A 143,192-nucleotide genomic window follows, 5' to 3' on the forward strand; every position below is an offset into this window, starting at 1 on the left:
TGAATTCTACCAAATGTTTCAAGAATTAACATCAATCCTTCTCACTCAACTCTTCCAAACAATCAAAGAGGAAACACTTCTTAACTCATTCTATGAAGCCAGCATTACTCTGATAGCAAAGCCAAAGAAGACATCAAAGAACAGAAAACTAAAGACCAATATCCCTATGAATACAGATGCAAAAAATCCTCAACAAAATACTAATAAACTGATTTTAGCAGCATATACAGAGGATTATATACCATAACCAAGTGAATTTATCCCAGGAAAGGGAGAGTAGCTCCACATACAAAAATTAGTCAATATAATATACCAACCATATTAATAGAATGATAGAAAAAAACCTGTGATCATCTCAGTTGATGCAGAGAAAGAATTTTATAAAACCCAGCACACTTTCCTGATAAAAAATGCTCAAGAAACTAAGAAGAGAAGGGAAATTCCTCAACATAATAAAGGAAAAATTAAGGTCATCTATGAAAAACCCGCAGTTAGCATCATATTTCATGAGGAAAGACTGAATGCTTTCTCTCTAAAATCACAACACAAGGATGTCTATTCAGTACTTCATTTTGTTTTTTAAAGATTCATTTATTTATTTATTAGACCTAGAGAGACGGCCAGCGAGAGAGGGAACACAAGCAGGGGGAGTGGGAGAGGAAGAAGCAGGCTCCTAGTGGAGGAGCCTGATCTGGGGCTCGATCATGGAATGCCGGGATCATGCCCTGAGCTGAAGGCAGACGCTTAACGACTGCGCCACCCAGGCGCCCCGTCTATTCAGTACTTCTATTCAATATTGTATTGGAAGTTCTACCCAGGGCAATTAGTCAAGAAAAAAAGGCAGCCAAACATGGCAATACTCCCCAAAGTGACCAACAGATTCAGTGAAAACTCTGCCCAAATTCCAACCACCTGATTTGTAGAAATTGATGAGGTGATCCTAAAATGCATATGTAATTACAAGGGACTCTGAATAACCAAAACAATCTTGAGAAAGGTACAAAGTTGGAGAATTCACAGTTCTCTAAAACTTACTAAAATGCTACAGTAATCAAAACAGTATTCTACCAGCATAAGGGTAGACCTAACAATCAGTGCAAAATAGAAGTGAGAATCTAGAAATAAATCCATAAATCCATGGTCAACTGATTTTCAACATGGGTTCCAAGACCCTAATCCAAGAAAGAATAGTCTTTTCAACAAGTGGCAATGGAACAACTAGATATCCACATGCAAAGAATGAAGTTAGATACTTACCTCACATAATATTTAAAAACTAACTCAAAATGGATCCAAGACCTAAACATAAGAGCTAAAACCATAAAATTCTTAGAAGGAACCACAGGGGTTAATCTTCATGACTTTGGATTTGGCAATAAATTCTTAGACATGGCACCAAAGCATGAGCCACAAAAGAAAAACAGATAAACTGAACTTCATCAAAATGAAAACTTTTGTGTATCAAAGAGTATAATCAAGAAAGTTGAAAAGGTAACCTACAGAATGGGACAAAATATTTGCAAACCACATATCTCATAAGACATTAATATCTAGAATATATAAAGAAGTCCTATAACTCAACAACAACAACAACACGACTCAATTAAAAAAATGGGTGAAAGACTTGAATAGGCATTTCTCCAAAGAAGATATAGCAATGGCCAATAAGCATATGAAAAGATGCTCATTGTCACTAGTCATGAGAGAAATACTAATCCAAACCACAATGAGATACCACTTCACACCCACTAGGATGGCTATAATTTTAAAAAATGAAAAATAACACATATTGGCAAAGAAATCAGGAAATTGGAACTCTTAATATACATTGCTGGTGGGAATGTAAAATAGTGCAGCTGCTGGGAAAGAGTCTGGCTGTTCCTCTGAAAGTTAAACATAAAATTACCATGTGATCTGGCAATTCTACTCTTAGGTATATACCCAAAATAACTGAAAACAGGTGTTCAAACAAAAACTTCTACAAAGGTTTCTTGGGAGCACTACTCAGAATAACCAAAAGGCAGAAACAACCCAATATTCATCAGTGGGTAGATGGATAAACAAAATGTATATCCAGACAATAGAATACTATTGGGCCATAAAAAGTAGTGAAATACTGACCTGAATTCAACATGGATGGACATTGAAAACATTATGCTAAGTGAAAGAAGCCAGACACACAAAAAACCCACATCTTATATTTTTTCATTTATATACAATGTCCACAATAGGCGAATCCACAGAGACAGATAGCAAATTAGTTGTTAGGGGCTGGGGTGAGAGAGAGAAATGAGGACTGACTGCTGAATGCATACGAGTTCTTTTTGGGGGGGTTACGAGAATGTTCTGGAATTAGATCGTGGTGATGGCTACACAGTATTATGAATGTACTAAAAGCCACTGAACTATAACTTTAAAAAGGCTAACATGGTGAATTTTGTTTTGTGACTTTTACCTCAATAAAAAATACAGCACCCCCTATCTTACAGGATATCACTCCCAGGCTAGCATCTTAACATTGCTTTTAAGATGCCCTTCCAATCTTCTAGCAGGCCAACAGTAGCTTCCAGGATACATTCCATGGGAAGATCAACGGGTCCTTGTGATCCTGTGCCCACTGTCATACATCCTTTCCCGTTAAGTGGGTTCCTTGGTATAAGACAAGGTAATGTGGGATCTTAGAATAAGTCAGACCCCTTGTAAGTTCTCATATGGTGGTGTTGGCTGAGGTGCTATTGGCAGGAAAGGCAATGAGTAGACGCTGGCTGCTGGAAGTTGCTCCTAGATGCAATGAACTATCAAGGCTTGTTGAGATAAGGATAAGGAACCAAGAGTGTATCTTTCAAAAAAGAGGTTCAAACCCATGAAAATCTTCCTAACCAAGATGGCAATTCTAGCACTTTTGAGAAGGAGGCCCCTGGAAAAATGGGATGACTTTCTACCTCTGTTAAAAACCCAAGTCTCCATTTGTGGTACAACATGATCAGCACCTACGTACACTATCTCTATTGGTTCTTGTAGAAGCTCTTCAAGATAAACATCCTCACTGTGCAAATGGTGAATTATTGCCTGTAAGGCTAAGTCACTGAATCGTGATCACAGGACTAAGAGGTGAAGGTGACCATGAACAGGGCTGTTGCACTCTGTGATTCGTGCTGTTTCTTTAATGAAGCTTGGCAAACACATGACATGTCTGCCACAATTACCTACTTTAGTGCTCCTGGCAGACATTATTAATCAATCATGGCTTTCTTTCCCTCTGAGTCTAGACTCTGCATCCTCTTAGACAGCCACTCTTGTAATTGGCATAGAAGATAAAAACTCCTCTGCCATCCTAGCATCACACATCACACTGCCTCCCTCTATCTGAACTGGTGTCTCCCGAATCTACTTGTGAGCCAACAGAGAGGCCCAAGTCAGTTTAGAAGACCCCTCTAGATGATGTGGCCATTTCTTCCCTGGGGCCAGGATGAGGTGTGGTTGTGAAGCCTGGAAAGGTGTGGGCCAACTGAAGATGGAGACAAGGATCAGGAAACTGAAAGAGATAGGAGGAACTAAAGGCATGTGGCCATGGTCTCAGCCCCACATCTGCTCCATTTCCCAGAGGAAGCAAGTGACTCAGGCCTGGCCAGTCAGGCCCGGTAATTGAAAGGGGCACGTGACCTGGGCCAGGCCCATCATAAACCCAGGGAGTTGGGTTGAAATTTTGGGCAAGAGGGGCGCCTGGGTGGCACAGCGGTTAAGCGCCTGCCTTCGGCTCAGGGCGTGATTCCGGCGTTATGGGATCGAGCCCCACATCAGGCTCCTCTGCTGGGAGCCTGCTCTTCCTCTCCCACTCCCCCTGCTTGTGTTCCCTCTCTCGCTGGCTGTCTCTATCTCTGTCAAATAAATAAATAAAATCTTTAAAAAAAAAAAAGAAATTTTGGGCAAGAGGCAGGATGGCTAAACTGTAGAACGTCCACTTGGTGCTGCTGTGGCCACTTTGCCACCATGAAGGGAGCACCTGGCTAAGAACAGAGTCAACAGCAAGTAAAGCAGAGCCAGGGATGGAGCAGGGCAGATTCCTGGTGCTCTTGCTTGAGCTCCTGGATGCGGTCAGATCTACAATCAGCTCCCCCGGCTCATTTTTTTCCCCTAAGCCAGTTGGAATTGTTTTTTGCCAATTGCCAATGAAACGAATCCTGTTTAATACAATCTATTTGTCTTCTATAACTCTCTTTCCCTCAATTATTGTTAAAAAAAAAACATGCCCTTAATCTTCTGTGTAGATTAAGGATCTCTTCACTTATCTTTGCCCTAATTCATTTACCCCCCTCCCCACTATGACTGCTGCATGGCAACCTATAGGCGCTTCCTGGGCTGTCTGCTCAAACTCCTCCGGGGTTTATGAGAGATAGTCTCCAGGCGAGCCTCTGTGAGTCTTTTGGAAAACCTCTTTATCGAAGACAGGAACTATTGTGTTTGTTACCCCATACTCTCTGCGAAGAAATCATGGCATCTAATCCTCTGAGTGCAGTGCCAGGAAAATGTAGGTCTATTATTATTTCCTTCTCACAGTGAGAAACAGGGACCCTGAGAGATTAAGTTTCTTGTCCAAGATCACACAGTTAATCCACGATGGATTCGAACCCAGTGTGTGTGGCTCCAAAGCTCACTGTCACCACTGAAGTGGACTGCCCCCATCGGTAAGTGGCTATGATTACTATTATGAACAGTAACAATCAGTCACTCCAACAGGGCTGATGACGTGATGGCTTTCTTATCCCTGATCACTGGCCCTGCCCCATCTTCCAACTACTCCAAATCTGCTTTCTGAAAAGTAATCTACAGACGGATGGGAGGTGAAGGAGCCGTATTAGGGCCTTGTACTTGCAAATGGAGAGAGTCGCTTAGGACGGCCTCAAAGCTGTCTTATTCCATCATTATCTTGTTCAATACAATAAGCCTCAGAACCAGGTTATTTGCACAGTAGAAGCTAGGTCAATGCATACTTGATTACCTGGCTATCTCTGTTCCAGCCATTTGCCAGTCTAACTTGGGCGCTCTGGCTGATAAGAATTCTGAGACTAGGAGTGAAGAAATGTAAGGGCTCCAGGCCTAACTCTGCCATTAACTATGTATAACTGCAGGTCACTTTCCTCCCCTCTTCGGACCTCACTTTCTGCATCTACAAAATTGGTAGGTGTGCTAGGGGGGTGTTTGACTAGAGTGATATTTCCCAAAATGTTTTCCAGCAGGCATTTTTCAGAAGTTTGAAAAAAGGAGAAAACACCCCTCACCCCACCTGGGTCCAGTAATTTTGGGAACACTGGGTAGGACAAAGCTAAACAAAAGTATATTTACCACAGGACTTCTTGGAAACCTCGGTCTGCTCTTGTGCCTTACAACTCCTCCCATACAGGGAGGTAGAGGCCAGAGTTCCCAAATTTACTTGACACAGGAACTCCTTCTGGGTGCACTGTCTTCTGGGGGAGTTGTTTTGTGAAACAGAATTTGGGGAAAGTTAGATGAGGGGATCTGCAGGATCCCTTTCAGGTTTGAGAAGTTTTAATTCAAAATTCATTATTTTGACTTAGGGCCCTGTGAGATGCTAAACTACATCCTGAATCATGAAAGCAAAAACAAACAAACAAACAAACAAACAAAAAAAACAATGACAGTCAGTAAAGTTTAGATGCAGTTCTGTTGTAATTTGTAGAATTCCAGTTGCGGAAAATGAGAGTTCATGAGCAGAATGGATGATAACGATCCAATAAACAGAACACTCATGAACTTGGACCGTGCTGGGCAACAGAGGGAGCTATATCGAAAACTGACCCTGCTCTGAGTTTCCTTTATGGAAATTTCAGGATGCATAGATTACCCATCCTGTACTACCAGAGTCTGTGTTGAATATAAAGTCATAAATTCATGGCTGGAAGACAGTGACTTAGAGACTCTGAGTTGTGAAATCATAATGGCTTTGAACTTTTAGAGATCAAATGGCATTTGAACAAATGCCTGGTGGTGTGCATGTTGTCTACAGGAAAGCAAACAGGCCAATGAACTAACAAGCAACCCGCTGAACCTGCCTGGGGAAGAGATTAATTCCATATCAGCCCCTATTACTAACTGTAAAATTGCGCACAATGCAATTGACATTCTCTTCAGGGAGCTTTCTTTATTTTCATATTTTGGTGAGAATGAAAAGTACCTATAGAAAAGGACTTTATGGATTTATTCTTGACTGAAGTCCTCTAAGCCTATTTTCCCTCAGATCTGCATTTTCCCATCATGTGGGTTTTCAGGAGGAAGCGAGGTATGTGGCATTGGAGTCAGACATTGCATCAATATTGGGTGACCATTATGTGCTAAGCGTTGGGAATATAGCAGCAAACAATGATTTAAAAGTCCTTATCCTAATAGAGCTGCCATCCTGATTCTGTTACTTATCAGCTGTGCGAGCTTGGGCAAGTCACTTAACCTCTCTGAGCCTTAGCTCGTTACAACACGATCACAGGATTGCACACGATTCCAGGATTGCTGGAAAATAAATGTCAGATTTTGCAGGTAGAGTGTCAAGCCTAGGGCCTGGCACTTAAGTGGCTTCTAGAAACAGCAGTCAGCATTATGGCTCTTGCAGCCAGAAGGGGAGAAGCGAGTTCAGATAGGTTCAGGGAGGCTTCACACTACAGGCAGACCCTTACAAGAAGATGCAGGATGAGCAGGGGCGTCTGAGAAGAATGCCTTACTTCCCAAATAAAGTCCTGCTTTTGTTGTCTGCCCCTCACCTGATTCGCCCCAGCTTTCCCAGATTCACCAGTGTGCACAACTGCTGGGCTGGTGACCTTGATCCCAGGGCCCTGCCTGCTGATTCACATCCTCACACAGGCAGTCAGCTTCCTATTAGACATTCAGCCCCTACTACCCTAGCCTCTTGGGATAACCTCTGAGGTAACAGACATGCCTCCATCCCAGCCTCAGGGCAGGGCACCCCTACCAGGCCCAGACATCCAGAGGGTGGTCAGCACAGATCTACCTGAAAGCAATTCACTCAGCACATCCCGGGAGCCCGGAGATGGGGGCTCTTTGTCCTGCCTGCCGTTGCCTTGCCTCGTGCTCCTGAGCTGCTCACTTCTACCGCCGGGTCAGGTTCTCCTACACAGACTGAAGGCATGCCATCAGCCAACCTTAGGGGCAGTCCCCCAGTTTTGGCATTCTACAAGGTACAACTATTCTTCTCACAGGCCATCTGGCAGAGATCTGGAGCCAGTCGAATTTCAGTTTGTCTGATATTACCTCCACTTTCTGAGTTGTTTTTCTATCAGCAAAAATGGAGTTAATAATTCCTACCTATATGCATATTTTTAAATTAAATTCCTACCTTTAAATGAAGGCTGGGGTACACAATGCAAAGAACATGAATCTTGAGTCAGACAGGCTTGAGTTTGAATACTGGCACTGCCATTGGCAACGCAAGGCACTTCCTCTCACTACATGCCTCAGTTTCCCCATCTGTCAAATAGGCAGATAGCACCTGGCTTGAAGAATTGTGCAGGTGAGGCAAGCCATGCATCATGCCTGCACATAGCAGATGATCAATAATCGGCAGCTCTTATTGTTATTGTGGTTGTTATTCATTCTAAAAATAAGCGCCTGCTTAAAAGCCGATACTCTCCCAATTTCCACCACTGTGCTCACCCTCTCTAGATCTTCAACACTGGGGGTCCTCCTCCAATCAGTGATGGGGCTTCTACGGCTGAAAGCTCCAGAGGGAGCTCCACAGGGAGTTCAGTGGCAACACCAAATTCCTTTTAGGCTGGAGTTCATGGTCCATGCAGCATTCCCTGTTGAAAGGTGTGTCCTCAAATACACAATACCCTACTTAGCCTCCTCTCCTGGGATCCTAATTCTAGTTCATGCTTTGTGGCGGATATAAAGCCATCCTTTGAGTGATTTGAGTCTCAAATTCACCCATGATCTCACCTGTTACCACCTTTGCCCCCATGTGCTGCTGCACAGCTCCGTCTATTCAGAAGAGCCTGCGGACACTGAAAGGGACCAGAATCCCTGAGACTCAGGGTTGGATGAGAATGAATGTTACTTAGTTGAAGCTCTCTCCTGGTGCTTGACCTTTCTCTACCCCACCCCCTGCTGAGAGTACATCCAGCCTATTCTTACTTACCTCTAACGATGGGGAACTCACTAAATGCAAAGGTGGGTCATTTCATCATCCACCCAGTGGTCAGTTAACTGCCTGGCTCACTTGAAAAAAGGTCACTCAACTGCAACAAAAAAGCTTCTCGTGGGTGAGCAATCTGTGAGTCGTAGTTCCAAAGAACAATACTGTTTTCTTGTCCACCCCTCTCCCCAACTCTGAACTTGTGACCACAAAAAATGGAGATATGACATTTTCCTTTGGAATAACAAAACTCTGTTAATGTGTCTCTTTTATTCACCCACCCGCTAGACATTCCCATAAGGAATCTACTTTAGATACCCACAGGGATTGCATTTTCAATTCTAAACATAATTAGCTAACTTCCAGAAGAAGGAGAGCATTTATGGGCATAGATAAATCATATCCTTGACCAAATACCCTCTTCTACTTTCCAACAGGGAACCCAGAGCAATTTCAGGACACGACTCAGGGGGTAACATTGTTTTTCTTCTGTAGCTTCAAAAACCAAGGCGGAGAAGCGAAGGTCACCCAACAAATCAAGGGCAAAACCATGCACTAAATCCCAGGAATCGGAGACCTCCCAGCGTAGTAATTGATCCTCTAAGATAAATGTTTGTCTTGCTAACCAGGGAAACTTACTGTGGTCCTTACACAGGGATTCTTGAGGCCCCAAATTATAAACAGGGAAACAGGGCCTGGTAATGAGTTGAGTGATTAATTGGCAAAGAAAGCTTTCAAGGAGGGAAAGGATCAATGAGCTGAAGAAAAATTAAACACCCTTCAGGAAGTTTTCCCACTCCCTTTACATTGTTTTAATTCTTCATGCTCAGTCTCTTCATTAAACATTTTTTGAAGTGGGTTTTTATTTTGTTTCTTAGTTTTTGCTCTTTTGGTTATTTTTCTGGCAAGGTTATTTGATCCCATCTCCAACTTAGATGATTTCTCAGACTGAATTTATCTTGACCTTTGCCCAGTGAAGCAGAACAGGCTCTTGCTTATCTGAAGTAAATGGGACCAAGAGGCCATGGAATAATCAAAAACGGAATCAGAAATGGCTAAGATACAGCACGCTCTGTTTCTGTGCCGATGAAAGGGGCACAGTGAGAATTAGTGTCGCGGTCACGGGACACGGGTGGTGTGAGGGCTCTGAGGGAGCCACCTGAAGTGTGGCCTGACTCACAGCAGCTTCCCTCCCCTGGCGGCGGCTCCTCAGCCACAGTCGGAGAGCTTGGGCTTTGGACCGAGAGGCCGGTCCCCTTCCCAGCTGTTCCTGTGCTGGCCGTGTGACAACAGCAACTTGGGCAACCTCTCTGAGCTGTGGTTATCAGTCAGCTCTTGCTAATGCAGCATGCCACAGGACAGTAAGGCAGGTGATTGTTGTGTTATTTTCTTTGTGCCTCGTAGACAACTGGCACTCAGTCTGCATCTGCCAGATGACTCAGTAGAACAAGGGTACCATCGCCAGCGCTGCAGGAGCATTGTGGAGGTTAAAGGGGCGCTTGTCAATAAAAGCCTAGGGCATTTTTGGAGCGCCTGGCTGGCTCAGTCAGTAGAATATGTGACTCGTGATCTCGGGGTTATGAGTTCAAGCCCCACTTTGGGTACAGAGATTACTTCTAAAAAAAGAAATCTTAAAAAATAAGAGCATAGGACATTTTAGATACTCATTAAACAGTAGCTCTTACAGTGCCAGACTGTCGGTGCCAGGGCTGGGAAAGTGTCTGGGTTTTGAATTATAGAGGCCCCTTGTCCTGCAGATGAGAAAACGGAGACTCGGATATATAGATCTGTTTGCTTGTTCATTCATTTAACATAAACCCCCAAGGTGTCTCTTACATGTTAGGCACTGTACTGGGGATGTATTAAGACAGAAAAAAAAAATCTCTATACTTACGCAGTTTACATTCTAGTGGGGGGAGATAAGAAAGCAGTGGACAAATATATAAACAAGGATAATTTTACATGCTAACAAAGTGCTGTGAGCATAAGAAAGCAGGTAATGTGATAGACAGGGTCTGACAGTGGTGGTAGGGGGCTGTGTTAGAGGAGGTGACCAGCCGGGGCCTCTCTGACGAGGTAACGGAGGAACAGAGACCTGAATGACTGGAAGGACAGAGTCAAACTAAATTTGGAAGCAAGTGTTCTGGAACAGTGCTTCTTCCTTGGTTTATTTTGGTGTGTGCTCCCACAGGTCTTTTTTCGAGGGGAAGGGGGGACATGATTTTTATTTCAATATAATTTCAAACTTACAGAAAAGCTCCAGAACAGTGCAAGGAACTCTCGTCTTCTAGATTCACCAATTGTTTACGTTTGCCCCACTCTCTCGCCTCTCTTCCTCTGTATGAATATATAATATATACACATACTTTTACACATACACACATACTTTTTCAGAACTGTTTGAGAGTTCATAATGCAAACACACGGCCCTGTTACCCTATTCTTCAGGATGTATTTCCTAAAATCAGAACACTCTCGGGGCGCCTGGGTGGCACAGCGGTTAAGCGCCTGCCTTCGGCTCAGGGCGTGATCCCAGCGTTCTGGGATCGAGCCCCACATCAGGCTCCTCCGCTATGAGCCTGCCTCTTCCTCTCCCACTCCCCCTGCTTGTGCTCCCTCTCTCGCTGGCTGTCTCTATCTCTGTCGAATAAATAAATAAAAAAAATCTTTAAAAAAAAAAAAAAAAAAAGAACACTCTCTTACATAACCACCATCCGTATTTAAATTTCATTGTTTGCTCCAACAATAACCTTTTGAAATTACATACATTTTTCCGGGACCAGGATCACATACTGCATGTAATTCTCATGCTTCTTTAGTCTCCTTTAATCTGGAACAATTCCTTAGCTGCTGTCTTTCTTGACCTTGACATTTCTTAAGATTCCAGGCCAGTTATTTTATGGAATGTTCCCCTTGGGTTTCTTGATGCTTCTTGAGGAGTAGACTGAGTTAATGCCTTTTTTGGCAGAAGTAATGCCATGCCCTCCGCAGTGCCCTGTAGCAGGAGGCCTGTGGTGTTGGTCCATCCCCATACGGGTGATGTCAACTTTGACTCTTGGGTGAAGGTGGTCTCTGCCAGCTTTCTCCAGATCAAGTTACTATTTTCCCCTCTGTAACCAAGTCATTTGTGGGGAGGTCCTTTTAGAACATAAACATTCTGTTCCTCAAACTTTCCCCCATTAGTTTCAGCATTCACGAATGATTTTCTTACTCCATCTTTCCTGCTCTACCTATTGTTAACGTTCTACTGCAAGGAAGAGTTGTTCCTTCGGTCTTACTTATCTATATGATCATCTGTTTCTTGTAACACTACAAACTCGTCCGTTTTTATTTTATTCAATAGGTTATAATTCACTACTATTAGATTCTTCTCAGATTTGGCCAGTGAGAGCCCTTTTCAACTGACCCCTGTGTCTTTCTGACATGTTTCATCATCCTTCAAGAATTTCCTTGCTTTCTGGCACAAGATATTTCAGGCTCATCTTACACCTTCCTGGCACTAGGCCTGGAATCAGCCTTTTCTCCAATGAGCCCAGTTCCCTTCGATGTTAAAAGGTATTTAGAATCTGAGATTTAGAATCTGGGTGTCAGGTGAGCTCCTGCTACCAGTGTGTCATTGCTCCCAGGCTCTCTCAGGGGACAGAGGTAGAAAGCTTCTCAAACTTTAATGTGCCTAGGAGTTACTGGGGATAACGTTAAAAGTGCAGATTCTGATTCAGTTGGTCGGGTTATGAGCTGGGATGGTATCAGAGACTCTGCTTTTCTAACAAGCTTCCGGGTGATGCTGACACAACTGGTCCATCAGCCACATCTTGAGCACCGAGGATGTAGGGCAACGGTTCTCAAACGAAGGCATGTATTGATGCAGCTGTTGCTGATCTGGGACACTTCGAGAACCACTAATCTAGACACTGGTTCTCAAACATAGCGACACATAGGAATTCCTGGGTTGTTTTGTTTTGTTTTTAAATACTGACCGGTAAAGCCCCAGAGATTATGATTTAATTGGTATAGGATGTGGCCTGGGCATTGAGAATGTTATGACCTCCATAAGTGGTTCTATTGCTTAGCAAAAGTTGAGAAGACTGTTCTAGAAGAGGTAGAGGTAAATACAAGGCTTTTAAGAAGGAATGAGCTTGACATTTTCGAGGGCCATCAAGGAGGCCAATATGGCCGAGCAGAAGAAGGTAGGTCGGAGAGGTAGGCAGGAATGAGATCAGGAGGGGATGAGATGGGTCGTGCGTGCAGAGGTTTCTGTGGTGAGATGTGGAGCCACTGGAGGCTTTAAGCAAGGTTGACATGACCTGAATGCCTTAATCATGACCCCCATCCAACAGTCTTGAGGTCAGCTCTCTTGCCAGGCCCTTCTACCCGAATCAGTTTGGATTGTGACAAATAAAGTATGAAATGGCTTCATAGCCTTCTCTAAATGCCCCCCACGCACCTATTTTAAGTATTGCCCATGGATTTTGTTTAGAATTACTGTCCAAGGTTTTGAAATCCTTTAAAGGTAAGTTCAGGTACAGTAATAAAGTATTATATGACTGGAGGACCTGGCGGATAGGGGATGTCTCTAATTATTGATAAAGACACCTAGGAGTGCTTTGCTTTAAGAAAACTAACGTATATTGCACAACAATGTGAATATACCTAACACTACTGCCTAAAAATGGTTAAGATGGTAAATTTTATGTGTTTTTTACCACAATTTTTAAAAAAAAGTAATATTCATCATGTATGTGAAAGACAAATTTGCAAAGCACTGAATTCTTCAACTTGTTAAACTTTTATTTGTTCTTCAGGAAACTTACCATGAGTATATCACTACCATATGGAAAACTATATCATACCATTAAGAATAATAAAGAAGAATTTAATCCAAGAATGAAAAAAAGAGAAAAGAAAATGTATAAAACCACAACCTGGGAAATGGACAAAGTTGGGAAAAACTTCTCACTTGAACACAAAGATTCTTGACGTGAGGGTTTTTGCGTCAGGTTGACCTAAGTACTAGTGTCCCTCTAGGGCACTAAAAACATGATCCACTTGACACGTAGCATTGCAGAAACATAACTAGCTTGGAGAGAGAGGATGGCGAGGGGCCTTCTGAGATGTCAAGTCCAACAAAGTGATAATAACTTTGAGATTTTGCTTATCTGCTCTATCCCCTGAAGGCCATTGCACAATATGAGTGTGCTTGGATTGGACAGGATTCCTGTGACACGATTCACATTCTATTTTCATTCTGGCAGTTGGTAACCTTTCTTCTAGGAAATGGAAAAAAACCTGTTGGTGATACTCTGTTGTCCTGAGCATGTGAGGGCAGCAAGACTGCCCAGGGCAAACTGAGCAGAGGCAGGTGTGGCCCCTGGGCAATTTTTAGCAACACTCCCAGGCCTGATATTTGATGGTGGCCTGCAACTAGCTCTGTCAACCTGCCATGAAGATGACCTGCCCTTTCCCTCCGTCATTTGAGCCCTGGGTTTTTCCTGGGCAGGAGCTGACAGTGATGTCATCATCTCGTGGTGTTGTTGGGTGACCTTGTTCACTGAGCTGGTTCCACTCATTTCTCTTATATTCTAAAGTTGAACTGTGCAAAACAGTATTGAGAACCAAGGACAGGGAGGGTCAAGACTCTGCAAAAGGGAAGTCCCCTGGTCCTTCTCACCTGATTTCCAAACACTTATCGTGATCAGCTTTTATCTGACCCGGTTTCTAGCAATCTTCGGCCTAAAAAAGCCTTAAAGGAAAAACAATGTGAGAAGAGATCAATGAGATTAGTTTTTAAATGTGGTGGACTCAGCAAGGCAGAAACTATGGACTCATAAAAACGACTTTGATCCCTGTTCTAAAGACAGATAAGTATTTACGAGTGGTCTTTTTGCACTGTGGACCAACCACAGAGGCCTGAAAGGCAGGAGGAGAAAGGAAGCACGTTATTTGGAGCTGCTGGTTTAATGAAAGGAAACAACGATGTACTGAACCCGTGCTGCATGCCATGCCCTGAGCCTGGACGTCAGTTAAGCCTCCACCCCTCTTCATGAGGTGGGCACTGCCACGATCCTCATGTCATGGAGGAGGAAAGAGGATCAGAGGGGCTGAGTCTGTTATTCAAGTAGGAAGTAGTGGTGCTGGAGTAAGAACACAAAGTTTCTTGACTCCAAATCTGTATTCTTTACCTAGTACACACAGCGGGCGGCTTTCAGATACTATTACCAAGGGCTTATCAAGAACTCCGCTCGGGCTCTTTTCATCAGTAACAGAATTATCCCAGGCCTTGCCCCATCACACAGTGTTCGACCTGAAAGGACGCTGTACAGATGAAGACACTGAGGCTTCGAGCAGGTAAGAGAATCTGCTCTGTGGAGTGGCAGCATCCGGCCTCAGATCCCCAACCACCAGTCAACTACACGCAAAGGACAGAGTGATGACACAAGCCATCTTGTCTGGAATGTGGCCTTGTCGACAATCTCATTTTAGCTCGACAGGATGTGGGCACAATCAGAAAGGCATTTTACCTTACAACTTGCTCCCTGGGGCCTAAACAGCATGTTGTTTTCTTTCCTTCTTTGCTCCTGGCAGCAACAGATACTGTTGGGTTGGAATTCCACAAACTGTTTAGACTTAAGAAAATAAATGACACAGACTTTGCTGGCCAATATTAATACACATTGCAAACCAAGAAGAGTTGCAAGTTGAAAAGCACAGAGCACAGCGCCACCTGGTGTCGACAAACAAGACAAGTAAGTTTAGGTGCTCTCGCTCAGCTAGAGGAAGCTCGAACAGCACAAACCTCTCAGGAGTAAAACTCTCCCCTGCATTTCCCTTCAGGTGAGGAATTGAGGCCTGAAAGGCTGAGAGGCTTGCCAAAATTCACAAAACAGGAGATGAGAGAGCCGAGTCCTGTTTGGTTTCCAACTCTGTGTCCTTTCCACTGAGGGGAAGAGAACACGGTCATTTCGCCTTTTGTGAACATGGGCTACTAGCTCGTTCAGGGTCTAACTGGCAGCTGGCACTCAGAAGGAAGACCCCTTCCTTTGAAAAGGAGAGTAACCTTGCTGGCAGTGATGACCTCCTGTAAGAACATGCCTCTTGCAAAGATCTTCATCCCTCTCCAGAAGAGAAGAAGAAACACACAAGCGTCAGCCGCGGTTCCTAGCCTTCATGGACGTGGAGTGCCCAGCATGCTATGAACTCACCCCCATCTGTAGCCAGGCACAAACAGCAGTTGCTCCATTCTTCTCTGCCAGCCCGCAGGAGGAAAGGCAAGGCTTGCAGAAGGTGGCTGCTTCAGACAGAGGCAGCCCTCTGAATCAAGATGAGTGGGAAACCATCCCAATAAACCCATTTTGGGTAAGAAAAAAAGAAAAAGAAAAGGGAAGTGACACAGCACAGGAGCAGAAGTTAGGGGACCGTACCGCTGCACCAATTACGCCTTGCAGAACTCCAGGGACTACAGCGTGAGCAGTGCCTGCTAGAGTGAGTCACACAATAGCCCCAGTTGAGGTCTTACTACTAGATGAGCTTGGACTTGCTTGTGGCCGTGGGCAGGTCTCTTTCCGGAGTCCTTGGCCTCTTCCACCCCATGTGTACAACGAAGGTGCTAAATTATACCTGGACCATAGAGGTCGCTGGGATCTGGTCCCTCTCTGACCTCATCTCCTCGGCTCACTCTCCTCCCGCCCACTGGCCTCCTTGCTGACCCTTGACCAGGTGAAATTGTTCTTGCCTCAGAGCCTATGCATGCATTCCAGCTGCGTGGACCAACGCTGTTTTGCCAATTCCCAACAGGACTGGCTCCCTCCAGCTCTGTAGATGTCTGCTCAAATGTTACCTGGTTGGACCTTTCTCAGAGCCCCTCTGATGTTCTGCCTTCTCTCCTGGTACTCTCATGCTCTGTTACCTTACCCTCCACGTCCTTCATAGCACTTAGCACTGTGTACTCATTTTGTTTTGTTCAGTCCTCTAATGACAGAGTCTGGCACTTAGTAGACTTTGATCACAATTTTTAATTGGTTGAATTAAATTATTTCACATTCATGATCCTCCTCCAAACTATCTAGGGAGAAAAAGAGTGGGGATAGTTGGAATAAGATGAATTGAGTGACCTTAGAAAATGGAACTGGCCTCCAGTAGTCTCCACTTCTGTGGTTTCTGCAACTGGTGTCTGTGATGTGTCAGGGACATTCCAGGCAATATCCTAGGCTGTTTATGTAAATGCTTTCCACATCTTACAGCTGACCTTCTGGCATATGTAATTTGCCCAGCTGGTACATGGCACAGCTGGGATTTAAAGCCAGGTTTATGACTCTATCATACTTCCGGACTCTACGGTCAGTTTTCCAACTCACCAAGGGCAACTCTGTGGAGGTCCTGTCAACACCCAGAGCCCAGAGCCCCACAGCCTTGTAGGTGGGATGGAAGCCAAGAAAAGAATTCCTCTGGAATAATCAATATCAGGAACTGCAGTGGGGCATGTTGCTTCCACATCCAGCAAGCTTCTAGAAGCGGCCAAGAAAATAAAAATCTACACGCTCTGGGTATTAAAAGTGAGCAATGGATCTAAAAGGAATTTAAAACACTTGGCCTTGGCTTCCTCATTTCTTGGTGTTAGTTTTCCATGTAAATTGATAACTAGTTAGGTATCTACAGTTGGCACATACTGCTATTCTCAGGTTAATGGTAATGGAAACAAGATGGCTAGGGCAAAAACGTGGGAAGAATTGTCCAGTTATATGGAGGACATCACAAGTATCTGGAAAACAGTGTGCCAAGTTTACCTTGGAAGTATTATTTGCCATGAATGGATAAAGAAGTTGTGGTGTCTATGTATATACGTGTGTGTGTGTGTGCGTGTGTATGTGTATTATTCAGCCATAAGAAGGAAATCCCGTCATTTGCAACATGGGTGGACCCTGAGGGAGTTACGCTAAGTGAAATAAGCCAAAGACAAATACGACATGGCACCACTTATATGTGGAACCTGAAAGAAAGAAGTCAAACCCTTAGAGAACAGAAAAATGGTTGTCAGGGACTGGGGGTGGGGGAAATAGGGAGAGGTTGGTTAAAGGGTACAAACTTTCAGCTATAAGGTAAGGTCTGAGGATCTAACGTAAAACATGGTAACTAGAGTTGATAACCCTGTACTATATACTTGCAACTTGCTCAGAGAGAACTTAAATGTTCTCACCAAAACAAACAAAAACAAAACCCAACCAAATAAACAAAACGAAAAAAACTATGAGGTGATGGATGTGTCACTTAACTAGGTGGCAAGAGTCTTTTCACAACGTATACATCTATCAAATCCCCACAATGCACTTACGAATCTTCTAACTTTTTCACTAATACCTCCATAAAGCTGGAGGCAAAAAAGTACCACTTGCCCCTTCCACCCATAGTGTTGTCACTGGTTTTCCTGTGACTCAATGACTCATCTAGCATATACTGAGGACACACTCTTGGCCAGCCCATGCCAGGGGTTGTGAGTACACAGGTCCCTGGTCTTAAGCAGCAACCTGTCTGGTGGGGCTCAGTGTTCTTCACTCACATTCTGTAAGTAACCCACCTGCCTCAGAGCTCCAAGGACCCCAGTACCTCCTCTCAGCCTAATACCCTCCTGCGTAGCAGGTTCCACACCTAACTCCCAGAGGAGACTCCAACTACCATTAGGCCTAGTCATGGAACAAGTCTACACTCCACCCACACTGAGCAATGGCTTCAAATCAGGGTCTCCACTCTAAGGTGTGTTCCAAGAAATTTTACCAATTATTAAGTAATTCAAAGGAGTTTTTTGCCTATAAATCAGGAGACTACAAGTCATCTTTAACTAACAGGCATTTTTTGTCTCCAGCTCCCATCCACCCTTTCCTCTGATTCCCTTTAGAGACCTACCCCCTCCATGCACAGACTATACGGCTCAGCTGGGGATAATCTTGTCTAGTGCCAGGATGGGTGTGTGGCTCAGGCCTCGCCAGAGCCCTACGTTCTCATGACCATGATGACTGGCGGTGGACCAGCACATGAACCAACTGAGCGTGAGACCACTGCTACTGGCAGGTAGATTTTAAGCCTGATTCGCTACAGGGTAGAGCTTGCCCACATAGTTCACTGGAACTGAGTGACAGAAACACCAACCGAGCCTCTTGATTCCGCCAGGATGACTCCTGGAATTTTCAGTTCCTTTCCCGGTCCAACACAGGTGAGCATTGCTCCACAGCTGGCAATTGCTCCCAGTGGAACGTTCCTCTCCTGACTATAGGCTAAAAGCATTGTGGGCAATAGGTATTTTTGTAATAAAAGGGTGTATGAAACCAGTTTCTCTCTTGGTGTACAGAAAGATACTTGAGTTTATGCAGATCTTTAAAAAAAATCACTATTTGAAATGTGTGAAAACTGTCCACTTGTAGCGAATGATTTTAGTCTAACTTGAGATACTCAAGTTACCTGGGTTTCACTTTGGGCACATTTCATCTCAAAGATAAATGCGCGGTCCTCCACTTTGTCCATCTTCCTTTATGGGAAGCAACGACAATTCAGAACACTCTCCCTTCAGGAAGCCACCAAGACAGGGATCTAGGTATGGCATCTGCTTGAGAGGCTTCCAAAGGAGAGATGGTCAGAAGGCTCCTCTTGAGCTATGTGACCCCATGTTGCAGACACCTCGTCACCAGCTCCAATGACCACAGGCTGTCCAGCTGGCTGGAGCTCAGTGTTCTGCAGCCTGGGAGTCCAAGGCACGGCTCCGGGGTGCCCTCATATTGCATAAGTCCTCAGAGGGCAGCACCGTGCAGCCCCGGAGAGGAAGCCTTGATGAAGGCTGTGTCAGGATGCTGCTTGAGGCACCCCCGTTGCAGGATGAGTCCCAGCACCAACCTTCCAGGTAGGTAGCCTGAACCACAAAAGGGCTCCCCAAACCCACACTGCCTCCTTCTCCTCTGTCTGGTAATATGCAAGCGATTATCCTGCAGTTGAGCTTTTACTGCCCCCGCCCTGTATCTTAGCAGCCAAGAGGTGGGTGGATGTTTATACGTTGCAGCTGAGTCTTAGTGGCACATGGCGGTAGTGTTGCCAGATTTTAAGGCCCATGGTTTCTAGAAACCTTGGTGTGTGAACGACAGCCCTCACTGCCAAAAGTTCTAGTATAATCTATCACTTCTAGGAGAAAAAGGAGAAAGATGACCAAGAATAGAGCAGAAGTATCTAGGGTTCAATCATGGATATCAGAAGCCACTAAAAAGAAACACAACCCTAGAAAGAACTGGAGGATGTGGTAAAGCAAGAGGACCAGATGGCCAGTCATGTCATGGCTGTGGTGGGCATTAGGAGCAGTCTACTACCTAGAGCCAGGGTCTCCACAGCATGCCCACCCCCACCCCCCAAACCCCCCAGATAGGAGCCCAGCAGATTCACACCCTACTGCTCCGTGCTAGCTGTGGGACCACAGGCAAGCAACTCGAGCTCTTTAAGCTTCAGTGTCTCGTAACATTCTGCAGGAGAGTTGTGGTAAAGATTAAGTAGGGACACACACACGAACGGCTTTTGCCTGATGCACTTTGTGCAATACATTACGGTAATCATCCCGGATCATCATCATCCAGGCAAGAGTTCTACTAGGAAAGGGTGATCCAAAGGAGCGGCCACTTGCTGCCACCAGAAGCACAGGTCCCATTTTTCCCATATTGAACAGGCTGATGTAAACAGGTTACCTCCCGGACTACTGAAGCCTAAGGACAAAGTGTGGTGGTAAGCAGAAGCGAAGGAAGGTTCTCCCTTCTCTACTCAGGTAAGATAAAACCTCTGTCAGCTTGCCCACACTTGTCTTCCCCTTTCCCTTAACTTGCAGGGACAAGTACAATAAATCATGAAAAGGAAGCCTTTTTACACAATGTTTACCAAAAGCATCTTTCCTGCACATGGCTTAAAACATTGTGCATGTGTTAGCATATCGTGCTGGATAATGGACTAACAAACACACATTCAGCGTATTTACAGGCCAGCCATCCACATATCGGATTGCTACATTTCAAAATGGTACAGCCTACTTAGTAGAGGATGTCAGGTTCTAAGTCCCGTATAAATAAAGTTTTAGAGACTGCAACACATACACACACTTCCCTCTTTCCCTTTCAAGCATTAAGTGCCGACTGACTGAAGCTAGAAATAAAAAGAGCTCTGCTTTTTAGCCACTGTTTTATTGTGCCACTCAGATATGTTGTTACAGACCGGTCATCATTAATGGCCTGTGATCCAAGAGTGGGAAAATGTTCTTTGACTCATAAAATATGGGCAGCATTGGTAGATTTGACCAAGCCAAACCACACAGGTATATAATCACCAGAGCCTGACCTTAGAGATACATCAGACCAAGCAGAAATAACAGAAATCATGCTTTGTAGCTCACGGCCACCTTAACATTTACAATGGCACGAGACCACTCCACACCCACCCACCCACTCTACCTGTTCTTATTTGGGCGCTCTTCTCTGTGCTCTTATGGCATCCAATAAGCATTATTCTATTAGCACTAACCTCCCTGTCCTCCAATTGTTGGTTTAAAGAACTGCCTCCCCAGAAGACTCGAAGGAAGGACACATATGGGCAAAAATGTAGTTTTTAGTCCTCCACAGTGCCTCAAACCTAGCAGATGCACAGATCAACGTGTACAACTAAAGTCAATGTAAGATGTGTGCTTAAAGAATTCACAAGACAGGAGATGCATTAAAAAATATATCAGAAAAGGAAACACTGAATTTAAAGGAAAAAAGTCAGAAATTGTCTGAGAAAACAACAGAACAAATCAATTCCGGAAAAAAAGAGTTCTGCATCTTGGTGATCACATTTATTGAAAGGGTTGGAAAAAAATTAAGATGCCCTTTAGCTTAAGAATTTTTGAGTTATCTGCAGATCAACTCATTTCAGGAGTGGAAGAATCCTTAGTCATTTCTTAATATCAAAATTTACGCAGGGTTCTCTTTGAACGTCTTCTACATTTAAAGAGGCAACATACAAAAGCTCCTATATTCCATACACGATTAATTCTGTGTTTCAGCCAACTCTTAATGGAGGGGCAACTAGTACAACACCATCTCCCCGGACAAAGAGCATCGGAATATTCCGTTTTGTTGACTGGAAGAGGAAAACAAAAACAGAACACGTTTATACAAATACATAGTAGTATTATTTATTTTTTGAGAGAGCAATTTGAAAACAAAACATTCATCATAACACAAACTGATTTAAAAACCTGACTACTTACCTTTGTAACACAAAAACCACCATATTAACCATTTACTTGTTTGCCCTGGATGTCAACGATGTGGGCAAAGATTAGAGCTATCCACCAAAATCCATTCTCCTCCTCTTCCTGGCACATAGCTAGACCACATTACTCATGTTCCCCTGCAACCGGGTGCAGCCATGGGGCTGGGTTTTAACCAATGAGAAGTAAACAGAAGTGACTGACCCATTAACCTTCTATTAATGCCCTTTCGTGGTCTTCTCCACGCAACTAGACAGGACTCAGATAACGAACTCTGGAGATGGCAGAGCCGAAAGACAGAGGAAGCCTGGGTCTCTGACTGAGTACCAGGAAGAAAGGTATCGTGCTGAACTCAAACTCCACTCAGGACTGTTATGTGGGCAAGAAATAAAATTCTGCTGTGCTGAGCCATTAGCTGTTGCTTCCAGTGCCACTGCACTCACATATGTGGGACAAATACCTTGGGGCACTAGTCTACAGGTCGAGCCTTAGGCAGTAAGGAAACAGATATGGAATATCTGAAATCCTCTTATGCCTTGGCAAGTCACAGGGTACAACTGTTACCTGCAACGACGTGGAAAGTAGTCTAAGGGCCTCCTAAACCCATAGGTTCTAGGGGAAGAGGTGGGAAAAAGCCAAATGTTAGTTGCTGATGCACTCAGCAAGGCAGTGTAAGAGGTGAGCTCAGGTAAGAGCGAGCTGGTTTTCAAGCAAAGATTACAAGAAACAGGATTCCCAGGGTTCAAAAAGCCAACTGTTTTTAGATTCCAAACTGCAGACAATACGCAGGAACAAAAGTTTTGAGGACCAAGCCCAGTGAGCCTTCTCAGTTAAACAAACTCAGCCCTAAGGCAAGGATCAGATTAAGGGTGCTGCTTTCCCACCCAAATTTACTTTAGCAAATGGCCTAAGGGTCAACATTAATTAGAGGCAGAGGAACAGAACAGAGGGAAGAAACTAAAGAAACAAAGGCACCGCCAGGCCATGTATAGGCAAGAACTTTGACTGAAGTTACTGGCCCATAGAATTGTTTGGAAGTGAACAGATCAGACACAGGTGAAGTCCTAAGCTTTTAAGAAATTGCATTCAAAGAAACCAACCCTGGCTAAAAAAGCCTTTGACTATTTCAGTCTTCCGCCATAAGCAAGAACTTGGCTGTGAAAACTCTGTAGCCCCCATTTAGGGCTGCCAGATTTAGCAAATGAAAATATAGATTGCTCAATTAAATCTGAATTCTAGATGAACAGAAAAGAATTTTCTTGGTGTAAGTATGTCCCAAATATCACATGGGACACACTTGACCTAAAAGACAAAAGACTTCTACTACTACCAGGACAGGAACATTTCACACCTCCCCAGGAGATGCTGCTCTGTTTCCATTCCAAAGGGAATATATATATATTTTTTTCTTTTTTGGTGATTATCCTGTCCCTGCTCTGCTGGAGGATGTGGGAGGGGCAATGGTAATAAATTCACCCTTTTAGGTTCTAGGAATCTATTCCACAAGTGACCACATGTAGATCTGACAGAGAGAACTGCCTCTCTGCCAGGCAGAAAATATTAGTAATAGCTGTTGTAGAGAGCAAGATGGAGTTACTCATGTCACACAGGGGCCTGTGTCAAGCAATGACGGGAGCAGCTAAGATTGCCGAGACCAGTACCAGCTGACGACACCCAGAACTGACAGCAAGCAGAAGCGGAGGAGGTCTGCAGGGGCCCAAGACCGATTAAATCCCTTTAAAATGGGAAGATTTGGGGTGCCTTGGGTGGCTCAGTCAGTTAAGCGTCTGCCTTCGGCTCAGGTCATGGTCCCAGGGTCCTGGGATCAAGTCCCACATCGGGCTCCCTGCTTGGCAGGGAGCCTGCTTCTCCCTTCTCATGCTCCCATTATCTCTGTCTCTCTCTCTCAAATAAAATAATAAATCTTAAAAAAAAAATAAAATGGGAAGATTTTTGCAGCCAACTGTCAGACGCCTCAGACAAGGACCTCTCTCTCTGACCACTTCAAAAAGGCAGCTGCCACCGAAGGCTCTCTGCCCGACTGATCGCCGCACAGAACTGAGACTCTTCACTAAACATCAGAAGCAGTAAGTGCCGAGAGCTGACCTGGACCGGACCGAGGCCTTATCTCCACTGCGCGTCCACAGACGGACTTGGCCTTTAGTTCATCAACTTCCTGCCCTCCATGTTACCTTGTTTGTCGTGTGGCTTGTCTCGTCTGCTTTGTGCGCCGTGTAAGAAGCCAAGTCAATCATGGGGTGAAATGTCACTGAGTTTGGAATTCTGGACCTGCTTTATAATTACGATAACCTTGCTTCATGACTGAATAAAGCCGACACCGTGGAGAGACACAACTCGTGTGTCTTCAGTGCGCGCCTTTATAGCGTGCTCATGACGGCTGTGTTTTCATAACTTTTTTCAAAATGTAAAAACTATATTTTATGAGCTTCTTGGGTACTGGAACTAACATAAAGGAACCCCTCACACTAAAATTCAAGAAATGCTTATAAAGTTTAGTATACTAAACTCAAGTACACTTATCTGTCATGGTCTCTGAAAAAGTGATCTAACTCTTCCCTACGACACTCTCAGGGCAGTGGCTCTCAGATGACAACGTGCGTACAGAGTCACCTCTTCAACAGCTCCTAAGATGGTTTCCCAGGCTCCAAGCACGGAGTCTCATTTACTAGGTCAGGGGGTGGCCCAGGAGTTTGCATTTCGAACACGGTCAAGGGTGATGCCAACGCTCCCGCTTTAAGGCACAGAGTCTGAGAATCACTCTCCAAGAAACAAGTGTCATGTGACTGGTGTCTGTTAGGAAGCAGTACTTCCTTCCAGTCTCGTTCGAGTTGCAAAGGTGCACCGAGTTTGAGGACGGCAAGTTTAGTGAGTCTGTGCTGATCAAGGTAATTTATATATTTTACTCAAATTCCTTACTCAGTGGTCGTATTTCTGAACTAAAAAGTTGCTTCCCTTCCTATGGAATCCACTTCATCTGTAATGATTCTCCATTAATTCGATGATAGTTTTCCGGAGATTCAGTGAACAGAAATGAACATGGCAGCATTTTCCAAGGCAAGTAGCTTCTACGATTACATTTAATGACCCCCACACCTGCTGGTGTTCACACCCTTGTGAAACTCCCTTCCCTCTGAGTGTGGGTGAAACCTGTGCCTTGCTTCTAACCAACAGAATACTGCAAAGGTAATGGGATATCACTATCATGATTAGATTACCTAGCAAGTGACTTCCATCTTGCTAGCTAACTCTCTTGCTAGGTCTGATGAAGCAAGCTGCCAAGTAGTGGAGACCCATGTGGCGAGAACTGAGGCTTTCAGTCCAACATCCCTCAAGGAAATGATTCCTGCCAACAACCATGTAAGTGAGATTGGAAGCAGATTCTTCCATGGCTGAGCCTTCAGATGAGACTCCAGTCCTGTGTTGTCTCATCAAATACCCTGAAGCAGAAGACCCAGCTAAGCTGAGTCTGGATACCTGACCTACAGAAATAGTGAGGTAATAAATGTATGTGCCTTTAAGCTTTTAAGTTTTGGGGTAATTTGTTATGTAGCAGTATGTCTTCTTAAGACAAAAAGTACTGTGGTACTTCCCAAATAAGTTTGGGAAACACTGCATACTATACACTTTTTTGGCGATAGTAATGCCAATTAGCTTTAACCTAGGCCTGTTTTACTGAGCTGTTAGAATTACATATGATGTATACAAAATGGATAGCATAGCACTTGACATCAGCAGGCACTCAGCAAAGGTTAGTTCTCTAACCCCTCCTGTTTCCACTTGTTTACTATTAAAGTAAGTTCATGTTATGATAGAATAGTTTTCCATATCTAGTGTTCTCTCTCTGAAGCTATTTTGCCTAATTGCTCACATTCAAGGCACCCGCGGTTTTTCTGTATAGTGGGCACTTTCTAAATTAGATTTTAAAGCCCACAGGAGCAGGGACCGAGCATGGTCTGCCAGATCCTAGAGACTGATAGAACAGGCAGTCTACCCATGTTAGCTCAGCTACTGCTGAGTTCTCCAGAAGAACTAGTGCTCTCCTGCAAACTTCCAGATTTCACTGTCCAGCAACTCCATCACCAACTACTTTGAGCCCCAGGCCCTAACACATAGAAATGAACTCACCAGGCTTTAAAGGCGGTTAGGATGGCGTTGGAAATCCTTACCATATCTTCTCCTAGCTGAACTTGGGTTTCCTCGGCTAGAAAGTGGGAATAACACCGCTGGCCTCACTGTTACTGGATTAAATGTAATAAAACCTGTAAATCTTTGGCCCACAGCAGTTATTCAACATGTATTAGTTGCCTTTCCCCCCTTTCTCTATTCTGTTCCTGGATATTTTCTCTCTACTTTTATCTCTTTTTTTATTCTTGGACTTACTACTTTTTGACTTTACTGTGGTGTGAAAGCAAGAAGCATTCATAAGTAACTGTACTTCAAAATTCAAAATTATGATCTTTCCCTGGGCTTAGTAATATGCAGTACAACACCCTCCTGTGATGCTGGGCGTGGCAGCAGCCACAGCTCCCAGTTAGCCATGTGATCAAGAGGGTCAACAACCAATACACGTACAACCATTCTGTTTTTCACTTTCAGTACCTTATTCAATAAACTACATGGATTACACAACACTTTAGTATAAAATAGGCTTTGTGGTAGATGCTTTTGGGCAACTGTAGGCTAATGTAAGTGTTCTGAGATGTTTAAGGTAGGCTAGGCTAAGGTATGATGTTTGGTAGGTGTACTAAATGTATTTTCAACTTATAGTGGATTTGTCAGGCTGGAGCCCTCCTGGAAGTTAAGGAAGAGCTATACTTTGTTATCTCTACTTCTTCCCCTCCCCCATATTCCTCTAACAACCTGCACATATACTCATCACTCGTAGCTAACATGGCACTATGGGGAACAGAATGAATAATGTCCTGGGCTCTGCTATCAAACAGCTCACAAGATGAAAAGGGATATAGAAATGAAGAATCAATAAGATCGGTGTCAGCTGAGAGTGCCAAAGGTTAGAAGATCCAACCAAAGGAGGAAATGACCAAAGGAAGAAAGAAGGTCCAGATGGTCAGAGAAAGTGTCACTGAGGAGTTAGGACTGGGGAAGTTCTTGAAACAGGCTTTGCAGGAAAAGAGACAAGGGTGATATTCCAGTTAGGGGACACATTATGGGAAAAGACATAGAAGCAGGACTACAGAGGGCACACTCTGAAAGAGCAGCGAGTGTACCAACATGGCCAGAGGAATCATCAGAGAGGAGACTAGAAAGTTTCAATCACACTGTGGAGGGTCTTAACATAGCCTGAACTTGTGCTTTGCTCTACAGACCACAGAAAGCTTTACATGTCTCTAAGCACGACTGTAACAAATGAAAGCATTATTTGAGGACTATTACTTTGGCAGTCAGTTGGGCATGGGATGAAATGGAGGTGGACATAGAGGGAAGTGCCTGAGCCACAGTCATGGCAACAGGAAAGAATATGACACATTTAAATCAGCGTGAAGGAAAAATCAACTGAATTAGTTACTGATCAGTGTGACTGAGAGAAGTCCAAGAAAATTCTGCAACTTACAGTCTAAATAATAGAAAGTCATGAACGGAAATAGGGAATCGACAATGACCTTGTTTTGAAGGTGAAGAACACCAGCAATTTAGCTTTAGATGCACTGACTTCAAGATAACATCCAAAGTGAAAATATTTTCAATGAGAAAACTGGATATGAAAGAGTGAAGCTCAGAAAAGGAATGAAACTGGAGACACAGATTTACCCATAATCATAATGGCCACCAGTCACCACATGCCAAAGCTTTACACATACCTGCATCTTGTTATAATCCTGGGAGGTGGGCAGCGGTGTCATCTAACGGAAGCCCTCGAGGCTTAGGAAGTTTCTATAACTTGCCCAAGGTCATGAAACTAATCGGCGGCAGCAAAAATTTGAGCCTAGATCTGTGAAGAGCTCAAGCTTTGGTGCTGTACTGATTACTAGTACGGACTCATGGCTTATCACATATGATAATGACCGAATGACATGGCTGAGGGAAAAAATGTAGATCGAAATTTAAAAGCCCTTGTTCACAGGGAGAAAGAAAGAAACTTTGCAAAGGAGTCAGCAGTGGTTGAAGACAGACGGAAAGTCAGGATAAAACAGAACCACAAAACCAACAAACACTAACAGTTGAACACTCACTATGTGCTTGTCGCTGATCTAAAGGCTTTTCATGTAACCTCTCAATGAATCCTCAATAGCTATATAAAGTGGGTCCTACTACTGACCCCATTTTATAGACAAGGACACTTGTCACAGACAGGCTGTGTAGTGTGATACAATTAAATAGCTGGTACGCAAGGGAGTCGAGATTTCAATCCAGTCCTACCATCCGAGTGTACATGTTAAACCACTATGCTCCAGGAGGGTCAGAGACTGGCTTCCCAACACTTAGAAGACTTAAGTGTGATCTTCTTTTTTTATATTGAACAATGAAATGTGCCAACATTCCGAAGATCTGCATAACGCCACAAACTAATATTTTCCAAATGACCAGTGCCTGATGTTACAGAATCCTGCACTGTCAAAGATGCACTGAAAGGACAAAGGTAAACCAATGAATTTGCACACAATAAGAGTATGAAAAGTTCACTAATAATAGTCTCAGATGCCATACTGAGACTCACTTTTTTTTTTTTTTGAAGATTTTATTTGTTTATTTGTCAGAGAGAGCGAGCACAAGCAGAGGGAGTGGCAGGAAGGAGGAGAAGCAGGCTCCCCACTGAGCAAGGAGCCTGACGTGGGACTTGATCCCAGGACCGTGGGATCATGACCTGCCTTTCGCTTAACCGAGCCACCCAGGCGTCCCGCAACTAAGAAACTACCACTTGCTGAGTTTTAAAGTAGCATCAGAGGCAAATACCCACAACAAATACTCTTCCCTTTTCTAACTACCTCTCTGTGAGGCTGTATTGTCTTCAACTATAACGTATCATAAAAGATTAAATGCAGAGAAAGATGTGAGAATCTAGATGTCATCAGTTAAGCCAGGCATTAAAGAAACTTGTAAAAAGGTAAAACAAAGATGCTTCTCACCATTTCGTTTTACTAGTTATTGTTAATATGAATGTTACTTACGTTAACATGTAATAGGCTTACTATTACTTTTAAGGAGTATTTTGAGAATTTCTCAGTTTTAGTCTTTATTATTGATAGCTCAGATCCATATCGAACATAAGAACATTGCCCAGCATCACGCTTATATTAGTACACATAGGCATCTTACACTCTCATGTACCCATGAATCCTGGCAACCCTATGAGGTAAGCGGTAGCATTCCTGCTTAAGAATGAGGAAATTAAATCTGCCAAGTTAATTCCCTGGCCCAACGTACCCCAGATAGGATGTGGCCACACCAGTACTGGAAACCAGGTCTGTCTGACCCCAAAGCTTTTGCTTCTGGCTGTTATACTTTACGGAGTCCAATTAGGTATCAAATCATGAAAGGCTTCCTGTAAGTAAGTGTGAAGCTGTTGGATACTAAGAATAATTGACATTTTAAAAGTGAGGAACAGAACTGCATGACTTACTTTATATATCTCTTCGTATGTTTCCTCATCAATTTCTATAGTAGTCACAGTTTCTTCCACATCACCCAATATCATATTTAAATGCTGATCATAAGCCTGAAGTGGAAAGGTAAGGGACCAAGAAATTTAATAATCAAATTAAGAAACAATGAACAAGCCTCACGCACAATACTTATACCACAAATACACTAGTAATACACTGTTTCTTCACAAATTATTTCCAGTGATAATTTAATTGACCTGATAAAAATGTAAAGCTGTTTATATGGCCCAAAACGAGTTTATTCAAAATAACTTGAAATTATTTTTTTTTAAAGTGTCCACTCTATTGGTCATCCAAGGCAGTCACATCACTGATAAGATTTAATTATGAAAAAAAGCAAATTCATCACTTTTCAGTAGACTTCTTTCAATTCCCTCTGTAACAGCATGACAAGAAAGAGGCAGTAAAGGAAATAAAATTCTTTAACTGCTAAGATGATGGCACTGCAGTCTCCCAAAGACACAAGACACTGCCCTTCAACCCTCCCTGTCCTCCACTAACCACCCCCATGTAAAGTAAGTAGAGCAACTCCCTGCGCACTTAAAACCTTGCCAAAATAAGCTGTGTTTGGCACCTGTGCGCTCAATCAATAAATGGTGCAATTCTGATATTCAGGGATGTCCTCAATCCAAATTCCAAAGTTCATATATTTTACTAAAAGGTGAAACTCCAGGGGCCTTGTTCAGAACTCACTTAGGCTAACTTCTAACAGTGTTAAATGGTTTACCAGCTCACATCAAAATAAAGGTAGCCAATCAGCCACGTGGGGAACTGGTAGCAAAACTCACTAACAGAAGCAAAAATCTATACGTGAGGGCCAGAAAACACACACACAAAAGGCTGGGGGCCATTTAGTAATAGAGGCAATCAAGTCTAGAAGGGAACGGAAGCCTCCAAGAGCTTAGACAACACATCTGCCCTGGGTGACTGTCCATATGCCACTGGCCCACGTGATAAAGGGCAATTCTATTTTTCTTGACAAAGTTGCCATTATTCCATTTCCTGGGGTTCCTCTTCTCATAAAGCTAGCTGTGTATTAAGACTACTGTCTCCCTACGGCCCTACTTCCTTTCCAAGTACAGGAGGTTCTTTACCTTTGGGGTTTACAGGAGGTAGAATCAGAGTACTTAAGAGTAAGGCTGCAGTCAGACTGCCTAGGTTCATATTCTGGCCCTCCTTTTACTGGCTGTGTCACCTTAAGCAGGTAACTTCACCTTTCTGAGCCTGAGAGTCTTCAAATCCAAAACAGGACTAACGAGTATCTATCCTCACAGGATTGTTATAAAGGTTAAGTAAGGTATTACATACAAAACATTTATTTTTTAAAAAATAGTTTATTTATTTATTTGAGAGAGAGAGAGAGAGGGAGGGAGCAGGAGAGGAACAAGCAGACTCTGTGCTGAGTGTGGAGCCTGAGGTGGGGCTCAACCCCAGGACCGACTGAACCACTCAGGCGCCCTCATACAAAACATTTATAATAAAAGCACTTGGCATGTTAAATAATGCACAATAAGTATTAGCTATTTTAAATCACTTAAGGTAGAATGCCAGTAATAAAAACAATATACTCAAGAGAGCAACAAGTTGTCAAGAAAAGGCAAAACGTTCAGTATACTCTCTTTATGAATTAATAGGACCACTTCAAAGGACCAATCCTATAGAAATATTTGCAGATATACACAAAGAAATATGTATATAATACTGCAGCATTATTTATAATAGCAAGAAATAGAAAACAATCTTAAAAACCACCATTACCATATACAGAATTCTAAGCAGTCATTACGAAGAATAAAAGAGATCTCTACACACTCATGATCAATAATTTCCAAGAAAGATTAAGTGAAAAAGAAAGGTGCTCAAAAATATGTATGGGGCGCCTGGGTGGCTCAGCCGTTAAGCATCTGCCTTCGGCTCAGGTCATGATCCCAGGGTCCTGGGATCCAGCCCCGCACTGGGCTTCCTGCTCGCCAGGAAGCCTGCTTCTCCCTCTCACACTTCCCTTGCTTGTGTTCCCTCTCTCGCTCTATCCAATAAATAAATAAAATCTTAAAAAAAATATGCATAGTAAGATCCATTTTTATTTAGAGGTGGTATATACAGTGCAAATATATGCATGGGATCACATGTATACGTATATATGTATAAATATACAGAAAAGATCTGAAAGACCATAGACCCAATTTTTAAGTCGTTAGCAAAAGAAACAATGGGATTTCACCTTTTACTCTATGTACTTCTGGGCTATTTAATTTTTCTCACAAGAAAACAAAAATTTATGTACATATCAGTAACTGAAAGAACACTGAAATAATGGAGAGTAAATACTATTTATAAATAAACAGAAGGGAAAAAAATGAAAGAAATGAAAATGTTCTTTAATAAACACATCATTTCTGTTAGGAGAAAACATGTTAAAAATATGAATAAAATGCAGTTGTATTTGGCTTGTACAAACATGGGTGACCTACCTTTCTCTTACCTACATTCAAAATACTCTTCTACATTGAAGAGTGTTTATATTTCAAAGGGGTAGGGTTAGGAAGGGACGACAAGGAAATAATCTGATTTCAAGGTAATTTAATAAATTTACTTACATGTAATCTGCCTCGAAGCTCTCTGTCATTTCTCATTTTCACATAAATTCGCTCATCCAGGCTGAGCCTGATGAGATCCAGGGGCTCTTCTACGGTGTTGGTAGTTTGTTGCTGATAAAAGAAACAGGCTTAGTAATATAGTACTAGAGAGTGCAGTGTTCAAATCATTGCTATACTGTGTGACTGTGGGCAAGTTACTTAAGCCCTCTATGCCTCAGTCTCCTAATCTGTAAAATGTGAGTAATAATAGTGGCTAACTAATGCTGTTGTTGTGAGGCTTAAATGACATATATGAAGGCTTAGAACAGAGCCTGGATCATAGCAAGTACTATATAAATGAAGGCTGAAACATACACACACACAGGAAGGAGTTATACAGCAAAATAATGATGACTGTACTTTGTTCCCTCAAAATCCAAACTGCCTGACCTGATTTCAGTTACAGGAAGTCATTCTCTGGGACTTTAACCTTATCTCAAATATCATTTAGTGATTTGAAAAACATTCACTTAATGATTACCACACACTAATCAGAATGCTAAGGAAAGATGAAAGTTTGAAGGAAGATGATGGGTTCAGTTTGGGTAAAGTTGAGTTTAGGGTACCACCTGGCTGGCAAGATGAATATACTTAGCAGACAATATAGAATACTGGTTGAAGGCACCAGGTTTGAAGTCAGGCAGTACGGGTTCAACTCCTGAATCTGATACGTATGAATTCAAACCTATATTATTAGTTAAGTAGTTTATGAGACAGCACGTGCTGTCACATACAGAGGGGCAGAGGGAGAGACAGAATCTTAAGCGGGCTCCATGCCCAGTGCAGAGCCCCATATACAGCTTGATCTCACTACCCTGAGCCGAAATCAAGAGTCAGATGCTTAACCGACTGAGCCACCCAGGCACCCTGTGATGCTTATGAATTCAGATTAAAAATCATGCCATCTCTAATTTTCAGCTTCCCTGTTTGTAAAATGAGGAAGCCATTATCTTCCCTTCATGATTCTTTTTAGTATTAGATGAGCTAATGTATTAAATCAACATATTTAATGTATTTAAAATAGTACCTGGCAATCTGAGAGTACTTAGAAATGGTTCTTGTTATTATCAATTAAAGAACTGTGACAGATCAGGGCTAAGATAACTTTGAGTCATCCAAATGCAAGGGATGGTTGAAGCCAGGAGTTTTTAAGATTATTCAAGGAGAGTTTCTTTAGTGAGTACATTAGGCTAGTGGAGGTATGCGCCTGAATGTTACAGGCTCTACAGCCCTAAAAAGCTAGACCTGGGGTGGGGGTGGGGATAAAAACCCAAACTGATCTGAACTGGCCCCCATCCCCAGTTAAACAGGTGTTTGTTAAGGACCAGCTAACCAACTACTAGATCAAGATAGAGAGGTCAGTCCCTGCCCTCAAGGAGTTCATTCTAGTGGGGAGAGGCATATTAACAAATATATAGTAATACTGGTAAGATACAGACAACAGAGCCCTCGTGCTCCTTTAGCCTTACTCTAGAATGCCCACTATCCATCCTTTTCATCCTGTAGCTTTAAATGCTGCCTTTTCAAAGAAGCCTCCCTGATTAACCAATTAATTTGCTCAATAAATTATTTGTTCAGTGTTTCCAGCGCTGTTCTAAACAGGATGGTCAGGATGGTGACCAGAACTCCTGCTCTTAAAGAACTCATATTCTTGGCGCCTGGGTCGCTCAGTAGGTTAAGCGGGCACAGGATCACGTTCGTCAATGCCAGGGTCCTTGGTGCTCAGAACGGTGTCTAACCATATAAAACTGATGTTTACTACGTATCTGTTGAATGAGTAACAACTGCGCTCAGTAATAATAACTAGTAAGCTTTATTATCACGCTATCAGAATCCGTGAAGCAGGCAGAGATAATCATTCCCATCCTGCAGACGAAGATGAGATTCAAAAGAAAAGAAGTAACCAGCATAAAGAATAACTAGCTTTCAGGCGGGCTTCGAAGAGGAAAACATCTCAAGGCCTAAGACAAAATTCGGAGGGGGCGCGGTTACCAAGAGACAGCTTAAAGCCGTGATAACCCATAAACAGGCGCCATGACAGGCCACCTTCCGGTGAGCTTGGAGAAAGCAGCCCCGGTACGCAAAGCCGAGCCGGGCCAGGACTGGTAGTGCAGAAACGGCTCTGCAACGAGCCTCTCAGAACTCACTCACCTGGTCCACGTCGTCCGCCATGTTTCAAACCCTGCGCCCTTTCCCGCCTCTCGCGATAGTACGCGAGCCTCTCGCTATTGTCTCCGGAAATTCGAGAATGAAATGCGCCGGAAGGAGAAAGAGATCTGCTATGCGCCGTCTTACTTCGTACGGTTTGTATTGGTCATTTGAGGCTGGGGCGGAGCTTCATGGGCGGAGATTAGGGCTGTAAGGAAGGGGCGTGGCCGTGCCTCGCCCCGCTTGGGGCGGAGCCCGCGCTAAGCTTCCCGCGGTGTGGTGCGTCACTCTCGAGGGGAGTCTTGCCTGGGCAAAATGGTTCGGAAACGCGCGGCCCGCAGGGAGCCGCAGGGAGGTGAACCGTGCGGCCGGAAGGCCAAGGGCGAGAGCGTGGCCGGGCGTGAGGAGAAGGAGGCGGGTGAGAGCGAGACCTAGCCGGGCTTAGGGGGAGATGCTGGAGGAGGGCAGGAGGCAAGTGCGGGGAGCGGGGAGGCGGGACTCCTGGAGGTGGGGGGCGGAGGCTGCCCCGTGCCCATCTGTCCAGAGGAGACGACGTTTCGGCTGCACGGGGAGGCAGGCGGTTGTGTCGCTGCTCTGGTCCTTACCGAAGTTGCTGCGTGCGCATTAGTCCTCTCGAGGAGTGATGCGCCCTGGGCGGTTCCCCTGCAGCCCTCCCTGCCGATTGGCTCTCCCGCGTAGTCTGTTTCCTGCTCCCGTTACCCACAGGATAAAGTCCAACCTCCTGCAGATGGAAGGGGCTGAATAGAGAAAGAGGCATTGCAGTTATTTTGTGGCCCCAGAAAACGGATTGGCCAGAGTGCTGTAGTGTGCGGGCTCCCAGAATAATATCTTCAGTAAATCTCACCCCAGAGTTCCAGATTCGGATCCAACCTGACTTCTCCACCTGTATACCAGATAGGTTTCTTATATTTGTCAAGGGCAAAGCAAAACTCTTGATTTCCCCCTTTAAATCTGTCCTTTCCCCCACCTTTTCCCATTCAATAAATGATCCTTTCACCCACTTGTTAAAGGAAGGCCCTCCTTTTCCTTACACGTACACATCTAATTCGTCTGTATCTCAAATCTTTTCACTTCACTTTATTTCCATGGTCACAATCCCTGCCTAAAGCCACCATCACTTTTCAGTTGAACGATTACAGATGCCTCTTGACTGGTCTCCCTACGTCCCTTTATCCCCCTGCAGTGGTTTTCTCACCCAGCAGCCCAAGTGATTAAAAAAAAAAAAAAAGTGGAACATGCCATGTCGCTACTTCAAACCTGTGGCTTTCCATTGCTCTTGGCCTAAAATCCAGATTCCTTACCATGGCTTGCAAGACCTTACATGATTTGGCTGCTGCTACTTCTCTTGTTGTCTCCTGTGACTCTTTTCTTTGCCAGATACTTTCCTTCTTGGCTTCCTCTGTGTTCCTCAAACATGCCGTGTTGTTTCTCACCTTGAGCCATTGCCTTTGATGTTCTTCCTCCATGACTCTAGGGTGGCAGGTTTCTTCTATTCAGAGTTCACACCGCTTGGAGTGCCTTATCTAAGGTGATCTTCCCCAGGTTCTCCTTACCACAGGCCCTCACAGCCTCTGTCACATAATGTATTGATCTTGTTAATTTATTTGCTGCTTTTTTGATCACCTGTCTTACCACAATTTAAGTTTATGAAAATGTGTTTTATTTTTGGCCGTGTCCTACATAGTTCTCTCCTTCCCTGCATTTATTAAGTGCGCAATAAGTATCTTAAATAATTGCATAGTGCATGCTGTAGAAGGGACTTCTGGGGTTCCTAAAATAATCTGGGTAGATAAGGTAACCAGCAAGGGCTCCTATGACACTAGATTTAATAATCCTGTGATTCTTTACATAAGTTCATCATCCATTAGTAAACAGGCAAATGGAAGTCATTTCTAAACTTAGAATGTGATTTACCACGGTTAATGCTATGAGTTCCATTTTATTCATTTACTCATTCAGGTAACATTTTTGGGGTACCTAGTATGTGCTGTGCAGAAGCTAGTTGACATGGGGCATAGAGATTACTTGGAGATGCTCAGAGTGCTGTAGTGTTGGCATTTACAAAAAGTACTCAAGACGAGTGTGGTATCTAGGAAGAAGGTAGCAGGCTTTGTGGCATCTGAAGGAATAATCAAGTTTGGCTGGAGAGATTGTGAAATGCTCTGTTATGTTTGATCTGTCACTTTTAAGAATGAGTAACTTTTCAACAAATGGTTGGGAAAGGGTTTTTATTCCAGTCAGAGGGAATGTATTCTGAATATGTGGCAATTCAAAAATTAAAAAGTTTTAATCTGATGGAAATACCACCTGCCCGGGTACCATTCCTTCCAGCTGAGCACTGTATCTGGACGCCAGGTTGGTGCAGCGCCAACACTTAGTAGTTCATATGCACTTGCATGAATTATTTTGGACAGATAGTTTAGCCTCTCTGACCCTCATCTCTGCAACATAATACCGTCTTTAAGGGTGGTTTTGAGTTTGCAGTGAGATAGACGCTCCTGCCGTGGTCCCTGTCAGGTAATCAGATGGGCTGGCTTCTATCATTGGAGCTTAGGTGTAGGCAAGGGTGCACCCAAGCTTCACTGAAACTCAGCCGGAGGAGCTACCAGCAAGTTCCCAAGGCAGCTTCCCGGAAGAGTCACAGTCTCTGCTGTGGTTGGGTGGAGGAAAAATCTGGTTGTGGTTTGGGCTACAGTTGATGACCTTCAGCGTGGTTTCTAACAGCACCTCAGTGCCTGCCAAAGAAGGTGACGTTGGCTGCATTCAACATCGAGGGTCAGAGGAAACAGTCTTCCACATTATTTCCTTGTTTCCATTAGGGCATCTCTAATTTCTTCATGTTTCTTCCCTGTGTTAATGCTTTCATTGATGTGAATCATTAATTCCTTCAACAAATATTTCCTGAGTACCTGCTCTTTCCAGGGACTATTCTAGGCACTGAAATTCTAGTGGTGAACAGGACAGGCAAGGTCCCTGCTCTCATGATGCTTACAGTCTCTGGGGAGGGGTTGGTAGGGCAGACAATAAAAAGTTAAATAAATTCATATGGTGATGAGAGTTACGAAAAGAGTAAAAGAGGTAATAAAATGGACTCGGGGGTGGGGAAGAAGCCGCTAAGTCAGAATCGGTGGTCAAGGAAGGCCTTTTTGAGGGGGTGATATTTTGAACCAATTATTGAATGTCCCAAAGGAGGTTCTCAGAGAAGAGTTCTAGGCAGAGGAATCAATAAGTTTAAAGACTTAGGAGGAAATGAAATGAGCTTGGCAGGTTGGCTGGATACAGTCAGAGGCAAGTAGGAATTGAGGTGGGAAAGGTGGGCAGGACCCTTAGTCTGGAGACCAAGTTAAGGAGTTTGTATTTTATTCTAAGTGCTGTGAGATGCCACTGGCAGTTTGCAGGTATTTTAAAATCTCAATAGAAGGCCAAGCAGACCAAAGTGACAGTTCCTGCCTTTCTGAAATGGCCACGTTGAGCTCAGGGAGACTGGTTAGGAGCTCTAGATCTTGGAGAGTCCTAGAAGATAGCCTCTGGATTCTCTGGGACCCCAAAAAATGTAAAGAATTTTTAAAAAGTAACCTGTATTTCTACTATCCAGAAATAATGGTATATTGCCTTCCACTACTCTGTTCTTCTAAGTAGTGGAAACCATACAGTAAAAACAATTTTGCATGCTTAACATCTTACCATATGTCATTTACATTTGTCTTCAAAGATCACTGAATTATTTTCCAGTGTATGTACGTAATGATTATGTCATGGTTGGCCATTCAGATTTTCAAAATTGGGGGTATTACAGTAGTCCCCCCCTTACCCTCAGGGATATGTGTTCCAAGACCCCTCCCTCCCCGGGAATGCCTGAAGCACGATTGTGCTAAACCCTATAAATGCTATTTTTTTTTCTATATTTACGTCCCTATGATAAAGTTTAATTGACAGGGGCGCCTGGGTGGCTCAGTTGGTTAAAGCCTCTGCCTTCGGCTCAGGTCATGATCCTGGTCCTGGGATCGAGCCCGAGCCCCACATTGGGCTCTCTGCTCAGCAGGGAGCCTGCTTCTCCCTCTCCCTCTGCCTGCCGCTCCCTTTGCCTGTGCTCTCTGTCAAATAAATAAATAAAATATGTTTTAAAAATGTTTAATTGACAAATTAGGCACAGTAGGAGGTTAACAATAACTAATAATAGAGCAGTTTAAACAATATACTGTAGTAGAAGTTACGGGAATGTGTTCTCTTTCTCTCAAAATATCTTATTGTACTGTACTCAGCCCTCTAATTCTTATGGTGATGTGAGATGATAAAATGCCTAGTAATGAGGTGAATGACTTAGGCTTTGTGACGCAGCCTTGGGCTATTGTTGACCTTGAGATTGTCGGAAGGAGGGTCATGAGCTTTCGCGCTGGTTAGTCCCAGGTAACTGAAACCACACAGAAGGGGGAATGACTATACGAAAAGAAGCTGGGAGTTTTTTTGATTTGCGGTTCTTTGTTTCCGTTCTTGTCCCCCTTTTAACTCCTCTAATTCTCTCTTCAAAGCACAAAAATTCACACAGTTGGGCTTTTTAACCAACCAAATGAGTTTGGTGAGGAAGAAACAGTGCTTTTGAAGTATCCTCCCACCTGTGTTTTTAGATAAGTAAAAGTGAAGTGTTTCGCATCTTTGTTTCACATCTGTTCATAGAGGGCTAAAGCGCTTGAGAAGATCCAGAAATCCTGATATCAAGGACGTCCTACTCAAACTGTCAAGTCATAAACCTTTAAGCAGCTTCTGGCCTTGGAACAAGAAGTGTCTCCAGATTCTAAAGAATTTTGAAATTGTTTGTGTTTCCGTTAAAACGTTGAAAACATGAGAATGCATAAATTCCTTTTATAGAACATTCTAAAGAAACTGAACCCAATCAGTGATTTTATCTAGTGTTGGAACACATGCCCCTCTACTATTAGAAATTTATTAAAACTATGATTTTATTTGGATCAAAAGAGAGGTCTTTTCCCCCATGCAAGAGTATATTCTTGGGGAATGTGAGTATGTATCTGTGGAGTCAGTAGGACAAACCATAACTGAAAGGAAGCAGTCTGATACTAGGTTAACATTGCTGCTCCTTTTGGAACCTCAAAAAAGGCTAAAGTATTTTTGTTTTCCAAAATTAACTGAAGCAGAGTCATGCAAAGCAAAGGAAGATGCTTTATTTCAGATTCAGGGTTATTTTTATGAATATATTTGCAAAATAGAAGATACTGTCCCCTGCTGTGTTACTTATTCTTTATTGAAAATTGAAAGAAACAGACCATACCTGCTGTGTTACTTATTCTTTATTGAAAATTGAAAGAAACAGACCATACCTTTAGATACCCTAATTTAACTAAAGCCAGCAGCCTGTGCATTTTTAAAATTTCTCTTTAACAAGAACAACAGTAATTATTTTAAGGAAATGTATTTTTGAATTATTATTGTCTTATTCCAACCCTAAGCTTGCTGAGATGATTGGTATATGAATATACTTTTTGGTTTAGATTGGAAAGGTTGCATGAAGTAGGTTTTGAGCAGGGTTTGGTGGCATGTTTATGAACTCAAAACGTTTCACTTAATAGTGAGTTACTCCTAAAGTAACTGGTCTTGGCAGGTAATAAATAAGCAAGGTATTACTTAGCAGATCGATGTAGTTTTCCTTCCTGGCTATTGGCTGAAATTTGAGATTTGGAAGCTAGATTTTATTGGAGTCATGTGGCATTCCATGTAACCCCACAAGAGAGTAGAATAAAACCCTGATAAAGGAAGTCAGTTTTCACTGGGATCGTAGGGTGTAAACTGGGCTGGAGGCAGGAGGAGGCGGGAGGCTGGTTGTGGAACAAATCTGGGACGGTGACCAGGCCATGGAAGTGGGGTCTGGAAGGAGGTGACAGAAGGGGGCTTTCCATCCCCTGCCCGTGAAAGCACACCACCTCCGCCTTTCCTGTGTCCCTCACCTGTGTTCTGTGTGGTCGTCTAGATGTCTTGGAAGACGAGAAACCTCTAAAGAGGAGCCTTCCCTCCAAAGTCTCACGATGCAAGAGGAAGAGAGGCCGCGGTGATCCTGGGGGCCCCGCCCAAGTTCCAGCCAAAAAGAAAGCGGCCCAGGTGACTGTTAAGTCTGAAAACCCCAAGGTGGTGAAGGATGAAGCCCTCAGCGATGGGGAGGAGTTCAGGTGAGATGGCTGCAAAGCTTCCAGCCAGGTCTTGGTTGTGCCCTCTGGGAAGTGGGAGTCTCTTGTTGCTCGTCACTGGGATCTGTGCCAACGTTGGGATCTTTAAACTCCTCCAACTGGAGCTCAGACCACTAGTAAGATTCTTCTTAGCAATTACAGTAGGCCCTTGACCAACCAGGTTTGAACTGCCTGGGTCCACTTCTATGTGGAGTTTTTTTTTTATAAATACGGTAAGCACTGTAATGTGATTTTTTAAAATAACATGTCCTTTTCTCTAGCTTACTTTATTGTAAGCACACAGTATATAATACATATAACATACGAAATATGGGTTATTCAGCTGTATGCTATTGGTAAGGCTTCTAGTCAGCAGTAGCCTGGTAGTAGTTAGTAGTTTTGGGGCATTGAAAGTTTGGGGCGGATTTTTGACTGCGAGCGGTCGGTGCCCCAACCCCACATTATTCAAGGGTCAGCTGTATATAGTTTGCCTCCCAGACTTTTCAGATGACAATGATAGCTGGCAGAAGAGGATTTATTTGTGGCTATCCAGCTAGATGGTAGCAAAAACCAGATGAGACTTAGGCCTTCTGACTCCTGGTCCAGTGCTCTTCCCACTGCGCAGCGATGACTACATACCTAAAATACTGGCCTGCCATTCCAGCTTTCTCTTGTACTGCTCTCAGGTTCACGCCACTCGCGCCCAGCTGGACTTCTTGTCACTCACTCGCCACGTGCTCAGACTTTGCTCCCTCTGAATCGTGCTTGTCCTTCCTTCCGCCTGGAATGCTTTCTTCCACCTTGAAGATGGGGGTCAGAATCCATCCACTCGACAGTCTTCACTGATTTCTCGCACTTACTTGTGCCCAGGCCACGTGCCCCTGCTTACTTCCCTGCAAGCTCTCCGAGGCCTGGAACCACGCCTGGTTCGTGTTTGTAGGCCCTGTGGCATCTAGGGCAGGGCCTTTTCTTTGGCAGAAACCGAGCCAGGATTTTTGCGGTTGAACGAGCATGCATAGTAATAGGCAGTGAACAGTGACTACAGGTCCAGTGATGACTTGATGGTCCACCTCCCGGAAAAGCTGTGGGGAGGGAAGGAAGAGGAAGAACAGAGAGGTAGTAGTTCCTTCAGAAAGCAGTCTTCCGTCTTAGTGCTGGCTTTCCCAGCAGCCTCAGTCCTAGCAGAGGAAGGCAGCCCAGGAGAGGGTCAGCGTGGGGAATGAGGTCATGAGGAAGCATGGGAATTTTCCACTCAGGTCATCTCTCCTTTTCCCTTAGACTTTTCCTGAGAAAGCCTGCCTCTGAGGTTCCTGCTTCCCGGTCGCCTCTCCCCACTAGTTGAATTCTTTCTCCAGAGAAAACCATGTACGCATTTACCAGGATGCTGCCAGTTAGAGCTCTGGGCCCCCCTTGCCGTCTCTGTTGAGAGTCGACTGCTATAAATCCATAGCACATGGACATTTCCACTACATTTATTCTAAGGAGAAAGTTTTGTTTCTGTGGTGCTGAAAGTGGTCGCCTGCAAAGGGAATGCATGTATTTTTACAGCTGAAGACTAGGATTGGTTATTTTAAATGCCTGAGCTCAAATCTTAGATAATGTTCTCACTTGATACCACACATCAAACGTTAGAAAGCTAAAAGTCACTGTGCTCTGAACTCATTTTACATATGAAATTGCAAAAATGGGTTACATGTTAGCAACCATTGCGTCTTCGGCCAATATTCAGCTAGCTGCTTATCTGCGTAGTTACCTACTTAACTGGCTAGCTATCCATGCTTTTGTTGTGATTTGCGACATACCTGTGTGTGGACACATCCCCACATACCTCGAGGTTAGAATTCTACCAGCTTCTGTCTCCTTACATCGTAGAGGTGGGGAGAAACAGTCATCCGAGCTGGTTCATGGTGTGATCGGCGCATGTGAATGCCCTCGTCCTCAGTGTGGTGTCCGCCTACGCATATGTAATACATACCACAGCTTTTACTTCTGGAACTCACATTGTTAGGTTTCTTCTAACTTTTCCTGTACCGCTTCCAGGCATAGCTGTGTTTTCCCTCACACAGCTCTCGGCTGTAGGTTCATTGCATTCTTTCTGTTTGACAGCACATAATAGTATGAGACTGGTGATTACAGCCCGTCTCGAGGAGCCCTCGAGACCCACAGTGAGGGAGGGAATGAGGCTCAGAGCTCACCCATTATCTTTAAACAATTGCAACAGGTTCTCAGTAAACAGTAGAAGAGTCCTTAGGATTCCATGTAGCTTAAATGTAGCACTAGGATGTGTGGGCCTTCTTCACCTGCCCTCCTGTGATCTTCACACAGGGACTTCGCAAAGGGCCGCAAGAAGGCACAGCCCCCACGGAGAGAGGCTCCTGCGGACAAAGGCAGCTGTGAAGGAGACGATGAGGAAGAAAGCGAAGATGATTGGGAAGAGGTCGAAGGTAAACCAGAGCTGTGTGATCTGCTTTTCCGTTTGAGTCTGCTTGCACTCATGTCACTTAGTTGCAGTCCTGTTGTTTCCTTGTGAAACTAACTAAGACCAAACAAGGTTGCAGCAGGGACTTGCTTTTGATGGAAGGAGAAATTCATAACTAGGTCACCAAAGAAGGTCGTATATTCTCTTCCTCTCGCGGCTGCCAGCGGAGTGGATCGTGGAATAGAGACGCAGCAGCATTTCGCAGAAGGCGCACGGGCTTTGAGAGTAGTGAGATCTGGGTTCAGAGCCCCGCCTTGGCGCTTGTACAGCTGCGTGAGAAGTGCACCGACCTGTCAGAGCGGAGTTCTGTCACCGATAGCGTTCGGCAAGCACTGAGTGCTCACCGTGAGCTGTGCACAGGCGAGGCTGCGGGATCGTAGGGGAGGAGGAAAGGTTTGCAGATGTAATGGGCCTAAAGCATCATATGCTCACGATAAATGGCAGCTAATGTTACCATCCCTGACTCCTTCTGTCTAGCCTAACTTTATCCCAGCTTTCGATTTTGAAAGTGATTTTTGAAAACATACCAAAAAACTTGAAAATGTAGTACACGGACTCTTCACTTAGATTCAGTAATGTAACACTTGCCCTAGTGAATGTGTCTTTCTCTCGGTACATATGCACCGTGGAACCATTGAATGTAAGTCACAGACATCCTGGCGTTTCACTTGTAAATACTTCCTGCATTTCCTAAGACTGAGACATTCTCCTGCATGATAAAATATTTTCACACGTCAGAAAGCGAAAAGCCCCTAATTGTTACAGAAATATCCTTCACAGCTGTTGTTTGTTTCTAATGCAGGATCTAATCAAGACGTGAGGTTTACCTCCTTCGTCTGCCTCCTTAGTCTAGAACAGCGCGCCTCACCCAGCACCTTCTTTTGCTTTTTGTGGCACTGCTGTTTTTGAAGAGTCCTGGCCACTTCATTTGTGGGATGTCTCACATTCTAGTGTTGTCTGATAAACAGGCATCTCAAGGGGGTGGTAAACGTGTTTCCATATCCCCTGGTTTCTAATAAACTGTAAGTTAGGGCTTGATCGAATTTAGGTTAAACCTTTTTTGGGGGGGTCAAGAATATGTCATAGCTTCGTACCCGATACTGCCTCCATTAAGAGGCTCCTAATGTCAGTGTGCCCCACCAGTGATGCTAGGTGTGACCATGCGGGGTGCTTCTGCCAGATTGCGACAATGTGAAGGTACTTTTTCCCCCTGTAATTAACCATCTCAGGTGCTACTCCGATTCTGTGTATCTTATTCTCCAGTAACTTTTACTTAGAAGTTTCTAGTATGCATTGATTTTAACTGAATCAGAGATACAAGTATTGAGCGCCGCAGAGTGGAACTTCCTGAATCTCACTTCATGTGCGTTCATCAGTGGCTTTGATCTGTAAAGAAGAGCTCTCTAGGAATTGTATTTATTCTGAGTATCACTATGGACTTAGAGATATTTTTAAAACTCAAATATGTTATGTGTTACCATCATTCTACTTTCTGATCTTCAGATTGTCCTGGATTTGGCTAGTGAGAGCTCCTTTAAGCCAGCTACCTTCCTGTGTCCTTTTGACATGGGCTCTTTCTCTGAAATGTTCTGTTTTCTGGCACAAGAAGATGTTCCAGGCCCATCCTGTCCTCTTCTTGCTCCAGACCTATAATCAACCTTTGTTTCTCCCAGAGGCCCTGGCTCATTTCATTAGTGACTGGTGTGTAGAAACCAGATCTTGGCATTAGGTGCGTTCATCACCAATGGGGTGTCACTGCTTCTGGGCCCAGAGCCTCTTTAAAGGGTCCTCTGCTAACGAAGTTCACAGTGAGATCCAGGTCAGCGAATCAGTTTATTTCAGCTAGCGTTCACAAGCAATGGAGAGGATAAACATGCATTCCTTATCATTATAAGATTGCGATTGGGGGTGGAAGACCCCTAAATCATGGCCTGTGTGAAGCAAATTGTGATATGCGGGATGGTAGTAATACAGAATAGGAAATTGTTCTTCTTTGTTTTTTGTTTTTTTTCTCTTGGGGAAGACTAAGTCTCTACCAAAACACACGTGAGCATCAGCTCCTTGATACCAGAGTCTGGATCTAATTCAGCTCAGTGTCTCTGGGCCTTAGTTTCCTCCTCTAAGGGCTGTTTCTCTGGGTTGTTCAAGTTAAATGAGAAATAAATGTAAAATAGTGCAGTCTGTGGCATTTTTGAGATACTCAGCATTGTAGGAGTAGCGGTCTCCTTCCTTGCATCTGTTCTTCACTCCCTGCAGAACCTCCTTTTTGTTCAGTATGCTAGCTATCGTTGTTAGTGATTTTTTAAGAAAGGTTTTATGTATTTATTTTGAGAGAGGGAGAGAGAGAGGGTGCAGTCGGGAGGGGCAGAGGGAGAGCGAGAGAGAAGCTCAAGCACACTCCACGCTGAGCATGGAGCCTGATGGCGGGGCTTGATCCCACAACCCTGAGATCAGGACCTGAGCTCAAACCAAGATTTGGCCACTTCCTCGACTCTGCCACCTAGGTGCCCCTGTTACTACTGATTTTAAAAAATTATTGTTGCTAGAACTTGGTGAGCCTGTGCCAGGTGACGTGGGAGAAGATGCAGCCTTCTCTAAATCCGTCTTGCCTGTGAAACCAGTGGAGATAGAGATTGAAACACCCCAGCAGGCAAAAGCAAGGGAAAGAAGGTAAGATTAGGCACTTGTCTCTAGATTCCTGTCACACAAAGTGAGGAAGAGCTGCTACTTAACAAAAGCTTTTGAGAAACACATAGGAGACTGGGGCCGAGTACCAGTGTGGCCAGGAGCCTTAGGTGAGAGCCCTGGGTTCCCCTTGAGGACTTGAACGAGAATCTTGGTTTGTCCTCTAGCGGGGGCAGGACATGGGAAGAGGAAACTCTTAGTGTTGAGCATCTGTTGTGTGCCGAGGACTTTTCAGAGTGTCCATTGTCTTAAACTTGAAGATAGTGTGTGAATGAGGATGTGGAGGCTCAGAGAAATTAACATTTCAGGAGCCACTCAGCCAGGAAGCGGATGAGCCAAGATCTAAATCCCTGTCCGGCCAACTCGGCACTCATGCTTTCGCACCACATCACACTGAGCCATTCGAGGCAGGGAGCCCCCATTCCATCCCAGGATCCCCGGGGCCATTGCGGGATGTGAGCACCATGCCTGGTGGTTAACTGGCAAATGAGCCCCACTCTGTGATGGGCACATTATTAGGCACGAAGGAGGAGGATAGACGCATGGGACACAGGCACGAAAGATTTAACAGCTGCACAGCACCAGAGAAGTGAGTGTGCACCAGTTAGCACGGAAGTACTGGTACGGATTAGGAGGGAATCCGCAGTCGGGGGGTCGGGCAGGCAGGGAGGACTCCTGGGAGGATGTGCGCTTCACAGCATGTCCGTGAGGCGTGACGGGTGGAGACTGCCCCGAGCCAAGGTGTGCAGGTGAGAAGGGGCGGAAAAGCCTGTGGAAGACAGCCAGCTTGCAGCTTTGCCCGAGTAGCACAGCCTCATGCAGGAGAACCAGGAGCGCGGTTCACGAGCCGTGACACGTGACTGGGGGCTGGGGTCAGGGGTCAGTCTCCCACTTCATTCTCGGATTTTTTAACATGCACGGCAGTGAAAGGATAAAAGTGGAGTTTGAGACCTATCTTCGGAGGATGATGAAACGTTTCAGTAAAGAAGTCCGTGAGGACACGCACAAGGTAAGGGCCGGGGGCGAAGGGACAGTGTCCTCTCCGTCAGGGCAGGGCGGCGTGGTGCACGCAACTTCAGTTCTCAGTCAGGCCTGGCTTTGTTGGGCTCTTCTACGCACCGCGTGACCTTGGCGAGTTTCTTTGTCTCCCTGAGCCTTGGTTTCCTCATCCTTGGCGGGGGGTGGGGGGGTGATAGTCCCTGCCTCGGAGGGGGTTGTGGGGATGGAGCACATAGGACACGCGAAGTCCAGAGCGGAGGCCCGGCACATGGCAGGGCCAGACGCACAGGCACTCTCCCTCCTTCCCTTCTTCCACCTGCTTCATAACCTCGGTTCCCACCACCGCTGAAGAGACGGTGCCTTTGACTTCAGGGGGCAGCGATTGAGCCGTATTACGGACCTAGCGAGGTTCTTGGCGTTGTGGGGATAGAGACTTGTATAAAGCTTATTTCCTGCCATTAAGGAGAGTCTGATCTCACCGATGGAACAAGACAGACTTCAAAACAGGAAATTCAAGACTCAGAACGAGGAAAGGGATCGGTGTGGGTCGAGTGGCTGAGGAAGGCGGCTTTATGTAAGAGAAAGGCCAGCGGGGAGTGGTGGGGGGAGGACGGAGGCGGGGGAGGCTGCCCGCACCACGTTCAGAGGGTGTGTGCGTTGGTGGCCCGTGGCGAGAGGGACGGGCGCTTGGGGTCCGCTCTGATCGGCCGCGGGCAGCCGCAGCGGGGAGAGCTGGCAGGGCTGGAAGAGACGGTGTGTCTGCAGCAGCCGCGGAACTCTGGAGAGAGATGAGCACAGAGCAGGGGCAGTGAGGAGACACCCGCCTCCCCGAGGCCTGAGGAGCACGGGAGATAGCTGTGCTGCTTGTACTTCTTGGAAGAGATGAAATGAAGGAGTGATATGACTCCAAGATGGGAAGCTTAAGCAAGGGGAGAAGAGCGGAGCCATTGACTGAAATGGGGAGGTCAGAGGTGGGGAGGAAGGCAGCCGGTTTTGAAGGGAAGAGGGGATAAGGTTGTGGAGGAGGTGGCGAGGGGCTACATGGTCATCTCCGGAGGTTGGGGGGCGGTTGGAGCTCAGGTGGGGGGCCGGCCGGCCTTGGGTCTGCAGCGGAGGAGGCTGGGTCCAGCACCCAGGGAAGGGCAGAGGGCCGTGTGGTGAACCCGCGTCGTCCCCCAGCTTGGACAGCTAATGGCGGGTCTCTCCCTTCTCTCCCCCCACTCAGCTCTGCCTCCTGATCTTTCTGGAGCAGGTCCCAGACGTTGCTGGGCATCATCCATAAATCCCGCAGGAAATATCTAAAAGAAAGACCTCTTAAAAAAAAGAAGTTTAGGGGCGCCTGGGTGGCTCAGTCGTTAAGCGTCTGCCTTCGGCTCAGGGCGTGATCCCGGCGTCTGGGATTGAGCCCCACATCAGGCTCCTCCGTGGGAGCCTGTTTCTCCCTCTCCCACTCCCCCTGCTGTGTTCCCTCTCTCGCTGGCTGTCTCTCTGTCAAATAAATAAAATCTTAAAAAAAAAAAAAAGTTTATATTCTGCAGTTTTGAGATTTGGTTAACTCTTTGAGGGAATAAGTATCCAGGGAGAAGACAGGGTGAAAGACATAGTCTTGGGAAATAGCTAATGGGATTTTTTCTTCCTCGTGTGTAGAAATAACAACAGATAATTCCTGCCCACAAAATGTCTCTCAGTTTGACAGCAGAAACCCCGCCAGTTCTCAGCCTCCCACCTTCCCCTTCTTCCCAGGTTCACCTGTTGTGCCTGCTGGCAAACGGTTTCTATCGCAGTCACACCTGCAGCCAGCCCGATCTGCTTGCTGTCGGCCTGTCCATCATCCCGGCTCGCTTTACCAGAGTGCCACCGCACGACGTGGACGCCGGCTACCTGTCAAACCTGGTGAAATGGTATGGCCCTCCTGCCCGTCCTGCAGACCCTCGTGTAGGACTTGTGTCTCTCAGAGGCTGGGGGCAGGGCAGTTCCACAGACCTTCCCCGAGGGGATTTTATATGCCGGGCCGTGGGCACAGCCTTGAAGTTAGAGACACGTCAGGCACGATCTCTGCCCTGGAAGAGCAAGACCCGGTAATCAGGGTCACGTGAGGGGTGCTCGGAGGAGGTCTGCTGGGCCCTGTAGGGGCACGGAGCAGCGGGGGGTGTAGGAAGGCTCCCGGGGGTGTGAAGTCTGCCGGGGTCTTCAGGGGCGAGCCAGGCTCAGTCACACAGACCGGGAAGATGAGAGCAGAGGCAGGCAAGGCTCACGATTCTCTTCCAAGACCCTCCTGTCTGATTTCCTTGGCTGTAAAAGGATAGCAAGCGTTCTCTTCACCCTGACCTGTGACATGGGGAACGCCTGGTGTCTGTCTCTCCAGGTTCATTGGTACATTTACAGTCAATGCAGACCTGTCAACCAACGAGGGCGATGGTCTGCAGACTACATTGGAAAGGAGGTTCGCTATTTACTCGGCGCGGGATGATGAAGAGTTGGTCCACGTAAGTGATTCCTCATGGCAGCACTGTTTTTTAGTATGGTGAGCTAATGGCCATGGCAGTCACGTGCCAGATACCATTCCGGTGTTACACGTGTCCTTCCTTATTCAGTCCTCGTAAAATAAAAAGTGGGTTCTGAAGCTCAGAGAGGCCAAAGAACTTTCTCAGGGTCTTTCCGCTGGTAAGCACTGGAGTCAGGTTGGGGACCAGTATGTGGGTGGAAAGCCTGCACCCTGTCGTTTGGTGTCCTGGAGTAGTAAGTACTTAATTTTTGGTCAGGTGCCCTAGAATTGTTTCCATTAACTATTCAAAAATTATGTTCAGAAGTCCCAAGGAAATGTTTTTTCCAACCTTGTCTGCTAAAATCTGTTAGAAAGCGTTTCCCTACATTCCAGTTTGAGAAGTGACGTTGGCCGCCAGCGGTGCAGTGAGGAGAGTTCGGTCTACCGAAAATAGAAGTAGAAACATGGCTTTATCCCCTGGAAGATTCCTGTTCATTACCTATACTTAGATCTGAGCCCCAGCTTTTCTGTTTGTTTAAGGAAAGACCAGACTTCTTGGATCTTAAAAGCCCAAATGACTGACATCTTTACCTCTCTTCTGATTCGTCTTGAAAAACTCTTTAAGATACCTGACTCAGCCAGTGATAGTGCCCTCATACCACCACCCAGGGAAAAGCATTAATATTTGAGTATTATTCTCCCAAACTCTGTTCCTGTGTTTCCAAAATGTTTTATCCCTTCTAAAAGTCTACCGTGTGCCCATGAAGTAGTTACTCCCCATTCTGCTCCCTCCTCTGTCTCCCTCAAGCACCTGGCAGCCACAGTCTGTGTTCTGTCCCTACAGATTTACATAATCTGGATGTTTTACGTGGAGGAAGGATCATTTGACCTTTTGTGTCTGGCTGCTTTCAACCTAGCCTAGCGTTTTCAAGGTCTGTCCATGTTGTAGCGTGTCAGCACTTTGTTTCTTTTTCTGGCTGAATATCATCCTGTTGTCTGGAGAGACCGCTTTGTGTATTCGTTAGTTGATGGACATTTAGGTTGTTTCCACCTCTTGCTCTCGTAAAGACTATTACCATACACGTGTACGTACTTGAGTACTTGTTTTCCATTCTTTTGGGTATATTCCCAGGGGTGGAGTTGCTGGGTCGTTTTCTGTTTAGCTTTTTGAAGAATTGTCAGACTTTTCCACGGCGGCCACGCCATTTTACATTCCCACCAGCAATGTACAAGGACTCCAGTTTCTCCAGGTCTTCTCCAACACTTGTATTTTCCTTTTTTCTTTTTTATTCGAGCCGTCCTAATAGGCGTGCCGTGGTAGCTCCGTGTGGATTGGGTTTGCATTTCCCTGGTGACTCGGGATGCTTAGCTTCGCTTAGCTTCATGTGCATGTTGGCCATTAGAATGTCTTCCCTAGAGAAAGGTCTGTTCAAATCCTATGCTCGTTTTTTAATTGGGTTCTTTGTCTTTTTGTTGTTCAGTTGTGAGGGTTCTTTCTATATTCTAGATACTAATTCCCTCTCGGAAATAGGCAAGTATTTTTCTCCTGTCTGTAGGTTGTCTTTTCCTTTCCTGGAGAAAGTCTGTTGAGGCACAGAAGTTTTAATTTTGATGAAGTCTGCTTTTTCTGTTTGTCTTTTATTCCTTACACTTCTGGTATCATAGCTAAGAATCCATTGCCACGTCGAAGGTCATGAAATTGTTCCCCCTTATGTTTTCCTCTAAGAGTTTTACAGTTTCGGCTCTTTCATCTGTTTTAAGTTCATGTTTATGTGTGTTGTGAGGTCAGTGTTCGACGCTCCTTTCTGCATGTAGGCGTCCAGTTGTCCCAGGCCCTTTGTCCACGAGACTCTTCTTCCAGCTGTTTGTTGTGTTATCTTCACCACTGGTTGGAGAGACAAGTCTCTCAGTGGGGATTGCATGGCCTCGGCACCCTCGTCCACAAGCGGTTGGCCGTCGGCATGTGGGTTACTTCTAACTGCCTTCAGCCATCGTGACTCCTTCGTCTGCTCCAGCCTTGGTCTTCCCTCGTCCTCCCTATCTTGACACTTTTCGGAGGACTGCTTAGGAATTTTTAGTGTCCCTCGATTTGGGTTTCTTTGATGTTTTCTCACCCCCCCACCCACCAGCTGCTTTTAACTCCCAAAGAAGTCGGCAGAAGTCATTATTGTTTTCGTTGTAACGCAGCGTTTCCCAGAAACCGTGGGCTCCTGTGTGTGGCTCGCTCCGTCGGGCCTTACGGTAACTCACGAGACGCTGCGGGACGGGCTTGCTCAGGCGCTCTCACGGCCGCCGTTTCGGGGGTTCATTCCCCTGGGGAGGCTCCCCTCCCTACAGGTGAACAGAATTTCAGAACTGCAGCCTCCGGTGGAAAGACTCGTGGGGGGAACGGTAGATGGAATAGACTTTGGAGATCTGGTACAGCGGTGTTTTCTACTTCTTCTCGAAGTGATCTTTCATTTCATTGTTTGATTTTAATCGTAAGCACACACACGTTGAGTACGGGAGATAGGTAAGCTGGAAAAAATCGCCTGTAAACACCCAAAACAGGCTCTTTTCTAAATACACATACAAGTTTATATGCTTTTTTTTTTTAAACAAAAATTAACATTACATATTAAAAACCAAACTTCTTTTTTCCTCTACTGTGTCGTGAACGTCTTCCCATTTTTCTACAGAGACAAATCTCTTTGGCATCATTTTTAATAGTGTGCCGCGTTCCAGGCTCCTGTATTCGGTTGTTTCTAATTTTCACTGTTACAAAAAAACTACCACAACAGACGCCATGGAATTAGTTAAATCTCGGATTCTTAGGATGAACGCGTCATTCTTTTTCCCCGCAGATATTTTTACTGATCCTCCGGGCCCTGCAGCTCCCGACCCGACTGGTGCTGTCTCTGCAGCCGCTTCCTCTGAAGTTACCCACAGCGAAGGTGGGGTTCTCCCCAAGGGTAGTTGGCTCCGTGGGGAGGGAGGCATGATCAGACTTACAACAAAAAAATTGGTCATCAGGCTGTTTTTATGGGTTGGCTTTCATGGAGCGTGGGCCTCCCCTGTGTTGGGAAGACCGGACACCAGTGGGCCTTCAGCAGCCCGAGCCTGGTGTGCACAGAGGGGCCCGAGAGAGGTCCTGGCTCCCTGATGGGTTAGTTTCTGCCTCATGACACAGCGCAATGGCCCTGTCCTCCTCCCCGGCCGTGCGGAGTGGTAGCGGGAGAGGGACTCTGCGTTCTGCCGTCATCTGAGCAGGAGGCCCGGCACCAGCCTCGCTGCCGGCACCGTCTGAAACCTAGTGGTCCGGACGTGGATTTCAGTCCATAATCTTAATGCGGCACATTCACCAAGTCCGTCAGTATCTGTTCGCAGGTTGCGTTATGTGCGAGGTGGGTGTTATTGCCCAGGAAACCGAGACTCAGAGGTTTACACATACGTAATACATATTTGAGAAATGTAAATAAATGTATAGATAGTTGACTGAAACCACAGAACAAACGAGAAGCAGAACTGGATTATCTGTTTCCTGTACTCCCTCCCCACCCCCCTGGGCTCTAGAGCGCAAAGACTTACATTGTGGCTTAGCTAAGATGCCCCAGATTTTAGTGAACACATTCTTAACATTCCTAAAGCATTGCCGGCCAGGCCCGACCCTGTCTGAGCTGGGGACATCCTGGGTGTGTTGGTTCCGTGTAGTGACTTAGCCCTGGCAGATTGTAGGATCTCTATCATCCTGAGCACAAAAAGAAAAAACAGTATTTCCTGTTCTGTTTAAGGGAAAGAAAGCTCCCAAGGAGACATCAGCAGAGAGTCCTGGAGGCTCCTTGGAAACTCGCAGCCCAGTTCCAGAAAGCCAAACCAAACCCGAGACCAGCAAAGGAACCAGGCAGGAGGACACGTCTTCTAAGGGCCCTGGAGGTCCAAGTGCCAAAGGGAAGAGGAGCAAGGCAGCCGCGGTCGGGAAGAAGCGGAGAGAGCCCTCCTGCAGCGGGGAGGAAGAGCACAAGGCAGGAGGGCAGCAGGAGGACACCTGGAGACGTCGGCATGGCCGGGAGCGGCAGGTGGCCTCCAAGGTGTCTTACAAAGAAGAGAGTGGGAGTGACAAGGTCAGCAGCGGCTCTGACTTCGAGCTTTCCAGTGGGGAAGCCCATCATTCATCTGATGAGGATTCTGAGCCTGGCCTTTCCAGGCAGAGGAGGGCCCCAGCCCCCCAGAGGACAAAGGCAGGGTCCAAGAATGACTCCAGGACCCAACGTGGAAGGCATTCTAAGCACCCCAGCTTTCCAGCAGCATCCACGAGCTCTTCAAGCAATAAGAGTAAGCGAGGCAAGAAAATCTCCAGTGATGGCGAGGGGGCAGAAAGAGGGAAGGCAGCTGGTGTAGACCAGTGGCTAGAGGTGTTCTGTGAACAGGAGGAAAAGTGGGTGTGTGTGGACTGTGTGCATGGTGTGGTGGGCCAGGCTCTGACCTGTTACAAGTACGCCACCAAGCCCATGACCTACGTGGTGGGCATCGACGGTGATGGCTGGGTCCGGGATGTCACCCAGAGGTACGACCCCGCCTGGATGACTGTGACCCGCAAGTGCCGGGTCGATGCCAAGTGGTGGGCTGAAACCTTGAGACCGTACCAGAGCCCGTTGGTGGAGAGGGAGAAGAAGGAAGACTCAGAGGTAAGGCCGCGGCTGCCGCGGGCTCCAAGGCCCATCTTGTCGCCCCTTGTATATGCCCGGCCCCGTGTGGGGGTATCTTTGTGTGTGATCCCCTGGAATTATCACAGTACTGCAGACCCGGGGTGGCTGTCGCCTTAGGGTTACCAGTTAGGAAGGGAGGATCTGAGATCAGCTGCCTCGGTATTTGAACCCACGTCTGTCTGGCTTCAAAGCCGTTACACAGCATACTTTTAATTATTGCCTCGCTCTAAATTTGGAGCTTTAAAATAGTTTATGCGGCCATATAAATTGCAGAGTGAACGAAGACAAAACTCATGAATGCAGTGGCCGCTTGTCTCCCTGCCCCGCACAAGCCCCGAGTGCACTCACAGAAGCCCACACACAGACACTTCTTGGATCTAGAACATTCCTGGGAAGAAAGGGACCTGGGAGGGTGCCTGGGAGACAGACCGCTACTCGGTGTGCTAGCACCGCCCGCCGACCCGAGCTCCTTGTGCGTGAAGGTCGTGTCGGGGGACCTCGGCGCTTGCCCGGATCTGCCGACGCGGGGGTCCCACTCTGTCGGGACGGGAGAAGCATGGGTTTGTTTAGCGTCCCCGGAGCGGTGCGGCTCCCTCTGCGTTGAGAGGGGGTGTTCCTGGTGCATTTGACCTAGATGCGACAGGGTGAGCGGGAATCGTGTCGATGGTGTCACGACTGACTAATGAAAGCGTGTGCGGTGGACGCCGACCGAGCCCGGCTCCCGCACTCCGCGTGGCCGGTCCGCGCGCGTCTGCTGGGGCTGTGGAAGAGACGCCAGGGAAAGCTCGGGAGACCTTGGTGAACAGGTGAATTCCCGCAGTGGAATTGTCCGCTGAGAAATCGGAATCCTTACAGAAGTGCCGAGAGAACGAGTGTTCATCACAGGGGACTGAGTCAGGCGGCGCGGACGGCCCGTTTGAGGTTCCCGGGAGAGCAGGGTCAAGTAGACCCGCATTGCAGAGTAGGTAGGGCCTCCTTCCCGGAGAGAACCGGTGTCTTCCCTGAGGACGAGGGCCGTCTGCGCACCGAGAACGAATAGGTTAGGTCACTTTGTTCGGAGTTGCCGCAGGCCACAGGATTCACGCTTCTGTAGTTTTTGATTTATCTAAAACCTGCCTAGTACCCGACTACAGACGCTCGTGAAACCTCTGCTCCACGGTCTCCTGAACAGGGTGGTGCAGGGATCACCCGCCTCAGACCTCTCCTCCTCTTCCCAGCCTGCTCAGCGTTGTCTCTCTGGCCTTTGCAGTTCCAGGCAAAGCACCTGGGCCAGCCTTTGCCTACTGTCATTGGCACGTATAAGAACCACCCTCTGTACGCGCTCAAGAGGCACCTCTTGAAGTACGAGGCCATCTACCCCGAGACAGCCGCGATTCTCGGCTATTGTCGTGGAGAAGCCGTCTATTCCAGGTGCGTGAGGCAGTCCGGGGGCCCTGTGGGCTTCCCGCTGGCCTGGGACCAGCAGCTTCCGGGGGAGGGGCTGCTTACGTCAGCCCTTTGTCAAAGGGGATCGCTTTATGGTGTGTGCGCAGGCGCGGGCACATGCAGAAGGATTCTAGCTTGAAGATGAAAGCGGCAAGGGTTAAAAGACCAGCAGGTACAAAAAAGTTATGGGGGAAAAATTTAAAAGTACAGCAAGGTTTATGTGGGACAATAGAAAATACACCCATAATATCTAAGTCACAAGCATACAAAAGGAGGGAATGCAAGATTTGATCATTAAAGGGTGCAGATGTTTTAATGGGGACAGAGCTTCTGTTTGGGAAGATGGAGAAGTTCCAAAGGTGCATGGTGGGAACGGTTACTCAATAGTGTGAATGTACTGAACGCCACGGACCTGCCACAGACCTAGAAATAGTCAAGATGATACATTTTATGTATATTTTGTCCACACTAAAAAAATTGCCAAAGAAGAGGGGAAGGGAGTAAGAGTTAGAAAAAGAATGTAAAATATATACAAAATGAAAAGAAAAATTTTTAAGATGATTTATTTATTTATTGAGAGAGCGCATGTGAGCAGGGTGGGGGCAGAGGTAGAGGAAAAGGGTTTCAAGCAGACTCCCTGCTGAGCGCAGAGCCCCATGTGGGGCTCCGTCTCGCAACCCTGAGATCATGGCCTGAGCCGAAATCAAAAGAGTCGGACACTTAACCGACGGCACCATCCAGGAGCCCCTAAAACGAAAAATTTTAATGTCAATTTAAGGTGAGAGAGAAATAAAAATAGAAGCAAAACTGTCCAAGAAAAAATAGCAAAAGAAAGAAATTAACAGTGGAATACTACTCAGCCATCAAAAAACGAAATCTTGCCATTTGCCATGAGGTGGAGGGAACTGGAGGGTATTATCCTCAGCGAAGTAAGTCAATCAAAGACAGTTATCATATGCTCTCACTGATAATGTGGAATTTAAGAAACAAAACAGGATCATAGGGGAAGAGGAAAAAATAAGACAAAATGAGGGAGACAAACCATGAGACTCTTAATCATAGGCAACAGACTGAGGGCTGCTGGGGGGCGTGGGGGGCAGGGTGGCTGGCTGACGGACATTAAGGAGGGCACGTGATGTAATGAGCACTGGGTGTTATGTGAGACTGATGAATCACTGACCTCCACCTCTGAAACCAATAATACATGATATGTTAATTAAATGAATTAAAATGTGCATCTAAAAAACAAATGATAACTAAAAGAAGTGGCTTTTAAAAATACTGGAATGAAAGACAAAAAATAGAGTAGAGGATGTTCTTAACAAGTGGGAGAAGAAAGAGACAGCAAGGCAACAGGGAAATGACACGAGTAGGTGGCGGAGGGCTCTGAGCGGGGCTCCTTCCCGCATGCGGCCCCGCAGGGACTCCGCCTCCCCCTCTGCTCCGCGTCTGTGGCTGAGCTTTCTGTTCCAGGTCAGGAGGCGTCACGCCTGGTCAGGGCCCCAGCTCCCGGCAGTCAGAGGCCCCCGGGGCCCGGCCGCCCTGGTAGGTAGAGGTCTAGGCACAGGCTTGTCAAGTGCCTGGGGGAGAGCGGGTCGGGGGAAGAAAGTGCAGGCGCGGTGCGCCGGGAGCACCATGTCCGTCCTCAGAAAGCATCAGAGGTGGACAAGTTTCCTGGTGGTGAAATACACAGTTGACCACGTAACCGTGTGTAAGCAGACGGGTCCGTGGTGTTCAGGACAGCGCCTGGGTCGTACAGCCGTCCCCACCAGCCATCTGCAGAACTTCGTCATCTCCCGGAACTGCAGCTCCGTGCCCGGGAAACAGTAGCTCCCCGTTGCCCCCGGCAGCGCCTGCTGCTCCGTCTCGCTGCACTTGACTCCCTGGGGGACCGTATGTCAGTGGGGTCATGCAGCGTTTGTCCTCTTGTGACTGGCCTCCAGGGACGGACACTTGCGTTGCTTCCCCTTTCGGCTGCTGTAAATAACGCTGCTGTGAACGTGGGCGTGCAGGTGCCTCTTTGAGACTCTGCTTTCCTTCCTTTTGGGTGTGTGCCCAGAAGTGGAACTGCATCATGTGGTAATTCCGTGTTTCACTTCTTAAAGAACCAGCCTACCGTCTTCCACAACGGCTGCACTGTTTTACAGTCCTCCCAGCGGCGTGCGAGGAATCCGGTTTCCCCACACGCTCGCCAACACTTACTTTCGGGTTTTTGGATAATAGCTGTCCCGATGGGTGTGAAGTGCTTAGAAGCTGACATTTATCCTAGCAGGGCTGTGTCCACTTCCCCGCTCTTCTCCTGGGAATGTCCCGACAGTGCCCACCTGCTCCCCACCCCCACCTTCTGTGTGAGGACAGGACCGTGACATAATTGCTCCTCGGGGCGGTCAGAGGTGTGCAGCCTGCCGGGGGGAGCGCGGGTGGAGGTCCCAGCCCTGACAGGGATGCTGTGGACAGACAGGTTCTGCTCCAGTGCCCGGAAAGTGTCCGGTCCTCCTGCAGCCTGGCAGGCAGAGAGGGCAGAGCTCATTATCCCTGACCGAGAGGACACCGCCGAGGCTCGGGAAGGGAAGGTGGCTTGTGCAGGGTCACCCCGCTAGGCTGTGGCACGGAGGAGGCACATGCCGCACGTGCACAGGACTGGGCCGAACATCAGCCTCAGACGGGGCGGGAGCTGGAGGGCCTGGTTTCCGCACCGGAAGGGAGCTTAGTGCCCTCGCTCCTTGGAGCCGGTTCTCCGGCCAGAGTGCGGGGCTGCAGACTGAGCAAGAGAGGAGCGAGCCCCGTCAAGCAAGGCTCAGCGAGGAAGGCAGTTGGAACTCATTGGAAGGTGGCCTTGCAAGGCCAGGGTACAGCTCTTAGCTCTGGAAGGAGAGCGAAGCCAGAGGCGGTCTGTGATCACAGGCTGCCGGGAATTACGACTGTTCCATGTGCGTGAATCTTCATTCCGTGGTCACTCATTAGCTTATAGTTCCCGTGTAGTCGTCTTTGGGGTTCACTGCCCCTTCTTTGGACACTCGTCCCTCCCCCTACCTGTGTTTAGCAGCAGACCAGGCCTTGGGCAGCCAGGCTCTGGCTCAGTGGTGGGGAACGCGCTGCACTGCTCTGCCTTTCCCCTCGTCCCCTGCGGGCTGCGAAGGGCCGCCCGCTGTGGGAGGAGGGGTGAAGCGTTGGCATGAAGCCTAAGACAGGCACCGTAACTCCATCTAGGTCAGGATTTGTAAGTGGACACATCCCCCAGGAGCTAGGAAGTCCAGGTTAGCCATATGCCTAACGCGGGTCCCCTGGTTCCCTCTGGAGCCGGGCCTGAGGAGAGAATGGAGGACCCAGCCCTTCCTTCTGGAAGGCCCTTCCTTCTGGCAGGCGGTGTGAGGCGAGCATCTGTGCACACAGCGCTCCTTCAGGCCCTCTGTGAACGGAGTTCGTCCTGTGTCTCCCCCTGTTGGCTCCCGCAGGGATTGCGTGCATACCCTGCACTCGCGCGACACGTGGCTGAAACAGGCGAGAGTGGTGAGGCTGGGAGAAGTGCCCTACAAGGTAAGGGGGGCAGAGGCCCCGGCTCTCAGGGCTGCTGAGTGCGCGCCCGGGAGAGGAATCCAGGGCTGACTTTTCTGGCTTGAGAAAGACTGGAGGAAGAGAAAAGCATTCAAATATATCTTACTCTAATGGGGAATTTGCAAGCTGGATCTCTCAGAGCACGCAAGATGTGACATTTTTTTAAGGGTTGTAAAACAGGCTGCACGTGACCCTTTCCAGAAAAACGTGCCAAGCCCTGCACTAGAAGCGGCCGGTGCGTGCGTCCCACTTCTCCTTACAGCCTTCTCGCTTGTCCTCCCCAGTGAAACTTCTGGCCACTAGACACGGTCGGGGAGTGTGGGAGGGGTCCCAAGCTGTCAGTGCCTTCCAGGGTGTGACACAGCTAGTTCCCGGATTTAAATCCTGGCCCTGTCACTCACCTGGCCATGGGCCTTCAGTGACTTCATCTCTGACTCCCAGTTACCCTGTCCGCCGTCAAAGTAGAGAGCGTGGCATGGCTGGTAAAGCATGGCTCTGGCCCCCGGGACTGTGGCTGTAGGCAAATGGTTTGCAGCTCCCAGGTCGTTCATCGGTGCAGTGGAGACAGTGGTGGGACCGCCTTGCTGGGCGCAGCGCCCGGGCAGGGAGCACTCTAGGTGTTGGCTAGCGGTGGCGGTCCTCGGGGTCGCGGTGGTACTGGGCGCCGTAAAGGGGTAACAAGCACGCCCATCTCGGGTTCGCTGTGGAGGTTAATGAGGCCACGGGTGCCCAGATTCGGTAAGGGCTGCGGAAGCGGTAGTCCTCCCGTAAACTGGCTGTCCCTCCGGCACAGATGGTGAAAGGCTACTCCAACCGGGCCCGGAAAGCCCGCCTTGCCGAGCCCCAGCTGCAGGATCACAACGACCTGGGCCTGTTCGGCGAGTGGCAGACGGAGGAGTACCAGCCGCCCGTGGCTGTGGACGGCAAGGTGAGGGCCGCGCTCCGTGCGGTCAGGGCCGGCCTGTTTCACGCTGCCGCTGGCTGGAGCCGCTCTGCCCCCCCCCGCAGGTGCCCCGGAATGAGTTCGGGAACGTGTACCTCTTCCTGCCCAGCATGATGCCCGTCGGCTGTGTCCAGCTCAACCTGCCCAACCTGCACCGCGTGGCCCGCAAGCTGGACATCGACTGCGTCCAGGCCATCACCGGCTTCGATTTCCATAAAGGCTATTCCCATCCCATGTGCGTGAGGGGCCTTCCGCGGCAGCCGACAGGAGGGCTGGGCTTCCTGGAGAAGGGGCAGGAAGTCGATGTGGGGGTGGAGGCCGTTTTCTGGGTTTGACTCTGGATTTGCCAAGTCAGCCTTAACACGTTACCTTTTGCTTCACGCTTTCGCTCTGGCTGACTCGCCTCCGTCCAGAGGCCGCGGAAGCCATGGAACAGCACGCTCGTGATGCGAGAGGAAAACCGTCTCCTGGGGGTGGGGGCGGGGGACCAAGCAAGGTCAGCATGCTTCCTGGTTAGGTGGCCTCTCTCTCCCCGGTGGGTGCTGGGGAAGACGCGGCGCCAGAGTCCCCAGGTGTGCCTCCCGCACGGCCGGTGTCTGTCAGCAGCTGCGGCCGGGACTGCGGACGGAGGTCCCATGGGGCCCCGAGGGCTTAGGAGCCGCCTGCTGGCCTCCACATGGGGCAGGAGAGGCCAGAGCAGGCGGCCGGCTCACGGAAGGCCATCCGTGTCGCATGCTTACAGAACCGACGGGTACATTGTCTGCGAGGAATACAAAGACGTGCTCCTGGCTGCCTGGGAGAACGAGCAGGCGCTCATTGAGAAGCGGGAGAAGGAGGTGAGCCGTCTGGGCAGGGCGGGCTGGGTGGGGGCCTGCGGTGCGAAGGCAGAATGGCAGGGGAACGCGAGCCCCCAGGTGGGGGAGGTGCCTCACTTGCACTGTGGGTAACAGGAGAGGCCACGGGCCCCAAAGCGCTTTCCAGCTGCCGGACTTTGTGGAGGGCACCCTAGGGAGCCAGCCCCGGATAAACCGGGTCCTGTCTGCCCCTCACCATCCACCATCCCTGTCCACCGTGCACCTGGATCCGGCCCTGGGGGCTGCTGCCCCTGCCGTCCACACCTGCCTCTGCTGAAGGGAACGCCTGTGCTCCAGGCCTCCTCGAAGAGGCTCGACGCTCACGGTGACAGAGACGCTCCTGTTTGCTGCCTTTCACGTGCGTCGCTCTATAAACACACTCCTTTTAAAACAGCCTCGGCATGGTCGGGAAGCTCTGTTGACCAGAAAGGTCTTACTTTGGATCTCTGTAGGTTCGTAGGCTCCATCTGACGCTTTGCCGAGAGTGGCGGTACTTAACATGTTGTGTTCTCCGCTGCCTTTTGCCTGCAGAAAAGAGAGAAGCGGGCCCTGGGGAACTGGAAGCTGCTGGTCAGGGGTCTGCTCATCAGGGAGAGGCTGAAGCTTCGCTATGGGGACAAGGTCGGTGTGGCTTTTTTGGAAAGAAGACAAGCCCAGGTGGGAGAGGGGGACTCAGACTATGGGCCCGGATTCTGCCCATAGAGGCCTTGTGTTTTGACACCACAGGCCTGTGTCTCTAAGGCACCTGTGTCCTTACCTTGTTGGGAACGGTGTCCCTGGAGTCCGCTGCAGCTAGCTCTTCAGGCCCCCAGCCCGCCCCGACATCCCCTTTCCTGCTCCTGTCTGCCATAGCAGGTGCCTGCTGGGGGTCTGACCTCGTGCTAAACCCAGGGAGGGACAGGCTCCCTGCGTGTCTGTGTTTGACGTGCCCCCCGTAGCCTGGCAGCGCTCCCTGTGCCTGTGGCCGGCCTCCAGGCCTAGGCTTGCTCACCGAAGTCACGTTTCATGGCATCTGCCCCAGGCTGGGCCAGCCTATGGGCGCAGGTGCAACGTTGACATGCGGCCCTCAAGGGGCTCCCAGAGGGGCAGAGAGGCCCCTCCACACGGTTATGCGGTGAGATCAGTATTGGGTCAGACACAGAAATGGGCTCTGGGAACAGCTACAACCACACCTGTTTTCTCCCCATCTCCAACCCCCGTGCTGCCAATTTGCCTTTAAAATTGGCAGAATATTTCTGACATGCCCCTCCCTCAAATCCCTTCAGTGACCTCTCACCAGGCTTTATGTTGACTCCGTCCACCCCCACGCTCTCACCTTCTACGTCCAAACCCTCCATGCCCAGCTCCCCAGCCCATCTGGCCCCATGGTCGGAGTGCATTCGCACAGAGCCGGTCCTGTGTGGTTAAAGACATTAGCGCGCCTTGTGCAGAAGTGAGGTCAGTACGTGCAGAGCCCCAGTCCGGCGATCTCCGGTGCTCTCCTGGATCGGGTTGAACGCTCCTTGAGGGCAGTCTCCTGCATAAACATCTTGGCGTTTCCCAGCGCTGAGCCCCGAGCGAGTTCTCCAGTACCTGCTAGGAGGAGTCCCCAGTGCGAGGAAGGCTCTCGCCCAGCCCCACGTGGTGCCCTTGTCCTCCCAGGGTCACTGGCTCAGGGCAGGCTGCTGCTGGGGGCTTTACTGCCCCCTGGCGGTGCTCCCTGCCATTGTTCCTCCATTGTCGCTCCCTCTCCAGAGTGAGGCAGGAGCTCCCCCAGCACCTGCCGGAGGTGGACTCTCTTCCGATGAAGAGGAGGGGACCAGCTCTCAGGCAGAAGCATCGAGGATCCTGGCTGCCTCCTGGCCCCAAAACCGAGAGGCTGAAGAAGAGCAGAAGCCAAAGTGCCCTAAGAAGACCAAAAGGGAGAAGGCGGCAGCGGCCTCCCACCTGTTCCCCTTTGAGCGGCTGTGATGGCGATGGCCACCTGTCGAACCCTGTGCCGTGCGGGCCCCGCACCTGCCCCGGGGAAGGCGCCTGCCCTCGTGGCGGTGGTGTCTGAGAAGGCCTAGACGTAGCATGCGCCGCGGATGAGGGCCAGGGGACACGGGTCAAGGTGAAGTGGTGCCGTGGGTCTGCTCTGGGCCCAGGCCTTGTCACAGAGATGCGGGGTAGGGCTTTCTATGCTTTGAGCTACAGAACACTTCCCAGGAGACTCCCCTGCCACCTAGACATCGCTCAGCCCCTCTTTGGAAACGAGTTGGTTTTTTTTACAGAAACCACTGGGCAGTTTAGAAATGTACCAGTCCCCTCTTCCAGGTGAGTTCTTCCATCTCTCAGACCCTCGTGCTTTTGCCTCTCCTGCAGACGTGGGACCCTTTCTCTGCAGGCCACGCCGTGTCCCCTCAGCCAGGTGTGCTAACACCGCCCCGTGGTGTGGGGGAGAGCAGGTGGGAAGTGTGGCAGCTCACACTGTGGTGGTGGTGGGATCTACTTTTCGAAGTAGTATTTCAGGGTGACAGAAGACTCGAACAAAGCTAAAATCAGGAAAGAAAAGGAAAAACACTGAGTTATAAAGAAATGTTAGTCAAAGTGGATCGGTGTTCAACTAGATTTTATTCGTTATGGATGAGTTTATAAAAGCTCTACGCACTGTAGATATTCAGGAGAAATAACTTTTATAACATTTTGAGGAAAAAATAAAACATTTATCTAAAAAGACTCAGCCGTGCGTTTTCTTCCAGATTTATGGTCAGCTCAGAACACGCCCGCATGACAGTGATGCGCGCCCACGTTGAGACTAAGACAGGTTTTGTTCTCAGGTAGACCGGGAACTCATTCCATGCGTGGAAATCTTGCTGCGTTTAAGTGGGGAGAGCTGTTACTTAACCTCGGACGGGAGCCATTGAAAATACGAGCCAGTTCTATCCAAGGGAAACAAACAAAACACTTGGGGCGTGACTCATCCGCCGCCAGGGCTGGGCCGAGGGCTGGTGTTGAGAAACAGACGGGGTTGCCACGGAAACCGCAGGGCCTCGGCTTCCGCACCAGAGCCCGCTCTCGCCTGGCAGTAAGCAACTTGTCACTGGGGCAGATGTCCACTCCTTGCAGGCGTCATGGAACTGAACCTCAGGTCTGCGAAGAGGTTTGGGAAATCACCTGCTTCAGATCTTGTCACAGAAAGTACACATGTTGTCAGCTCCAGGGTGGACAGTCAGCAGCTGCCCCTGCTTCCGAACAGGAGGCAAAAGGGAAGAGCTCCCGTGCCACACGGCAGGCATTGCGTGGGCTTGAGCTCATCGAGGCCTCGCCGCGCCGAAGGGAGGAAAGCATCACCACTCTTTTCTAGATGAGGAAGCTGAGACCCCGAGATCGCAGACTCGCCACTGTCGCACAGCCAGGCCGTGGCAGGCTTGGGGCTGGAACTGGGGTCTCTGCCAACCTAAAGCCCAGGGGAGACGGGGTGCTGTCGCATGGTGTCCCCTTGTGGCTGCAGCCACCTCTTCTGATGCATTCTGAAGCTGGGGGAGGTTTGAGTCCTTTAAATCAGTCCAAAACAAAGTGGGCTTCGGGAGGTAAGGCTTCTAAGTGCTAAAAATATCAAATTGCCCTTTTAAGAAAAATTGAAACCTATTTTAACCACTAAAAGCTACTTAGAACTGAATTCTAAAAATTCATACGGTTCTTAATCAGTTCCATGGCCGAACTGTTTAAGATAGAAATTTCAAAAAAGTAACGGCAAGATCCTATAAAAGCTATCAAAAAATTTATTTTCAATTTTTATCCAAAAATACAAAGATAATACAAATTTCATGATTTCCCAAAGACTTCAAATATTTAACATTCTTCTGCTCTTTAAAAACATACTGAAATTTGTAGTAATTTAAAATCTGTACTAGAAAAAGTTACACAAACCAAATCCCACAGATTTTGTATGTAGCCACCACCCAGTTGTACTGTTCTCCGGAAGCATCCTTTAAGAGTCGAGAGATGCGGTGACAACTGCAGTCGTGAATACTATTTCGGTTCCGAAGCCCAGGTAAGGCCTCTCCGGGCTGGCTGCTGTCGGCGTGAAGAATCTTCGGCTGCACCGCAGGCCTCGCAGGCTAGCGAGACATGGCGAGGCTGCTGCTTCAGGACTTCCCATCACTCAACCGCAACTAACCTGCGGGAACAGCCACTCCCAGCCAAGCAGAACAAGTCCAAGTCCTAAAAAGATACACGGTGCACGAAGGATCTTCTAACCATCAAGGTGACGGCATACTTGGTCTTTCAGCAGGGGTGAGAGGGAACGGGGTGCAGTGCAGGTAGACTGTACGTGGGAGGGAAGCTGCGGACGGGGACGTGACAGGAGTCACTCAGAGGTGGGCGCCCGGGCCCAGTGGCCAACGTGAAGCCCCCCCCCCTCCTCCATGAAAGGAATGAGGCCTGAGAGCGACACAAGCCTCAGGCCTCCGGGAGGTTCCTGCTTCAGGTTAATGGGGGGCACTTGTGGGGGAGCCCACTCAGGGGCAGAAAGCTTTCCTTTCAGGGTTGGCTAAAAACTCCGAATTCATCTTCAAGGGAATCGGTAGTTTCTGCTGCCAGAGGATGAAAGGAGATGCCTTTCTCCGCCTCGTACCAATTCCCGTCTCCCCCCGAGCGGAGCCCCTTGGCTAACTCTGGCTTCAAAAGCACCTCCAAGCTGAGCACTGCCAGACGTAACTTCTTTTAAACCCGTAAGTCACAGCCCTGTTGAATACCTTCCATGAACGCAAGGGACAGATGAAAAGGAGTTTTCTGTAACAGTCTGAACTCATCATTCAAGCAGCGCTTTGTTTCTTTAAAGCGGATTGGAAACAAGTCCCTCCTCAGGTGGGAGAATACCTGCGAAGTGTGACAAAGGCCAACACTGCCGACGGGGCCCCTGGGAATCCTACACACGAAGTTTCTGGCCAAACCATAAAATTCACGTCAAGCCCAACGAATGTCCAGTGTCCCTCACCATGACCTCAGTGGTGTTCCTGTGTTTTAAGTACCGAGGCGGGTCCTGTGCCCAGGCTGGGGTGTGGCCCCGTGCGTGGGGGGCGCACGCCGGGTCGGTCCTGGCGCTCGGCACTGCGCAGAGAGCCGAGCTGGCCCCGTGGGCTCACGGAGCCGGGGGTCTGTGCGGCGTGTCACCACCTCCCTGTCGGCAGACTTCAGCTAAGCGAGACACGTTGACGCGGCCACACGCGGTCCCGAGAGAAGGGAAGGAAGCAGGGAGAACGCCGGCCACCGCCAGCAGGAGCTGCCTTCTGCTCACGGGGCCGCCCACGGGCAAGGGAAAGGGCGGGCAGGACGTGAAGCGGTGAGCGCCAGACCCGACAGGCACGCACACTGCCAAGTCTGGCCCCTCGGCCAGTGGAGCAGGCGCGGAGTCCAAGACTGACTCGGGGTCAAGAGGGGCGGGGGGGGCTGGAGCCTGAGGATCATGCAGGTGTGGGGCGGGCGCCAGGCCTGAGTCACTCGAGCTTCTTGGCTGGCACCCGTGTCCGAGCAATGATGATGGGCACCAGGGCCAGCGAGCCGATGAAGAGGGCCCACAGGGGCCGGTAGAAGAGCCAGCCGGCGGCCACGGTCAGCAGGGTCAGCGAGGTGGCCACGCAGAACGCAAAGGCTTTCAGGCCGATGTTGACCAGGTCTCGGAAGACGGGGAACCAGTCCACTGTGAGGAAGAGAAAGCTGGTGAGGCTCCCGGGGCCACCACGCTCTGCGTCACGTGAGGTGAGCAGATCATTCCCGTCCGTAGACCAGGATGGGCCCACGTTGCCTGGTCTGGACAGGAGAGGGCTCGGGGCGGAAGGCAAACGGCCTCCCACGAGAGCTGGCAGGTCCACAGAAGGCGTGCGTACCGTGCACCGCTCCAGGGGAGCAGGCAGGTGGAAGTGCCCAGTCACCTCTAAAACCATGGATGCTGCCGTCAGTCTGCGGCCAATAGAAGACATCTGCCCATATGGTGGCACGTTCCATTTGCTGCACGCTCACAGACTGGGCAGAACCTTCTGTGGGTGCCTGTGTGGGCTCCTCGGCCATTCCTGGAGGCATCTGTTCATTCAAGTCATTACCAAGGATCTCTGTGCCCAGCTCTGTGCAGGGCAGAGGGAAATAAATTTGCTAAGCCGGCCCCCACCTCAAGGATCTCACTGGTCACTGGCCACTGGCCCAGTATGGTAAAGTCTAGGATCCAGCTAATCCGTCTGCACTCACGCTGTCCTTGGCCTGTCTACCCCCTCCAGGCTGGCATTCCATAGCTGACGTCAGTCCGTGCACGGACTCTTTCCTCAGTTCCAGGAGGCCCCAGTGGTCTGCTGCCCCTGGGTTTGCAGAGCAAGGCCTGCTGCCCCGCCATGACTACAGGACCCTGCAGGCCACCTCTTGGCTCTTCTTGGTCTGTCCCCACATATAGCCCACCTTGGCCCTCCTAATAAGCAGAGTTTGTGTTTTTGTGCATTGACCGTGCGTCGGGCACTATGTGGACCATCTCCTCAAACCTTCATGCCCAGCCGGGAAGGCTGGTACTATTCTTACCCTCACTTTACCCACAAGGTCACCGAGGCCCAGGCAGTTCAACTTGCCCAATGTCCTGCAGCTAGAAAGTGCCAGAGCCAAGATTTAAACCCAAGACTGTCTGAGCCCAGAGCCCGAGCTCTTGGCCATGGTTCTGAGCCTTGAGAGGACAGGGACCTTGTCTGTCCTGCTCACTGCAGGTCTCCGGGGCCTAGAGCGGTGTCCTGCACACAGCAGGCACTCAATAAGTACTTATTGCCCAAACACAGTGAATGAGTGCTGCCTTGTAGCTCCCCCAATCACTCCGCCTGCACTTCCGACCCCTCTGCGCTCTGACATCTGTCCTGGGTCTGGAGCGTCAGCATTCCAGATGAACGGAGAATCGGAGGGCCCTCTGAGCCGGACTCCCACCTCCTCATCTGACGATGGGGGGATGAGGCTCCGAGTGCGGAGATGGCCAGCCCAGGGTCCCACAGCCAGGAGGGGCTCAGTGCAAAGGAAAGATGGAGGACTGTGATCAGATCCTCATCTCTCCCAGATGGTGCGCGAGATCCGGCTGGCTGTTCTGAGCACAACCCAGCTGTCCCGAGAAAGCCTTGGAGGGGAAGTGTCCTCTTCCCGCCTAGCCTGGGAGGTACTGTGGCCAGACCTCTTCCCAGCTGGAAAGGGTAAATGGGGGAGAGGTTTCTATGGGGCCCAGTGCAGGCTGGATGGGATCATCAGATTGGGCACGGGCACACTGGGGTAAAGGCTTGTGGGCAAGTCCCCGAGACACGCCATCCTCCCAGATCAACAGTGTGGGGCCAGCACTTACTCAATCACCCGAGGCCTCAGTCCTGTGCCAGGCTGGGTCATCTGGCAGCTGCTGGGCTCACAGGTGCCGACTCTGGCCAAGCGAGCGGCCCAGTGCTCTGCGTGGCACTCCGACTTGTTGGCTGCCCCCAGTTGAGCCCAGGTCTTGGGGTGGGGGAGGGAACTATTACGGTTTGGGGGTATTTCCTATTTGCCAAACATTCACAAACTGCCCATGAGGTGTGAGGTAACTGAAGCTGAGACAGGAAAGGGAAAGGCCCAAGTGTCCAGAGCTCTGACGGAACCGATTTCAGGTCTGGCACGCTGCAAACGTGGGCTGGTCACCTCGCCGTGCCTGTTCACCTCGCTGTGCCCATTCACTTGTGAAGGGCTAAAGGAAGGAGCAGGTGAGCTGGGGACAGATGGGCCAGACCCTCCGACAATGGGGCCTAGACCAGCCTCCCAGGCGTTAGCGATCCCGACCCCCACCCCCGAAAGCATCTGTCCCTCGAGTCTGCCTTCTTCGGCCCGTTCATCCCAACGCTGTGGAGTGGGACGCAGACGTGGGCCCCGTGCCGTCTCCGCCCTGAGGAGCACTGAGCGGGCCGGAAAGGGCCACGGTGGCATGAGAAGCACAGAGCAGGCGCCCGGGCTGCACGAGGATAAACAAGATCCCCCCGACCCGTCTCCGCACACCTACCCAGGGTGTAGAGGATCCGGGTCATGAGGTTGAGGCCCATAAACATGGCCATCCAGCCAGCGGCCCGCAGGCCCCACGTCTTCATGGAGTTGCTCTTCCGTTCTCTACGGAACACCTCCTGCAGGACAAGGTGGGGAGGGGGTGTCACGCCTCATGTCTCTGAGGGGCCCCCAGCTCCCCAGTTGGCAGGGCCGGCGCCAAGGGGTGCACTCCACGCCAACCCAGGAGCCGCTGGCCGTTTCTGAGCAGACCGGGGAGGCGAGGGCGCAGCACAGGACGGGGCAGGAGCTGTGTGTGGAAGGGAAGAAGTCCCCGGGCCGCCGCCTCAGCTGGAATGAAGCGGCCCTCCTCACGACAGTGCTTCCTTTCCGGGCTCAGTGACCACCACCCCCGGCGGCGGCGTGTGCGCTGCTGCACCGCGGACGCTCTTCACGTGACTCCGGGGCGCCTCGCTCTCCGCGCTCCCCCGCTTCTCCCCCGGCTGGGCTGCCCTCCGCCCTCTGCACTTCGGTGGCGGCTTCGGTCTCGCGCCCTCCCGGCCGGCGCCATCCACTTCCCCGGCGCCTCGCCACCAGTGCCCCCGGTTTCCAGCCGCAGCCCTGGGCCTTCCACAGCCCACGTGTCGTCTGACACTGACCCTGCAGCCTCCCCCACCTGTTCCTCTCTGTCACGTCCGCCTGAACGAATGCTGCAGCCACCTCCTGCCTGCGCAAGCCAAAACTGGGGTGTCACACTTGGCTCGTTCCTCCCCACAGGGACCACCTCGCATCCGGCCCATCAGCAAGTCCTGTCAGTGCTGTGTCCACGTTTCCCAGATCGCTCACCACCGGCAGCCTCTCCCGCCAGGACGACTGCCGGAGCCTCCTCCCCACTGGCCTCCCTGCTTCCGTTACCTTCTCCCCACCGCCACCTGCCAAGGCCCTGCCGCCTGTCCGGGGACCAGGCCGAGTGTCCTCCTCCTGCCCCCGGGCCTTTGCACATGTGCTAGCTCCGCCTGAAGCAGGCTTGCCCACAGTCCTGCCTGGCGGGCTCCTACACATTCTTCTGGTGTTGGTCTGAATGCCGCTTCCTTAGAGAGCCCCCGCCCCCCACCGTCACTATCTAGGACAGTAACAGTAACAACAGCTAACACTTACTGCCTACCACCTATTAGTGGCCGTCCTCAGTGCTTTCCAGTAATGCTTTACTCAGTCCTCAAACTAACTTCACAAGGTAGACACACTTATCTCCAGTTTACAGATAAGGAAACTGAGGTTCGGAATAAATGGATGCGTAATCTTTACAACAACCACATAAAACAGGGATCATAATTCTCTTATCCTCCAAGAGGATAAACAACTGGCTCAAGGTCCTGTAGCCCGTGGAAGGCAGAGCGGGCCTTGAGCTGGGGCTGTCTCCAGTGTGCACACTTGTCCACACAGAACCCCTCCTGCCTCTGGGACTGGAATCTGGGCATCCTGCCTCGCAGAGTCTGGGTTCCTCCTCAGGGCTCTCACCTCTTTGGCTCAGGATCTTCTCTCCCTGCTTGGCAGAGACACCAGACCCTGTGCTGGAGGCCCAGGGTGGTCAGCCCAGGCTGAGCCCTCCCTCCTAGGAGATCTGGAGGCCACTTCTCTCTGGGGGACAGCTCAGAGACCCAGGCCTCCACCTGCAGGAGGCTGTGGGTGGGGTGGGACCAGAGCTGCAGGAGAGAGAAGAGGCCTGGGCAAGGCCTCCTAATTTTAGAAACTCCCTGAGAGCTACTGATGGAAAGGGTGACTCATGCCCGCCCAAGTGGGAGGTGGCAGCCCCGCCCTGAAGCTGGTAACTGGACCCCTGAGCAGCAGCCCGCCACACCCCGGGCCTGGATCAAGCAGAAGGCGAGGCCCGTCACCCCCTGGGGCTGGGGGCTGAAGTGAGAAGGAAGGCAGCTGAGGGCCTAGGAACAGGGTCAAAGGGCCAGAGCTACGCCCGGCCTCCTGCCCACTACCTTTCCCTTTCCAAGCCTTTAGGGATTGAGAAGTCCTGCAGTCCTGCTCCAGGCAAGGACAGAACTTCCCACCTGCGACACACGGCGTTCATCAACAATACACAACGATTTTTCCATGAAAGAGAACGGTTTCTGCCTAGAGAAGAGAGGCTAAGTTTCAGGGCATGCAACCAAACTATACGCATAATCGGCCCAAGGATGGGAGTCAGGTGACGCATGACCCTTCCCAGTTTACAGATGCGGACGGGGCCCTCACTCCCGTCCCAGAATTCTGCAGCTCTAAGTACCCCCCCCAGTCCCCTGATGCTCTGAAAGAAGCCCCACACCCTTCGGGGGGTGCCCCTGCCCGCTGGGCAGCCCCGCCTCCCCAGCCCGCCTCCTGTCTGGGCGGCATCCGCACGGGCACTCCTAGTGCTCCCCTTCCTGCCTCAGTGACTGCCTGACCCCCCCACGCTGCTGGCTTCGACCCCTTTCTCTTCACCTGTGACGCAGAACTGTCACTCAGAGACGCCTCCCCTGACCACTGTCAGAGTCAATCTCCCGTCCCCCTGTCTGCGTTTCAGGGCACCGGCCCCCCGTCCACAACACTCAGCACGAGGGGGTCCTCACTCACTGGGTCTTCGGACAAGTCCCCCGCCCTGCCCCCCGCAGGAGACGGGAAGCCCGAGCGGAGGGCTCTGCTGTGCCCCCTCTCCTGTTCTTCGTGCCGCACAGTCTGCTGCTCACGCGGGGAGACTCTTACTCCTTCCGTCTCCTCCCCGCCTCATCGCGCGGCTGTGCCCTCTCATGCGGGCACTGACTGACTAACCCCGGGTAGGGAGAGGGAGGGAGGGAGCCGGCTGCCCTCCCCCACACAGATAGGCAGCAGCAACTCACCTCTGCTGAGAAGTCCCCGTGGTGCAGGAGAAGCAAGGTGTCCCCAGACTTGGTGGAGTAGGGGAGCAGCTGGTCACCCCGCTGCCGGGCGATCACAGTGACCTGGTCAGAGACCTTAGCGTCAGAGCTGAGGGCATCGGCCGGCCCGGCCCAGCAGCCCTCGCACTGTGTGCCCGCTGGGAGAGTGAGGGAGGAGACCCTGCCAGCCCGGAGCTCGGCGGGGGGTTTCGTTCCAAGTGCGGGGGGGTGGACCCGGCAGCAGCCTGCATCAGGGTGGGGCGGGGGCCAGGGCTGGGACTGCAGGTGACAGGGTCAGGCACCTGAGACCAGGAGTTACAGAGCAAAAACTAGGGGCCGGGGGAAGAAAGGCTGCATGCGATTGGCAGAACTCTCACAGGCATCATTAGGAGGTCCCGCCCTGGAAAGCAGCAGGGGAAAGGCCCCGTAACGTGGGGGCCACGGATGCCACGGACAGTGCGGAGCACACAGGGCTCTGAAGCCGCTCAGAAGCACGCCCGCCCCCGTGCGGAGGGGAGCGCGCGCCCGCATGGCCTAGGGGAAGGGTCCCGAGCGCTCGGGGCACTGCACACAGGGGAAGGCTAGGAGGCCCCGCCTGGCTGTGCCCTGGGGAAGCCAGTTACCACGTGAGCTGGGCCCAGGTCAGGGTCATCGCCGCTCAGCCCAGCGTAGGAAAAGGACACACGCAGGTCTCCGACCTGGGGGTGGAAGAGAAGTGGGCTGAGTGAGGCCGGGAGCAGCCACCCTCGAACCCCAAAGCTCACATGCTCTTCCGGCCTCCACACTGTTGCCCAGGTGGTCCCATCACCTCGAGGCTTCTCCCCTCCAATCTCATTCCGCCAAGCGGATTCAACTGAACCAAATCGGTATCCCAAGCAGGAAGGTGCCTCCTGTGTGTTGTCCAAGGGGCAGCACTCCCAGGGCCCTGATCTCTGCTACGTGAACGGCCCAAGCCCCTGCGCACCTCCGGATACTTGGGGTTTTCGCTGTGGTAGAAGTAGTCTCCCCGGCGAACGATGTCCACGTGCGGGTCCTCCAGCTTGGACAGGCTCAGTGGTTTGAAGTTGTCAACTTTGTCGATGAGGCCTGAGAAGCGTGCAGTGGTTCCAAGAGTGGTGTGCGAACAAACCCCCCAGCCCCGCCCCCGATCTGCACACCCCTCGGCCGACTTCCTTCCCACCAGGAGCGCCCTTTCCAAACCCTCCTTCCATACCGCCAGCCCCCTTCCGTCTCCGCCTCCTCCAGGAAGCCTCCCTGCCTGCCGTCTGGACCAGCGGGAGCCACTGAGCTCTGGGAACAGCCTGAGCCCTGCACCCTTTCTGCCTCGGATGCAGTCACTGGTCTGCACCTGGCTCCCCGGCTGCATGCGGTTCCTTGAGGCCGCAGCTGCCTGGCACAGCAGCCACCAGCTGAGCGACAGGGCAGGTGGCAGACAAGCCAGGCCCTGGAGCATCCTGGTGGAGCGCTGGGCCTCCACCCCTCCTCCCTCACCCTGGCTACCTGGGGCCTGTGTGTTTGCTCTCCCACCCCAGGACTTACTGTGGCCAGTGGCACCACCTTGTCCCTGGAAAGCCTCTCTTTGGAGTCACTTGGGTGGGGAGGGACACCTGCAATGAACTGCTAGGTGCTGGGTGGGGCTCAGAGGGGGACCCTTTGGGGGGCAGCCTTGTCTCTACCACTGGCTCTGGGGCTGCTTAAGGTGGGGCTCTCAGCTCTGTCTGGTCAGATCAGGCACCAGCAGGGCCTGGTAGTTATTCTCTGAAAGAGACCATGTTTCAGAGCAGCCTGGCTGGGGTGGGGCTGTCCTACACAAGTCCCCCACCTCCTGGGGACCTGTCTTCCCTCTGGCCCCCGGCCCAACGTACGACGCCAGGACCGTGCAGGCTGATCCCACACCCAGCGCAGCAGGGACCCCAGCTCCTGGGAGGTGGCCAAGTAGAAGCACGGGGCCTCTGGGTGCCGCTGGCTCATCCGAAGGGGCAGAGACTCACCTGCCGAGAGGAAGAATCGGCCAATCTGGACGAAGGGGGCTGTTGCCGTGAACGACTCCACTGCCATCGCGCTGTGGGAGAGAGAAGGAGCTATTGGCGGGGCAGGGCGCCGGCCAGGAGCTCTCTGCTCTCTTTGGGTTATGCCGGGCAGGGGTCCCGCCCAGGGGTCTCCTGCGAGTCCAGACCAGCCCAGGCACTGTGGACATCTTGTCTTCACCAGACCTCCCCCCTGGGATGCTCCTGTCCCCCTCACCTGAGTGGAGGTGTCTCGTATCCCCCAGAGCTTCATACCTCCTTGCCTAGAGCCCTACCGGCCTGTCCCACCCCAGCCACCGGTTGTCAGATGGACCTTCTGTGGACTTCACACCCTCTCTGAGCCTTCCCAGTCCCAGGGAGCTCCCGAGCCCCCTGTGCACACCCAAAGCCCCTCCTGGCACAGTCCCGCCCACAGCTCCAGCCACGCTCCAGCACTAAGCCCATTTCACCACCCCCGTATCTCTGAGCTAACTGCCCTTGGCCAAAATCCTACAAAGGCCCACATCAAATGCCACTGCCTTCTGAAAGCCCTTTCTGATTGTCTTCCCACCCCCACGGCTATTAACAAAACGCTTCCCCAGCGCTGGACGTGTAAGTCCCTCCAGGCGCTCAGTCCAGGCCTCACATTCTGACTTGTTTGAGGGGAGCCTCAGGAAGTCAGGTCTTGCCTCCGTGTTCCTGGTGCCCAGCACAGCAGCTGGCCTCAGAACTATGTCCCAGACTTTCATCAGCTCATGAGGCAGAAGGAACTCAATCCCACCGCTCAGATGAGGAAGCTGAGGCTGGGACCTGCGAGTGGCAGGCAAGACCGCGCTCAGGCCTGGGCACCCGGCTCTCACCTGGGGTTCTTGTGGCCAATCTCTCGGTCGAAATTTCTGCTGTTGACAATTTCTGACCTCCATTCGGTGTCTGTCACAGGGAGAGGGAACAACTCAGAAACTATGGTAAGAGTGGCCACGTGTCTGAGGCCCACTGGCTCAGTGTCCTTTTATCCAAGCCCGTGGCCACTCCAGGGCCGAAGGGATGGCTCCTGGAGCCTCGCTGGATGGATGGAAGAGCAGGACTCCGAGGACTGGCACCCAGGGTTCCCGATGCCTCGTTCCACGCCTTCCCCCGCTGCCGTCAGCCTCCGCTAAGGGCAGAGACCACAAGTGTGCGGGATGGGGCGGGCCCTGTACTCACTGTAGGAGTACCTTGTCTCTGTCTTCACCTGCCCATCTTCGGTGTACTCCCTGTGGGGAAAGCACAGGCAGCCCCACAGTCAGCCTACCACCCCGGAGGCTTTCCCATCTCTAAGCATCTGCAGCTGGAAGTACCTTGGGGCGACCAGGTCAAAATCCCCAACTCCACCCCTCAAAGGCCCACACTGGAGAAAAGAGCTTTCTCATCCTGAGCTGAAATGTGCCTCCACTCGGCCCACACCAAGGGCTGCAGCCCTGCTCTCGGGGCTCAGAGACGTGGCTGTACCCTGTGCTCCAGGACGGCCCCACGGAGGCCCCCCTCCAGCTGCCCTGGCTCCCCTAGCCACCTCCCCACCCCTCACTCACAATCCATGCCGCTTAGTGACCCCCACCTGCCTAAGGACACCTGCCCTCAGACTTGTGCTAGAATGGACAGGACACAAGCTGGGGCCACCTCTGCTCTGGCCTGGGAGAGGCCACACATAGGAAAGCACTGTCTGCGGCCTGAATCCAGGCATGTCTCGGGCCTGGGCATCCCCGCATGACGTCCTGCACAAGGGGGCTAATTCATCCTCCCTCCTCCTTGGAGCCACTCTCGTTAGATTTCTGCCACCTTCGAACAAATGATCACTGATGAGGAATTTCGGGATAATCTGACATTTCTTGGACAGGAAGATTTAATACTTTAAATTTCAGAAGTGTCAAAATCAAAAGCCACGTGCATCACATCCTAACATCTGTATCTCCGTTACCCCTGCTCGAGGCTTCGGTCCCCGGCGCCTCACCTGGACTCCTCGGTTTCCACCCACTGGTACATCTCCACGTGCCGCCGCAGCTTCACAGCCGGAAGGTGGACCCCGTAGTTTGGATCAGACAAGAGCTTCGAAAAGAATCACACAAGTCAAAAAAAGGGACTACAGGACAAGACTCACATGAGGCCGGAGGAAGCAGGGCTGGACGAGAGACAGGTACAGAGGACAGGGACAGGATGGAGACTACACGGCTGCTTCGGGCGGGAGAGTCGGGGGAAGCTGCCTGTCCTAAGTCCTTCACACCCACTGCCTGGGGACCGGGAGTCTCACGGTCCCGGCTTGGGCGGCACGGCCCGACAACAGCATATTTAGGGTTCAAACAGGAGAGGTCCGATAACCAGAGTACTTTCCAGCCCCGCACGAGCCACGCGTGCTGAGCATAACTGTCAAAGCTCCTCCTTGCGAGCCTCCGGCCGTGTGCCAAGCACCGAGCCAAGAGCTTAGCTATCTAATGACTCTTCAAAGCTGGCCCCCCAGGTTGTTACAGGTGTTCTCTGCCTTTTACAGATGAAGACGCTGAGACTCGAGAGTGATTGGTCCACACAGCTGCTGAGTGGGGCAGCTGGGAGTCACACCCATGCATCCATCCCCAGAGCCCCTGTGCTCAAAATCCTCAACCAGACAACATCCAGCGACGTGCCTGAGCGTCTGGTGGGGTCAGCGACCCTCCCCAAACCTACCTTGGACGTCCGCAGGGCCCCAATGATGTGCACCAGCCTCCCCTCGTTCTCCGGGGCCACGCTGTGGATGCTCTCAGGGGACACTACAAGTGACAGCCCCTCGGCCAGGGAGGTTGCTGTCTTCAATGCGCGGCCCTGTGAGCAAAAGGGAGGATTTCAACTCAGGTGTGGTTCACCACGGTTGTGCTTCCTGCGGTGTATCACGGCAGGATGGAGCCTCGGGAAGCATGGAGACTCATCTCCCCATCTTACAGGTGGAAAACCGAGGCCTTGCAAGTGGCACAGGTAGAACTAGAGCCAAAGACTCCTGCTTTGCCAGGCAGCCCTCTTCCTGCTGCACACCCCACTCCCCTAATTCTCAGCACTACCTCATGCTGGGAACAGCTGGTGCTTTTGTCTGCTGTGTGCCCCTTCCCCCATCTTCCTCTGCCTTCTCCCTTCACCCCCTCAGTCCTTGTAGTTTATATGGGCCCGTCCGTACTGCTGCCCAAAACATGTGACCCAGGCCTAGCCAATCGGAACATGGGTCCACAGTCCACGGGGATTAATTCAGAGAGAGGACTGAGACAAGCTGGGACACTGAGACATCTCTCTGCAACTGTTGCTAAATTGGTTTTGGAAGAGATGCGGCTGCTAAGCTGTTTGGATGTGACCCTGGAGTTGCTGGGCCACCTTAACCACCACAAAGGAAGAGCTTGTCAAAGAAAAATCCATAAGAGAGAAAAAGAGGCAGCAGATGGAAAAATGGAGATTCCTAGTGACCCAACATGAACACCTGGATCTAGCCATGCCTGAAGCTGTTGCTACCGCAGGATTTCAGGCATGTGAACCAATCTATTCGTCTTCCTACTTAGGTCAGTTATGAGATAGGTCACAAGGCAAAGAATTCTGACTCATTCAGCACCATCACCCTCGCCCTCACCCCACCTATTGTAAAATCTAGGCCCTGTTACCACATCCGGCCTCTGGATTTACAGCCTTTGCTAATACCGCAGGGACCCTCACTCTGCACAAAGGGATGCCAGACATTTTACCTCGTTGGTGAAAATTAAGTAGAAGGAGAGCAGGAAGGTCATGAGACCCACAAACATCCCACCCGAGGTCTCGCTAAGCCGTTCCAAGAAGCCTGGCTGGGGGTTGGTTGTCGTTTTGACATGTTCTCTCCTGTTAGTCGTACTGGAATACTGAGGAAAAAAATATTTTAAAAAATCAAAATGAAAATCAGTTTTTTAAGAAGTAAATTGAATTTTTGCTATTTGCACATACTGTCTTCATTGAGTTTCAATTACACACAGTAAAAATGCAAAGCATACGGTTTGATGGGCTTTGACAAATGCTTACCCCATTTGACTGACGTCCAAATCAAGATACGGAACCTTTCTATCATCACAGAACGTTACCTTGTGCCTCTTTCCTGCCAATACTCCCAGCTCCCCACCCCCCAGTGGTAACAACTATTTGAACTTGTATCATTATAGATTACGGAACCCAATACCAATGGGGCCATCATACGGCACAAAGTCTTTTCCGTCCAGATTCTGAGGAGGGTCACCTACACTGTGGTGTGTGGTGGCAGCCCGTTCCTTTACATGGCCGAGCAGCACTCCATCTAGGAGTACACGTTTGTTGACTCCGTCACCAGTGGATGGGTATTTTGGTTGCTTCCAGTTTTTAGCTCTTATAAACAATGCTTCTACGAACATTCCTGTACAAGTCTTAATGAAGACCTGTGCTTTCATTTACCTTGGGTATTGGGTAATGAATACCCATGTAGGAGTGAAACTGCTGGATCACAGGGCTGATGTGTGTTTTTTAGAAACTGCCAAACTGTTTTACAAAGAGGTTATTAGACATATATTATTAATTCAATTCAACAAACGGTGGCTCGGCCTCCCAAGGGCCATGCTGGGTCTTGCAGGGGTGAGGGAAGGGGATGATAGGCTGTAGGCTATTGAGCCGCAGGCACAAACAGAACTAGGCCATGCTGAGTGCTTGGTGAGGAGCAGATCCGGTGCCAAACGAGGGACCCCTTCCAGCAGGGGGTGGGGGGGCATCACAGCAGGCTCCCCAGATGAGGCGGCATTTGATTGGGATCTCAGAGGCAGACTCTGGAGTATGGGCATCCCTAGCAGGGGGACCTGTCTGAGCAATGGGGAGCGAGTAGGAAGTGGTTCTGGGAGCAGAGCTGCCTATCTGCTCTGGCTGGGTCTGGGGAGGCACAGGGTGGAGGGAGATGAGGGCAGCTAGACACATCCAGCAGGTTCATGGGAGGCCTCAAGCTCCAGCGTCAGAGGGTCAGGTTTCACCCAGCCAATAACAGAAGCATGGTTTGAAGTGTGTGTCTGCTGCTGACTATCATCGTCAAGGGCCAAATTCCAGAGCCAGAAGGAGTGGGCTTCAATTCAGGCTACGGGACCTTGGGTGAGCAGTTAACCCCTTTACGCCCTCCATTTCCTCCATCAGTAAAATGGGGATAAAAATCCAGTGTATAGGGTTGTGGTGAGAACCAAAGGACTTAATCATCAGACAGCTCAGTGCCTAGGACACAGGACATAAGGTACAGGTGCTAAGGGTGGGAATATTATCAGCTTTTCTAGGCTCAGGAGCAAAGAGCAATGAGTGATGGAATACGGGTTGACACATAGGCCCTGAAAATTACTTGCTGTGTAACCCTGCATTAGTTGCTCCACCTCTCTGATCCAGTTGACTCATTTATAAAATGGAGATGGTTCACGGTACCCAGGTCGCAGGGCAGTTTTGTTGTCACACCAGTTAAGAAATTCGGCCACCTCCCTGCTCCACCCCACTATCTTCAGATCCTTCTTCCTCACCGGGCCCTGTGGCCCCTGTAAACGTGCACACAGCTCCTGGATGACTCAGCAAAGATTGGGCTGCAGAAGACACCCACAGGCATACACATTCCTTGGCAAACGTCAGGTGCCAATATACCCCAAGACAGTCTCTGCCCACCGGGGCCATCTGGGTCAGACTGCGAACATCGATTTTTTTTTTTTTCAGGTATCCAGCACCGTCTATGCACCAGGCCCTGTGCTAAGCACAGGCTGACTCCCTTCAACTTCACACTAACAGATCCCATGACAAAACACAAACCCAGAGTGATTAAGGCCACACAGCTTCTGAGAGGAGGAAACTGGGTTTGCCCCCAGGTCTGCCTGACTCCAAAGCCTGCTGTCTTCAGCATCTTCCCATGAAGTAGCTGGCCAAGCTGGCTGTGAGTGCCTTCGCCTACTGGGGAATTTCTCCATCTGTAAAATATGGTATGGGGCAGACACGAGTCTACCTCTGAGGGTAGGCTGGTCTCCTGACTGTCCTCTCCCCTAGCCGACCCTGGGTCTGAACCGCCTCTGAGACTTTTCGATGCAGCATTCACAGTTTCTAGGTCTTCCAGACAACTCCAATTGAGGCGGAGCACACTAGGGCTGTCAGTGATATAAACCCTCCTCTCCAGGGGTGTGGGGGGGGGGGCAGAGAGGGCTCTTGGGGACAGAGGAGAGGCTGGAAGGAGGGTGTAACAGGCCAGGGGAGAGTGGCTAGGACACTCCAGCAAAGCAGGAGGGAGGGAGTGTCCTGGGGCTGGCAGGGCACCAGGGCTGGCTCCAGAAGCACTTTCACAGAGGGGAGTGGTGAGTCACCAGACTCTCCCACACCCAGCACCCTGGTGGGAGGTGCTGCTCGGTTTGTTGAATGAATGTTGGGCTTAAATCGAAAGGTTCCCGAGACAGGCTGGCTGCAGGGAGAAACGGCCAGCAGGCTTTTGAAGGGAACCAACTTCAGCCACGGCCTCTCTAACCAAACACACCTAGGAAGACAATGCGCCGGGCAGTAGGCAAATACTCCCTCTCACAGTCATTCTAACTCCTCCGCTCCCAATCTCGCCCGCACCCCTTTGCAGCACCACAGCCTCGGTTTACACGCTTCCCTAGGGGGGGGAGCTCCCAGCCCGCCGGCACAATCCAGTCTGTCAGTTGATGGACAGCTCCACCTGAGCGGCATCGGCTTCCCCGCCCTTCCCGCGGACCCCTCGGAGGTCGCGTCCAGCTCTCAGAGCCCGTCAATGAGAAGCCCAAGGGCCCAGGCGGGAACTGAGGATGAAAGGAGGGGCTGCGGGAAGGCTCCTAGCACAAAGAGATCCCAATGCCGGGAACAGCTCCTGAGTCTCCCTCCCCGCAAACGCGCGGCCGGACGAGGAGGTCCGGACAGACCAAGAGAGGTGAAGTTCGGACGGGTTAGCTGCCGGAAAGCCGGAACAAGGGCCTGCAGAGGTAGATGGGGCTGGCCGCACCGACGAGGGCCAGGCAGGCAGGATGGACCCAGGCGGCCCCTTCGGGAAGAAAGGGACGTATGGGTGGGGTCCGGCAAACCAGGAGACACTTACGTTCGCGGCCATGGTGGGACCCGGCTGGGCGCTCACCCTAGCTCTGCTCAGCTACGGAAGGGGTTGACGGCCTGAGCGCAGAGCCCAGAGGTCTCTCGCCCACCGTAGAGCTGCGAAAATCGGCGTGAACCCTAGGATCAGGGAGGACGTGCAAAAGTTGCCGCCCCGTGAGCCACAGCTTTTCTGCCCATGCGCGCCGCACGGCCTCCTGGAAAATGTAGTCCGGGATCAGGCGCTTTAGCCACTAAGTTGCAACACGCCCTGTACCTCACTGATGCGCCTGCGCACTGCAAGTCATTCCGGGATATGTAGTTCCTCCTGCCTCGAGGAGTCACAGAGCAGCGCGCGGCTTTCTGGGAAATGTAGTTCCCGGCTGACTGGGGCCAGGCTGGGGCTGGGAGGGCGCAGAGGCAGGCGCGCGGCGGGCAGGCCTGGAGGGGGCGGGTCCGCGTGGGCCTCGGAGCCGCCCGCCCTGCTTGAGAAGAGGTCACAGCGTGAGCCCGCCGCCGCCTGTGCCGCCACCACCGCTATCGCCGCGAGGTCTGAGTGCCGGAGCTGCAGCCATGGCCTACTGCCGGCAGGAAGGTAGGGAGGGCGGGCTACCATGGAGACCGGCCTACGAGGGCCTGCAGGGGACAAGCGGTTTTGCCACCCCCGCAGCCACGCAGGCCCCGGCGCCCCGCGACCCCACTGCAGGCGCGGAGGGCTCGAGGGACTGCCCGGGGTACCCTATTCGGGAGCCTTGGGAGGGCTGGGTGGTGGGGTCGCCACCTCCGTTTTGCAGATGAGAAAACCGAGACCGGGAGGAACGAGGCTGGTCCAAGGTCACTGTGAGACTCGAACCCGTACCTCAGAACAACCCGCACGTGGGAGATTTCATAAACTAGGCCAAGGGGGCACGGGAAGTGCTGAGCACGCTTCCTCTGGCTCGTAATTGGTAATTTATTGTTTTTACTATCGCTCTTACCCTACACCACGCGTTTCCATTTGTACGCGCCTTTTAACTGCCCCGAAAAGTTGCCCCTCGGGTTAGGGGCTGTGCTGGAGAGGTGAAAGTGCCACCCACGTGGACATTTATTGGGCCCCTACTGCGTGCCAGGCACTGTTCAAGAGTCTTTATATGGCTTTTCTCATTGATCTCGCAGCGATTTTTATAATCATAAGTGAGGCTCTATTATTTGCCTTTTACTAGAGTGGACCCTAAGACACAGAGGTGACTTGGCCTCAGGCACTTGACCCAGGATGTCCTGGAGCTGGGGTTCGAGCTTCAGCAGTCTGATCACAGACTGCATCATTCAGTCTGGTGCCCGCTGGATTCCGGGGAGCTCTCTGCTGGGAACCCCCCCGCCCCCACCTTTCCCACAAAGTGCCCACCTCCTCCACCTATCTCCTCTTTGCTTCATTCTGTTCTTACCTCTCCTGAAGAACTCAGGAGTCTCTTGGCTGGAGTCCCAGGGCCTCCCCACACACTCACTAACTGGCTTTTTGTCTCTGAGCTGCCACCTGACCCTTCCAGGCCCCAGTTTCCAATCTTGTAAAATGAGAAGTTGGTCTTCATTCATTCAGCAGATACTCACAGGCATCTTCTCTTGGCAATTATGGTGGACACATGAGAATGTAAAGCTACAAAGAGAGTTGGAACTCACCCAGAAATCCTTTGGTGAATAGTCAGTCTGGTTTCCTCAGTTTAATTCAGAGAATCTGAAGACCAGAGAAGGGGATGACCTACCCAAGGTCATACATCCACTTAGGAGAGCAGCTCAATCTAAAATGTCAAGGCTTTTCCCCAGTACCTCATTCTGCTTCTAGAACCACTCCTTTCCTGGGTCATAAGGTTGTAATACTCAACTGATGTCTCTCCTGAGTACTATTTTTTATTGATGAATAATTGTGCCATGAACAAAAGTCCTCTGCCCTCACCACTTTGTTAGTAGGTCTCTTGTTTTTAATTTTCTTTCTCTGGGTTTCTAATTTACTTCATTTAGCAAATAATTCGAGCTTTTTAGGTATAATGAGGCTGTGCCAGATGAATAAGCCCTCTCCTTGCCCATGAGGATCTAGGAGTCACAGGTTCTTTGGGAAGGAAAGGCGGTTTCCGTCTGCCACCCAAAACATGGATCTTTATCTTTTCCTGGGTCAGAGATCTCTCTCTTAGTTTGGGGATGAGAATCGCAAGCCCCTGTGTGATCTGGCTCCAGCCCAATTTCTAGCTACCCCTTCACTGCTGAGCTCCACGGGCGTCTTGGTTGTTCCTTTGCCTGGTACATCTGTCCACCAGCTCTTCCCATCATTCTCAGTTATGAGTGAGTCCCTTGCCGAGCAAATTTACTTCAGGGGCCCCCTCACCACCCAGCTTTCAGGTGAAAAGTTTTGGCATCCAGGGTGTTCCACAGCATGGACTCAGCCTCTCTCCCTGGCCTTAGACCATCCACACTTTTCTGTATCAGTGCCACATCGATCCCTTCTTTAGTATCGTCTTTTCTGTTGCTGTCTGCCTTCTTCAGTTCCTCAACAAACATTTATTGAGCACCTGTGGTGTACCAGCCCCTGAGCAGGTGCTCGTGAGCGCAGGTGACATCATCTGCTTCATGGCGTTGGGGAAGAGATGGGCGCTCCACCTGGGGTGGATCAGCTGAAGATTTTGACATGTAAGGATCTCGTGCGTGTTCCTATTCCCCTTTCTGGGGGAAATGAGACCACCCATCCAAGGTTGTTTTGTTTTGTTTTGTTGTAATCTACTTAATGGTAAGAACCATTCTGTCTGCCTGCTCTCTGCTGAGGTCTTCAGTTTGGTTTCTCCTTTCATTTGTTCAACAAATATTGATTACCCACCATGTTCTGGACACTGTTCTAGGCTCTGGGGATACTGCAATGAGCGGAATAGACAAATCCTTGCCCCAGAAGAGCTGATATTTCAGTGGGGGAAACGGGGTAAGCACATATATAATCCCATGTTAGGTGAAGAAAAGTGCTTCAGAGAAAAGGCGGGCCAAGGGAGACGGGGAGTGGTCGGAGAAGGCGGCATCTGAGCAGGACGTATGAAGGCAGGGAGAGGGTGGCTGTGGGCGTATCTGGAGGGTGTCCCAGAAGTGAGGACAGCCTGGGCCCAGGCCTAGAGGTAGGTGTGTCCCCAGTGTGTCTAGTAAAGGCAACGAGGTGTGGGAATGGAAGGAGTGAGCGGTGGGAGATGGGGTCTTGGCGCTGAGAGATGCAGATCTTTCTGGCTGTATTTGAAGGTAGAGCCAACCAGATTTGATGATGGAGGTTGAGAGAAAGCAGTCAAGGATCGCTGTACAGAGAGTAAAAATACTGAATTGGGGTGTCTCGGTATCCACCTATTCAATCAGGCTTTCTGTTCTCAGCTTCACCCTTAAGTCCTGCTTTCAGAACCCTAGGGCCCCTGATTCCTGACCTTTACCAGGGTCCTGGGGTGAGGATGGATTTTCTTCTAGCTGACTTCCCCTCGTTGTGACTTTGGGTTCAGCTTTCTGTTAAGTCAGAAAGCACTCTGATCTCAGCTTGCCCACTTCCCAAACTTGACTGACCTCTCTAGCTTGTCATTGTTTCTTTTCTTGGACCTTTTGTCCTTGTCATTTAATGCCACTTAAAAAATTACTGTCTTTCAAGCGGGATTTCAGGTGAGAGCAAAAACTCATTTCACCTCTTTCGTTTAAGCAAAGTCTCGTGATTCTTGGCCTGACCACGGGAGGAAGAGAGGCTGAGCTGCTGGGGGATCTGTTTCCTGAGGCCACAAGAAGTTGCCTGAGATCATAGCTGTTACGTGCTTCTGCTCAGATTTGAACCCCAGGCCTTAAACTCTGTAATATCGATGCCACTGAACCAGACCTCCCACAGCTGGGCTTCTATCTCAGCCTCAGAGCTGTGCTTCTGTTCTTTCTACAGATAGTTTCTAGCCCTTACTGTTATTTGTCCATGCAACAAAAGGACCTCCATCTGGATACCTGGATTCGGGATGCAAAGATACACATCCCTGCTTAGAAACCACAGTCAGATCACCCAGGGGATCTTCTTCCCCAGTTTTATGGTGTGAATGTGCCCCCCCCAATTTCATAGGTTGAAATCTGAACCTGTAAGGGTGATAGTATTAGTAGATGGGGCCTTTGGAAGGTGCTTAGGGAGTGAGGGTGGAGCTTTCACGTATGGGATGAATGCCCTTATAAAAGAGGCTCCGGAGGGATCTCTAGCCCCTTTCACCCTGTGAGGACGTAACGAGAAGGCAGCTGCTGTGACCCAGGAAGGGGCCCTCACCAGAAGGTGACGGTGCTGGGGTCTTGATCTTACACTTGAAGCCTCTAGCACTGAGCAATAACTTTCTGTTGTTTATGAACTCCCTTGGTGGTGGTATTTGTTATAGCTGCTTAAACGGACCAAGACACCCATCCAGGGTAGGAAAAGTGCCACTCAGGGAGGCTCGGAGTCCTTACTTTCTTTGCGAGACAGCTCAGCGAGACTGTTCCCCCCCCACCCACTTCATTTCTGTCCGTGAAGCCTCTAAGACTTAGGTGAAGCCACCGTAATCAACTAAAGGTACCGATAAACTTCACTTCGATTTAAAATGTGTAAGTAAACATCCACTGAGTAAAAGACTGGTGGAAGAGGCAAGGAGCAGCGAGATCCAGGACTTTGCTCTCGAGGCTCTTGGAATCCGAAGGATGGTCCAGATGAAGCTGTTTTTGTTCATGTAATGATAGAACGTGGGTGCCAATGAGGGCACCAAACCTCAGTCAAGGACCCAGAGGGGCTGCATGGTGCTTTGGTGCCAACAGCAGGCAGATGGGCCCTAGCTTCTTCTCTTACACTTACCAGCTGTGTGGCCTTGGCCGGATATTGGAATTGAGGAACCCAACCTGGGGTCATGGTCAGGGACAGGACTGCAGTTCAGCGCATGGAAGGAGAGCTAGTTTGACAAGCACGAAGGAGGTGGTCACGGGACGGCAGGACCATGGGTGGGCTGGAGGTCCGGTCCCTGAGTGTGCAAGGGTCGGCTGTCCTTACTGTTTGTTACCCCATGTGGGACACCCTGTGGACGCATGAGAAGGGTGCCTTCCCTCTGTCCCCTGAACTGTCTTCTCTGGAGCTGTTGCTCTGCTTTTAGCCCCCGTACTTTAAGCCTCTTCCCTAAATACTCCAGCTCAGTGTGGGCCCAAACCCTTTTCCTTGGTTTCTCTTAACAAGCCTGTGACTGAACTTCCCTAAATATAAAGGGAAACCAACTGAAATAATCAGAGAAAATGCCAGCAGCTCCCAGAGAGCCACACTTCCACAGGCCCAGCCTCTGCCCCCAGGCCACTGATGAAGGCCCTGTCCTAGGGCCAGTTTGGATGGGACCTGGATGAGTCTTCTTAAATGCCAGGCACTTCCCATCCCCTTCCAGATGAGGTCCCATTGTCCCACATCTCCTGGGTGAGAACGGGGAGTCAGTAGGGTTGTTGAGTTTGTCCTTGCCCTTCTCCAGGTTGGTACCCAGTAGCTTCGAAGAAAGCGCCTGTTCATTCACTCAGCAAACATTCTCTTGGTTCTCAGCTTCTTGGGGCTTATTGTACAAAACATTCCTGCCCCAGGCACACAAAGCTCTCAGGACCGAGTCTGAGTCATGCTAAGTACCCAGTGTTAGCTGCTGTTTTTATGCTTGTGTGTCTTGCGGGTGGGGCAGTGGGGGTCTGGGTAAAGGATCCCCACAGCATGGCCTTTGGAGACACAGAGCTGGGGTCAAATCCCAGCCCGCTGAGAGCTCAGGTACATCGCTTCCCGGAGCCCTAGGCCCACCGCTGTAGAACGGGGCTCCTCCTGCTCCTCTCAGGGTGGTGATGGGATGGCAGGAGCTAGCTGACACACAGGACCCAGAGAGGGGCTGGCCTCAGTCTGCTCTCCAGGGACTGCAGGGGAAACTGATGACATGCAGCATGGGGCTTGCCGAAGACAAAGTGCTCGCAGCCACAACGGGAATATCAGACAGACACCTGCTGTGTGGTTAGCTGCGGGCCACAGGTGCTGGGAAGGTGAGCTAGTGTGGGCAGCGGGAAGGTGTAGGGGAGAGAGCCGGGAGGGTGTCGGATAGCAGAGGTGCCTGCCTCGCCATTTCCAGCCGGTGGACTTTGAGTAACCATTCTGGGCTTGGTTTGCTGTTTTATAAAAAGCCGCAGGTCTCACCCACCCCGGTTGTCAACCCTGATTCCCGTTCCCGTGGCTACGCAGCCTCCCGTGAGAAGCTTCCCACACAGCGTGCATTTGGCCCCCACCAGTCTGGAGGCTCAGGACCCTCTGGCAGCCAGGCACATAGGGCCGGGGGCTCTGGCCTGACCGACATTCACCTCAAGAGCTGGCTTCCTGATGCTGCTGGTCCTTGCAGAGCCTCCGTCCTGACCCTGCTGCTCAGCCTATGATGTTTAGGTTGGGTGATTGTTCTAAAGAATAACAAACTGCAGATTGGCACAGAAGTTGATAACGTCGGCACTTTGTGTCCTCCCCCGTCATTCCACACTTTGGGAAGTCGCCCCAGGACTCAGGGGCCGTGGGGAACTGCCACAGTGTTCCCCACCATCACGACCCCTTCTTTCTGGCCACGATTAGAGGCCAGGAGGCCAGAGGAAATCTTGATTGTGGGCACTCTCAGACGACCCATGTCCCCAGCCTTTAAGAGGCAGGTGACCGGGATATTTTCGCACAGGGCATCTTCTCAGACACACTTCAGTGGCTCCATCAGCCAAGTGGGCTGTGGTGGGCTGCTGGCCGGGCACCCACATCACTGCTGTCTCCTCTTGTCAAAGTTCTCAGTCTCCTCAGACCTGTCTGCATTCTTAATGCTATGGGTAAACCCTTACAGGGCTAGAAGCAAGTCTTTTCCTGTCTGCCTTTTTCCTGTCCCTTGCACCCCTTCCCTGCCCACATGCACTCTAGCCCTAGTGGAGGGGGGCGGGGTACCCAGAGGCAGGCACTCTGAGGCCCTAGTGAGTCTTCGTTATTCCACTAGAGTTGTCTGAAGGCTGACAGCTTGCAGCACCTTGCCGGGCCTGGGGAGGAGGGGAGACGGCGGCAGATTGATGAGGCCTTCATAGGTTGACAGGACATAATGGGGACAGTCCGAGCGCCATGGGAGTTCTGAGACAGGACTGCCCCTTTCTTGGGGGCAGAAGAATTAAGACGAAAGAAGTTGTTGCACCATTGTGTTACCAGCAAATCTGGGGACTAAACAGCTGCATTTCATGGGATCAGACCTCTTGTCTCCTACCTGGAGGGTAAGGCATCTTCTTCCTTACCCTTGACCTTGGTGGAGTTTTTGTTCCAGTTGCAAGCACTCAGTCGAAGTGGCTGCTCGACCGTCACGCAGACTCCGTGATGCAGCCCAGGAAGGGCAGTTTGATGGTCACCTCGCTTTGGGGTTTTGCATAGGACAGTCTTAAAACTTGGTTTGTGCGGCTGCTTTGGGGTTGGGGCTGTTTGGCTGCTCTTGAGTGAAATCCTCTATTCTCCAAACTAGGGAAGGATCGAATCATATTTGTGACCAAAGAGGACCATGAAACTCCAAGCAATGCAGAGCTGGTGGCTGATGACCCCAACGATCCGTACGAGGAGCACGGTAAGTGCCGCGGGCCTCCCAGGGGTCCACAGACCCTCCTGGGGAGAATGCCCACGTTGTTTTCCCATTTCGTCCTGGCCAAGGTGGGGTTCTCAGGTGTCCTTCCCAGCCACGCACTGTCTCCAAGGACAGTGAGCTTAGCTGTCTCAAAGGTGTGAGGGGCTGGCTGAGTGCTTTCCAGCCCTCCTGCTGTTGCACCCCCCTGGCTTTTAGGCCAGAACCTAAGTTTCTCCTGAACTGAAGTCTTCTGCCTCTTTTTCTTCTGAGGTTTTACAAGGACTGAAGCTGGTTGGATGCTTCCCAATGATGAAGTTTTAGGCCGAGGTTGGGGGGTGGTCATGGATTCCAGCATGGCAGGCAGGTTAAGGGGACAGGGATCCTCCTGGTTGGTCAGGCTACCAGACGGAATTCTGCCACATCTACAGACCATTAGCAAGCAGGCACGGGAGAGTCCTACACCTTGTTCTGTGAGGTCTCTTCATCAGTGTTCTGGCGAGGACCCTGCACAAAAAGCTCACTCGAGACGGAGGGACCGTTTCCAGCAGCAGGATCCAGCTCACCTAGTCAGAACTGTTGCATACCACTTATCAGTGGTCAGCGGCCTTTGGGGCCTAGGATGCCATTCCAAAGGCTTTAGGCTGCTGGGCTCACTGGAACTTCCCCGGGCGTGTAAGGCTGACCAGCGTGCGTGCAGGATTTATAAACAGTCCGTATCGTAAACAGTACTCAGTTGACCAATCTAAAGCCATTTCTGACATCTGTGATGATAATTAGCAACCCTTCCAGTGCTGACTGGTGGTAAAGTGAACGAAAGAGCTTGCAGCCGCAGCCCGTGGAGCGTCGGCCCCCGGTTAGAATTTTGCAGGTGCTCACCGAAGCTCGTGTTCTCAGGGAGGACATCTTACGGCTCCTGGGGGGCAAGTAAAGTCGAGCCGAGCGTGCGTGTCGAGCGCCCCGCTGGGAATGGTGGGAGGCACAGGTGTTCTACGAGAAGGCAGCTGTGGGAGCAATCTTGAATCAGCACTCTGGCAAAGAGAAGTAAGTCGCCTGTCAGTTCCAGCGCTCTGCCTCTCGAGGTCCGTATTAGTTAAGCACATTTTGTGGGGCCTACAGAACAAATCGGGCCATGTGCTGTTTGCCTCATGGCGCTTTAAAAATCGACTGTGTCTGTGCTGAGCCCGTGCGTTCCCCTCCGGTTCCTGCCAGGCCTTATCGTCCCCCTTGTTTTCTGTCCTACCTGCTTCTGTCATCTATAATAGGTCTGCTTGGACTGTAGACGTATTTGCCTTTGCAGCCCCTTCTAGTGAATGATTCTACCGAGAAGCATATACAACAGAGAGCCCTGGGACCTGGGTTCTGAGCTCTCAGTGGCAGAATCACGCAGCAGACTAGGTAGGCCACCGATTCACGCCGGCCGCCTGCATCCAGGCCCCCAGCTCTGTGGCTGAGGTAGCACTTGGAGCGGCTAAGAGAGCCATGAGAAGGGTAGCAGAAGGAATTTTCTCAATAAGACTGGAGGAGGGCCTTTTTAAAAATCACCTGGTCCGGGGGGAAACTGAGAGCCCAGGAGGAGATGGGGACTGGCCAAGGAAGTTAGTGGCAGGGACTAGAACCGCAGGCTTTTGGTTGTGTGTTCCAGACCTGCTGCATCTGGGCTTAGTTTTAGCATGTCAATGTCTGTATGTGTAAGCGCCTCTGGGGGGAGCAGTGTAGCCTGCCTTCCCCGACAAGGGAGCACAGACTCCCGTAAACCTGGGCTGTTATTTTAAAATGTTTGTATGAAGATTTCATTTGGAAATGGGCTGTGCAGGCTGCCTGGTCTCGAGCCTTCCGAGGGCAGCATTTGTATACAGGCCTCGTTCTATCGTGCTTTGCAGATACTGCGCTTTTTACAAATTGAAGGTTTGTGGCGACCCTGCTTGAAGCAAGCCTGCTGGTGCCGTTTTTTCAATAGCATTTGTTCTCTTCATGTCTCTGTGTCACATTTTGGTAATTCTTGCAGTATTTCCTCCTTTTGTATTATTGAATTTGTTACGGTGATCAGTGACTGGTGATCTTTGGTGTTACTATTGCAACTGTCTTGGGTGCCGTTAGCCATGTGAGATGGGGAATTCAGTCAGTAAATGTTGGGTGTGTTCTGACTGCTCCACAGACTGGCTCGTCCTTGTCTCTCTCCCTCACCTCGGGTCTCCCCATTCCCTGACACGACAATACTGAGATTAGGCCAGTTGATAGCCCGACAGTGGCCTCTAAGTGTTCAAGTGAAAGGGGAGGTTGTGCTGCCTCTCATGTCACATCAAAAGTTAGAAGCCACTGAGCTTAGTGAGGAAGGCCTTTCAGGGGCCAAGATGGGGTGAAAGCTAGGCCTCTTGCACCGAACAGTTAGCCAAGTTGTGGATGCAAAGGAAAGGAAAAGAGCTACTGCAGTGAACACACGTGGTAAGAAAGTGTAACGACCTGAATGCTGATACGGAGAAGGCTGTAGTGTTCTGGAGAGAAGATCGAACCAGCCACAACATTCCCTTAGCCAGAGCCTAAAGGAGAGCAAGGTCCCGACTCTCTTCACTTCTGTGAAGGTGGAGAGAGGTGAGCAAGCTGCAGAAGAGAAGTGTGACGCTGGCACAGGTGGTTCGTGAGGGTGAAGGCAAGAAGTCGCCTCCGTGACATAAAAGCGCAAAGTGAGGCAGCGAGCGCTGATACCGAAGCCGCAGCGGGTCACCCAGGAGATCTCGCTGAGATCATTCGTGAAGGTGGCGGCACGAAACAAGGGATTTTCAGTGCAGATGTAACAGCCTTCTAGGGGAAGAAGATGCCATCCAGGACTTTCAGAGCTACAGAGAAGTCAGTGCCTGGCTTCAGTGTTTCAAAGGACAGACTGACTGTCTCGTTAGGACCTAATGCAGCTGGTGACTTAAAGGGGAAGCCATCATTTACTAGATGAAAATGCCCGGGCCCTGAAGAATGTGCTGGATCTCCTGTGCCTGTGCTTTGTGCCTGGAACAGCAGAGCCTGGGGGACAGCACAGCTGCTTACAGTGTAGTTTACTGAATATTTTAAGTCCACTGTTGAGACCCGCTGCTCAGAAAAGAAGATTCTTTTAAAATAGGACTGCTCATTGACAATGCACCTGGTCACCCAAGAGCTCTGATGGAGATACACGATGAGATTACTGTTGTTTTCATGCCTGCCAACACAACATCCAATCTGCATTCCATGGATCAAGGAGTCACTTTGATTTCAAGCCTTCATTTAAGAAATACATTTCCTAAGGCTGCAGCTGTCACAGCGATTCCTCTGGTGGATCTGGGCAAAGTAAAGTGAAAACCTTCCAGAAAGCGTTCACCATTCTAGATGCCATTAAGAGCATGTGTGATTCATGGGAAGAGATCAAAATATCACCATGAACAGGAACTTGGAAGAAGCAGATTCCAAGCCTTGTGGATGACCTTGAGGGTTCAAGACTTCAGGGGCAGAAGTAACTGCAGATGTGGTGGAAATAGCAAGAGAACTAGGATTAGAAGTGGAGCCTGAAGACGTGACCGAACTGCTGTGATCTCCTGATCAAGCTTTAACTGATGGTTGCTGGGGGCGGAGTGAAACACCTGAAGGGGATTAAGAATACACTTATCTTGGGGCGCCTGGGTGGCTCAGTCGGTTAAGCGTCTGCTTTCAGCTCAGGTCATGATCCCAGGGTCCTGGGCTCGAGCCCCATGTCGGGCTCCCTGCTCGGGGGGAGCCTGCTTCTCCCTTTCCCTGGCTTGTGCTGTCTCTCAAATAAATAAATAAGATTAAAAAAAAAAAGAGTACACTTACCTTGATGAGCACTGAGAACGGTGTAGAATTATACGTTGTACACCTGAAACTAATACAGCACTGTATGTTAATTATACTTCAGTTTAAAAAAAAAGAAACTTTATTGGGCGAGAAGTTGCTTCTGATTGATGAGCAAAGAAAGTGGTTCCTTGAGGTGGAATCTACACCCGGTGGAGATGCTGTGAAGATTGTTGAAACGACAACAAAAGACTTAGAATGTGACATAAAGCAGCGGCAAGGTTTGAGAGGACTGATTTCAATTTGAAAGAAGTTCTGCTCGGGGTAAAATACTATCAAACAGTATTACATGCTAAAGAGAAATTGTTCGCGAAAGGAAGAGTCCGTCAATGCAGCAAATTTCATCGTTGTCTTATTTTAAGCAATTGCCGCAACCACAACCCTGATCAGTCAGCAGCCATCCACATCGAGGCAAGAACCTCCACCAGCAAAAATTTACAACTCGCTGAAAGCTCAGATGATGGTTAGCGTTCTGCAGCAGTATTTTCAATGAATGTATGTACGTTGTTTTTTACACGTAATGCTATCGTGCACTGAATGCACTGTGGTGCAAACATAGCTTCCTAGGAACCGGGAAACCAGGAAAGTAATTTGACATGCTTTACGTGATACTGGCGTTACTGTGGTGTCTGGAACCCAACCTGCAGTATATCTGAGGTGTACCTGTACGTTTCCAACACCATGCTGGCCTGCGGAGGGAGAGGTGGTGAGAGGGAGAGGTGAGGAGACAGCTTGGGCTCCAGGAATCCTTTGGACCCTGGCTGTAGTCCTGACTTAGACCCCACTGAATCACAGAAATCTGTGCAAACTGGGATTTGTAGTACGTACTGAAGAAGCTTGCCAAAAGGACTATGTGTTTGCCCACAGATAGTCTGGTACTCGAGAGCGTACCCTGCAGCTGTTGATGGTCTAGTGGTGAACTGCCTGCTGGGTGTGAACTGACGTCTATACTGTTAGCCCATTTTACAAGTAAGGAATTGCAGCGGCAGATCTGTTGATCATTGGAGTTTCCTGAGCAAGAGTGAAGAGGGGGGGTTCAGCCTAGGCCTAGGACTTTGGACGCTGAGAGTGCCACGCCTGGGTACTTGGTTAGAGTGGAAAACTGTACTTTCACTGGGCATTCTAGAGTCTTGCAGAGTGCTCTCGGTCTTGTAGAAGACTCATGTAAGAAACTTCTGTATGAATCCTATTTCCCTGTCTATTACAAAGCTGGAAATGAAGCCAACATCTTGAAAGCATTTTAGAAAACCAGGAAATACTATTTAGATGTGAATAAGGTTCAAAAGTGTAAAATTCAAAAGTAAGGGGCCTGTAGAATATTGCAGCTGAACCGTCAGTCTGTAGTTGCACCCCTCCCTGAAACACAGGTGCTATTTAGCAGTTGGGTTAGCATGGGTAATGTCCTTCTAGGTTTTTCACTGTTACAAGGCTAGAACCGCACCATCTTGTACGCCACTGGCTTTTTCCTTATACAACATGTCTTAGATATCTTCTCGCCAGTGCAGAAGGCTCAGCCCCCTCTTTACCAGTCCTCACACTGAGCTGAGCTTCTGAGAGCAGTTGCAGAGCCAGAGGGGCTTAAGGGGGCAAGGTGCCTTTTTTGGAGGCAGGGGATGGTCTGGTCCTGATCATTTGAACAGAAGCAGAGCAGAGAGAGAAAGGCGATCAATACCTCAGCTTCTTAAAGTGTTGGGGCTTTGAAAAAGCTTCTTGTTAACCAACCCAATGATGGTTCCTTCTTTGGATTAAACGGTTTCCCGCGTTAGCTCTTGTAGCACAGCCACGGCCATCGCACTGGAAGGCGGCTGAGACTATAGGTCAGGGTAGTGCATGGAGAAAGTTGCCATTGGCGGCTTCTTTCCAGCCAAGGCAAGGGGGGCTGCATTTACTTGCACAGGCATTTGAACCCAATCCAAATCGAGGGGTAGGTCCGCAGCCAAGGGCCTACCAGGCAGCAGAGCCTACTGTTCTGTACCTCCCAAGTATCTTTTGAGGACTGGACTTGGTTTTGCTTTTTCAGAAACTTTCAAGAGCCTGTCTCACATTTTGCTTGCCCATTTTCCTGTTCTAGGATTGATCCTGCCAAATGGAGACATTAACTGGAACTGCCCGTGCCTTGGGGGAATGGCCAGTGGCCCCTGTGGGGAACAGTTCAAGTCAGCCTTTTCCTGCTTCCACTATAGCACAGAGGATGTCAAGGGGTCAGACTGTGTAGACCAGTTCCGGGCCATGCAGGAATGCATGCAGAAATATCCCGACCTCTATCCCCAAGAGGACGAGGAGGAAGAGGAAGAGAAGAAGCCAGCAGAACGTTTAGAAGAGACAGCTGCCACTGAGGCCGCTGCAACCAAAGAAGAGGAGGGGTCAAGCTAATGAAGGCCACAAGGCACTGGGCTCCAGTCCTTCTGCTTCAGAGTGATATGAACCTTTTGCAAAATGCCTTTTGGTCATTCTCTGAGAAAGTGTCTTTCCCTCTGGTGTTCTGTGCACTATAATGTACAAAATAACTTATTTTGATGATCAGGGATCTTGGTCCTTTGACATATACACTGGAAAAAATGTGTGTCTCACAGAAACCTATCAGCAAATGTAGCTGTCACTTTTGAATTCTCTTCTCAGATTACCCTGAATTTTGCCACTTTGAAATAATGTGCTGACTGTGCTCAGCAACCAAAAATCATTATCTGGGAGTGTCTTGTGAGTGAGCTGATTTATTCTGATTGATTATATCCCTTTTAGTAGATTTTTATACCCCTTTGGGAAATGAAATAGAAACAAAAACAGCTTCCTTTAAAAATGCTGGATGGGGCCATTCCTAACACAAGAGGCCAGCCGATCAGATACTTATTTCTCAAGAACCATCTTGACCTTGAGTATATGAGGAGGTACTATGTTTCATTTCTGATGCATTTTGGTTTCCATTTTTACGTTGAGCTCCAGGTTTTCTGTGTTTGGAAACTGGAGCTTTAGACCCTCTGATTCAAAATCCCTTTCTGAGTGAAGAGAAAGGCTGGTTTTGCTGTTCTTGTTATTCCAAAAGCCCTGGTTTGGGGCCTGTGTTCACACTGGCTCTGTGTCAGCCTGTTCAGATGCAGTGTTTTTGAGAGGTGGGGACCTAATTGTTACCAAAGTAGCGGCCAAGAGAAGAAACAGTGTGAATTAAAGAATCGATTAAAGGAAAACTTGATTTTTACCTGATGTCGAATATGTCCTTGTTTTTACTAATTATAAATATATATTTTTATCTTAATTAATTAATATATATAATTTTAATATATATATAATTTATATATTACATATTTATATATAATTATATACATATAATTTTACTAATTATAAATATTTTACTAATTATAAATACTTTTGATATAAGGACATAGAAATATGAAAATTTCCCTGCAATTCCTCCTTGAAGGTACTGGTAAACCAGTTTGAGTCTGTTAAAATTTTCTGTTGAATTCCTAGCAAGCCAGTTGTTTTTGTCAATGAGCAGATCCTTCGTACAGATACCACCACAGTTAATTTGTGAAGCGGGGAAGGCTCTTCCCATCTTGAAGATAAGGAACTGCAATCCCTCACAGGTTGAGTAACTAGCCCAAGGCAACTGCAGGACAAATTTCAGGCCAGGATGTAGTAATACCTCATTTGTCCCCGGTGTATTAGTTATCTATTGCCATGTAAAAAATTACCTTCAAACTTAGCAGCTTGAAACAAACATTTATTATCTCACAGCTTGTGCCGGTCAGAGGTCTGGGCACAGCTTACCTTGGTCCGTGGCTCAGGGTCTCATGAGGCTGTGATCGAGGTGTCAGCCAGGGTTGTGATCATCTCAAAGCTTGACAGGCCTTCCAAAATGACTCAGGTGGTTTTGGCCAAAAGTCCCTTGTGGGTGGTTGGGCTGAGGCCCTCAGTTCCTCATGGCCTATTTCAGAGTCCTCCCTCAGTTCCCGGTCAATATAGGCCTGTGCTCAGGGCAGCTCATAACATGGAGGCGGCTTCCGTGAGAGCAAGTGAGAGCAAGATGGAAGCCGCGACTCAGAATGACAGTGATTTGCACCAGCTACCTACACACAGTGTTTTCTGTCTGTGTTTTGTTATTTTGCAGTGCAGGCTGGTGCAGCGTATCAGCCAGGCTTCTTAGCAGAACATTGTTCCGCTCTCGTTCTTGTTCTCATCAAGTTCTATGACCGTACAGATTTTAACTTAACAATTTGGTGACCCGTAAATGTTATTAAAATAATAACATTTTAGTAGCCCAAACTATTAGAAAGTAGCCCTTATATAAACATAAAAGCCTTCTCATTCACCTGTAAGATCCAAAGAAAAATCACACGCATCAGATAATTTCACACATAACTTTCAAGATCTGCTGCTATAGGCCCAGAATAGCACTTGTAGAAATCACTTGTTAGTGTGATGTAAGTAGACAGACTTTCCCTCTAATTCACCAAAGAGGAGAGAAAAAGAGCACATCGTTCATCAAAATCAGGCATTAAGAAAACAGAGTAGAGCTGTTTGGTGCCGTGTGCAGCCTATCAATCAGTACTGTGGCTGGACCAGCCCTTATGGTTCTTATAGAATTATATGTTTACAAGATCCCCTGCAGCAGTCACCATCAAGAAACTGAAGAAGAAAGTTTATTACTTACAGGACCTGAAATTACATGTGCCACACGGTGAGGTTGGGGGGAAGTTGGGGAGGAGAAGAAAGGGAGAGAGTGAATGAGCAGGCCTGGGTTTATGATTTTATTGGGGTTGAGGGTGGGGCCTAGGGTTTCATGGGCTCAAATTTTATTGGTGTATTTAAATCGTAAGAGTGGGAATTTAAAGTGCTGGAAGAGAAAAAGCAAGTGGCCTAAGTGGTCAGTTAATAGGAACCAACTAGGATCCCTACAACTAAGGAGCTTGGGGCAGGGGAGAGTACAGCCTGGCTGCTTACGGTGTGGCTGGCAATGTGTTTATTCGAGATTGCCATCTTTGAAGTGGATGCCTAGGCAATCAAAGCTTCAACCAGGCAGGAAAGAAAACCCAACATTGTCAGGGCTTATACTACAAGGGGTATAACTATTAATTGAATCACTCTAATTTCATATCTGTTTGAAATTTTCCATAATAGAAAGTCAAAAAGCATATGCTAAGCAAGAATGTTTAAGCCTCAAGCCAGTGGAGGCTCATAGCCAGATTACTGCTGTCTAAAATAATGGCCCTATAGATATTTCTCTAAAGATATGCAAATGGCCAACATGAAAAGGTGCTCAACATGATTGGTCATTAGGGAAATGCAAATCAAAACCACAATGAGATAAGCACCTCACACCCATTAGGATGGCTATTATTAAGACAAACAGGAAAATAAGTGTTGGTAAGCATATGGAAACATAGCAACCTTGGAGTTTCTTCAAGAAGTTAAACACAGAAGGAGCATATTATCCCACAATTTCCTGAGGTATATTCCCCCCAACTTGAAAACGGGTATTGAGTCACTTGTTCATTAATGTTCATAGCAGCGCTCTTTACTGTAAACAAAAGGTGGAAACTACCTAAATATCCATCAGTGGATAAATGGATAAACAAACTGTGACATGTACATACATGGAATATATTCAATCATCAGAAGGAATTCTGTACTGATAACATACTACAAGTTGGATAAACTTCAACAACATGCCAAGTGAGAGAAGCCAGACACAAAGGGTCACATATGATGTGAGTCCCATTTATATGAAATTTCTAGAATAGCCAAATCCAAAGCAACAGAAAGCAGATTACTGGTTGCCAGGGAGTAGGGAGGAACTGGAAGTGATTACTTAATGGGTATGAGATATTTGGGGGTGATGAAAAAGTTTTGAAACTGGAGAGGTGGTGGTCGCACAACATTGTGAATGCACTAAACACCACGTTGTACACTTTAAGACAATTGTATGTTATGGGAATTTCACCTCAATTTTTTAAAAATTGAAATCCCAAATACGGGGAGAAAGGAATCAAGAACAAATGCTAGAAGTACAAAATGGAACAACCATTTTGGGGGAAAACGTTTAGCAGTTTTTAGAAAGTTTAAATATACACCCACCATATGACCCAGGCATTTCACACCTACCTATTTATCCAAGAGAAATAAAAGCATATGTCCACACAAAAACTTGTGCATGAGTGTTCACAGTAGCTTTGTTTGCAATAACAAAAAGCTGGAAACTACTAAAAAGTCCATTAACAGATGAATGGTTAAACAAATTATGGTATATTCATACAATGGAATACTCAGCAATAAAAAGTGAAATGTTGATACAACATGGATGAATCAATTAAGGAAGCCAGATAAAAAGTACATTCTGTGTGCTTCCATTTCTATAAAAATTCTACAAAGTGCAAACATAAATGATAGAAAACAGATCAGGGGTACCTGGGTGGCTCAGTCAGTTGATTTTGGCTCAGATCATGATCTCAGAGTCATGGGATTGAGCCCATGTTGGGCTCCACACTCAGCATGGAGAGTCTGTTGTCTCTCTCCCTCTCCTCCTCCTCTTCCTCCCCCCCCCCCCCCCCCCCCCCCGGCCATCTATCTCCATCTCTTTCAAATAAATAAATAAAATCTTTAAAGAAGAAAGAAAACAGATCGGTGGCTGCCTGGGGATAGGGTTGGACCAGGAGGGAAGAGGCAATTCAGGAAACTTTTGCAGGTGATGATATATTGTTTTAATTGTGGTGATGGTGTCGTGGGTGCAAACATATGTCAAAACTCATCCAACTGCATCCTTTAGATACATTCACAGTGTATCAGTTATACATCAATAAAACTTTTTAAAAAAATATTTTATCCCAGGGGCGCCTGGGTGGCACAGCGGTTAAGCGTCTGCCTTCGGCTCAGGGCGTGATTCCGGCGTTACGGGATCAAGCCCCACATCAGGCTCCTCCGTTATGAGCCTGCTTCTTCCTCTCCCACTCCCCCTGCTTGTGTTCCCTCTCTCGCTGGCTGTCTCTATCTCTGTCAAATAAATAAATAAAATCTTTAAAAAAAAAATATTTTATCCCAGGAAAGAAAAAAAACAAAAAACAAGCAGCATAATATTCCATTGTAAATACACGTACCACATCTTTATCCATTCATCAGTCAATGGACACCTGGGCTGTTTCCTTCATTTGGCTGTTGTAGACAGTGCTGCCATAAACGAGAGAGAGAGAGAGAGAGAGAGAGAGAGAGCGCGATAGAGAGAGAAGCAAACCAAGAAACAGACTCCTAACTACGGAGAACAAACTGAGAGTCACCAGAGGGGAGCGGGGATGGGTGAAACAGGTGACGGGGATTAAGAGGACACTTCTGATCAGCACTAAGTAATATACAGAATTGCTGAATCACTACATTTTATATCTGAAACTAATATTACACTGTACATTAACAGGAATTTAAACAAAAACTTTAAAAAACAAGCAGAAATAAATACAAGTAGATACGAAAAAATGGAACACTTAGAAATATAAAAAGGTCATTGAAAGGAAAAATTCTTCAAAAGTTGAGATCAAGTTTAAACTAGTCTCATCACCAGTGGCCAGTGGTTTAATCCATTGTGCCCACATAATGGGACCTTTGCAAAATCCCACAAATTATAGGATTTGGGGAGCTTCTTTACCAGAATGCAGCACAGATTTTTTTTTTTTTTTTGGCCTCAGGTAGAGGCTGCATACAAGTAGAGAAGCTACTGATAAATCAAGAATAAAGAAAAAAAAATCTCAAATATCTACAAGGGAAAGAGACAACTTCTCAAAAAATCAGTAACAGTAAAAATGACAGTGGATCTCTCATCAGCAAAATAGATGAGTAATAAAATAAAGTAGAGTAAATGTCCCCAAAATGCAGAGGGGTCATAGTAATTGGTAGCTCCCAATAGAATCTACATACAATTAAAACTATTGGGGGGAAAAAAGGCACAAGAATATTTGCAAATATATGAAATCTTAGTAATTACATAGAGCCTTGTTGAAAATTTAAAAATTCTAAAGGACATTTTTTCAACAAGAAGAAAAACTCTAGTCAGAAACAGCTCTCCTGCTTCCATGTGAACCTGAAAATGACTTGGCTGGACTTTAGAGCTGGCTCTCGGGTGGCAGAGCAAACCACCACCTGTGCTATTTGACACGTGGCCCCTCCGTTTCCATGCCGTCCTACGGAACCAAGTGCGTGGGGCCCTGACAACACGTACCTCCCATTTGGGCTTGTTGCATCCTTTCTGGTTGACTGTGGAAGTGTCACGAGCCAGCCTCGCAGCTACGTAAGTGATCCCTGTGGCCCTGTGAGCCACCATGCTGCCGATCAGGGACTACTCGACGGCTTGACCCCAGGTGATGGAGAATGACCAAAGGTTACTGTAAATATAATCGCGTGGTGATGATTTGTAACTGTGATTCTAAGCACCTAGGTGGGGCTCGAGCACAGGTGATGGCCAGTGGAGCGGACGCAGCTGTGGTGTGGGGCACATGGGGGATGGATCCAGCCATGTGCTTTATTTCCCATTCCCACCGATAATAAAATAAGAAAAGTCTGCATTTATGAGGCAAGGACAAAATTACCTTGACTATCTCGTCCTAGTGCTATACCCATCCCCCTCCTCTGTATTATAATAAAGTCTGGGGGGGGGGGCTTGTTCGTCTTCATATGCACTGGATCATCATGCTGGTTCATGATGCCATGCTGATGGGATCTGCTGATTGGGCATTAGGAAGCACTCTAGATAACTGTCCTAATAAGACAATGAAGTGTGCCGGAAGGTGGGAGAGAAATTAAAGTTCAGTAGCATTGTCAAATAGTTGGAGTTCCTGAGTCCAAAATTCTGGAGCACATGGGGATATTCACAGGAAAGTGAAAGAAAAGTTGCTGCATATTGTACTATCCACAACAAAGAAAGAGACATAATGGTGAGTGTCTCAGGATTTTGGAGGCAACATATTTTACTTTGGGACATGCAGTGCTGATCCATTTACGAGGTAATCCATAAGGCTCCCAGTTTGGAATGGGACTCAGAACAAGAAAGGTCTCTGCAACAGGAACGAGTTGCTCTGGTTCTTGGTCCTAAAGCCCCAGCAAAACTAACTGTATCAGAGGTGCTTGTGGCAGACCGATGGCTGGAGGGTTCTGCTGGGAAAACCTACAGTGGAATCAATGCTGACCATAAGGAGTAAGATTGTGCCTTTCTCCTTTTCTGTGTCCACTACTCTGTTTTAAAAGTTGCTCCCACTTTCTGTGAACACTGCAAGAGACTAGACACCTGGTCATGGGACAACAAGTGAACTGAACTTCTTCTGAATTGGGTATAATGTGACCCACTGAACCACAAAAACGCATGTCAAATAAATATAAGTTGATTTCGGCATATGCAAGTTTGGGCCAAAGCCGTTTTGAAAACACAAGTAAAGTTCATGGACTGGGAACTCAGACGATCTTGGTTCTCTCTCCTGTGCTTTACCTTCCCTCCCTCAGTTCATACCTACAGTCTCATGGGGGGGGGGGTTCCCTACGACCAGCCAAGAGTACAGGGAACATGCCAGGGCCTGATTTACAGAGAGATTTCCATGATTTGTCAGCACCAGCTGGCAGTGGTCAGTTGTAATTCTACAACTTCACACAGAGATGGTCTCTGAGATTTGAGTGGTATAAAGAAACATTCCTGGGGCGCCTGGGTGACACAGCGGTTAAACGTCTGCCTTCGACTCAGGGCGTGATCCCGGCGTTCTGGGATCGAGCCCCACATCGGGCTCCTCTGCTATGAGCCTGCTTCTTCCTCTCCCACTCCCCCTGCTTGTGTTCCCTCTCTCGCTGGCTGTCTCTATCTCTGTCGAATAAATAAATAAAATCTTTAAAAAAAAAAAAAAGAAAAGAAAGAAACATTCCTAGTAGACAGAACTCGGGGTGCATCTGGTTGGACACCCTGTAGGGAAGAAAAGATGGCCTGAGGCATAGATCTACAGTGATTTGTCCGCAGTGGCTAAGAGTTTGCCTTTGCTGATCAAGGCCTTGGAAAAAACAGTCTTGGAAAATTGGTGACCGGCAGGTCTCAGCAGTGGAGGTGGGGTGGTATGAGCATCAATCCCACAGGGTAGGTAGGAGATGAAGATGGTCATCAGCACACAAATGCCCACCAGAGACAGCCACGGCAGAGGGGATTCTCCATCATCATGATCCCATGGATACCATTCAGCTTCTTGCCCGGCTTCCTCCGTATTCACTGTGACCACGCACAAAATGGCCGCGGCGGCAGAGACGGCTCTGCGCCGAGTGAACACCGGGACATTCCGCTCACCAAGGCTATCTGGCTACCACCTCTGCTGTGCACCCAACCTTCCAACCGTAGAGGCTGATGCTGAGTCCTCGAGATGGAAATATTCCATGGTGACGGGTTGACTGTATTGGACCTCTTCTATCATGGCAGGGGGTGGGGAAGGAAGGTGATACCTGACTCGCTGGGGTAGACATAATCTGAGTATGGATTTGACGTCCCTGCCCACAGATCTCCCTGCACAACCATTTGTGAACATGCAAACCCTTGTGGGTTTGGGACGCTGCTGCACACAGTGTTGTATGTTCAGTAAATGGAGCTGCTTACCTCAAAGCCAGAGGGCGCAGATCTGGAAACCTGAGGCAAGAGGTAGGTCCTTTTATCATTACACCTAGTAATCCACTTGAAGAATTTTTGTTTCCTGTTTTTGCAGCCTTGGGCTTGGTGGGTTTGGAGGTCTTGGTGCCTCTGTATTGGCTTTAGAATCTGGCTTCAGACACGGGCAGCAGGATCAACTCCTATGCACATCTGGTAGAAAGAATAATGTCATTTTTGGAACCTAACACAAAGTTCATTTCCCTGATAGGCTCATGATGGTTCCCGTGGTTATCTATGCATCAGTCAGTGTAGACGAGATAAACTTTCCGGCTTTGACCTTTTTAGAGGTCTTCCTCGTGAATTCATTGGTGGAGCCAACTCTGCGGAATTACGTGGAGTGAGCGAGGGGGAAGGCTGGTTTTGCAGTGAGTAATTGAGGTACTTTTCACCTGCAGAGATCTACTGTACTCTCTGACTTACTTTTAATTCCTAAAAAATGGCTATGGTTCTCTCTGCAAATCATCTACCTCTAGATCCTGTGTCTGCATGAGCTGCATGCTTTCTGGGATGTGCATTCTGCACTTCTACACGGCTCTCTAATCCTCATAGGGCATCGCTCAAAATCCCTATGATACCTTTGACATATTCTGTCCTTCAAATATTACATCTGTACTTCATGGCATTCACCATATTTATCTTTTACATTTATTTGTGGGAATATTTTATTAATGTCTGTCTCCCCTATTAGGCTGTAAGCTTTATGAAGGCAGTGACTGTGTTTTGCTCACAAATTAATCCTGGTTCCACAGGTGTGTGCATATGTTCAGACCCATCACACTGTATACATTAAATATGTGAAGTTTTTTTGTATATGTATTACAAATTAATTTGAAGTTGATGGCATATATTTAGAATGAGTACGGACGTAAGGAAGAAATGCAGGGAAACAGATGAGTTATCAGGTTCTGCAAAATGTAAGATCAAGTCATGAAGCCCAGGGAAATAATCCAAAGTAAGGTGACATGGCTCAGGGCTTCTCACACATGAATAGGCTGACTACAGGTAAGAGCCCCTCTAGAAATCTCATAGTGAAACCAGAAAGGTAGAAAATCTCTTCCTTGCCTTTCTGATTTCGTGAAGTAATTAATTAGTCCAAGGTCATACTGTAAATGGATAAGATTGTCATGTGAGATAATGCAAATGAGAAATGATGTTCATGCCTTTGAGAATTAGGAATTTTGGAAATTGAGAGAAGTATTAATTCTTGGTCCATTATTTGTCCTACAGATACCTTCACCTGGTTTGCAACTTCTTGTTGTTGTTTACCATTTATGATCTTTTTCCAACTTTTAAACATTTTATTATACAAAATCTGAAATAGAAACAAAAGCAGAAAGGATGGTATAATATCAGAAAGAAACAAATATATAAAATTGATAAAACATAGTGAAAACCCTTAGTTCTTTTTTTTTTTTTAAAGATTTTATTTATTTATTTGACAGAAAGAGAGACAGCCAGCGAGAGAGGGAACACAAGCAGGGGGAGTGGGAGAGGAAGAAGCAGGCTCCCAGCGGAGCAGGGAGCCTGATGCGGGGCTTGATCCCAGAATGACTGAGCCACCCAGGCGCCCCTGAAAACCCTTAGTTCTAATTTGAACTTGAATTATCAGTGTAAACTCATATGTATTTTTTAATAAAATATTTTTTAGTTTTTTATAAAGAATGCCCAGAAAAAATTACAAACCCAAGAGCAATGAATTTCTCTAGCACCCAGATTGTGGTCTGTACAAAGCATTTTTACAAATGGGCCCAGAACCTCTTGGTGAAATGGCTGACTTCAAGTCTGGAGCAGAAAAGGCAGATGAACTTGGAACTCCTTATACAAAGAAATGTGGATGCTATGCTATCAAATACTATGAGGATCAAAGGATCCAGAAGCCAAAAGAATAGACTTCTATATACCAAACACGGGATAGTTTGATCATCAGTAAGGATAATAAATGTAATATTTTGAAACACATTAAATATGTTTAAGCCTCTGAATTCATAATAATACAAAAATAACTTTTTTGTCACTTTGGATAGTGCTAGGAAACAAACTAAATGATAAAAACCAAAACTGTCTCAGACTATTCTCTTGGGATGTATGGACACCATTTTAAAAGGCATATCAATCAATCACAATATAGGTACTTTACTTGGACCAGATTCAAACAAACTGGAAATATATAACACAATACAGAAAATATGACCATTTGATATTTGATGATATATCTAATCAACGTTAAATTTTTGGGTGTGACAATGATACTGTGATTATGTTTAAAAGGGAAAATTCCTATATTTAATAGAAACATTGACTTTTTACTGATAATTTATTAATGATGTTTGTTTCAGCATAAGATGGGAGAGTGGTGGCTATAAATGAAATTAAATTGGCCATGAATTGATATTTTTGAAGCAGGGTAATGAGTACAAACATAACTGATATTATACTAACCCATTTCAGTTTATATCCCATATTTTATAAAATAAAAAGCTTAAAAGTTGGAAAAATATACGATGAACAGGGTAAAAAACACAATAATTGGCAAATGATTAATATAAAGAATATCAAATGGACCCCTAATAATAAAACTACAAATAACCCAGTGGGAAAATGGGCAAAACATATGAACAGACTATTCAGAGAGAAAGAAACAAGAATATTTAATGGGCATTTGAGAATATTTTTATCCTCATTATTAATCAAGGAAATACAAAATCAAAAATAAGATATAATTTCAAACTCACCAGATTGGAGAAATTTTAAAACTTTGACCATAGTGTTGGCTAGAATGAAAACCCTTACACACTGCAAGTGTAGGAGGTAAATTATAGAACCATTTGGAAAACAATTTAGGATAAACTAATATAAATAAACACAGGCATAATTTAGGAATAAGCAAATTCTCTCAATGGTATGCATCCTAGAGAAAATGTTACACATGTGACCAGGAAACATCTAGAGTAATATTCAGAGGAGTCTTGTTCCATGCACATAGTAAGAAGATTGGATAAAGACATTTTCTTATATTCATGTGATGCCATTCCATGGAAATGCTGATGAACTACAGCTTCATGCATCAAGGATATTCTCAAAACAGAAGGCTTAGCATAGGAACCAAGTCACCAGGAATGAATATAGAATTATCTACAGCAATCTTGAAAAAGAAGAGCAAAGCTGGAGGCATTGCAATTCTGGACTTCAAGCTACATTCAAAGCTCTAATGATCAAGACAGTATGGTACTGGCAAAAACAGATGTATAGATCAGTGGAACAGAATAGAAAACCCAGAAATGGACCCACAACTATATAGTCAACTAATCTTTGGCAAAGTCAGAAAGAATATCCAGGGGAAAAAAGACAGTCTCTTCAACAAATGGTGTTGGGAAAACTGGGAAGAAATATACAAAAGAATAAAACTGGACCACTTTCTTATACCATACAGAAAAATAAACTCAAAATGGATGAAAGACCTAAATGTGAGGCAGGAAAACATCAAAATCCTAGAAGAGAACACAGGCAGCAACCTCTTTGACCTCGGTTGCAGCAACTTCTTACTAGATACATCTCCAGAAGCAAGGGAAACAAAAGCAAAAATAAACTATTGGGACTTCATCAAGAATTATCTACATATATAATCTATGAAAGGAACTATGTATCTTTTTAAAAAAGATTTTATTTATTTATTTGACAGAGAGAGAGAGAGTACAAGCAGGGGGAACGGCAGGGATCATGACCTGAGCCAAAGAAAGATGCTTAACTGACTGAGCCACCCAAGCACTCCGGGAACTACATACCTTAATGATATATTCATATACATATATGGCAACAACTTTAAAATGAAAAGCAAGGAAAATAATTGCAATAATCAAGATAGCAATTCATTTGGGAGAAGTTTTTTATTTTTTGTTTGATTTTTGGTTCAATGCATTTAGAGAAAGATGCACAAGGGCTTCAAATATATGAATAGACTCCCATTTTTTAATAAGCCGTGCGGTGGTTTTAATAGGGTTATTTCTATTTAACATAATTATTATTCTTTAACATACCATTTCTCAAATTAAAAGGTAAAAATGGAAACAGAGATCCTTTGGAATTTTTCTGAAGCATTTGTAAGGACATCACAAAATTGGTATTTCTCATGAAACACTATGGCCTAACAAAGTATAATATAGTTAGTCTAAAAGGTTTTTCTTTCATTTACATGTAGTGGTTCTTCTGGTAACACAACAGACTAGAAACACAGAAGAACTTTCCAGTACTAATATGTTATAAGCCATGTGTAAAGCAACCTTTTAAAAAATGCATAGCAGTTTACAAAGTGTGGAAAATCCTCAGGGGGCTGATATGAAGAGGGATCTGAAACTGAGAAACTGGGGTTCCTCTTATGTATTGAACCTAGAAATGGGGATCTTAACAGCTATACACAGACAAGAGACAATGTCATGAATCCACACAAGGCAGAAAGGAGGAACAGGACTCCTACATAAAGTCTGTGTTCATAAGGATTGATGTCGTTAACAAAAATGTGAGTTAGGAAAATCTGGTAAGGGAATTTAACAATGAAATTACTCTGCCACTTTGTTGGCTTCTTTTGGGGAACAAAATCTTGCTTTCATGTTGGCTTGGAGTTCAGATTTATCCCCATGTGTGTAGAGTCCAGGAAAATCGGAACAAAAGAAAATTCCCCAGACTTGTGCCATATAATAAGAGGAAGAAAATGCAAATCCCTGCTGGATAAATACATCTCAACTAGGATGTTTAGTTTCTCTATGATTTAAAATTTGCCAAATATGAAACTATAATTTAAAATTTTTAAATGCTAAGAACTGCCCTCAAAAACTAAAGTGGAATTATATTTCCATGGATATCAGATAGTGTTTATTAAGTGGAGTAAAACATTTTTTAAAAGGCATACATACAGAAATTAATAAAATATGAAGAAAATACATAATTATAAAACAGTATCAGTATATTAAAAAAACAAATGAAACTAACTCTTAGGGAAAAAAATAAAATAAATATAATACACTATTAATGGATGTGTGAAATAGCAGATTAAACACAGCTGAAGAGAGAATTAGTGAACTAGAGTATTAGACTGAAGAGATTATTCAGGATGTAGTTCACAGAACATATGGAAAATATGATAGAAAATATGAAAAAGATTAAGGAATATAGAAAATAAAATAATAAGGTTTAAGACACACTGAATTTGGAACTTCACAAATACTGGGGAAAAGGAGAACAAGTATTTGAAGTGATAAAGACTTAGAACTTCCCAGGAAGGATAATCACTTACATGGATTGAGGCTTAATAAGACACATAACAATCTCAATATAGAAAGGATATCCACATGTAGATACATTTTAGTGAAAATACAGAATACTTTAATACAAGAAATTAAAACCACCAAGAGTGGAGGGAATTTTCCTAAAAAGAAAAAGATAAAGAAACAATCTTTCCTAAAAAGAATTTTCACAAAGACAGCATAATTCTAAAAAAAAGACTGCCCAAATTATCTGTAATGTACTTTTTAGCCACATATATATTAAGATTACCATGTTACGACAGAAAATTTGTAATACCATATTTAATCATTTTTTTTCAGAGAGAAAATTCTGTGAAACATAAGATTGCTCTAATGAGAGTGGAAACATATTTCTCTTAAAATATTTCTATTGCTGTTTTGTTAAACACTGACCTTTCCTCCCCTACATGGTTTGCATAATTTTTGTTATTTGTTTCTCACCACTGATCAGCACTGAAGGACTGACTGTGCCATGGCCATTGGCCGTGAGCATGTAGATACACAGCAAAATTGGGTCATTTGTCCATGTCTTGCCCGTGGAAAATGAAATGATGAAGTCCACACAACATATGATCACAAAACAATTCATCAACAGCACTATTGTCTGAGTAGCCCTTTTTTCTGGGGGGCTTCTTGGAGAGAGACTCTTGTCATGAAGATGCTATGACTGCTGTCTATATCTGCTCAAGAGAATTATCATGTATCCACTTGACAGGAGCATAAGACTTATGAAAAAGACATCTCTGAAAGCCATCAGTGTGAAAAACAGGCCCCTGTTTAGTTCAGGGGCAAAAAGGAATAGTGCTCAGTGAGGAACAAAAGACTAGCCTGGGTCTCATTGGGTGTGGCCATAGTACAGAGGAACAAGTTGCTACAGGTGGATATGTTCAGGACCCATAAGAAGAGAAATAAACACAGGATAGGATTTGGAGATTTAAGTTTGAATTGAGCCAACCGGGAGCTGCTGGGGCTGATGGTGATGGCCTGAAGCACACTCAAGAGGCAGGTGGTTACAAATAGAGAGGTCCCTCAGTACCTTGTTAAGGAAGACAATCACTCCACATTTGAAGCTGCTTTGGATATCCCATGTCCCCAGATGTCTCTAGACAAGCACCCCATGGTGAAGAGTATCATTATAAGGATTATAGCTAAGTGGGTAATGGTCAGGTCAGTGAGCTTGGGCTTAGATCCCACAAGGAAAACTGAAATGTAGGGGGAAAGAAGTGAGGTGTTTTCTGAGATCCCTATACCGGCATAAAGATAAAAGGCATTTTCTAATGACAACATAACTGGAACATTTGTTCATTTTCATGTGAATGTTAAAGCAAACAATGTTATTTCTGGAAAGAAAAATAAGAGATTCTGACAACAGTAGTGTTTTCATTATCCTATGAATCATCACATCATCCTTTCTGATCTCTAGAATCATCATTTTAACCATAATAATTCTACATAAATATGACTTGCCCTTATTCAGCATTTGAGTTTCATTTGAGTTTCAACTGACTCATGCCTCCAAGGAAATCATTTTTGTGTATCTCCCCTTCACCTCACGGTGGCACTAACATCACACCCTTCTCTGTGGGCCTATAGTACTTACAGTCTCCTTTACAGCACACATTATATAATGGGAGTTTTTCTTTTTACTTTTCTATCTCTCCTGCAAATTCCTCAAAGGCAGAGATTCTGTCTTATTTACCTTTGGATTCACAGCATCTGGAACACTGATGCTTACATAACAATTATTCACTAAAGCCTGTTGATGTAAATTGTGGACAAGGAGAAATAAGAATCTTCCAAGTAAGCAAATCCCAACAGGACCATTCTCACCATTTATTTATAGAAGTGCAAAATTATGAAGAATTTAGTAGTTTGTACTCTAGATCCAGATGGCCTCTGTTTAAACCGAGATGCCCTTCAACAGATGACTGGATTAAGAAGTTGTGGTCCATATATACAATGGAATATTACTCAGCTATCAGAAAGAACGAGTTCTCAACATTTGCTACAACATGGACGGCACTGGAGGAGATAATGCTAAGTGAAATAAGTCAAGCAGAGAAAGACAATTATCATATGGTTTCTCTCATCTATGGAACATAAGAACTAGGATGATCAGTAGGGGAAGAAAGGGATAAAGAAAGGGGGGGGGTAATCAGAAGGGGGAATGAAACATGAGAGACTATGGACTATGAGAAACAAACTGAGGGCCACAGAGGGGAGGGGGTGGGGGAATGGGATAGGCCGGTGATGGGTAGTAAGGAGGGCACGTATTGCATGGTGCACTGGGTGTTATACACAACTAATGAATCATCGAGCCTTACATCGGAAACCGGGGATGTACTGTATGGTGACTAACATAATATAATAAAAAATCATTATAAAATAAAAAAAAATAAAAATAAAAAATAAACCCAGATTCCACCCCTGACCAGCTGGGTGAGCATTGTTCACTCTCAACTAATTTTGTTTCCATTAACATTACAGGTAAAAGGGAGATAATAATAGTACTTTTATCACACTGTTGTTAGAGGAATATATAAGTAAATATATGAAAAACATTTAGAAAATGCATGACATATATAAAGTGCTATAGACTTGTTAACAATTGACTTATTATTTATCACCACCTAACTTTGGGTTCAGAAAGTTGTATATACATATAATGTTGTGTGTGTGTGTGTGTGTGTGTATATATATATATATATATGTGTGTATATATGTATATACACATATATATGTAACATACATATATTTCCCCTCAGAATTTCCATGTGAACAGTAAGAATGGTGGAATAAGTGATTCTAAAGATCTAGTATAGCCATCTAATTTTATCAATATACATTTATTTTTAAAAAAGATTTTATTTATTTATTTGTTTATTTGACAGAGAGAGAGAGCAGAAGCAGAGGGGGAATGAGAAGGGGGAGATGGAGGAGCAGACACCCCTCTGAGCAGGGAGCCTGACGCAGGGCTCAATCCCAGAACCCCAAGATCATGACCTGAGCCAAAGGCAGATGCTTAACCAACTGAGCCACTCAGGCGCCCCATAATTTTATCAATATACATTTCTAATGGAACCCAGGGTAATAAGAATCCATGCCCTTGACATAATGCTCATGAAATCAATGCCAAAACCACTGAGAGAAATACAGAGAAACAACTTGGCACAGTTAAGGGAGGCCAAATATACCCTCTGTGAATATACAAATGCCATGTGACTAGGAGAAGAGGAATGCTTATGTCTTTAGGAAGTGTGATGCTTTTCTTTGACTGTCAAACTCTTATATCTTTATATTAAGAAGAGAGAAAGAGACACCTTTGGGTTATATTAAGAAGAGACAGAGAGTCACAAATGAAGCTAACTCTAATGAGAGGTGGAGCAAGTAGTCTTCCTTGCTACTGGAATTTACTACCCCAAGGCATTGATATGTGTTCTGTGAAGTAGAAGGGCAGAAAATGGTACTGTAGACTCAGGAGATGGGAAAACAGGAGGAGTTCTGTCACAAATACAGTGCTAAATTTAACTAGAACCCTAAACGTTGAATCTTGAGATGTTTTTGTAGCAAAGAATAAAGTGGGGTTTTCGTTATACAACCTGCAATTCTTTTGTATCTCAGCAGATAGTGGAAGGGAATAGGTTACATACACATTCTCATAACAAGTGAATGAAGGGGTCAATTTCTAGGAAAACCAAGTATTTAAAATCCATCATCAGGACACTGGTGGTTAAGATGGCAGAGGAGTAGGGGGACCCTAAGCTTGTCTTGTCCCTCAAACACAGCTAGATAATTATCAAATCATTCTAAATACCCAAGAAATCAATCAGAGGTCTGAGAGAACAGAAAATGCAAGTATACAAGTAGAAAAGTGACAGCCTTTAGGAAGGTAGGAAGTACGGAGAGTTTTCTTGGAGGAGATATAGCTGTGGATAAGGTGGCAGGAAGGGAGCCTGCTTATGGAGGTTACTACAAAGTATTATAAGCAGCAGAGTGCAAAATCTGAACTTTTAGAAGTCCGCTACTGTGGGGGACGTGCCTGGTTTAAAGGTGCGCAGGTAGTAAAGCGGGGTGGAATCCCAGGAGTGACAGGGTGGTCTGAGGATCTCCTGGGTTGCGAGCAGAACCAGTGGTGCCTAAGTGCTGCATTATTCTCCGGCATAGGAGTGGGGAAGCCAGCTGAGAACTGTGGGTCTTGGTACCAGCTTTCTGCTCTGTTTTGCCATAAACTGCAAACTGCTGTGTGGTTGTGGGACTGCTTTCCTGGGACCCGCCAGCAAATGGCAAAAGCATGTATCTCCTCCTATGGAACAGCAGGGATCTGCGCCATGGGAGTTCCTAAAATTTGAAGTTTTGAAACTCAGTCATGCACCTGAGATATAAAAGCTTGGATATAAAAGCTGAGATATAAAAGCAGGGTGAACACAGGGTGCAGATGGAAACTGAGGACACAAGAAGGGTGACTGATTGCTCTTCTGTGAGGGCTCACTGAAGAGTGGGGGGCTAGAGAGAGGAGCGCAGCCAAATTTGCCACGTCCATCAGCACTGAAAGCCTTCGGGGAGCAAAACTGACCACCTCGTGGAGGCCAGGCCAGAGCCACTTACATCTGGCCCTGCTCCATCTGCGCCCTGGAGGTACCTTTCCACTGAAACAAGTCGGCTGAGAATCAGTGCAGCAGGCCCCTCCCACAGAAAACTGACACAAACAATTTGCCTGCACCAAGTCTTCTGATCATAGAGTGCTGCAAAGCTCCAGCTCTGGGGGAAACAGGATCTAGCTTCTTCTTACTTTTATTCTTTCTTTATTATTATTAATATTATTTCATTTATTTTTTCAATTCCTTCTTTTATTTTTATTATTAATTTTTAAAAATTTTTATTTATATATATCATATGTATTCCTTTATTTTTCTATTTATTTTCATTTTATTTTATTTCTTTCCTGGTTTTTATTCCCTTTTTCTTTTGACATCTTGATTCTTTTAACAAACAGACAAAAACACACCTACGATCTAATTTTTTGGACTTTTTTGTTTTTTCTTTATTCCTTTCTTTTCTGGACAAAATGACAAGGCAGAGATATTCACCCCAAAAGAAAGAACAGCAAGTAGAACTCACAGCCAGGGATTTAATAAATACAGATATAAGTAAGATGTCTGAACTAGAATTTAAAACAATGATTATAAGGATACTATCTGGGCTTGAAAAAAGCATAGTAAACACTAGAGAATCCCTTACTGAAAAGATAACTAAAATCTAGTCTGGCCAAAATTTAAAATACTTTGGGCAAACACAAATGGAGGCCATAAACATGAGATGGATGGAGCAGAGGAGTGAATCAGTAATTTAGAGATAAAATTATAGAAAATAATGAAGCTGAAAAGAAGAGGAAAAGAAAGATAATGGATCAAGAAGGTAGACTTAGAAAACTTAGCGACTTCTTAAAATGTAGTAACATTCATATCATAGGAGTCCCAGAAGATCAAGAGAGGGTAAAAGGAGCAGAAGGTTTATTTGAACAAATTTTAGCTGAAAACTTCCCTAATCTGGGGAAGGACACAGACATCAAAATCCAAGAAGCACAGAGAACTCCCATTAAATTCAACAAAAGCCAACCATCACCAACACATAACAGGTCAAATTCACAAAATACACAAATAAGGAAAGAATCCTGAAAGCAGCAAGGGAAAAAAAAAGTCATTAACCTAAAAAGGAAGACAGATCAGGTTCACAGCAGACCTGTCCACAGAAACTTAGCAGATCTGTCCACAGAAACTTGGCAGGCCAGAAGAAAGTGGCAGGATATATTCAACGTGCTGAATGGGAAAAATATGCAGCCAAGAATACTTTATGCAGTAAGCCTGTCATTCAGAATAGGAGAGATAAAAGAATTTCCCAAACAAAAACTAAAGGAGTTTGTGACCATTAAACCAGCCTTGCAAAAATTTTAAGGGGATCTCTTTGAGGAGAAAAAAAAAAAGTCAAAAGCAGCCAAGACTAGAAAGGACCAGAGAACATCACCATAAAACACCAACTTGATAGGTAACACAATGGCACTAAATTCAAATCTTTCAATAATCACCCCAAATGTAAAGGGAATAAATGTTCCAATCAAAAGACATAGGGTATAAGAATGGATTAAAAAACCCAAGATCCATCTATATGCTGCCCACAAGAGGATCATTTTAGACCTAAAGGCACCTGCAGATTGAAAGTGAGGGGGTGGAGAACCATCTATCGTGCTAATGGACATCAAAAGAAAGCTGGAGTAGCCATACTTACATCAGACAACCTAGATTTTAAAACAAAGACTGTAACAAGAGATGAAGAAGGGTATTATGTCATAATTAAAGGGTCTATCCATCAAGAAGATCAAACAATTGCAAATGTTTATGCCCCCAACTTGGGAGCACCCAAATATATAAATCAATTAATAATTAACATGAAGAAACTCATTGATAATAATACAATAAAGGTAGAGGACTTTAACACCTTACTTACAGCAATAGACAGATAATCTAAGCAGAAAATCAACAAGGAAACATTGGCTCTGAATGACACACTTGATGGACTTAATAGATATATGCAGAACATTTCATCCTAAAGCAACAGAATACACATTCTTTTTGAGTGCATACGGAACATCTTCCAGAATAGATCACATACTAGTCACAAATCGGCCCTCAACAAGTACAAAAAGATCGAGATCATACCATGCATATTTTCAGACCACAATGCTATGAAACTTGAAATCAACCACAAGAAAAAATTTGGAAAGACCTCAGATACAGGGAGGTTAAAGAGCATCCTACTAAAGAATTAATGATTAACCAGGAAATCAAAGAAGAAATTTAAAAATACATGGAAGCAAATGAAAATGAAAGCAGGACAGTCCAAAACCTTTGGGATGCAGCAAAGACAGTCCTAAAAGGGGAGTATATAGCAATACAGGCCTACTTAAAGAAGCAAGAAAAGTCTCAAATATGCAACCTAACCTTGCACCTAAAGGAGCTGGAAAAGGGACAGCAAATAAAGCCTAAAGCAAAAGAAGGGAAATAATAAAGATTAGAGCACAAATAAATGATATAGAAAGAAAAAACCCAATAGAACAAATTAATGAAACTAAGCGCTTGTTCTTTGCAAGAATTAATAAAATTGATAAGCCTCTAGCCCAGACTTAGCAAAAAGAAAAGAGAAAGGATCCAAATAGGTAAAATCATGAATGAAAGAGGAGCAATCACAACCAACACCACAGAAATAGAAACAATTATAAGAGAATACTATGAAAAATTATATGCCAAAAAACTGGGCAACCTGGAAGAAATGGATAAATTCCTAGAAACTTACAAACTACCAAAGCTGAAACAGGAAGAAAGAGAAAATTTGAAGAGACCCATAACCAGCAAAAAAATTGATTTAGTAATCAATAATCTCCCAACAAACAGAAGTCCAGGGCCAGATGGCTTCCCAGGGGAATTCTACCAGACATTTAAAGAAGAGCTAATACCTATTCTTCTCAAACTGTTCCAAAAAATAGAAATCGAAAGAAAACTTCCAAGCTCATTCTACTAAGCTAGCAATACTCCAAAACCAGACAAAGACCCCATTAAAAAGGAGAATTACGGGCCAATATCCCTGATGAACATGGATGTAAAAATTCTCAATAAAATACTAGCAAATTGAATTCAACAGTACATTAAAAGAATTATTCATCATGATCAAGTGGGATTTATTCTGGGGCTGCAGGGGTGGTTCAACATTTGCAAATCAATCAACATGATACCCTACTTTAATAAAAGAAAGGATAGGAACCATACGATCCTGTCAATAGACACAGGAAAACCATTTGACAAAATACAGCACCCTTTCTTGATAAAAACCCTCAACAAAGTAGGGATAGATGGAACATACTTCAACACCAAAAAGGCCATTTACAAAAGACTCACAGCTAGTATCCTCAATGGAGAAAAACTGAGAGCCTTTTCCCTACAGTCAGGAACAAGACAAGGATGTCTACTCTCACCATTACTATTTAACATAGTACTGGAAGTTTTAGCCTCAGCAATCAGACAACAAAAAGAAATGAAAGACATCTAAATTGGTAAGGAAGAAGTCAAATTTTCACTATTTGCAGATGACATGATACTCCATGTAGAAAACCCAAGGACTCCAGCAAAAATTGCTAGAACTGATACAGGAATTCAGCAAAGTTACAGGATATAAAATCAATGTGCAGAAATCTGTTGCATTTCTATACACCAATAATGAAGCAGCAGAAAAAGAAATCAAGGAATGATCCCATTTGCAATTGTATCAAAAACAATAAGATATGTAGGAATAAATCTAATTAAAGAGGTAAAAGATCTGTACTCTAAAAACTATAGAACACTTACGAAAGAAATTGAAGATGAAACAAAGAAATGGAAAAGCTCATGGATTGGAAGAACAAATATTGTTAAAATGTCTATATTACCCAAAGCAATCTACACATTTAATGCAATCCCTATCAAAATACCACCATTTTTCACAAAACTAGAACAAACAATCCTAAAATTTGTATGGAACCATAAAAGGCCCCAAATAGCCAAACCAATTCTGAAAAAGAAAAACAAAACTGGAGGCATCACAATTCTGGATTCAACTCTGGATTTCAGGCTATATTATAAGGCTGTAGTCATCAAGACAGTATGGTACTATAACAAAAACAGACACACAGATGAAGGGAACAGAATAGAGAACTCAGAAATGGACCCAGAGCTATATGGTCAACTAATCTTCAACAAAGCAGGGAAGAATAACTAAGAAAAAAGACAGTGTCTTCAACAAAAGGTGTTGGGAAAACCGGACAGCAACATGCAGATGAATGAAACTGGACCACTTTGTTACACTGTACACAAAAATAAATTCAAAATGGATTAAAGACCAAAATGTGAGAAAAGAAACCATCAGAATCCTAGAGGAGAATATAGGTAGAAACCTCTTTGACCTCAGCCATAGCAAGCTCTTATTAGACATGTCACCAGAGGCAAGAGAAACAAAAGCAAAAAAGAACTATTGGGACTTCATCAAGATAAAAAGCTTTTGTACAGCAAAGGAAGCAATCAACAAAAGTAAAAGGCAGCCTATGAAATGGGAGAAGATATTTGCAGACATATCTGATAAAGGTAAGTTAGTATCCAAAATCTATTAAGAACTTATCACTGTTAGTGGGAATGCAAGTTGGTACAGCTACTCTGGAAAACGGTATGGAGGTTCCTCAAAACGTTGAAAATAGATCTACCCTATGACCCAGCAATTGCACTATTGGGTATTTACCCCAAAGATATGGATGTAGTGAAAAGAAGGGCCACATGCACCCCAATGTTCATAGCAGCAATGTCCACAATACCCAAACTGTGGAAGGATCCAAGATGTCCTTCAATAGATGAATGGATAAAGAAGATGTGATTCATATATACAATGGAATATTACTCAGCCATCAGAAAGGATGAATACCCACATTTGCATAGACATGGGTGGAACTGGAGGGGATTATGCTGAGTGAAATAAGTCAGAGGAAGACAATTATCATATAGTTTCACTCACATGTGGAATATAAGGAATAGCACAGAGGACCATAGGGGAAGGGAAGGAAAACTGAATGGGAAGAAATCAGAGAGGGAGACAAACCATGAGAGACTCTTGACTCTGGGAAACAAACTGAGGTTTGTGGAAAGGGAGGTGGATAGGAGGATGGGGTAACTGGGTGATGGGTATTAAGGAGGGCACGTGATGTGAGGAGCACTGGGTGTTACACAACTACTACACTACATCAAAAACTAAAGATGTACTATATGTTGGCTAATTTAATTTAAATAAATTTTAAAAAGTCCACTGATTTCAATGTAAATCCCATCCAAAACCCCACTCACAGAAACATCCAGAATAATGTTTGAACAAATATCTGGTCACTGTACCTAGTCAAGTTGACACATAAGATTTACCATCACAATCTCTTTAGTCATTAGAGAAATGCAAATCAAAACCACAATAACACACACTGTAAACCTACTAGGATGGCTATAAAAAAAAAGGAACAAGTGTTGGTGAGGAAACAGGAAACTGGAACTTCTTATTGCTGGTGGGAATGTAAATTGGTGCAACTGCTGAAGGAAATCGTTTGGTGATTCCTCAAAAAAATAAACATAGAACTACCATATGACCCAGAAGTTCTGCTCCTAGATACAGACCCCAAAATATAAAGAATTGAAAACAAACTCAAACAGATACATGTATATGAATTGTCATTGCATCATTTTTTATGATAGCCAACAGGCGAAAACAACCCAAGAATCCATGAACAGATGAATGCATAAATAATATTCTGTTGTATGTATAAACTGCACAATGGAATACTATTGAACCATAAAAAGGAATAAAGTTCTGATACATGGATGAACTTGAAAATATTACGCTAAGTTAAATTAGCCAGACACAAAAGGACAAGTACTGTATGAATCCACTTATATGGAATATTTGGAACAAATAAAACTGATACAGCCAGTATGCTAGAGGTTACTAGGGCCTGTGAAGAGAGGTGGTGGGGAGTGATTGCTTATTGGGTACAGAATTTCTGTTGGGGTAAGGAAAAATTTTGGAAATAAATAGTGGTGATAATTGTACAATATTATGAATATAATGCCACTGAGTTGTACACTTAAAAATGGTTAAAATGGAAATTTTTAATTTGTATTTTTCCAAAAAACAGACACATAGACCAATGGAACAGAATAGAGAACCCAGAAATGGACCCTCGGCTCTTTGGGCAACTAATCTTTGATAAAGCAGGAAAAAACATTCAGTGGAAAAAAGACAGTCTCTTCAATAAATGGTGCTGGGAAAATTAGACAGCTACATGCAAAAGAATGAAACTTGACCACTCTCTCACACCATACACAAAGATAAACTCCAAATGGATGAAGACCTCGATGTGAGACAGGAATCCATCAAAATCCTAGAGGAGAGCATAGGTAGCAACCTCTACGACATCGGCCAAAGCAACCTTTTTCATGACACATCTCCAAAGGCAAGAGAAACAAAAGATAAAATGAACTTGTGGGACTTCATCAAGATAAAAAGCTTCTGCACAGCCAAGGAAACAGTCAAAAAAAACTAAGAGGCAGCCCACGGAATGGGAGAATATATTTGCAAATGACACTACAGATGAAAGACTGGTATCCAAGATCTACAAAGAACTTCTCAAACTCAATACACAAGAAACAAATAAACAAATCATAAAATGGGCAGAAGATATGAACAGACACTTTTCCAATGAAGACATACAAATGGCTAACAGACACATGAAAAAATGTTCAAAATCATTAGCCATCAGGGAAATTCAAATCAAAACCACACTTGGATACCACCTCACGCCAGTGAGAATGGCAAAAATTGACAAGGCAAGAAACAACAATTGTTGGAGAGGATGTGGAGAACGGGGATCCCTCCTACATTGTTGGTGGGAATGCAAGTTGGTACAGCCACTCTGGAAAACAGTGTGGAGGTCCCTTAAAAAGTTAAAAATTGAGCTACCCTATGACCCAGCCATTGCACTACTGGGTGTTTACCCCAAAGATACAGACGTAGTGAAGAGAAGGGCCGTATGCACCCCAATGTTCATAGCAGCATTGTCCACAATAGCCAGATCGTGGAAGGAGCCGAGATGCCCTTCAACAGATGACTCGATTAAGAAGATGTGGTCCATATGTACAATGGAATATTACTCAGCTATCAAAAAGAACGATTTCTCAACATTTGCTGCAACATGGACAGCACTGGAGGAGATAATGCTAAGTGAAATAAGTCAAGCAGAGAAAGACAATTATCATATGATTTCTCTCATCTATGGAACATAAGAACTAGGAAGATCGGTAGGAGGAGAAAGGGATAAAGAAAGGGGGGTAATCAGAAGAGGGAATGAAGCATGAGAGACTATGGACTCTGAGTAACAAACTGAGGGCTTCAGAGGAGAGGGGGTGGGGGAATGGGATAGGCTGGTGATGAGTAGTAAGGAGGGCACGTATTGCATGGTGCACTGGGTGTTACACGCAACTAATGAATCATCGAACTTTACATAAAAAACCAGGGATGTACTGTATGGTGACTAACATAATATAATAAAAAATATTATAATAAAATAAATAAATAAATAAATAAATAAATAAATAAATAAATAAAGGAAGGCATGAAATGAGAAAAACAAACCAAAAAAAATTTATATTTTTCCGAAGTTAAAAAAAGAAAAAAAAAGAAAAAAAAACCCTTTTTCTCCGTGAAAGATAAGAGGATTAAAAGACAAGCTAAAGAGTGGGAAGATATTTTCAAACTACTAATCCAACAAAGGACTGATATTTAGAATATATAAACAAACTCTAAAAACAGAAAAAAAATTAAAAGCTCAAATTGAAAATGGACAAAAGACATGAAAAGACATTTCACTGCAGAGGATACAGATGGCAAATAAGCACATGAAAAGATGGCCATCATCACTGGCTATTTGGAAAATGGTAATTAAAAGCACAATGAGATTTATTACACATATTTCACAATGTTTAAACTAAATAATACTAGAAATACCAGAAGCTCATGAGGATGCAGAAAAACTGAATCACTCATACATTACTGGTGGAGTATAAAATGTTATAGCCACTCTTGAAAAACAGTTTGGTAGGGTTTTTTTTAGGTTTTAGTTATTTATTTGAGAGAGAGAGAGAGAGAGAGATGAGAGAGAGAGAAAGAGAGCGCACAAGTGGGGTGGGGGTGGAGGGGTAGAGGGAAAGGGAGAAGCAGGTTCCCCACTGGGACGGGAGCCCTACATGGGGCTCGATCCCAGGACCCCGAGATCACAACCTGAGCTGAAGGCAGATGCTTAATTGACTGAGCCACCCAGGTGCCCCAGTTTGGCAGTTTTATAAAAAAATTAAACATACAATAACAAACTACCATAGACCCAGAAATTGCACTCATGGTCATTCATCACAGTGAAATGAAAATAGCTTCACAGAAAAACCTATACCCAAGTGTTTATAGCACATTTATTTGCAATAGGCCCAAGCCGGAAGCAAACAAGACATGATTTAAAAGATGGAGAGTGAAACAAACTGTGGTACATTCATGCTTTGGAATACTGCTCAGCAATGAAAAAGAATGATCTATTGACACACAGATGGCCTGAATGCATCTCTGGAAAATTATGCTGAGTGAAGAAAGCCAATCTAAAAAGGTGACATACTATATGAGTCCCTTTATGTAATACTTTTGAAATGACAAAATTTGAGAAATGGAGAACAGATTAGTGATTCCCAAGGTTAAGGAGTGTGCAGAGGGAGGAAGGTAAGTGAATTTGGCTATAAAATGGCAACATGAGGGATCACTGTGGTGATGGAAATGTTCTGAATATTGACAGTGTCTTTTGGTCAGCACCACACTGGTCCATTATGATCTATTTCTCATTTGCTGCCCTGGAGGGCTCAAGGATTGGATTTCCCAGTACCTCAGGCAAGGAATGCAGAAGGTTCCCAGCTCTTTGCACACATCTGTATCCTATCTCAGAAAGGACCTGGGGGCATCAGTATGCTTGGGGTGCATATTTATATCAGATTCAGGGCCACTCTAAGGACTCCTGGAAAATGAAAAGAAATTGGTTTCAAATGGATTTTTCTGCCTTCACCTATGTCAGTAAGGAATATTTTAAATCTTATTTAACTGAAAGAGAGCTTGAACATGTGAGCTTGTGAATCATGGAATACATGACTAATAATACTTGGAAACCACGTGCTCCATCTGAGAATCGACCTAGGGATGAGGGTGCCCATCACACACTATAGAGAGAAGACACTAGAGCCACACTGAGCTCACATCATGCTCCAGGAATCTCTCACTCCAGTATGGTGGCGTTACAAAGTCTGAAATAGGATTGTACTCATTTGATTTTAGGATCGAAATAGAGAACTTAGTAACTTCTACCATGATTGTGACCCTTCTGATCTCCTCATGCAGATGTAGCAAGGGAACTCAGAAAGTTTTCAGCTCAGCTCTTCCCAGATTGTTATTTTCCAGGAGAGAATCAAGAAACTTAAGAGACAGGTAAAATGCTCCCACTGGGGACCCAGTGGCTATGTCCTCCCCAGCCTGTCCCTGTCACCTTTCTACAGACACTAAAATTACAGGCCTGCGGAGAGATGAGCTAATGACATCCTTGCCTTTAAACTGTGCAGGTTCTTCTGGCGAGCACAGATCGCCCTACACATCCATCCGGGTAAGTTCCTCTTTGTTCCCCAGACTTAGAATCAGTGCGTGGGCAGAGTTCTAGATAGGTGGTAGAAGCAGGCAAATTGGGTCTAATGGTGAAGTTTTTGGTAGCTTCCGATGAGCCATCCAACTCTAACCATCTCCCACAGCTCAGAGGTTTGTTTTCTCTACCGTGCAATGGGAAATTTTCTTAAAAATTAGTTGATTTTTGGGACCCCTGGGTGGCTCAGTCAGTTAAGCGTCCACCTTTGGCTCAGGTCATGATCTAGGGTCCTGGGATCAAGTCCCGCATTGGGGAGCCTGCTTCTCCCTCTCTTTCTGCCTGCTGCCCCCCTGCGCTTGTGCTCTCTCTCTCTCTCTGATAAATAAATAAATAAAATAAAATAAATTAGTTGATTTTTTTATGTGAAATAATTAATTTTAGGTTCCTATTCATTTCTCTGAATAAAATGAATTTCATTCTTAAGTACATGTTATATTGTCTAGTTATTTAGACTAAAACTTTATAATTTGTATTCACACTCATATTCATCAGATTGGATAATAAGTGTTTTTTTTAAATTTTTTATTATTTTATGTCAGTCAGCATACAGTACATCATTAGTTTTTGATGTAGTGTTCCATGATTCATTGTTTGCGTGTAACACCCAGTGCTCCACGCAATACATGCCCTCTTTAATACCCATCACCGGCCTATCTCAATCCCCCACCCCCTCCCCTCTGAAACCCTCAGTTTGTTTCCCAGATTCCATAGTCTAAGAATAAGTTTTAACTCCCAAGTTCTAATGAAATATACTCAGTGATGGGCATTAAGGAGGGCACGTGATGTGATGAGCACTGGGTGTTATACACAACTTATAATTTATTGAATACTACACCTGAAACTAATGATACACTATCAGTTGGCTAATTGAATTTAAATTAAAAAAAGAAATTACTCAGTATTGCTTGTTTCATCTTCAAAAAATAATTAGAACTATTAATTTTAAAGTACTTTTTAGTACTTTGTGTAATTAAAAAATAAATTAATACAAACAACTTCGGTTTACAAAGAAATGAGGGGTTTTTTTCCCATAAAATCATCTTAAAAAGGAGTTTAATCCTACATTCCAAAAATATCTAAAAGTATTTTCTCATGAAGACCTTTCTTGTCGGAGCTTTAATTTCAAAAATTTCACATTAATGATGTCAGCACTTAAGCTTCTAATAAGAAATTTTTAAGGAGGACAGTGACAATGATCTGTAGTTACACTAAAAATAAAACAAAGCGAGTGATTTTTCTGCCTGGCACCTAGGACATAAGGATATAATCTCATGGAAACTGGCAAGGAAAAAGAGTATTTCTATTATTTTTTTGTATATTATTCATTGTAAGATAGCCTTTCCCTTTTCACTGACAATGGATGTGCCAGAACCCATTTAGTTGGGGGCAGAATTTAGGACCAGGTGAACCACCTCTGGCTCTGATATCTGTGTGCACGTTTTAGAATATTTTTCCCAGCCTATATCTTATGCACTTATGGTGAACAGATAAATACGAATCAATTATACTCTCTCCTTACTAAGAAAAAAAGAATGGTATTAAAAAATAAAGTAAAAGCTATTTATAAAGCAAGAAAGCCAGTCTTGGCTCTTGTTTCATTATTGGGTTGACTAGAAAACGAATTCACATACAGGACTTGCCAGGACTGACAGTCGAGTGTGATGAAGCACTCAAGGGTCTCTGGTTTCAATACTTTGGAAAAACACTTTTTCTTCTGATTTTTCTCAAAATAGATTTAAAAGTCCTGGCACTATAAATTTCCTGTGTGCCAGTGAGTACTGTGAGTGGTCTTATACATTCAATTTTCAAACAATGGATAATTCTCACTAGGTGTTGAAGAATAGCTACCATCCATTGCCCTGGTGTTCTTCATGTTTTCCTTCTTCATTCTCCTGGAGCTTGCCCATTTCACAAATATCTTAGTGAAACAGTGAACAGTGTCACAGCACTGGCATCCAGCTGGCTACGATTTTACCTTTCCTTACTGCCAGTTGTTTCTCCAAGGTTCTCATTGGTTTTTCAGCTACAATTGGTAGAGCGTGTTGCCCAAATATCCACAGCTCAAACCCATGCCTGTGGTGCATGATCAATATCACCGTCCAGATTCTTTTTGTCTCTTTTTTACTTTAATTTATAGAAAATGATGATGGTGATGACAATGATGGTGAAGTTGATCCATATGATAAGGACAAATCAAAGTATGCTCTTTTTGTATCTAAGGCACACTGCCAAGTGCTGGATATAAATCTTTTCATTTACACTTCACCTCAACCTAAGAGGTATGCATTATCATGTTCTTGTTGCAGATGAGAAAACAGATCACCCTTCTTCCCTTCCCTTCACCCTGTAATCTGTCCCACCTACAAGGCCATAGATGCCCAAACTTGCACTGGGCTCTGGGAAGGGGTTTCCTCCTTCCATAACACTCTCCACTTCTCTTCCAACCATTGGCTCCAGTGCATTGACTTTAACAACCTTCACTAGTTCATGGTCCATTTAATGATATATGTATGACATGATTATCCATGATACAGGTAATCGCAGGATGACACAATGTCTAAAGCAAATGTTTCCTTGGTCAGAGTATAAAAGGGAATCTTAATTGTGTGTTACTAGTTGCCTGGGGTACCCCAGCCTTCACTATTAACTAGAAGAGCTCCTGGTAGTGAATTTTCAAAATGAATGCTCCCATTTCCATTTGACGTTTCTTATTCCATTATGTTTTGTTTTTCCTAACTTGCTCATGAAGTCTTTCTCTCCTCTTTCACAATGTGGCATCTCCACAAATCCTTAAGAGAACGGAGTTAATAATCTCTGTGATCTATCTCATTATACTCAGAACCTCTAGTCTCCCTAAGTGCAGCTTGTTTTCTCCAGGGTATAAAATGAGATTTTTTGCTTGTTAGATTAGGCGAGTTAGGTACCATCCCACTATCAACCATGCCTCAGTGCCTTATGTGAGGAAGGTCTCTTAGATCATCTTGCAGATGGCAGAGTTTTTATGCTGTCATCCAGGGTGTGCAATTTAGATGGTTGGCATCATGAGGCATGGCTAAGAGAGGACCCAGCATTTATTTAGCTCAGGGGCGCCTGGGTGACCCAATCAGTTAAGATCACGAGCTGAGCCGAAATCAAGAGTCACGCGCTTAGCCAACTGAGCCACCCAGGCACCCCTAGGTTAACTATTTCTAATGCTACTATGCGATTTTCATTTTAGAAAATCCAAATTTTCCAAATGTTTCAAATCAAGTATCTACCTGGGCCTCAGTTCATAAGTGTTATCCCATGTTCATGGCTTCTTAACATTTCTGATTCCCCTTAATCATTTACCTTGTAGAACCAACCACAATGCTCTAAGTAGCTGTGAAAAGTTAGCCTTACATTCTCGGTTTTCAGATGACAAATATGCAAGAATGTATCTGGACCCATTTCACAATGTTATGTACCTCCTATTTATAAGGCTTGAATTAAGGCACATAGCTGCATTCCACAGGGAAATAGTCCATGTGTAGTTTCTCACAAAATTTTCTAGTAAAATTTTACTCATGAGCCCCATGACTTTAGAGAAATATTATTGCTCACTGGAAGGAGGCATGAAATCTTGGACATCTAGGAGAACTGTCTTTCAGGGTGGGGATGGATACCTATTTTCTAATTAAAACCTTAAAAAGAAATGACTCGAAATCTAGTTAAATTGTGGTTATATTTACCACATGGTACCACATGGCCAAGAATGGAGAGAAAAGAAATTTTGAATGCATTCCAGCTAATGATCAGGAATTTGACTCTGCTCAAACTAGTTTTTTTTTTTCTTGCACGAGAATTGAAATCTGTAAGCTATATAATTATCTTTGGGGACTCAGTGAAAAGACTTAAAATGTCATCAGAACCTGTGAACAGAGGTTGTTAAATGAATTTACTATTTTGGTTGTTATGTCTCCTCTCTCCTTTTGGCAGGGACAATTTTAAGAAATCCTTAAGAGAACTGAGTTAATAATCTCATGTCATATGTACAAAGAACTACACAATCATACAAATAATAGTTAATATTTTTATGGGGATTATTATGTGCCAGAAATGCTCCCATGCTTGGTATTTAAATCTTTTTTATATTCATAACATCTCTAAGGTGAAGGTAACAGGATTTTCCATTTTTACAGAGGAGGTAAATGGGGCTCAGAAGTGTTGACTGCTCAAGATACACTTTTAGTAACTTGCAGATCAAGGATGGACATGGAAGCAGTCTGACATCAGAACCCACACTTATCAGCATTTGGTCTGTTATGTATTAAGAATAATCGTTTGGCAATAAAAAAACGGCAGAATAGAGATAGCACTGAGATAACAACTATGTGGTAGGCTATCCGGTTGATACTCTTTGGGAGGGTCATATTTCCACTTTTCTGCAATCATCCTTCAAATTCACCCAAAATTGTAGAGCTCTTATTATGTATTCAGTACTTGATCAAGATGATGCAGACACAAGATATTGTCCCTGCTCCTAGAAAAACTGAAAAATAAGGTAAAAGTAAAGAAATGCTTTCCACAAAATATGGCAACTTTAATTTTTTTAATTCAAATTCAATTAGCCAACATATAGTACGTCATTAGGTTTTGATGTAATGTTCAGTGATTCATTAGTTACGTATAATACCCAGTGCTCATCATATCACATGCCCTCCTTAATGTCCATCCCCCAATTACCCCATCCCCCTACCCACCTTCCTTTCACAAACCTCAGTTTATTTCCCGAAGTCAAGAGTCTCTCATGGTTTGTCTTCCTCTCTGATTTCTTCCCATTCAGTTTTATGACAACTTTTATTATTTTTTTGTTTTGTTTCTTACTTGCATGTTATTCTAAGGTTTGTTCTTTTTGTAATTTAAATTCAATTATCCAAGGTATATTTATTGCAACTTTTAATGTAGAGGAAAACTCTTGCACTGTGGAAACCCAGTGATGACATACATAATCCAGGCATGACTGGGAAGTGGTGGGACTTTCCATGGTGGGAGAGGGTGGGGATGGCTTCCAGGATGGTATGATGGTGAACTTGAGTATTGACAGGGAAAAAGGAATCATCAGGATTAACCCACTTATTGTGATGACAGCAGTAGTGTTGCTTGAGATTGATGAAGGTAATGATTTGTGAGAAAGATCATTTTTCTTGTTTTTCTCTTCAGTTATTTACCATATACTTCTTTTCCCCATAAATATGGGTGAAAACAACAAATTTCATGATGTTATTGCCATAAAAAATGTCTTTTTCTTGGAAGCTGGCATTAGGATCTCAGCCAATAATGTCCTTCTTCTCATCCACATCCTCACATTACTTCTTAAAAACAAGCCAAAGCCCACTGACCTATCATTCAGTTGGCCTTAATTCATACAGTGATGCTGATAACAGTGGGTTTTGTGGCTACAGGCATTTTGGGGTCTCCAAGGTTTTGGAATGACTTCAATTGTAAATCATTAATCTACTTGCGTAAGTTGATGAGGGACCTCTCCATTTGTGCCACCTGCCTGCGGAGTGTCCTCCAGGCCATCATCCTCAGCCCCAGAAGCCCCTGTTTGGCAAAGTTCAAACATAAATCCTCACATCAGAGCCAGTGTTCTTTTTTTTTCCCCTATGGGTCTACAATATGTTTGTTAGTAGTTGCTTCATAATATCCACTGTTTCTACTCCTAATGTGACCTCTGCCCATCTTCTGTTTGTAACTGAATCCTGTTCTCTTTGGCCCCAAGATTACCTCCTCAGGCAAATATTTTTCACACTGTTCACCTTCCAGGATGTCGTCTTTATAGGGCTCATGGCCCTCGCATGTGGGTACATGGTAATTCCCTTGTATAGACATAAGATGCTGAGGCAGACTCAGCATCTTTATAGCACCAACCTTTCTTCAAAAGCATCCCTGGGAAAAGGTGCCACCAAAACCATTCTGTTGCTCATGGGTTTCTTTGTGTACTTTTTGGATTGCATTGTCTCCTTCTCAAGAACGGTGTGGTACAATGACCCGGTTCATCTTCACGTACGGATTCTTGTGGCCGATGGCTACGTCACTCACAATCAGTCCTTTTGTGCTAATTAGGACCGAGAAACAAATAACCATGTTCTTAAAATAATTTTGGGAAGGAAAATAATTGTTTAATTATTGAGTGACAGATAATTTCTCTTAAGATAAATGAATTCACTGGCTTCCAAATGAATATTCATGGCATACATGATATGCTTAGTTAATTAAATTATATGGAGGTATGCTCTTACTGTCAAACCTATTCATTTTTTAATAAAGATTTTATTTACTTATTAGAGAGAGAGAGAGAGCAAGAGGTGGGGAGGGGCAGAGGGAGAGAGAGAGAGAGAAAGAAAGAAGCAGACTCGCACCTGAGCAGGAAGCCTGATGTGGGGCTCGATCCTAGGACCTGGAGATCATGACCTGAACTGAAGGCAGATGCTTAACCGACTGAGCCGCCCAGGCACCCCAAATCTATTCATTTTGATACATGTTGGTAAGTACAGAATAGTTTAACCATATCCTTATCTGAGATAATGCAAGATTTTCATATTTCTGATCAGGGGAAGCAAGAGCAGACCTATGAGGTGGTTCTTGTCATAGTCTGAGTTAGTCCGTACCACCTATAGCTACTTGATGGTTTATGGTACTTTTTAAAATAACTACAGTCTCAGTGATCCATATTTAGTCTAACTAGGTATGTAAACATTTATTTTTCTGACTGTTTTAATTTTCTCACTTAAAGCCCTCTTTGAAATGGTTGAATCTTTTGTCTTCCTTTCTAGTTTTCATGCTATAAAGTTTTTGGAAAAAAATGTTAAGAGTTGTTCAAGATTATATTAGCTAAGATTTTTGTATTCATAGAGTGTTTACCCTTGAAGATTTGGGTTCACTTCCTGTCAACTAATTTCGGTAGCACAACACTGGTCCACCATGATTTATTCCCATGATGTTTTCTCTCAAGTGACATTGTCGGATATCTTACTGCCCTCTGCTGTAGAACCGTGTGACTGTCTCATGTAAAAATTGTCCTCTATTTTCAGGTATGTGCATTCCAAGTAATCTGATAAAGGGTCTGTATTCATTAAAACACTTAGTGATCTATTACACTGTCTAGGGCAGGAGAAGAATATTTGAATAACATTTGCATAAACAAAAAGAGCCACTCCTCTTTTGATTCTTCAAATACTCTAATGTGATTTTTCAGCTTTTCTCCAAGTACATAAAAATCATATAGGATACTTTATATTTCCCATTTATCTTGATACCTATTTTTCGTGTAAATGAGAATTGTTATGCTTACCTCACACTGATTTAGGAGGCACTATATGTAATGATCCAACAGCTACAAATTAAGGACTAAATATATTAGAATTGTTTTTAAAAAATTTTTTTAGTTTGTTTCTTTATTTTAGTAATCTCTACACCCATTGTGGGAGTCACATTCATGACCTCAAATTCAAGGGTCACATGCTCTACTGACTGAGTCAGCTAGGTGCCCCTAGAATTATTTTTATGAAACATTACATAGTGGCACATAGGTGGTATCGTTCATATTTTGTTTTTGCCCCCTACTACGGTTTCTCAATTTTTCTAGCAAGAGAATCAGTCTCTCTGATGGGAGATTCATTTCTTTGCTTGTTTAGTGCTGACATTGTCCAGCCATTAGCAGAGGTGATGACATATCACACAGACCTGGACAACAAAAGTTCTCCATTGCTCTGGCCACAGTAATTAGATGAATGGATTTGATGTGACATAGGCAAATTGGATTCTACTCTGATGACACCATTCTTCCAGAAATAAGGATGACATTCTCTTTTTTTCTGGTTTTACTGAGCTTTTTTTGAGAGTTCTTGAGATGTTATAAAAAACTCTCAAACCATCCGTAATAGTTGTAATGGATTCTATTTATACTAAGAATTGCATGACATATATCACAAGATTTGATTATTTGAGGAACATGGTGGGACACACCAAACGGAAAACTACTTGCATGTTGATTAAGAGTTATACGATGATTGCAGACAACTGGATAGAGAGCTGGTAACCTGAACCAAGACTTGTAAGTTGCCAAGAATCACAAATCAACATGTATCCCTCAGAGAATTTAGGAAATTCTAGGAAAATTCAGGAAACTTAGGAAAAAAATTTTTTAAAGATATTATCATTCATATAGACAGTTATTTCAAGGTGCATGATATTCACGAGTGAAATATCCTAATGCAAGTTAGTATGTTGTCTCTCAGGTTATATTTTGACCCAGATCAAGAATATTTGGCAAGTTGCTAGAGGGGGAGTGATGCCAGTGAAAAGTACAGAAAAGGACGTCTGAAAATTTCCCTCTTCCTAAAAGCAAAGAGAAAAATAGCAAATACTGTCAAAATAAATTCTGAGAACTCTGGAAATTAATCAGAGGCTTGTAACAATCCAAAGAACATTTATTCAAAAGAATGGCTGACTCTCAGTAAGAACAGCAAGCTTGATAGAGTTTAAATTTCTCTTACTCCCATGTCCTCTTCCTACCTCTGTAGTAGCCTTGAAAGCCAACAGCCCCAAATCATGGTAATCCAGGAGTCTGGTGCCAGAAGGGACAAAATGGGATTGGAGTGCCTTCAAAACATCATTCTCAGAGAATTATCAACATTTAACCTAATAGTTCTCTTAAAGACTCCACCTGCAAAACTGCTTTTATTTGACCTGACTCTGAACTCTTCTAGTGAGAAAAGACCCTTCCTAAAGGGTACGTGTCAACAATATTTAGAGGTAATGGTTTCGCTTAGCAACTTTCTGAGGTAGTAAATTAAAGTTGGGGCAAACAATAACCAAAAGCTTAAAAAAAAAAGCTGTAGTATGAAATGTCTATAGTGACTTTGAAAAGCTCCAAACACATTACAGGTATCTAGAAAGCCATATGCATGCATAACAATGTATATATGCTCAGGTTTAGGCACATGTTCAGAAAAGACCTTGGTCCATAAGTTCTTGCCTCTGACCTTGAGGCACTTTGCAGGCTAGAAAGGAACGTTGTGGCAGAGTTGTCAACTCAGCAGAGGATAACCACTGAGTACATGTCCCAATATGCACACATAACCACTTAGTAAAGACGGAGAAACATAAATTCCAGGCATTTAGGATAATCTCTGTCCAAACACAATTGGCCACTAAATTAACTAACAGAGACTGCAATGGCTACACATGAAAAAAAAAAAAAAACACCAAAAAAACCCAAATTAGTTTAGAAAAGCCAGTAAAAGGGCGCCTGGGTGGCTCAGTCATTAAGCGTCTGCCTTCAGCTCAGGGCGTGATCCCAGAGTCCTGGGATCGAGCCCCACATTGGGCTCCTCCACTGGGAGCCTGCTTCTTCCTCTCCCACTCCCCCTGCTTGTGTTTCCTCTCTCGCTGGCTGTCTCTCTGTCATATAAATAAATAAAATCTTTAAAAAAAAAAGAAAAGAAAAGCCAGTAAAAAAGAAATGAAACACAAAATAAAAAACAAGCAATAGTAACAAAGTATTTCTGGTAAAGGGGAGAATTTTGGTTTCTAGGATTGCTACATTGTATTATTTAAATTGTTCACTTTTCAACAATAAATTATGAGAAATGAAGAAAAGGGAAAAGAAAAAAGAAAGGATGACCTGTATGTAGGAAAACAGACAGCAATTAATAGGCAGTCCCTGAGGAAATACATGTATTTGACTTATTAGGTACAGGCTTTATATCAGCTATTTTAAATATAGATAAATAATTAAAGGACACGACATTTAAAAACTAAGTAAGAATTATACCCCCCAAATAGAGAATATCAAGAAAGAAACAGATCAATTCTTCTCAAACTCTTCCAAAAAATTGCAGAGGGAACACTTCCAAACTGAGGGCACCGTTAACGGATACCAAAGCCAGACAAAGACACTGCAAAAGAAAATCACAGGGTAGTCTCCCTGATGAACACAAAATGCAAAAATCCTCAGTAAAATACTAATAAACTGAATTCAACAGCACATTAAAAGGATCAGACCATGATCAAGTGGGATTATCCCTGTGATATAAGGATGGTCCAACATACAGAAATCAATAATTGTGATATACATTACAGAGTGAATGATAAAAATCACATGATCATCTCAATAGATACAAGACAGATGTTGTTTAAAGATACAAACTTACAACAGGTAGTAAATAAGCCCTAGAACCCTAACCCACAGCATAGTGGATACAGACAACATTGTATTATAATCAAGACATTTGCTAAGAGACTAAAACAAGGATAATTACATACATAAGAATGCTGCTAATTATTACTATAATGGCAATCATATATATAGAAATGTATCAAATTAACATGTTGTACATCTTAAATTTACATAGTGTTATACGTCAAACATATTTCAATTAAAAAAAGGAACTGATGTAAACCACCGCTTTAGGGATGTGATGGTGTGAGAGGAGGGGAGTCATTCTATATGTCTATGATTAGATCTCAGTCTTTTAGTGAGTCCATGCTTCTGGACTGTGAACCTTACAAGTGGTTTTCAGTGTTTTTCTCCCTCCTGAAGTGGGGACAGGATGGATCGAGTGAGCTGGAGTTGGGCATTTTCCTTATCTAGGTCAGTTAGGCTTTGATAAAACCCTAGAAGTTTGTCTCCTCTGTTTAACTAGTTTCCCGTGAGGACAGCACTTGTAAAGAAGAACTGAGTGCTCTGGCATATTTTAGGGTTTTTTTTTCCCAAGATCCACGAATCAATCAACATGACACCCCACATTAACAAAAAGAGGTACAAAAATCACACGCTCATATCAACAGATTCTGAGAAGGCATTTGACAAAATTCAACATCCATTTATGATAAAAACTCTCAACAAAGTGGGTATAGAGGAAATATACTCAACACAATAAAGGTCATAAATGACAGGCCCACAGCTAACATCATACTCAACAGTGAAAAGCTGAAAGCTTTCCTCTAAGATCAGGAACAAGACAAGAATGCCCACTTTTGCCTCTTTTATTCAACATAGTAGTGGAAGTCTTAGCTACAACAATCAGACAAGAAAAAGATATAAAAGGCATTCAAATTGGAAAAGAAGTAAAACCGTCATTATTTGCAGACAACACGATGCTGTATATAGAAATTCCTAAAGACTACACAAAAGTACTATTAGAACCAATAAATGAATTCAGTAAAGTTACAAAATTAATATAGATAAATCTGTTGCACTTCCATACACTAACAATGAACTATCAAAAAGGGAAATTCAAAAAACAATCCATTAGCTACACTTGTGGTGAGTACAGCATAACATATAAACTTGTCAAATCACTATATCCTGTACACTTAACATTCACATAACATTGTGTGTCAACTATACTCAAAACAATCCCATTTACAATTTCATCAAAAAGAATAAAATACCTAGGAATAAATTTAACCAAGGAGGTGAAAGACCTGTACTCTGAAAACTATGACACGATAAAAGAAGCTGAAGATAACACAAATAAATGGAAAGATATACTGTACTCACAGATTGCAAGAAATACTGTTAAAATTCCCATACTACCCAAAGCAAATTTACAGATCCAATGCAATCCCTATCAAAATACCAATGGCATTTTTCACAGAACTGGAACAAATAATCCTAAAATTTGTATGGAACCACAAAATACCCTAAATAGTCAAAGCAATCTTTTTTTTTTTAATTTTATTATGTTGTGTTAGTCACCATACAGAACATCATTAGTTTTTGATGTAGTGTTCCACGATTCATTGTTTGCGTATAACACCCAGTGCTCCATGCTATACATGTCCTCCTTAATACCCATCACTGGGCTCACCCATCCCCCGACCCCCTTCCCTCTGAAACCCTCAGTTTGTTTCCTGGAGTCCATAGTCTCTCATGGTTCATCTTCCCCTCTGATCTTCCCCTCTTCATTTTCCCCTTCCTTCTCCTAATGTCCTCCATGCTATTCCTTATGTTCCACATATAAGTGAAACCATATGATAATTGTCTTTCTCTGCTTGACTTATTTCACTTAGCATAATCTCCTCCAGTTCCATCCGTGTTGATGCAAATGTGGGGTAATCGTTCTTTCTGATGGCTGAGTAATATTCCATTGTATATATGGATTGCATCTTCTTTATCCATTCGTCTGTTGAAGGGCATCTTGGCTCCTTCCACGATTTGGCTATTGTGGACATTGCTGCTATGAACATTGGGGTGCATATGGCCCTTCTCTTCACTACATCTGTATCTTTGGGGTAAATACCCAGTAGTGCAGTTACTGGGTCATAAGGTAGCTCTATTTTTAACTTTTTGAGGAACCTCCTCACTGAGTCAAAGCAATCTTAAGAAAGACGAACAAAGCTAGATTTATCACAGTGCCAGATTTCAAACTATACTACAAAGCTATAGTAATCAAAATAGAATGGCACTGGAACAAAAACAGATCAATAGAACAGAATGGAGTCCACAAATAAACTCATGCTTACATAGTTGATTAATCTTTTAAAAAGGGGCAAAAAATATACACTGGAGAAAAGACAATCTCTTCAATAAATGGTATTAGGAAATCTCGACAGCCATATGCAAAAGAATAAAACTGGACCACTACCTTACACTATAAACAAAAATAAACTCAAAATGGATTAAGGGCTTAAATGAAGACCACAAACTATAAAGTTCTTGGAAAAAAATACAGGCAGTAAACTCTTGGACATTGGTCTGAGGAATATTTTTTTGGATCTGTCTCCTCAGGCAAGGGAAGCAAAAGCAAAAATAAGCAAATAGGAGTACATCAAACTAAAAAGCTTCTGTACAATGAAGGAAACCACCAACAAAACAAAAAGGCAACCTACTGAATGGGAGATGATATTAGCAAATAATGTAACCAATAAGGGGTTAATACCGCAAATATATTAAGAACTCACATAACTCAATATAAAAAACCCCTCACAAATAATCCAATTAAAAGTTGGACACAGGACTTGAATAGACATTTTCCCAAAGAAGACATTACAGATGGTCAATAGGCACATGAAAAGATGTTCAACATCACTAATTTCCAGGGAAATGCAAATCAAAACCACAATGAGATATTGCCTCACACCTGTCAGATTAGTATGAGACAAAAAGACAAAAAATAATAAGTGTTGGCAAGGATATGGAGAAAAGGGAACCTCATACACTGTTGGTAGAAATGTAAATTGGTATAGCCACTATGGAAAACAGTATGGAGGGTCCTCAAAAAATTAAAAATGGAACTTCCATATGACCCAGCACTTCCACCTCTGGGTATTTGTCTGAAAAAATGAAAATACTCATTTGAAAAATATATGCATCTCCACGTTCATTGCAGCATTATTTATAATAGCCAAGATATGGAAGAACCCATATCCATCAATAGATGAATGGATTAAAAGATGTGGTATATATTTATATAATGGAATATTACTCAGCCATAAAAAGAATGAAATCCTGCCATTTGCAACAACATGGATGGACCTACAGGGTATTATGCTAAGTGAAATAAGTCAGAGAAAGACCAAATACCTTATGATTTCACTTACATGTGGAATCTAAAAAACAAAACAAAGGAACAAATAAAACAGAAAAGGACTCATAGATACAGAGAACTATCTGCTGATGCCAGAGGGAAGAGGGTGGAGATTGACAAAATAGGGAAAAGGGATTAAAAGGTACAAACTTCCAGTTATAAAATAAATTAGACATGGGAATACTATGTACAGCATGGAGAAGATAGTTAAAAATATTGTAATAACTTTATATAGTAATAGATGGTAGGAAGATTTATCATAGTGATCACGTCATACTGTACGTAAACACTGACACACCATATTGTACTTCAAGCTAACATAATATTGTATACTAATTACAATTTAAAAAACAATGAAATAGCGTTTGGCAGAGGTAAGATGGCAGAGTAGTATGAAGACCCTAGGCTTGCCTCATCCCTCCAATATAGCTAGATAAATATCAATTCCGAATACCCAAGAAATTGACCCGAGGACTGACAGAATAAACTGCACAACTAGTGGGAGAGAGGAGGCCATGTCATGGGAGGTAGGAGGTGCAGAGACATGATTTGGGGGAGAAAAGGATCACAGGTGCTGTGGAGGGGAAAGCGCTGATCACAGAGAGGAGAAGTGGAGAGAGGAAGAGTAAGTGAGCAGTGCACAGGGGACAGCACAAGAAAAACATTTCTCCAAAGCCATCGACTGGGAAAATGAGAGGGGCTGATTTTTGTTAGTTTTTACAGCCAGTGGAGTTCAAAGACTGGAGTTTTCTGTGCAGTGGCTGGTATTGAGCCTGGCAGGCACTGTGGTGCTCCTGTGGAGGACAGCAGAAGCCCCGTAGTGGACAGCAGCATATGAGGAGCCCCTGGGATGCACTGGGAGAGATAGTTCCCCCTTCTTGGAGTGCATCTGAGAGATGCAGGGACAGAGGAGCCAGGGGTGCTATTTTCCTCCCTTGCCCCTCAGCATAGGTGCAGAGACACCTGCTGAGGGCAGCTAACCTGGACACCAGCTATTTGCTGTGCTTTACACCAAACTCCATACTCCTGCACTCTGGTGTGACCACCCTTCTGGGTCAAACCTGCATCAGTCCCGTTGCAGCGAGACCCTCCCCCAAAGGACCAGTGCAGGTCTCTGCCACCCTAGATCCCTGAAGTTTGAGTTTTGAAACTCAGTTGGCCTGGCTGGGATAGAACCCACGGTGCCCTGTGCAGGCAGGCAAGCAACCTGGACACAGACGGTGTGAAAACAGCAATCTTAAAAACATTTGTGATGCACAAGGGGAAAATTATATGTTCTTTTGGGAGGGCTTCCCTGATAGCAGCAAGTACGAAACTCCCCTCCCCAGGGACAAAGGAGCTTGCTGGTGCCATCCCGCCCCCACCCCTCAGCATAAACTAACTTCAGTAAACAGCACAGCACCAACACCGGCTGATTAAATTGCTTACACCAGCCCCTGCTGCTCTGCACTCTGCTGGTACTGCTTTTCTCGGGTGAGTGTACCAGAGAACCAGTGCAGTGGGTCCCTCCCCAAGAAGAACAGCACAAACCCCCACATGCACCATGTCTACTGACCTAGAGTTCTGCAAAGCTTCAGCTCTAATGGAAATAACTTCAGGTCTCTTTTAACAAGCAGATTAGAGCACACCTGGTTAAAACTCACCACACGCTGGCCAAGGTCCAAACACCCCCTACTTTAAGGAAGGAGAAACCCTGCAGAGGACTGACTTGAGGGAAAGAGTGGCCATAATACAGCATTAGAGTGCCTGTAGCACCCTTACCGAAGTGACAGGCCCTGGACATTATATGACCACGTATTCATAAAGCCATTACTCTCAGGAGCAGGAAATATAACAGGCTTTCCTAACACACAGAAGAAGAGACCTAGACAAAATGCCAAGACAGAGGAATTCATCCCAAAAGAAAGAACAAGAGAAGGTCACAGCCAGGGATCTAATTGAAACAGATATAAGTAATATGCCTGATCCAGAATTTAAAGCAACAATCATACAGATACTAGCTGGGCTTGAGAAAAGCATAGAAGACACCAGGGAGTCCCTTACTGCAGAGATAAAAGAGCTTAAAACCAATGAGGCTGAAATGAAAAATGCAATACATGAGGTTGAAACCCCCTGGATGCAATGACCGCAAGGATGGAAGAAGCAGATGAGTGAATAAGTGATAACAGAAGCTAGAATTATGCAACAGTGTGGTCCAAGATGGGGGAGGAGTAGCAGACCTTTTTTTCATCTGGTCCCAGGAATTCAGGTAGATAGCTGTCAAATCATTCTGAATATCTGTGAACTCAACCGGAGATCTAAGAAAAGAATAGCTGCAACTCTACAAATAGGAAAGTGACCACTTTCTGCAAGGTAGAAGATGCAGAGAAGTGAACCCGAGGAGATATATGGAAGATAAACTATGGGGGGAGGGAGCCTCCATAGGCCAGCTACCTAAAAGTGATATAGCTGCAGAGCACAAAATCAGAACTTCTAGAAGTCTGCTCCGGTGAGGGACGTCCCTGCCTGAAAGGTGCTCAAGTGGCAAAGCAGGACAGAATCCTAGATGGGACAGTTTGGTCTCAGAGTCACAGGAAGATTGGGGGTGCCTGACTGCCGCAGAGTTCCCAGGCATCAGACCAGTGAAGCCGGCTGCAATCAGCAAGCCCAGGAAAGGGCTCTCAGCTTGGGGTTGCCATGAACCACGAACCACGAACCACGGCACAGTCAGGTGACTGCTTTCCGAAGAGGGCCCCAGAGAGTTGCGGAACCTGCAAGACCCTCCCCCTTCCTCCCACAAGAGGAGCAATGCAGGTGTGCACTGCTGGAGTCTTCAGGGTTTTGAGACTTGAAACGGGGTTGTGTGCCTGAGATCAAAATGCTCAGTCACAGGCTGGGTGAGCACAAAGTGTGAACAGAGACCAGGAAGACAGAAGTGATTGACTGCCTTACCCTGAGGGTGAACTGAGGAGTGGGGCCCTGAGCTTTCACTTTCACCTTTGGGGCTGGAGATTGGGAGGCCACCATTTTTATTCTCACCCTCTAAAGCAGCTGTGGAAAGCCTTCAGGGAACAAAACCCACATAGAGCAATCGGAACACATTACTTAGCCTGGCCCCCTGGCAAGCATGGTGCAATTCTGCCCGTGGCAAAGACACTTGAGAATCAGCGCAACATGCCACTCCCCCAGAAGATCTTCAAAAACAACCAGTTAAGACCAAGTTTACCCGATCATAGAGAACTGCAAAACTCCAGCACTAGGGGAAAATAGTATATAGAATTCATGTTTTTTCTCCACGATTCTTTAGTCTTTCAATTTTTATTTTCTTCTTTCCTTTTTCAACCAACTTCTTATTTTCTCAACTCTTTTTAAAATCTTTTTAAAATTTCATTTTTAGTTACAGCCTATCCTTCCATTATATTTAATTTTATTTTTGTATATATTTTTTCTTCTTTACAATTTTAGGATGTAGTTTCTTCTAATAAACAGACCAAAATACACCCAGAATCTAGTGTATGGCTCTGTTCTCTTCACCTGTCTGATCATATTCTCTCTCTCTTCTTTTTTGTTTTGTTAAAGTCTTTTTAAATTTTCATCTTCATAATTATATTCTATCCTTTCAACGTATTTAATTTTCTTTTTGTATATATATAAGTTTTTCTTTCTTTGCAATTTTGGAAGGTAGTTTCTTCTAACAAACCAACCAAAATACATTCAGGATACAGTATATTTCTCTGTTCTGTTCACCTGTTTATATTCCTTCTTTCTCTCTCTCTCTCTCTTTTTTTGTCTTTTAATTTTCACTTTTACATTTACATTCTATCCTTTCATTGTATTTAATTTTTCTTTCTTTACAACTTGGGATCTAGTTTTCTAACAAACAGACCAAAATATAGGATCCAGGGTATTGCTTTATTCTGTTTACCTGATTATATTCTTTTTTAAAAATTTATTTATTTATTTATTTATTTATTTATTTATTTATTTATTTATTTTTAGGTTTTGGGTCTCTTCTGATTTGTTTAGTGTATATTTTTCTGGGGTCGTTGTTGCTATCTCAGTAGTTTGTTCTCTCATTCATCTATTCTTCTCTGGACAGAATGACAAGGTGGAAAAACTTACTTCAGAAAAGAGAACAAGAGGCAGTACTGGCTGCCAGGAACCTAATCAGTATGAACATAAGTAAGATGTCAGATCTAGAGTTCAGAATAACGATTATAAAGATACTAGCTGGGCTTGAAAAAAGCATAGAAGTTAATAAAGAATCCCTTTCTGGAGGAATAAAAGAACTAAAATCTAATCAAGGTGAAGTAAAAAAGGATATTAATGAGATGCAATAAAAAATGGAGGCTCTAACTGCTAGGATAGATGAGGCAGAAGAGAGAATTAGTGATATGGAAGACAAAATGATGGAGAATAAAGAAGCTGAGAAAAAGAGAGATAAACAACTATTAGATCATGAGGGGAGAATTCAAAAGATAACTGACACCATAAAGTGAAACAATATTAGAATAATTGAGATCCCAGAAGAGGAAAGAGAGAGAGGGGCAGCAGGTATACTGGAGCAAATTACAGTAGAGAACTTCCTTAATCTGGGGAAAGAAACAGGCCCTCAAGTCCAGGAGGCACAGAGAATGCCCCACAAAATCAATAAAAATAGGTCAACATCCTAACATATAATAGTGAAACTTGCAAATCTCAGAGACAAAGAGAAAATCCTGAAAGCAGCTCAGGACAAGAGGTCCATAACCTACAAGCGTAGAAATATTAGACTGGCAGCAGACCTACCTACAGAGACATGACAGGCCAGAAAAGGACTCGCATGATATATTCAGGGTGCTAAATGAGAAAAATATGCAGCCAGGAATACTTTATCCAGCTAGGATGTCATTCAAAATACAAGGAGAGATAAAAAGCTTCCAGGACAAAGAGAAACTAAAAGAATTTGTGATCTCTAAACTAGCCCTACAAGAAATATTAAAAGGGATCCTTTAAGCAAAGAGAGAGCCCAAAATTAACACAGACCAGAAAGGAACAGAGACAATATACAGAAATAGTGACTTTACAGGTAATACAATGGCACCAAATCCGTATCTTTCAATAGTTAATCTGAATGTAAGTGGGCTAAATGCCCCAATCAAAAGACACAAGTTATCAGATTGGATAAAAAAGCAAGACCCACTGATATGCTGTCTGCAAGAGACTCATTTTAGACCCAAAGACACCTCCAGATAGAAAATAATGGGGTGGAAAACCATCTATCAAGCTAATAGACATTAAAAGAAAGCTGGGGTGGCAATCCTTATACCAGACAAATTAGATTTTAAACCAAAGACTGTGTTAAGGGATGAGGAAGGACACTATATTATAATTAAAGGGTCTATCCAACAGGAAGATCTAACAATTGTAAATGTTTATGTTCCTAACATGGGAGCAGCCAATTATATAAACCAATTAATAACAAAATTTAAAAACCACATTGATAATAATACAATAGTAGGGGACTTTAACACCCACTCACTGCAATGGACATATCATCTAAGCAGAAGATCAACAAGGAAACAAGGGCATTGAATGACACACTGGACCATGGACTTATAGATGTGTTCAAAGCATTCCATCCTAAAGCTATAGAATACACATTCTTCTTGAGTGCACATGGAACATTCTCCATAATAGATCACATACTGGGTCACAAATCAGATCTCAACTGCTACCAAAAGACTGGGATCATTCCCTGCATGTTATCAGATCATAATGCTTTGAAACTTGAACTCAATCACAAGAGGAAATTTGGAAAGAACTCAAAATACATGGAAGCTAAAGAGCATCCTACTAAAGAATGAATGGGTCAACCAGGAAATTAAAGAATTTAAAAAATTCATGGAAACAAAGAAAACAAAAACACAACTGTTCAAAACCTTTGGGATGCAGCAAAGGCAGTCCTAAGAGGGAAGTATATAGCAATACAAGCCTTTCTCAAGAAACAAAAAGGTCTCAAATACACAACCTAACCTTACACCTAAAGGAGCTGGAGAAAGAACAGCAAATAAGGCCTAAATCCAGTAGGAGAAGAAAATTAATAAACTTTAGAGCAAAATCAATGAAATAGAAACCAAAAAGACAGTAGAACATATCAATGAAACCAGGAGCTTGTTCCTTGAAATAATTAATAAGATTGATAAAGCCCTGGCCAGACTTACCAAAAAAAAAAAAAAAAAGAAAGAAAGAAAGAGAAAGGACCCAAATAAATAAAATCATGAATGAAAGAGGAGAGATCAGGACCAACATGGAAGAAATATAAACAATTATAAGAACATATGAGCAACTACGTGCCAACAAATTAGGCAATCTGGAGACAGATATAAGCTACCAAAACTGAAACAGGAAAAAATAAAAAACCTAAACAGACCCATAACCAGCAAGGAAACCGAAGCAGTACTTAAAAGCCTCCAACAGGGGCACCTGCGTGGCTCAGTCGTTAAGCGTATGCCTTCGGCTCAGGGCGTGATCCCAGCATTCTGGGATCAAGCCCCACATCGAGCCCCACATCAGGCTCCTCCGCTGGGAGCCTGTTTTTTCCTCTCCCACTCCCCCTGCTTGTGTTCCCTCTCTCTCTGGCTGTCTCTCTCTCTGTCAAATAAATAAATAAAATCTTTAAAAAAAATAAAATAAAAGCCTCCAAAAAACAAGAGTCCACGGTCAGATGGCTTCCCAGGGGAATTCTACCAAACATTTAAAGAAGAGTTAATATTATTCTTCTGAAGCTGTTTCAAAAAATAGAAAAAGAAGGAAAACTTCCTTTCTATGGGGCCAGCATTACCTTGATCCCCAAACCAGACAAAGACCCCATCAAAAAGGGGAATTACAGACCAATATCCCTGATGAACATGGATGCAAAAATTCTCACCGAGGTACCAGCCAATAGGATCCAACAGTACTTTAAAAGGATTATTCACCACAACCAAGTAGGACTTATTCCTGAGATGCAAGGGTGGTTCAACATCCACAAATCAATCAATGTGATACACTACATTCATAAAAGAAAGGACAAGAACCATATGATCCTCCCAATAAATGCAGAAAAAGCATTTGACAAAATACAGCACCATTTCTTGTCTAAAACTCTTCACAGTGCAGGAATAGAGGAAACATACCTCAGTATCATTAAAGCCATCTCCAAAAAGCCCACAGTGAATATCATTCTCAAAGGGGAAAAACTGAGAGCTTTTCCCCTAAGGTTAAGAACACAGCAGGGATGTCCTCTATCACTACCGTTGTTCAACACAGTATTAGAAGTTCTAGCGTCAGCAATCAGACAACAAAAATAAGTAAAAGGCATCTGAATTGGCAAAGAAGAAGTCAAATTCTCACTCTTCACAGATGACATGATACTTTCTGTGGAAAACCCAAAAGACCCCACCCCAAAATTGCTAGAACTCATACAGGAATTCAGCAAAGTGGCAGGATATAAAATCAATGCACAGAAATCAGTTGCATTTCTATACACTAACAATGAGACAGAAGAAAGAGAAATTAAGGAGTCGATTCCATTTACAATTGCACCAAAAACCATAAGATACCTAGGAATAAACCTGACCAAAGAGGCAAAAGATCTGTACTCAGAAAACTATAGAACACTCATGAAAGAAATTGAGGAAGACACAAAGAAATGGAAAAAGGTTCCATGCTCATTGATTGGAAGAATAAACATTGTTAAAATGTCTATGCTACCTAGAGCAATCTATACATTCAATGCAATCCCTATCAAGATACCATCAACTTCTTTTCACAGAGCTAGAACAAACAATCCTAAAATTTGTATGGAACCACAAAAGACC

At 45.9% G+C, this 143,192-nt stretch overlaps 5 protein-coding genes and 1 pseudogene across 7 annotated transcripts; 4 read left to right on the forward strand and 2 right to left on the reverse strand.

The window, feature by feature from the left end:
• Positions 1-15,149: 15,149 nt before the first annotated feature.
• Positions 15,150-15,869, forward strand: LOC123001186 (40S ribosomal protein S27-like; annotated as a pseudogene).
• Positions 15,870-20,980: 5,111 nt separating this feature from the next.
• Positions 20,981-34,008, reverse strand: LSM3 (LSM3 homolog, U6 small nuclear RNA and mRNA degradation associated). 2 transcript variants are annotated; one of them, XM_026501439.4, is made up of 4 exons: positions 33,853-34,008; positions 31,663-31,773; positions 29,023-29,118; positions 20,981-21,289 (listed from the first exon to the last, which is right to left on the reverse strand). In XM_026501439.4, the coding sequence occupies exons 1-4, from the start codon at positions 33,871-33,873 to the stop codon at positions 21,209-21,211; spliced, it is 309 nt and encodes a 102-aa protein (XP_026357224.1). In that variant the 5' UTR covers positions 33,874-34,008; the 3' UTR covers positions 20,981-21,208. The 2 variants fall into 2 exon arrangements, with proteins under 2 accessions (XP_026357224.1, XP_057167944.1); XM_057311961.1 differs by lacking the exon at positions 20,981-21,289 and having other exon boundaries at positions 28,120-29,118; positions 33,853-33,960.
• XPC (XPC complex subunit, DNA damage recognition and repair factor) lies at positions 33,983-62,851 on the forward strand. The gene is made up of 16 exons (XM_026501437.3): positions 33,983-34,267; positions 39,854-40,049; positions 42,372-42,490; positions 45,072-45,195; positions 46,135-46,219; positions 47,953-48,110; positions 48,575-48,695; positions 51,538-51,627; positions 52,465-53,358; positions 54,629-54,789; positions 58,260-58,341; positions 59,153-59,287; positions 59,368-59,537; positions 60,045-60,138; positions 60,688-60,777; positions 61,891-62,851. The coding sequence occupies exons 1-16, from the start codon at positions 34,165-34,167 to the stop codon at positions 62,104-62,106; spliced, it is 2,838 nt and encodes a 945-aa protein (XP_026357222.2). The 5' UTR covers positions 33,983-34,164; the 3' UTR covers positions 62,107-62,851.
• A 1,030-nt stretch (positions 62,852-63,881) lies between these two features.
• TMEM43 (transmembrane protein 43) lies at positions 63,882-80,690 on the reverse strand. 2 transcript variants are annotated; one of them, XM_026501438.4, is made up of 12 exons: positions 80,112-80,690; positions 76,750-76,899; positions 75,716-75,850; positions 75,009-75,103; positions 74,225-74,274; positions 73,882-73,951; positions 73,007-73,077; positions 71,980-72,101; positions 71,639-71,713; positions 70,998-71,099; positions 68,153-68,270; positions 63,882-65,818 (listed from the first exon to the last, which is right to left on the reverse strand). In XM_026501438.4, exons 1-12 carry the CDS (start codon positions 80,121-80,123, stop codon positions 65,616-65,618), a joined length of 1,203 nt encoding a protein of 400 aa, XP_026357223.1. In that variant the 5' UTR covers positions 80,124-80,690; the 3' UTR covers positions 63,882-65,615. The 2 variants fall into 2 exon arrangements, with proteins under 2 accessions (XP_026357223.1, XP_057167943.1); XM_057311960.1 differs by having other exon boundaries at positions 63,882-68,270; positions 80,112-80,323.
• Positions 80,473-94,737, forward strand: CHCHD4 (coiled-coil-helix-coiled-coil-helix domain containing 4). The gene is made up of 3 exons (XM_026501440.4): positions 80,473-80,696; positions 87,610-87,708; positions 93,611-94,737. The coding sequence occupies exons 1-3, from the start codon at positions 80,675-80,677 to the stop codon at positions 93,910-93,912; spliced, it is 423 nt and encodes a 140-aa protein (XP_026357225.1). The 5' UTR covers positions 80,473-80,674; the 3' UTR covers positions 93,913-94,737.
• Positions 94,738-127,026: 32,289 nt separating this feature from the next.
• Positions 127,027-127,934, forward strand: LOC130543648 (vomeronasal type-1 receptor 90-like). Its single transcript, XM_057312007.1, is given in 4 exon segments — positions 127,027-127,177; positions 127,180-127,433; positions 127,436-127,870; positions 127,872-127,934. Coding segments are annotated over 4 exon segments (903 nt in total).
• The last annotated feature ends 15,258 nt before the right edge of the window (positions 127,935-143,192 follow it).

The sequence above is a fragment of the Ursus arctos genome, unplaced genomic scaffold (assembly GCF_023065955.2).
Source record: "Ursus arctos isolate Adak ecotype North America unplaced genomic scaffold, UrsArc2.0 scaffold_14, whole genome shotgun sequence".
Lineage (NCBI taxonomy): Eukaryota > Metazoa > Chordata > Mammalia > Carnivora > Ursidae > Ursus > Ursus arctos.

Coding starts and splice junctions, on each gene's coding strand:
- LSM3 (XM_057311961.1), bottom strand. CDS start 33,873: ATGGCGGACGACGTGGACCAG. Junction 31,774..33,852: donor TGGCGGACGACGTGGACCAG/GTGAGTGAGTTC, acceptor TTCTTTTATCAG/CAACAAACTACCAACACCGT. Junction 29,119..31,662: donor AGCTTCGAGGCAGATTACAT/GTAAGTAAATTT, acceptor TTTCCACTTCAG/GCTTATGATCAGCATTTAAA.
- XPC (XM_026501437.3), top strand. CDS start 34,165: ATGGTTCGGAAACGCGCGGCCCGCAGGGAGCCGCAGGGAGGTGAACCG. Junction 34,268..39,853: donor GCGTGAGGAGAAGGAGGCGG/GTGAGAGCGAGA, acceptor GTGGTCGTCTAG/ATGTCTTGGAAGACGAGAAA. Junction 53,359..54,628: donor AGAAGAAGGAAGACTCAGAG/GTAAGGCCGCGG, acceptor TGGCCTTTGCAG/TTCCAGGCAAAGCACCTGGG.
- TMEM43 (XM_057311960.1), bottom strand. Junction 72,102..73,006: donor CCGATTCTTCCTCTCGGCAG/GTGAGTCTCTGC, acceptor CACGCTTCTCAG/GCCTCATCGACAAAGTTGAC. Junction 71,100..71,638: donor ACCTGGGCCCAGCTCACGTG/GTAACTGGCTTC, acceptor GTCTCTGACCAG/GTCACTGTGATCGCCCGGCA.
- CHCHD4 (XM_026501440.4), top strand. CDS start 80,675: ATGGCCTACTGCCGGCAGGAAG. Junction 80,697..87,609: donor GGCCTACTGCCGGCAGGAAG/GTAGGGAGGGCG, acceptor TCTCCAAACTAG/GGAAGGATCGAATCATATTT. Junction 87,709..93,610: donor CGATCCGTACGAGGAGCACG/GTAAGTGCCGCG, acceptor TTCCTGTTCTAG/GATTGATCCTGCCAAATGGA.